The following is a 144,179-nucleotide window of genomic DNA, read 5'->3' as shown; positions in this document are numbered from 1 at the left end:
TATTATTTATTTATTTAGTATTCTTTTGTTTTCCTATTAAAAATAATTAATTTTAACAAATTTAATTGTATTATTCTTTTGTTTCCTTGTGGATTTTTTTTTGTGAATACTAATTAATTTTAAAAATCCGATAGCGTTTCTTATTAATATTTGGAGTTATGTTCAATTAAGATGGAATAATAATTTTTTTTAGTATAAAAAATTTATATTAACTAAATATTTTAGTAATGCAAAATTGTTAGAAAGGCAGTATTTATTTATGATAATAAGAAAAGGAATTAGGAGTGTATATATTTATTTAAAGCTTGTCCTTATTTTTGTCGGAAATAGTGATAAATTTGACATGGAAATCAATAAAAGGATTTTTTAAAATGTTAACTTAGCTTAAATTTGAGCATTTATTGATTTCATTTAAAAAATAAAATAAAATCCTTCATGCGGAAGAATGTTTCTGCACCTCCCGAATTTCTCAATACCTCCTCCAAATTTTCTGGCGATTACTTTCTCATTCGCTTCCTCAAACTCTGTATAAAGATTACGATAGAGTCCTTCAATTTAGACTGAAGTCAGGCCCTAACCTAAAAATTGGGCTTGGCTCGGGCCTTAAAAATATAAATAATTTTTAAAATGAAAATATTTTCTCAAAAATAAAATGATAACTAGATTTAATCCTGTTAAGGACGAGTGTTGTTAAACTGCTAACCCTATATTTTAGCTAAAAATAGTATGTAAACCCGGATCCATAGATGGCGAATGGACATCTATTAACGCAGTTTCGAGGCTTACATAATATTTTTGGGTAAAATATTGGGTTAGCCATTTTTAAAAATCAAGTCGTTTAACAACAACTATTAAGGACAATACAATTTGTGATTTTTAATTTATCTTCATAAAAGACGCCTTTAATCTATATTATATTATAAATAAGGAAAAATTCCGGGTTCCAAATTTCATTTGCCTCGAGTGGTTTTAATTCTTGAATTTTTTTAAAATGACTTGATTTATTTATATTTTTGCCGAATTATATTAATATTTACCTTTATTTATGAGCTTTAGTATATACAGAAATAAATTATGTGTGTTTGGCTTACCTTATAAAAATATATTATATCTAAATTAGATAAACAAACAATTTCTATAATATAATGAATTCTAAACATATTTTGAGGTAAAATGAATATCTTGGAGCCTTAATTTAAAAAAAAATATTTTGAATTTTTCAAAAGTAAGAAAAAACAATTATATTTTTCATTTATGTACTTCCAAAAAAAATAACTTTTTTCTCCATGCCCCAAAACTTAATATGATTATTTTTCAAATTTATTTATATCAATGCTTATGTATCGATTATCGATTTGTAAAATATACTAAGTTATTGATTTTTCAACATTTCTTGGAAAGGGGAAAAAACCATTTTTATTATGATACAATATTGTACTCATAAGCTAATTTTGAATTTTTTCAATATATATGATATTATAGCTTATTTTAACTTCTAATTATAATAATTTTTTTGTGGTCCAATCATAATAAAAAAAAAGAGTTAATAGTTAAAATAAATACTGGTTCCACTTTTAGACCAAACAGCTTTTGAATTAGGGCACCCTATTTTGATTTGTTTTAAGTGTTTGGTGGCATTATTATTTTCCGTATTCTTTTTCTCGTTTCTTTTCATTTTTATTGTTGTGTTAAATTTTTTATTTTACAGGTTGTTGGTTTATTCGAAGCTAAATATTTGGCTAAACGCCCATTGTTTAATAATAAATCGAACCAGGAGATACCCTTAAGATTTAAAGATAAAGAATATTAAAATTATTAAAATTTAAAAATATTAATTAGGAAAAAAAATAAAAAATTAATTTCCCATTTTCAGACTTAATTTAGTATAAAAATATTAGTGCCCTGCGGTTAGTGTTGTTAAACGGCTCGTTTTGAGCCGATTTTTAAAAACGGCTAACTCAATATTTCATCCAGAAAAATACCACTCAAGCGAAGATTTTTCTCATAGAAGGAACATAGGTCTATACATATATTAACGAAATCTCGAGGCTTAGGAAATATTTTTCTGGCTAAAATATTGAGTTAGCCGTTTTAAAAAATCGGCTCAAAACGAGCCGTTTAACAACACTACCTGCGGTTGTCAAATTTTGTAAAGCTCAGGCTAATCTAATCCATTTAACCTGCCGGCATAATCCCCTAGTCTTATAGTGCGCACAAATTGAGCATTTGTTTTTTGCCATACTTCCATAAAAGAAAACGTAATGAATCCATTGCTTAAATTGAGGTTGCCTTTTTAGTAGCATCGACGATTCAAAGCGTTTTGTTCAAGCGTTATGATGTTTAACACAGAGTTATTACAAAATTAAGCCGACAAATTGGTATAAATTTATAAATATGGAGCGTTATGATGATAAAGTTTGAAAAACTATATTCCAATAAATGCATAATACCCACCCTAGACACTTTTATAATGAACTTTTATTCAATTTAAGGTATATTAAACTATCGCCTTACCAAAAAAAATATGCGTAAAAATTAACAACCAAAAAAATATTTAAAAAAAAATAATTAAAAAATAATCAATGGTAATTATGGTACCATAATCTTACCGAATTAAATTGGAAGGATTATTAAATTATTAATAATTTTCGACCCTTGGAGTGGTAAGGTGAGGTATATAATAATCACAATATATTCTTTAATTGTTATTTCAGTGGCCTCCTATTTATGCGTATCTTTATAAAAAGTTTATTCAATGAATCCAATTTTTAATATGTATTAAAGTGTTGCTAAGTCCAAATCATGTCCTGGCTTATAACTACTGTATATATTCTCCATAGAACATAGATAGCGTAGTTATCTTTGGGGAAAAACTTGTCAGGCCGAAGCTCGCTCAGTTTTCTCTATCTGAGTTTCTAGAGTTTGAGCCACTCCATAACAACGGATTTTTTGTATACAAAGTTACTTTACAACGTTTACTAATATAAATAAACTTAAAAAATCAATAAAGTTCGATGCCATATATTCCTTACCCTTTGAACTCTCATTACCCCTCATTCACAGAGCGTGAATTGTGACGAAGTATACAAAATATTCAGTTTTTCTTATTAATTCAAGGGTTAGGAGAAAAAAAATAGTCTAAAAATTAATATTTAATAATTTTTTTAAATATTCTTTTTTTAAAAACTCATTATTTTTTTTTTCAATTTTAAATATTCACATAGTTTAAAAAGTATATATTAAAACTTATAATTATTGGAAGAAAAAAAAAATTAAAAAAAAATATATATATTAAAAATTATATAAATATGGTTTTCAATAATTTTTAATTATCCATTATTACAATAATTTTTGCGATTTTGATTTATTATTTATTTTTTTTACCATCGTTACAAAATTTATGTTGAGATTTAAGAACGGTATATAAATATCAAAGCTTAATATAAATACAGAAGCGGGCTCAATATGTCTCATCTCGCCGTACCATTTACATATATTTAATTTGTCACCTTACCTTCTCAAGAGTAGTTAAATGAAGATTAGGAACAAACAATGTTAAAACGAATTGATAGAGTTGTAGATGATTTCCTATTTTATATTAAAACCCTTTTTGAAAATGAATAAAAAATTATAGCAAACAACAAATGCCAAATTTGGTCTATATAATATATCTGCACTTATTTTTTCATTTGATTTGGATATAGCCGTTAACAACAATAAAATATAGCAGAACGCGGAGCGGTAAAGAGAAAGTGGATATATATTTAAGAAATTTTTAGATACCGCGCTCTTCGCCATCTCCGATTTCAAAAAATTAATATCGATTTTCATTTTTAATAATTAATACAAATTCTTTTTTACAGTATATTTGTATATTATAATTATCGAACAAATTTTTACTAAATATATATTTTTTCTTTCTTATTTAAATATAAGTGAGAAATTAAAATACTATTGAATAAATAAATATATTTATAAGGATAATCTTAAAAAAAATCCCCTATATTAAAAATACTCATTCATTATAATTTAATTAATATAACATAATTTTAAGATTAACTGAAAAACATTAAAAAGAACTTAAAAAAAAGAAGATACCTATCACCCTAGAAAGGAGTAAAGACTTAGGAAATTGGACCGGCAGATTTCAAGAGAAATTTATTGACGTAATGATTTCTGCCTTATAAACTTGGTTATGTTGTAATGCTTGTATTTTGTATGTGGTATATACCGAAAATCTCGACATAGCCGACTTTTTAAAATCTAAATCAAGATTTTAACCAAAAAATATTACCTAAGACCTCGCAATTTCTCACTGCTTCCGAAGAGTCCAATCCTCTGTTATTAGGCGATGGAAAAAAATATTTTAAATGGCGCAAAATTTTGAACTTTTCTTAGAATTAAGAAGTATTTTTGAAAATTTTAAATGATTTCATGTCTAATGGTTTTTTCTGCCTGAGCTGCCTTATGTCCTATGGTAATTTTATCTGTCTAGGCCCGGACCTATGCCCTCTTTGGCCCTACTTTTTATAAAAGGGAATTAAGGAATATAGCTCAGTCTGTTAAACATTAAGTTTGAGTATTCGCAATAACACTCACATAATTTAATGATAGTTATGTATTTTATTATATTTATTACATAATATGATATTGGATAATATTTCCCACTTCTGATTTAAAGAAAAACTTTTATTGTTTTTTTTAATCGTTATATTCAATCAGTGGATGAATAGGAAGGAAATACTGCGGGTCGGCTCAGCAGTACTCCAGTTCTAACTCCATTTCATTTTAATCAATTTTACAAAAGAACCTTAAAAATATCCCATGACATCTTGTTACATAAAAGAATATTTTAAAATCAATTTTTAGATTTGAAAAAAAATATAATTGATGGAGGGGACCCCAAAATGATGAGATTTGACCTCGATTACTATTAAAGTGGAGCTAGAATCCTATAATATTTTAGAGATAATTTTTACATGGGATTTAAATATAAAATTGCTAGGTATACCAAAATTTTATCGGTATATACCAAAACTTTATCGGTGTACCAAAATTTTATCAGTAATTAATATTTAATAACTTTTTTTCCATTCCATCTATCAAATGACAATTTGTATGTTTCACATTTCTTATGCCCCAAATAATCATAATTAAATTCTGATTTCGTTCACTATAAGAATTTTATATAAATAACAAAATTTTATAATTTGAACACCGTACAAACTACGGAAATATATGATGGAATGTAGGTGCTTGCGATTTTTTAGTCATGGTGTCATAAAATGCACCATAAAATTGCACACTAAGATATATCTTTATAACGTATTTGTTCCAAAAATATTTCTTTTAATATCATCGAATATATCCTTTTTTTAGAAGCAAAAACATTTATCTATATTACTTATATAATCTGTGCATAAAATACTTCTTTTTTTTAAAAATATTTACTTCCAGAAAATCGCAGTTCAAACAAGCAAGGGCTTTCCCCTCAACGTATTTTTCCACGTAAGAAATATTTTGATTATAATTTATATGCACAAACATCCTCGAGGACTTAAATTTCGTGCCACATATCTAAGATTTTCTTAAGAATTAAAGTTCAATATATCAAAAAGTTTTTCTCTCCCGGAGAGCATAGTAGATTTAAGAAGGCTTTTTGATCCCTATTAGAGGTGGGCGTGGGTCATGAAATTAAGCGTGACAGGGTCGCGGCATGAGCGTGAATAAAATGTCAATTATTAGGCGTGACTGGTCTTCCCAAAAATTTTTCCAGGCTTGATTGGGCGTGAGCATAAATTTTTTGTTAATCACGGAAATTTTAATTTTTAAAATTGTCTATCTATGAATATAAATTTGAAATTTTATAATTATAATATATATTTTCTAGTTTAATATAATTCTTTTTGAGGAATAATTTTTGAAAACAAAATAAATTACGCATTTTATAAATAATATTTTTTCCTCGTCTTAAATTTCAATTGAATGAAAAATAATTTCAGCAATGGAAATTTATGTTTTATATTCATTTGTCTTTTTTATATACTAATCATTTGCGCTCAAATTATGATCAGTCAAAATTAAAAGGAAAATTAAATATCTTAATAACTTATCGTTTATTTTCTCATATTTACTTTAAATCTAAAAGATAATTGATGCAATTGCCTCACATGCTGTTTTAAATGTTGTGAATATAATTGCATTCAAAAATGATGAAAAAAATGCCATATATTAAATAATATAATGCATTATATTTTTGATAATTGCTTACCTGAAATAGCTTTAAGTATAAATGGTGTAAAAAAGATAGTGCAATATTTTAAGCAATCTGCAGCAAACAAGCTAAGACATTTTATTAAGCAACCTATAATGGGATAAAACTATGCATATATCATGATAAAAAGTTTCTTGAAATCATAATTTAACTTAACAAACAAGAATTAAATAGATTAGCTACCATTGATATAAATATCATACACTATTTAGATATTTTTCATCACTATTCAAAGAATGCTCAGATAATCTGAGAGCGCAGATTTTCATCCCACTATAAATGACAATGGAAAAGATCCCAGAAAATTATATTGTCAACAAAAATTAATAAAATTTTGCCATTTCAGCAGGCGATACAGTAATAATCAAAACCCTATGAAACAGGACAATATCTCTTTTATAGGAAAGATTTATTATGCAGTCACCACAAATTCTAATTTCAAACGTTTTAAGTTGTTACCAGACGACGAAAAGGCAGAATATAAAACTTAAAAAGTCCAAGTGATTTTTCGAAGATATGCATAAGACAATGCCAGACATCCTGTACACATATAAAATAGCATTATTGTAAATGAAACATTTAGAGATTTTTCGGCAGGCCACAACATCTATCGATGAAAGTTGTCAAGATGAACTTAAAGATTCGTCGTTCAAAAAACAAATAAATTAAATTATTTAGAAGTACGGGAAAATACATTTCCTTTTTTGAGAAAATTTGCTAGTAAAATTTTATTAGCCCTGGCAAGTTCGGCTTCCAGTGAAAGATTATTTTTTCTATAGCTAATCGCTTATTAGATGAAAGACGAACACAATTAAAATAAAAAAATGGACATTCTTTCTTTCTTTAAATAAAAATTTTGATCTTTAAACGATAATTATTTTGTTTGTTATTAATATAAAATTATAGAAATAACAAAAATTACATAAAAGTACCAATAAAATATTATGAAATTTAGAAGAAAAGTAAAAACCGCGAGTTTTCGGTCGTGAGTCCTTCGTGAGCGGGCGGGTCAAGTTAAAATCTTTCAGCAGAAAGCCTGAAAAGGCGTGAAATTTTTTCTGCCACCGTGAGCGGGCTAGCCGTGAAAAAAGTTAGGCCCTCGCTCGCCTCTAATCCCTATGGTTATTTATAATGCATTTTTAAAACTTTAAGTGTTTTTAATAAATATTTGAAAGAAAGAGAAGGAAAGATAAAAAAGGGAAAGAGGGGAACTTTATAAAATTGAAAAGTTATTATATCAAGTAGGAAATAGGGTGCTCTGCTGCTAAGTAAATTAAAATGTCCTTAAACTATTGTATCACTAGCGAACTCTAATTATTATGGGCTTAATTTTCTTAATCAGCGGAGTAGTTCTGCATTGAAACCTTCAATCATAATTACAATATGTGTCACAGTGTATTTTTCTTTTGAATAAAAGCTTATTTATTTCATGAATATTTTATTACGGATATTTTTAAGGAAAATATATTGCTATGTAGGGCTCGAACCATAAAAAAACAAATATTTTTTCCAAGCCCTATCCGTAAGTTAATACTTTGGACATATACCTTAATTATTAACGATTTAGGACCAATTAGGTACCCGACCGATATTAAAGGATTGAACTGAAGATCTGTATTAAATATAAAGGCAAGACAGAATACAGCTATATAATAAATCAAAAGACCGGATCGAATACCGATTGCAAAGATCAGGCGAAGTTCATTTAAAAAACTGGCCTCATATGAACAGTTGATATTTATTAATTTTAACTTAAAATTATATTAATTATTTTTTTTTTCACAAAGGGCCCCCAAGAAGATGTCAAGAAACACCCCGTAATACTCACTGTTCATGACATAGGAAGCAATCGTAAGTAACAATATTTCTTTCTTACAAATTCTTCGCTTCTAGTATATAAGTTTATCTTAGAATTTTTTTTAAAAAATCGCGGATATTCTCAGTCTTTGGAATTACAAGGCTGTTCAAATTTGATAGAACAAAAGTAAATAGCTGTTTATATTTGATACTCTAAAAGTATATTTAAATTGAAAATCTGTTTTCAGGTCAAACTTAATTCCGTATTTTTTTCAATTACTCTTATATGCTATTATCAATATTTATTTACCCAGCATTTAAAATTTTAATACATATCCTGATTCTGGCTGACTATTTTATAATAATTATTTTTCAATTTTAGCATAAATGCTTGGTTATTCTAAATTAATTAAATTATTTTTTATATAAACGAAAATTATATTTATAAACAGCATCTGAAATAATCATAGTTATCAACGGGATCAGATTAAAGAGGGTAGAAATAATCATGGAGATTTTTTTTATATAGGATCACCGCAACATAAAACATAATTTAATAATAATTTTAAATGCATACAAATAGAATAGGAGAATTGATTTAAACTGGTAATTTTTATTTAAAAAAATCATAAATTACAATCGCGATTTAAATTAATTTTATTTGATCTTGTCAATCTTATTATCTCTAACTTTTCAGATTTTTTAAAATTCATATAGGCTTTTCTTAAAAACTTATTAATCCAAAAAAAATATTTAACTATGGAGAAATATTTATTTAGAAAAATATATTCCTTCTCTTATCATGTATCTGTAAAATTTCTCACAACAGTGCAAAATTTATAAAGATTTTGATAACAATTGACTTGAAAAAAAATTTCAAAATCTTTTATTAAAATTTGCACTTTTATTTTTATTTTTTAGAATGGTAAAAATCAAATGAACTTGAGTAACAATTTGTTTAAAAGAATTTAGTCAATGGATTTAGCTGAGCATAGTTTGTTTACATTTTACAGTGTAGGTTCTTGCACTTTTTTTTAGTGGAACGAACATGTTTCGGTTCAAATTTATGGATGGGAGGGCTTTGCAACCATACCCCCCCCACTCCCCACACGTTTGGATTTTCAGCCTGGTTTATGTTCAAAGATTTATATCTTCTTGTATCAATTATATTTATATATAATGCATTTGATCCAAAACAATAAATGGGTTGACACCATTTAAATTTTTTCGAATAATCTTTATTATTTATGTGCCCTGCAAAATTGAGCAAAGCGTTCTTTTTTTACACCTTGAACGCTCACATTCCTACAACTCATAGAGCTAGAGAAAATAAAATTTAGATTGTAATTAATCCTTTAACAGCATACCTAACCATTATGAAAAATTTTAATTGATTTGTAAGATGTCTCCCCAACATTCTGATTTCACATAAAATGAGGAATGACTAGCATAAATTAAAAAAGATATAATTTTTTTTAGTCTACATTGAGCCCTTACAAATTTCTAAACTGATAAGAAATAAGTTCTAATTTTTTCCCTCCATTTTAATTTCATAAAGATGATAGATAAAAATGATAATTTTTATGAAATTATATCTTTATTTCAATATTATATTATAATAAAATTAAAATATAATTTTTGTATTAACGGCGTCAGTATCGGTACCAACTAAAAAAGAATAGTACCCGCGCGTCTTTGATTAATGTCCATTTTTTTTTGAAATTAACTTTTCATCTCTTCAAGTCCCATCATTTTAAAAGTTCCAAACATGTATATTTTTTATGATTTAAAGATACCAGTTTCCACCCATTCATATACCACTCGTCAATGCAGGAGGTCAGGAAAAGGGCATCCTTCATCGAAGTCGACATACTCGGGCAAGGAGAAAATGATCCAGCCTTGCCAACTCAAAAGTTATATTTTTTCAGAGCTAAAGCTCTAATTTATTTTTTTTTCGGTGGACCAGGCTGATATTTAAGTTACTTTGAAACGAATAGACGGGTTGTAAAGCTGTCTCAATATTTTGGGACTAAAATAAGTGAGGCCAATTAGTTATACCCCCCCCCCCCCCCCCAAGATACTATTAGAGTCCTAGACACGAGTAGGGGATATCTTTAAAATGATAGTAATGAGTATTTTAGCAGTGAATTAACCAATGCCCAATGAATGAGTTTATCAAAATAGGAAGGGAAATAACATGATTACAATCAGTTCTACCCTGATTGTCAATAAGACTAACATCGTTTGATTATGTGAAAATGAGATTATGGCTGCCAATTATAGGTGAGGTAGATTATAAATTGGAAAATGATGTGAATATAATAATGTATATTTAATGGTTAAAGATTTTTTTAAAGATCAAAATAATTTTTTAAAATATTTGTCATTACACAAAAATCACAAAAGATTTACTTATAAAAGATTTTTTACAAAAAAAGATTTGGAATTTTAGGTAAAATTTGATCGCGAAATTTGTTTGAGTGAGCATTCTCAAAAAAATCTTTCAAGATTTTTTATTTTGAAGAGCATTTAAAACTCTGATTAAAACTTCAACTAAGACTGAGGAAAAATTTGATAAAATAACAACTTAGCTTCTTTTTTTTAAAAACTTTAATATGTAATTTCATTAGTAAAATTTTTAAAAAAAATAATTCTATTTACTAGTTATCGATTTCCTTCTTTACAAGAATTGGGCGAATCTCTAGTATCAGTTTTAGACGCCTTCAAGTAAATTTGCTATTTTCTTGATAATTTCAGCACAATTTATTTATCCTCAAGATAATCGTTTTCGCAACTTGTTATTCTGATTTTTAAATTATGATTATATATTAAATTTTTTACCTTTAAATTACTATTTTAAATTTAATTAATCTCTTTGTTGCGAATAATTAAATGTAGGTAAAAAATATATTCAGATTTATGGTTAGAATATATGGAATTTGTAATATGAATGAAGTCCTTAATTTATTTAAATGCTATTATATTCTTATATACGATATAATAAATAAATATATAGTGTCCATTACGTCATAGGACTTGGAGAAGGTGCTGGTGCAAATATATTAGCTCGATTTGCGGTATGTATATTCGGATAACTAATATTTTAGGAATATTCTTACTTATATAGGGGCGTTATAGGTATTTTTTCACTGGAATCTCAGGAGGGGGGGGGCAGTGTAGCTTGATTGAATACGAATTTTACGGGTTCAATAGGGTTAAAAATTATTAATTAAAAAATTTTTTTAAGATTATTTCCTTCTATAAGCTATTATCAATATTTATATGCAGCATTCTACCACACTTACTCCCCTCCCCTTTTAATCCAATTTAATTTTATATAAATATTGTAGAATAAAAAATATGAAAATTTTATAATCCTTGTTGCTATTCACCCAATGGTGGGTGCATTGCCAAGAATATAAGGTTAGGTAAATGGATCAAAACATACAAAAACAAGGCTTTTACGCCTAAATAAAATATTGACGTTATTAAGAATAAATTCCTTATTGTTATCGTCCAGATGGATGACTTCTATCTCTATTACTTTTTGGAGTGGCTAACGGGGGGTCGCGATAGCTTTCATAAGAAGGTGTTTTTAAGAGGAATTCATATCATATTGTATTATATTTTAATAATTACACAATTATATTTGGTCACTAAAAAAATTTTTTATAGTAAATATAATTATATTTCCTTTTGTACAATCGAAATCGCGTTTAATTTAAATGAATTATAAAAATTATTTACCGCTATATTAAAGCACAAGATATTTTATCAATTGAGCTAAAACATTTGGGAAAAATTTCTTAGTGTTGAATCCTTTACCACATATGACTACTATTTAGTCACATACTGTTCTTTTTAACCTACTTTACTTCGTTGATGAATAATCAAAAGTTAACAATTTTCACAATAATATTATCATTTAAAAAATATAATAAAAATAAACAAGATATCCTTTTATTCAATCCCATTTCCGTTTTTCTATTAAAAAAAATTTTCTCATTTTTTTATTCCAATTTAATACATTTAACTAATTAGTTACTAATATGATTTCCTCTTCTTATAAATTTGCATCCGATTATATATTTTTAGAGGATAACGACGCTATTGATGGTGAGCATCAATTTTATAAGAATCGAAGGAATTTTTTCCCAAATCTTTCTAAATTGTCTAAAACTTTATGGAAAATTCACTTTGTCGGCCAGCTTGCCAATTAGAAATTCTTGTTATTCCATAAACCACTTTGATCAACCAAAAATCACATACGTTTTAAGCAATATATGTTAATGAAGTCCTACAATTCGGGCGTCAAATAGGGATTTTTTTGGGTTTTACCTATGATTTCGAACAGTATTCTCTGAATAAAAATGATTCTAATGATAAATTAACATCCTATCCCGATTTAGAGGTATCAACGCAAAAACTGCTTTATTTTATTTCATACCCGTGTGTAATGTATAAAAAAATGTATCATTATTCACCTGTTGTGATACACCTCATTATGGTCAAAATCAATTATCGATATATATGTAGATAAGGAACCCCTGTTAGTTTTTTCAAAAAGATACAAACCTTATGTAGTAAAGGGGCCTCTCTATTTAGCCTATTTAAAATTAATATTTTAGCTAAAATAATATTACATAAGCCTCGAGATTTTCTTTTATAGATGTTTAAACCTTACTGCCATCTATGAGCAAAATCTTCATACTTGCATAATATTTTTTTACATTATTTAGTATTTTTTTAAAACTTAAATGTGAAAATAAATGTATTTTATTTTAATATACTTTATTTATAGATGGCCTACCCGGTTAGATGTATGGGCCTTTGTCTCATCCATTGCACGTCTACTACGGCCGGTGTCATGGAATACTTCAAAGATAAAGTAATGAGTTTTATGTTTATAAATTCGGCCTAGTGAAACAAATTTGTTAAGCATTGAGACACGAATTTATTTATGCTTTTTTCAAAGTTGAACTAATTTTCAAAAAAAAGAACCCGTGACTATGTGGGACCAAAATAGGTTTAGCCGTTTTTTCAGGCTTAGGATTTAACTATACATTTTTTTGTAATTCTGGTTAATTATTAATTACAAAAGTTGACCATTGCTAATGTAAAATGTTGTTAAAAGATAATAAAAATGCCTAAAAATTTCATTTTAAAAAGTAATGCTTTGCTTATTCTTTCTGGTTATCTGCTAAGGAAAATAAAGCAAGTTCATGCTTAAAAACGAATTTCTTAAATATTTTTAAAATGACTTTTTATTCTTCGGTCTACCATTCAATTTTTTTTTTACATAGATAATATCATGGAAACTAGATAGTGGAATGAACCCCACCGCAGAGCAATATTTGATATTCCACAAATTTGGATCGGTAAATAATAATATTTATTTAAATAAATATTAATTTTGCATTTGGTATATTATTAATGTTATGAGATAGCGCGAAGAGAAAGTCCAAAGATATGTGATGATATCTCTATTTTATCCAATCAAAAATTATTTTTAAGCATTTATGGAGCCATTAGAATTCTCTTTAAAAAATATATCGAGAGAAAAGGAAAATTAGTCCTTAGAATATTGAATATAAAAATAAACCTGTGCACCGATGTATTATTTTGCGGCAATGCATTGGCCCACCTATAAAACAACATTTATGATAAACAGTTTAAATTTGTTTGTATAGTATTGCCAACAAAATTAAGCATAATAATCAAAATATGAGGTTTACTACTAGGGAAGCAATTGACTTTATTTTTACTAATTAGATTATACAAAATATCAAGATTTACGAATGAGTGGAATTCGTCTTTGTTTTTAGTAAAATACTAAAATTGTTATATTTTAAACCTTTTAATAGCTTTTTTCAAATGAAATATAAATTGGATAATCGATAAAATTATGATTCCTTTTATGTATTAAAATCCCGACTCTAAACTTGCCGTTGTTGAGGCCAAAGTTAGGTACAAATTTTTTGCTTTATTTTTCAAGTTTTGTAAAGTTTGATGTCGGTCCTTTTTTTGAAAAATCATAAAAAAAAAAATTTTCACTTTTATTTATTAATAAAATAACATTTTTTTAAAATTTGTTGTAAAATTTGTACAAATACATACGCTTATCTTTTTTTTGTTAAATCTTTTTTTTTAAATAATAAAAAGAAATGACACCAATAATATATCGTATGACCCTGCAATAACAGTTAGCGCGAATTCGCGGCAAAGTATACAAAGAAAGAATGAAAGAAAAAAGAAAGCTCATCTTTTCTCTTCTCTTGTATTCTTCTCCACGAATTCGCGCTAACTGGAAACGCAGAGATAGCCATATGCATGATTTATTTTTTATTATAAAAAATTAGCAATTAAAAATTTGCTTCCCACATGTAGTTTTTTTTATAACATATTAAAAATAATTGGCATATAAATTATGAAAAATTGCTAAGGGAAGCAATTTTATTTTAAAAAAATCAAAAATTTCAAATATACATTTTATTTTTCCTTTTTTTTTCTCAGGAAATCGAAGCCCAAGATAGCAAAGAAGGCAGGGAAGAGCTTATACAGAGTTATGCTGAAGCTCTCAAAAAGCGGATCAATCCACAAAATTTGAGATATTTTCTGGAATCATTTCTAAAGTTTTAAAATTGAAAGAAAAAAAATTACTTTTAGCCAGAACTTGGAACCTGGATTAACATTTGTTCCGGTCTCGAATATTTTTCAATAAAGGGGGGGGGTTCTGTGGATTTTAAATATTTTTAAAGGTCGATTCTTAATTTGATCCGAATCCGACAAACTGTCGGAAGAAAAGAAGTTCGAAAATTTAAAAACGGAATAAACCCTCTAAATAACAGAGACCTACTTTTTGACAATATACATTTTACATTTTTAAATTAATTGTGATATTTAAAGGAGGTTCCACTCCAGTTATTTATAAAAGCGAGTTCCGGTTATGTCCAGAGTTCAAAAAAATCTTTTTGCGATTTTCTAAAAAAATATTTTAAAAGTTATTAATCATTTATATTTGTATTTTATTTGTTTTTTTTTAAATTTAGCCGCACAGATATATCCACGAGGTTGGAAAAGGATTTGACGTAATTTTTTATTAATATAAAAATAATATAATTACCCGTGTTATTTATCTTTAAATTATTCGCTAGTCGAATGGCTTGCTTATCTCTTAGTATTTATATTAGGCGCCATGCCGATCACAGTTTTGTTTCTCTCCAGTAAAACAGGATTATGCAAATTTATACTATTTAATAAAAATATTTGTTTTTCTTTTTTTTTTTAAAAAAAGCGTCGATTGTTTATTGGTCACCGCGACGAAGGGCTCTCATTTACATACCATTCATACAATGCATTCATTTATGAACAAGCAAAAATCTTCCTTGCTTCAAATCAACGAAGTGGGAGACGTTATTAATGAAGCGGTAAATCCTTTATAATTGTATAAGCCATTTAAATGATTGATATGTCATTAATTTTTTTTTATATAAGGTACTAACGAACAATAGAGATCTGCAATAGGCGGGTTTTATAGAGCCTGCCCACATATGGTTTTTAAATTTTTTTTAGTTGCCCATCCACTTAGTTTTATAAAAAGATTACTCAACTCGCCCACCCAATTTTTCGATATTATTGTTGTGATTTGGCTTTTTATTTAATTTTAATATATTTTTACTTAAACTTTTAAAATAAATGTAATACTATGAAATTTTATTTCCTTTTAAATATAATTATAAACTCGTGTTCTATTGAATTCTCCCGAAAAATATATCTACGTTCACCAGTCCGCTTGCACGTTGTTAAAAATTTTTAATCCGCCGGCCCACATTTGCCCAAAGTATGAACGAGTTGGCTAAATACCCCCATATTGCAAACTTATATTACACAGTTAAAGCCTTTAATTAGGTGGGTTGATTATCCCATCCAAATACTCTTCCATATCCCTTCATGATTGAGGAATCGTTATAATGTTAACCATGGTCTTGGTTATCACTATCTTACTCCATATCCAAACAATTATTCTAAATAAATCTTAACCTTAATATTGGTCAGATATTCACATTTTTAATTTTCCTCATTCTTTTATTCCCTCTTATATTCATATTAGTCACAACCTACATAATTCTCTTATTTTCTTTCCCAGTAGACCAAACCATACCATATTTATCAAATACCAGCTTCAGTTAGATAGTGTAAAATATAAAAAATACGTCTTTAACAACCACTGACTTTTATTCAATTACTGCTAAATATATATTTTTTTTAAAAAGCAATTAACAATTAATTTTAGTCTGAGCGGTAAAAAAACAAAAATTAAACAATTAATTTTATTCAAACCTATATTTAAAAAACAAAACTTAATTGATATTTTTTAACACAATAAACAGATAGATAGAATGGTAGATAGAAAGAAAGAGAGATAGAAATAAAAATTACATAAACTTCTAATATCAAAAAATATATAATATTTATTTCTTAAAATTAATGCATTTTAGCCTGAAAAATTAGCCGAAGGATTCATATTCTTTTTGAAAGGAACCGGATACAGTAATATACTTTTTTTTAAAATCTTGTGAATATCATATCCCACAATTAATGATTCTATAAAAATTATTGGTAGTTTCACAAAATAATAGGACCAATCGGAATATTAAGAAATAATGTTTTGGAGATCCGATAATATTTAATAAAGTATTTTAATTTTTATTTCTATAAAGACCATCAGCTACATTGTGACTTTTTTAAAATAAACCTATTAGTTTCTTACCGCCATATAATATTAGAACCAGAAAATTAAGTTTCCTCTATTTGGGCTACCCATCTCATCATCAGCCATTCCTCGCTTAAAGCTTTTTCGGCTCTTGTCCTCAGCACAACTAATCAACCCATAGCTACCATTCACAAACTATTGCTGATGTACATACTGGCCCAACAGTCCCTACCTCTATTGGTGCAGATAGTTCGACGTTTGATCTAACCGACTCTACACATGTAGAAATGTTTTTAACAACGCCAAAACCATTCGTTATATCCCGACTACCTAAGGACTTCAAGTTGTTAGACACCTGTCCAAAAAATTGATTTCCTTGTTAGTTATATTCTTCAATAAATCACTGGCTAGACTTCCTGTCATTTTCCTTCAAGACCTTGCAAATCCCCGATCCTGCTAGTAAAAAATCACTGACACGCAAATTAGGGATACCACACCTATTAATCATATTTCTACATCCTTTAAAATTCATTACATGAATAAAAATAAGAATTAAAAAAATGTCCTGCTCATGCTCACCAAGGTCAGATTAATATCTTAAAAACTCGATATGAATTTTAAATCCGCCATACGTTCGCAACTTCTGACAAGCTGGCTCCCTACGACCAATCAACTTATCAGACCATTCTCCTACTGTTCATATGATATTAAAGATGATCTACTGTCTTACCCTGAGGCTCCTCTACTTGCAGCCAATTATACTACAAGCGACGTTAGAAAGGTCATCCTCTCCTTAAACGCGGTTCCTCACCTGGATTTGACTGGTTTCACTCAATATCACTACAGGATCTAACCGCAGCTTACATCACATAATAATGCGATATTTTGGGAAATATCTAACTCCTCAACCGTATGCTTATCGGAGGCATACCACCCATTATTTGTTCACGATATTCAGTTATATCTGCCCAAATCATTTAGGGGTCAACATGAAAGGTGAATGTGAGGTATCCCATCACATGACCCGGATGTAATTACAAACAAACACCAGTGACGATATCCTGATTAAAACAGACTTTTCAAAATCCTTTAACTCTAAGACATATCGCGTTCCTAAATCCTATCCTCACCCTCTACCCAGAATATTCGCAATTTATCTTGATACTAGTCCTTTACACCTTAAATTTAGAGATAGGTTGATTCCTTCTAACGAAAGAATACAACAAGTCGACCCTCTGGGTTCATTTTTTCTCTACCTAGGCATTAATAGCCTGATACGATATAAAAGACCAGTGCAAGCTTAATCTTCATAATTGGTATATCGAAGATCACACTTAGCGGCCCCCCGGAAGAAGTTATGAAGGCAATTAATATATTAAAATCCAGCTAGGGGACTGCGAATTAATCCAGAATAGAGAGCCCACTTGGGATAATTGACTTTAACCACAATTTTATGTTCAATCATACTCAATTGAACTATTTGACACATCTCGGATCTCTGGTATGTAAAGACGAGTCCTTCAAGTTCCTTGCCAACATTTAACGGGAGATATCCCTCACACGCATACATTATCGTGTCTCCAAGCCCACTAAGCTTCCTTTTTTGGAACTACCTTCTGATTTCTAGAATTTTATATATACTTCTGAATCTCGCGAATCTTCCGATATCATTCCTCACAGAAGAGATACACAATCTTAAATTTGTGGATCTATCTTGGTTATAGGCTATCACCAACCAAATCTGGTGGTATTGGCATAAGGCCGCCGTCACTAATTTACATTAGCGCGTTTATATCTTCCTGCCTATCATGCGAGCATACACACACCCACAAAACATCCTGACCCCTTGCTTCTGCAGGAAACCGATCTCTAAAAAGCTGAAGGATATTATTTATATTATAGTCAATTAAAAAAATGCTGTTTAGTTGTTATAATTTAGAAACTAGGCATCAAAGCTAATTGGATATAAATTTTGGATTGGACAATTAAGGACTCTATTGAGCAAGGAATTCCAGGTCGTAATTAGCAATAACATTAGTTCATTATTCGAAATATATTTTAGAATATTTTAATAGTTTTGACTATACAACGAAAGCTATTAATTATTTTTTGAAGTCTATCGAAATTGCCAACAGTGTTACACAATCTCATATAGACTTCTCTTCTTATCAAAATGACAAAATTTATATTTTATTATACAAAACAGACTATTTAAATATAGATAACAAATAAGTTTATAATACGTTGGTATATACCCTTCATAATGTTTTAGCATACTTATGATAAAATTGGTAATATGAATTTTTCCATACATGAAATTGAATATTCCATTAGCGGGATTAAAGAGATCAAACATATTTACTTAGTGAGATTGAAGTACTTATTATATCTTATGAGAAACAACCGCTAAGCGCCTTTATTTTAGAAATGGATGAAGACCTTGTTACATTTTACATAAATATATGGATGCTATTCCCTAAATAAATTTATGCCACTTGAATCTGAGAAGAAATGCTCAAAAATACCACTATTTTAAAAAACGGAGAACACGTAGATCCGGCAATTCCTTCTTTCTTTAGCATAATACTTATTGGCATACATAATTCTTATTTCTTATATATAGCAAGTATATAATATAACAAAATTACTTTCTAATTAATTATCTTTTCTTAATATCATAGAGTCACAATATGTAGCATCTTTCAAATTACTAACTTTTCCATAAATGTCCATTCTAATTGAAAATTAAAAATGAGGTGAATTTTTAAAATATATAATTTTTTCCTAAGATGTGTACGACATTATATTTATGTCTATTTTCAATCTCACAAAGTTCCTGCCTTGCCAATGCCGCACTCTCAACATGGTAGGGCCTCGCGTATTTCCATGGTAGATGCAGATAAGCCCGATATGCGACGTTATTCTAGGGACGAACTTAATTTATAGAATAAAAAAAGGAATAACTGCAATTTTTTAGAGGAAAAAAAAAACTTTTACAGATCAAAGAGAAACAAAAAATTTTTGAAATTATAAACAATCATTTTTTTTAAAAAAAATATATTATTGTAAATTCCTTTATTCAAGAAAAAAGGCCTTAATTTTATTTATGGAAGATTTTTAGATAACATGCTATCTCAATAATCTTATATTTTATAATTTTTATCTAAAAAAAATCTACTTTTTAACTCAATATCGAATAAATCAATAATTCATAATATTTATAACACTACCTTATGAAATTAGGGGCATTTCTGCCTCGCGCACCTATTTTATGCATTAAACATTAAAATTTATGGTGCACAATTTTTATTATAAAAATAATCCTTTACTTCTTTTGTTTTTATGAATGTAGTTTTATTAAATCATAATATTTCTTTTGCATATCCACCCATTTCAAAAACATACTCATCGATTTTGAAATATTTATTTTAATCTTTTTTTTTAAAATTATATATTATAATATATTCGTAATTTTTTTTCCCCAAAAATTTATTTTAATTCGATAGATTTATTGGCATTTATATAGTTATATATTTTTTTAAATCAGCAAATAAATAATTACCTACCAATCAGGGAAGGGAAGAGAGAGCAGAATTAAATCGCAAAAATAGTATACTAAGTTTTTTTTATTTATTTTTTATTGTCCATAATTTAAATGCACTTTGAATACAATGTTTCTCCCATCACTCTTGTAATTTTTGTGACTACCATGCAAAATGTTCTTGTATTAAGCTATAATATTTATACTGGAGTAAGGGAGGGGGGGGGGGTTAAAAATTTATCTCCTATTCTCTTTAATTTAAAAAAATATTTTAAATAATTATAATTTGTCTGTTAATTGTAAGTTAAATTTTTTAAAATCAATTTAATTTAATTCCCTACTTAATAGCCTCTCTTCTCTCGATATTCTTATGTGTATTTTTAAATTTATTTATGGATCAATATAATTTTTAAAAAGTATTATATCTTATCAATAATAGATTAAATTTTACGTTTATTTTCGTTTATCTTGTACGACCGGGAAATTTGCCAAGATTATAATATGATTTTTGTTTATTTAATTTATTTTAAACATATTTTATTAAAGTTATATATATTTAAATTTAATTAGCGCATTTGTAATTTCCATAATTGTTTTTGATGATGAATAAATAATTTAAAAAAAGAAAGATATTTCCATTTATTTGGATAATTAATTCCTTAAAAAAAATTTATTTAATCAATATACATATTTTTAATAGATTATCTTTGTTGATTGAAAAACATCGGTATGGTATCAAAAATACAATGTATTTCAAGATTGAATGTATATAATATCCAGTTTTCATTCATTCAAATTCTAAAGTATAATCGTTGAATTACAATAATAGAATATTAATAAAAATTCTATTCAAATCGGCTAAATTTTAAATAATATAGCATAAAATGAAATTACCTTAAAGGCATACTAATAAATTTATACCTTTGAATAAATTTAACTTCTATTTATGATTATAAAACTTTTTTACCCGGTCGAAGCTAGGAGTTTTGTAAAAAATATTTATTCGGTAAAAAAAATTATATCCAGTATATCTACTTACATTTTTTCTATCATTTAAAAATTTATAGAATGTTTTGTCATAAAAGTAAATATTTCCAGATTTCTATGTTTTGGTTAGGATTTTGGGTTAAAATCTATTGATAACAAAAAAACAATTTGCGCTCTGGCCAAGTAGGATAGATTAATAATTAAAAAAATTATGACCTTTTTTGGGGCTTTCCTCAATTCAGAATTATGATTTTATAAACTGATTCATAAAGGAAATTGGAGGTATCAAATATTGCTAAGTAGAAGAAAAAGACGTAAATAAATTGAGTTTGATAGGATAGCATGTTATTAGAATCCTAATTATAAAAATGGCTTAAAGGAAGGTAAAACTTGTATTATATAAAATATTTTTAAAATATATTGGCAAAGTAAAACATCAACTTTATAATATGGACGAGAGTAACACGTTAATATCAGTAAATAAAGGAAAAAATTTTGGTCCTACTATAATTAATTTATGGACGAAATTAATAATGAAGTTTGTATAGAGAATATGTAAGAGTTCATTGTTTTTCGTCAAATGTTTTGGAGATAGGACAATTTGTTTACATATCACGATAAGGTTATCTATTGCCCTAAATATTCTATCTATTTCGGAAATAATATTTTATTCCAAAAATTATTTCATACACGTTTCGTTTATTCTATTCATAGAAAATAAAATTTTCATGTTATTAAATAAGTTACGGCTATTTCAAATAAAAGTAGACTAAAATTCTAGTCAATTAATGATTAGAATTTAAAAATCATTGCTAGATTAATTTGTTGTGGTAGATAGAGGGTTGGAATTGATTGACAAAATTGTAAATATTAATAATTTTGAAGTTGCAAACATTTAAATATGTCAGATTATAGATTTCAAATTCTGGATCGATTAATGAATTGTGAAAGAAGGCTTTTTTTTCTATAATGTAGAAACAATTTGAGCCCTTTTGAAAGTTTTGTTTATCGATTTTAGTCATTACTTTGAATAGAAAATGTTTCTGTTCTAAATATTTTTAAAATGGGGGTTACATTTAAAATTTAAAAAAAGGGGTTTTAGATATTTTAAAATGGGTTATAATTTTGTTTTCTACAGGAGAGGAAATTCAGGTCCTATTCTCGGTTCTGAAATTTCATGTTGGATTCTCCACTAGATGTCTCAGTATGTAAAAGTAAATGAGATAAAAGAAATATAAGGATTTTGACATAACGTTTATTTTTTGTTGCATTAAAATAAATTATATGAAAGGTAAAATAATAATGAATTCTTTCAGGGGCGTCACTAGCTTTTACAATCTCAGAGGGGCTTGAAAAAATTTTTGTAAAATATTTAACCTTTTTTTTTTAGCTAACATCATTATCTAAAATTACCTCTTTTTTTAAGCTAACTTAACTATTTATTAGTGGTATAAAAAAAATTTAAAATTTGAGGGGGCTTGAGCCCCTGCGTTCGCTCTTCCTCTAGTGATGTTACTGATTTCTTTATAATATTATCATGGAATGTGTTCAACAATTCTTGTATCTGTACTTTTTATAATCCATAAAAAATATTTGATTTAGAATGTTAATCATTCTTTTAAAATGATAATAATAAAATATAATGAACAATTACCATAGTTAAACAGCATAATAAACAACAAATAATACATAAATAATGGAGAAAATATTACGTTCGAATATTTAATCTTGAATAATGAAATACCCTAGCTAAACGGTCTTGTCTTATTCATCGGAAAAAAATAGATATTAATATCTTAAAGGCACGGACAGAGTTATCTTCATCATATATCATAATTATAAAATTTAATTAAATGCTAATTATATTTTCATATTTTATTTCATCGTTTTATCTTTGATAAATAAATTTGCTCGAATTCTTACAGCTTACCAAAATATTTTGAACTATTAATTAAGCTTCTATAATAACAATTAGATAGACAATATATACAATACATTCTTCGATGTTACTTTAATTTAAGCTAAAGATCTCACTGAAATGATCAAAAATTATAAATTTATATGGATTGTTTCTGATTAAAATTATTATATTCTTCTTTTATTAAAATGAGATTATAATTCGATAAACTTATATGTATTATGATGAATTCTCAGAGGTTAGCCAATTTTCCAAATATCTTAGTAACTTAAATATTTTTTATATAAAATATTATATTGAACTGAAAAGAATAAAAATTAATATTTATTATCAAAATTAATTATTAAAGTATTAATTCAATTGGGGTCTAAACCATGTACAGTATTTTATTTAAACCAAAATTAATGAAAGCTTTGTCAAATATAATAATATTGTAGTCAAATGTTTTCTATATTTTAAATTAATAATAGTGTGATCAATTATTTATAAAAGTACTTTGTTGTATTTTGGGGTTATTCATGAAATTTAACAAGGTTCCAAAGATATAAGCGACAAATACGTCCTAAGTAGAATATGGTAAAGAGAGGTAAGCTGGGAAAACTTTGATTAATATTTAGGAAAATTGTCTTCGAAAGGGTGGTGACTATCATTTTTTTCCCTTTAGTTGACCCTGATGGTGAGTGACAATTTTTTTCGTGCATTTCGATCGAAGAAATTCCATTGTTTTGATCACTTTTTGTAATTTTTAATAATAATGAATCAAGTTAATAAATAAAAAAAATATCCATTATTATAAAATAAGTAATTGGTGCTAAAATAAATTGTACAACATTTTAGACTATATGATATATATTACTTGCACTCCATTTCATAGTTCCGTTTCAAAGATTTCTCTCTGTTCCTGAGAATTATGTTTCCGGTCCCAAGCTCTGCTCCGAGGACAAAAAGAATAAGGGGTAGAATTCCTAAACTTAGATTATTTTATAACATAAATGTCATATTTTTTTATCTAATAATATGTTTAAAACATTTGCCCTTCAATTTTTATTTAATTAAGAGCTATTCAAACTAAAATACTATATCTATCATTAATATAGTAAATCCTAGTGTTAGCCGATTTATAAAAAAGGCTAGCTCAATATTTTATCCAGAAAAATTTTACGCAATCTCGGAGATTTTGCTCATAGATGGCAAAAAAGTTTGGACATAATAGGCTGGGGCAATATTATTTGGGATAAAATTTTGTGTTGGCCGTTTTTAAAAATAGACTCAAATCGAACCTTTTAACAACACTAGTGAATTCAAAAATTTATTTATGATTTGATCAAATTACAAATAAATAATGCAGATATCAAAAACAAAGGAGTTACAAAATCTTTGTTGTAGAAATAGATAGCCATAGATCAGAGATAAAGAAACTTAATTAACATTGGGAAAAAAATATATAGATATTGAAAATGAGCCAGAGTGCCAGGACGGATTTAATATTATATTATATACCCGAGATCCTCAAACGCCTTTTAATATTTTAAAAAATTATTTAAAAGTAAATGGTAAATTTTTTCGATATTTTTTTGGTAACCTTCTAATAAATATCATATCTTTTTTAAAATTTCATAAATTATTTATTTATTTTTTGAAAAATCATTAAGGACACACAAAAATATGATAATTACTAATTGGAAAATAATGATAATAAATATTTTATTATCTAAAATTAATAGTAAGTTATTTTTTTAAAAAAATAAGGTGGTTCTTTTCAACATTTGTCTAATTAATTCTGTCAAAAAATTTATTTCTAAATCATATTTTCTTTTAAATAAAATAAAATAATATTTCAACCAATTTTTTTGTTGTTGTTTGAATCGAGTTTATTATACACCGATGCCGCAACTATTAAAATGTTTTGGGATCTATCTCCTACCCCGCTCCAATACATTTCTGCTCCCCTTCTATCCCCTAAAGGAAAAATCGTAATTGTGTAATGTATATTAGATATTTCGATAAATTATAGACTAAATAAAAAGATGTTTGAATTTGCAGTGCCCTGCTTGCGGGCGGCCATCCTTACTTATTAAATATGCTTCTAATGTGTTTGTCAATTAAAAAAAAAATTTCTTCTAAAAATGTTTAATTAAGAAATGTAAATCATCAAAATTTTTATTACGTTAAAACCACCTTAAGGTGACTACATATTGTTCGTTTTGGACATCATGGAAATATAGTACATTGAAGATTTTGATAAACATTCAATAAGGTTTAGGCAGAAATGAGCCAATTTTAAATGATTAGAATAAGCAGTTAGAATAGCTTTATATTGTAGTATATCTGGGTATATTCTATTTTGATTAATGTAGTATTTCATCCTCTCTATTAGATGTTTTATCATTTCTAAACAAAGTAGTTTCGCCTCTTTTAAGAATTCTAACATATCTATTTTAAATAAATCTCATAATCATTTGGTAGGGACTCGGATCAAAAACAACATTTTTGAAGTTTGATATTTTTTTTGAAGCCAAAAGTGACCCCAAAACCACGATACTAAATGAAAACCGACTTTTTAAAATGAGTTAATAATTAGCAAATCAAAAACAGCCTAATTTTTTTATAAAAATAAAATTGTTATCTGTATATATATAGATTACAAGTTTTTTTTAATATCAATAATGGAATAAAAAAAATATATATACATAAAATAATATTGATCCATAATATTTATTGATTTTAAAGTCTACTAACGTGATAAAAATATATTTTAAATGCCTTTCACATTTAAAAAATATATAAAAAACCGTTATGAAAAAAAAAAAATTATAAGCCATCTCTAACTGGTAAATTATGTCGTTTTTTTTTCATGGTCAAAAAAAATGAAGTCTATTTTAAAAATAAATAATTTTCATAAAATATTGTAAAATTTATTATAATTTTTTTTATAAAATCATTTTCAAATTTTTTTTTTTTACATTTTGATAATTTTAGAAAATTTTTTTTTAAAAAAATAGATTTGAAATAATGTGATTAATAAAATAAATAACATTAATAATGGGAACCTTGTCCAGCTTGAAAAGCGATTCTGTTCTAACTATATTCTTATATATAGTGTTTACGTCTTTTTTCATACCCAAATGTGATTCATTATTTGCGGATCGAGATATCGACCACGATAGAAATCGCGGATCTAATCTCGACGAAGAAGTTACCTCGATTAACAATATAAATATTAACCCTGAACCCTTTTTCCCACTATCCTACCACTTTGGAAAAGAGGGTGACACTGCCCAACAACTAGAACTTGGATTCGAAGAACAGGAGAGGGATGACGCTTACCCAGACTCTTTGGAATCTTATAACAATATTGACAATTCAAGAGAGTATAATTTTTATTCCGGTAATGAGACAGGAGTAGATAAACATCCTCCCGGAAAAAATAGTTCCAACAATATGAATTCAAACTATTCCAATAAGGATTTAAAATGCTTAGTTCATCCAGATTTTGAATTTGATAATGAAAGTTCGACCTATGGAGTGGGTTCTAATAGGGATCCCAACTATTCGTTACATTTACCTTACCCTATCCTCTTAGCTCCATCCATGCAAGTGGGCATGGAGGCCTGCCAAATTTATGCGAATCAATCTTGTTGTACTACTGAACAAGCCGATGAATTGATGTTACCGGTAATTTAAAAAAAAACTTTTGTTTTAAAGAATTAAATTACACTAAACAGAAATCTGTTTAGCAGTCTATATAATCCTAAACAGAATAAACTATTTAGATTAAGTATACACTTTAAAACTAAGCATAATAGGGTGTGTGTCCTAGTTCAAAATTTGAATAGAAATGAAACAGAAATATGTTTCAAAAAATAAGACTAACCAGGACATGGTCTAAATTATTAAAAATAGGATAAATGAAGTACTAGACGAACTAGAACATGGCCTAAATTATTAAAAATAGGATAAATGAAGTTCTGGTGAGCTGAAAATATTTATTATAAATTGTTTTATTTGAATAATCAAAGCCGTTAAAAAAAATCTAAAAATAAGAAGAACCAATGTTTTGAACCTATAAAGAAATGGTTCTGAATCGGAATATTAGATTTTTTATTAATAGAAACTTTGGTTTCGGTTTTTAGTGATTACGTCCCGAGGTTTTCGAAGTTCCCATGGTTTCGTTTTCTACCTTTAAGCAAGGAAGAGAAATTATAAAAAAAATCGGTTTCGGAGTCGATTTTCGTAACTGAAATCGTATATAATTTTCATGTTTTTTTTTGTTTGTTTTTTTTAAAGAATAATTAAAATTATAAATGAATTAATTTTTTAAAAACACAATTAAGCTCTTTCATTTCCAAAGAATAAAAAAATAAATCCTAATTGGTGCACTTTATAATTAATTAGAGTTTTCATAGTTTTTCCAATTTTTCAATTGTTCAGGTATCTTTTTTATACGAGTTTTTTGATCCTAAATAGTTTTCTTCCTATTTTATTAAACTTAATTAATGACTAGGAAAAGTCTAAATTAAATAATTTACCTTTTAGAATATGAAAAAAATGAGAAAGATAGCAATATTCGTATTTATGCTTTCTTCAAAGTTGAACTATAAATATTTTTTAAAAAAACCAACCCCTTGACTGAGATGTGATAATTTTCGGTTAAAAAGGCTAAAAATAGAGAAATTATCCCACTATGCTAGTTTGTATAGAATCGTTTATTTATTTATAAATCAAGGTTTTTTTAAAAAAAATGGTATTTAATAGTGATATAAGTTTTTTCTACCATGAATTTTTATATCTAATTTGATATTACATTAGCTTGCAATAGTAAATAATTTAATGAATTCATATTATAATTATTATACATTTTTAATATATTTTTATTATAATTGTGATAGTAATTACAAACGTATTTCTAGATAAATTAATCCCTTATTTAAAAAAATAATAATTTTGAAACTGCGCAATTTTTTTTTTATACATAATATCGCATATTTTGACATATCCCCATATAAGTATAATGTCAAAATTTATAGTGCAGTTATCAAATAGTGAGGTTTACAATAGCGAGGCTTTACTATATTGTCAAAGAGTAGTATAACATTCAGACTACATGCAACAGGTCTCAATAAATAATCAATATAATAAAAAGATATAATCCAGCCTTGCCCTAATCCATATAAAATGCTTTTTGCTAAATCACCTAGATGAGTTTTAAACTAATTTCAAAATTGTAAAATTAAGCATTTTACTTTTGGAATAAAACTCTAATCAAACATCAGGCTTTCACCAATTATATTTAATACATCTAAGATCCCCATTAGTTCATATCAGGTTTTGGCCTATATTAAAAATCATTTTATTTAAACCAGATTTACCAACATTGTTTCAAGGTAGCACGATTTTATAACCAATAAAAAGGGTTATAGAAGAAAGAACTTTTAAAGTTTGAAATTATATTCAGTCTTTATAGGGAAAATTACTCTTATAGAAAACCATTATTTTTTTAAAAAATCAGAGAAATTACTTTTGGAATAAAACTCTAATCAAACATCAGGCTTTCACCAATTATATTTAATACATCTAAGATCCCCATTAGTTGATAACAGGTTTTGACCGATATTAAAAATCAATTTATTTAAACCAGATTTACCAACATTGTTTCAAGGTAGCACGATTTTATAACCAATAAAAAGGGTTATAGAAGAAAGAACTTTTATAGTTTGAAATTATATTCAGTCTTTATAGGGAAAATTACTCTTATAAAAAACCATTATTTTTTTAAAAATCAGAAAAATTAATGTACACAGTCAAATAGCCTAAATCTAATAAATGAATTCAAATACTAATATTTAAGTATATTTTTTTAAAAAATGTGTTTAAATTGACTTAAAAAGGATTAACTGATTTGGTTACGTTACCTTTATTTAGAACATGTAACGGTTACAAAGACGTTTCGCTATATAATTTTAACATTGAGATTAAATGAAAATCAAATGGTTGCCACGATTTGAGAAAGTAGAATACCAAATCATTAACTCCCAAGACGATGAAATTTTAAAATAGAGAAATCCTAATCCTTCTTTCTATAAGATTCCTTATTTTCCGATAACCAATAAAATCAGAAATTATATTTAAAAGTGTTAAATTAATTTGCTTAAGAAAAAAATTTTTTTTATTAATGGTGGGAAATGTTTTTTTTTAAAGTAGCGAAATAAATATTATACCTAATAATTTAAGTGTACTCTCTTAGATGAAACCTAAAAGGATAAAAAGAATTTCTTATGGCACATTGAGATGCAATTGTTCAGACAGACTTTCCAGCCAAATAATTTAGAAGATTATAGGGAAGCAACTTGCAGTTCCATTTAAAAAAAAAAGGAACAGCTGATTTGCCTCTTCGGATTAAATAAATGAAAACCTTGATATCCTAAATTTGAAATATACAAAATTAAATATTTATAGTAATATGGGAATTATTATCCACTATTGCCTTGGGCAAACGAGGAGTCCTACCATAGGAATCTAGTGCCTATTTTATTTACGATAAAAAAAAACAGTTTAAAAAACTTTACAAGCAACTACTTTTAAATTGTTCGGCTATCCTGAATTCTACTTTAAATTGATTACAGAAATTCGACTATTTTTAAATTTATTTGTAAATTTAATTCAGCGATTTAGACTTAAATCGCATTCATAATGTAAAATAATCTAAAGAACTAGAGCGTTATATGACTAACATATGTAATCCGATGAAATTTTTTTATTTTGAAAGTAATATAGTGGAAATACATGAGATGTTTAGAAACATTTTCTAATCCCTTATATTATTTTTACTTTATAATTATTTATTACATTCTATATTTAAAAGATAAGGAAACACTCCGGTATTCGATGGAATCTTTGCGGAGACATGAGGCCTAGATGCAATCAAATTATGGCCGATTTGGAATGTTTTTATGAATGCTCACCTTTTATCTTCTCCTGGTACGTTGACAATTACCAAGATCGTAACTTCCAAGGAGATATACGCAGTAAAATGCTATCTCATTTTTATAACAATGTATTTATCTAAATTTACTAAGGATATAGGATAATAAAGTAACAATATAAATAATGCCATTTTCTTTTACTTTAGCAACCGATCTATAAAAAAAGGTATTTTTATTTCACAAAGGGCATAAAAACTGCATTTTCTACCAACCAGTTCACCATTGTTTAACAGCCAGAGAAAGTTTTTTTAGAACCTGCTTGACAAATTTAAAAAAAGACAGTAGTTCCTAAAAGATGTTATATTAATTTTGAGGAATTTCCTTGTGAGCTGTCATTCTCATTAGGTCATATATAATATAAAATATAAATATTTTCGTAATATTATTATTTAAAATTTCATAAACTCATGTTCACCGATATAAATATCACCGTATTTCGAAAGACATAAAAAAATGTGACCTTACCGTTAGATCATCTAACACCTGTTCTTAAAAAAATTTATTTTTATAACGCATTCTTTTATTATAAAATAATGTTTCATCTATCTCTTCATCTTACATTTTTATTAATTTATTCGTCAAAAAATTATGGTATCTAAAAAGAGATTCAAAAACATAAAGTATATGTCATAATTTTTAAAGAGATCAGAACTATCCGGGATCATCGTGAGATTTAAAGGGATCCCTTTAAGGATTCATTTTTTTAAAGGATAAAGAACTATATGGGATCATCACGTTTGAACCTTGATAAAGAATAATCTTATTTAAAAAATGCGTTTTACACGCATTTCAAAGTTGTTTTTTTTTATATGGTCTTCTAATATACGATATCAATACATATCTAATTAAAATATCTATTCAACTAAAGGTCTACCTCTCCCCCTTAATGGGCGAATCTAGGTTTAGGGGTCATGAATTATCAAAATAAAATATCAATATGGGTATCAAATAATAGCTAATTTAAATATCTGAAAGTATTCATTCTTGATCTTGGTGGGTAGGACTTAGTCTGGGGAGAGGCATGTATGGAGGGGGGGGGTTAAAAAAGATAAATTTTGATATGGGTATCAAATAAAAGGTATTAAAAAATATTTTTTTATAATAATTATTATCATTCTAAGTGGGCGGGTTTAGGTCTTGGGGGATCAGGAATATTTTTATCAAAACAAAATATCGATAGTGATCAAATAATAGCTAATTTAAACATGTTTTGACTGATAACATATATTCTTGGTCAGGGAGGGGGGGGGGTGAAGAGGGTTGGGTAAATAAATAAATCTGATTTTTTAGAATATTAGTTTCAATGCTATTATTCACATATATTGCCCACTTTAAAAATAAATAATTACTATATATGCGATATAATAAAGCTTAACTACTTATATTTAAAGTGTAATAACTCTTGGCCCAGTACTTGTCCCATTCTAGAATTTTGTATAAATATTAGGAGGTATAATGCCTACCAGAAAAAAAATTGAAAAAAAGAGTAATTTTTATTTTATAGCCATTTCCGGTTTTTTATTTCCGGTTTTTGGTAATAACTTATTTTTAATAAAATAAATTTTATATAATATTAAAGGACTATTATAGAGCTATTTAATAAAATTTAAATTATGTTTTTAGCCTAATTTTGAGATATTTTAAATTAAATATAGTGTATTTTGGTTTAGCGTTTCTAAAGATGGCCATATTTCATGAAGTAAGCCGATTTGAAAATAAAATTATATATTTTTATTAGTTTTATGCTAACAACATACAAATTTAAAAGAGGTAAGGATTTTTTGGGTTAATTTAATATAAAATACATCAATATTAAAAAGAGTTAAACCATTCAATCTACCTTTCAGAGGTCGTACTTAGCAAAACTGTTGTTAATCGACTAGATTTGAACCGATACAGCTAAAACTCAATATTTTATCCAAAAAAAGTATAAAACAAGCCTTAGTTTATATTCAGCTAGTAATGTATCATGGGATACATTAATATCCTCAAATAAAAATCTGCCAACTATCAAGATTTGAAATAGATTTATACTGTGGTAATAATATTTTCAGATTTATAAGTGTTGCCTGTTTAACCAAGAACCTTATTCATTTGCGTTATAAAACTATCCAAGAAGGGGATAAGGAGATGTATTTTATAGCATTCTTCGACTGACCATACATTAATATTGGAAAGATGGACTTGATTTGCGAGTTGAGGTAGACAAATATTATATAGAACTCTACTTTTGACTCAACCATGACATCTTGGCAAATTTATTTCTGCTGTGATTGTGATAAATAGATGTAAATCGGAATATATGTTAAGAGGTAGGATGATTATTATTAAAATATAAATTAATAATTATAAGATAGAAATATTTTTGAAAAATATCAGCACCTGAATTTTTGTGTTTTTACTCCGTATAGCTGGAATTCATTTCCAGCAAATTTATATTCTTTAAATTAAACGCTCTCAGAACATAATTACAAGTTGAAAAAATAACACCTTTGAATATATTACAAAATTAGAATCTAAATTTTTTAATTAACTTATTCGAACGCCAATCTCGACGAAATAAAAGAAATCATTTGTCCCATTTGGGCCGAAAAGATTTTAGATCTAATTTTAACTAAAAAGAAAGAAAGGGCTAATATTTTTATGTATAAGTATTTTGTAATTTTCATGTATAAAAAATATTTCAAGATAAAATCACAAAAATTTTGAAGATTTAAAAAAAAAAAAAATTTAAACAGAACCGAACCAGATTAAAAAAACGATATTTAAATTATTTCTTCTCCCTGTTTTCCTCGTTATCTAAAATTTTGTATTATAAATACATACTTAATTAGGGGATTAATATAATACTAAAAAAATGATCAATTTTAAATGGAAAATTTAATTGGCCCAATGTTATTTTATCTTTAATTGATTAATTCACACTGATATCATGGATACAGTAAACCGTTGATTTTTATATCAAATTGAATAAATTAAATTCTTCATATTTTAAAATTTCAAAAATAAATTATCCTTATAAATTCATGTTGTAAATAATAGCCAATATATTTTTTTATCGCTCTGATCAGATAAATCAGTTGTCCTGATGTACGAATAAATATCAAAAATGATATATATATATAGCCTGCAAAATCCTAAATACTAAAATAAATGGGCAAATTATTAGATGTAGTTTAGTTCAACGGTTCCTGTTCAAACCGTTTTATGGACGGGACCAATTTTTAAAAAGTTTTTGGATATATGATAGTGAAGAACATGATTCGCCTTTAGTCCCGACCGGAAAATATCAGTCTGGACTAAAGATCAATGAAACGAGCAGCCTTTTATATTTTTTTAAAAATATATATTAATGTTTATGTTTTCACGACTAAATTAATTTGTGGTTAATTAATTTATATTATGTGATAAAACAATTATTATTGATGATTTTTTTTAAAAATAATAAATGTCAATATCTTATGGAGATGCTTGGGATTGAAATCAAAGGAGTTTAATGGGATGGGAATATCTATTTGACTTTTTAGCCAAGAGTTCATACAAATGATAGCTTACATTGTCTTATTTAGAAAGTATGTTTTTTTGTGACAAGATCCCCTGCTTTGATAAAGATACTTTATAGTGGATAGATGTTACTTGTATAGGTCTATTGTGTTATGATAAGTTTGATGGGGGATTGAGGGAAGGCGAATGGATATATGGAAATTACCATATATAAAAAATAATACATAATAGATATAAATAAGAATAATTTTATTTGTTAAGCAGTGTTATTATCTATCCATAAATTTAGAGGTCAATTAAAATATAATGAATGAAGTTCGATTCTATAACTCACTGAGATCGATTCATTTTGAATGATTATGATTGGACCTAAGAATTTTTTAAAAATTTTAGAAGAATAAAAACAAAAGAAAAAGATTTTTAAAAAAAAACTATATAATAATAATTATGAAATATCGATTTTATCTTCTAAGATATAAATTCATTTGAAAGTATATTTTCTAAGTTTTTCTTTTATAAATATCTTCATATTTTATATAAAAAAAATTTAAATTGAGTTTTATTATAAGTAGATTTATTATAAGTAGTTTTATTTTTTATTAAAAATAAAATCAAATAATATCTGAAACTTATTTGATAAAATATAAAATATGGTTCTTTTGGGACAATTTAAAAACAGTTTTTTTTCTAGATAGATTTTATTAGATAAAAAACATAGGCGTAGCCAAGGGGGGAGGGATGTTCCTTCCATTCAGAAATGTGTTGGTCTTCGTTAATATCATTTTAAGCTGGTAAATATTATCCATTACATACCCATTCGACACCACCCCCCCCCGCCCCCTCCTTTTTCAAAATATGCATATTATATGTTACTATAATTTAAAAGAAAAATAAAAATATTAATAAAAAAAATTGAAAAATCAAAAAATATATTTTTGCCAAATATAACGGGGCCCTATTTCTATTTTATAATTAATATTTTAAGTCAAACAAGGAATGATACAAGCTTTAAGAAAACAGCTAATAGTATCATATTATAACTTAAGAAATGTGAGCTCCAGGAGTTAAAATAAACATTTTACCTTTTTTAATAAAATAGTGGTCGAGAAGGATCTGATTAAGAGCTATTATTTACATATTTTTTTCAAAATAGTTATTCAAGGTTTAAAATATGTAACCTACTTTAATTTGGTTATAAAGCAAAGACATATATGTGCTCACATATAGGTCCTATTTAAATAATAAAATATAGGAAATCAAAAATATCGGTATTTTAAATGATTCAACCTCTTGATTTTTCTGTTTGATAAAATTAAATATATTTGAATAAATTTGGCCAAGGTCCGAGTTAGGTACTTGGCATATTAAATTCCACGTGCCCCGAGTTTGTAATGTAACACGCCAACCCCCCCCCCCCCCCATAATTAATTTAAAAATATTGAACCAACTTTAAAATCAAAACTTAATGTTAACAGTTAATGGCGGTTGCACTTTAGTTATTATATGGAATAATTTTTAAGTAATAGATTGAGTGACCTAAAATAATAACCATTTTTATTTTCATTTTAAGAAAAAATAACACTTAAAATAATAAACTTAAGACACATTCTTTATATATCCAGTTGAATTTAATATCAGAAATAAGAATACATACATACATTTAATTTAATATTATTCTTATATGATAAATTTATTCTTATAAATATTTTGAATTTAAATAAGAAGTGTAATGGCATGGAGGGGTAAGATCTATCAACTTGCAAGGATCGGCTGAGCCAAATCTATGACTAACCGAACACCGGAATCGGTTTAATCCAGTTACAGCAGATCTGTCTTAGCCATTTTTGTTGGTTCGGATTTTGATCATCACTGTTTACAGATTTTATAAATAAGTAATTATTCCTTATAATATATATAAAAAAAGAGGTTCCCATATGTTCCCAATTTTGCGATGCCTGGTATGAAGCATGTCAAAATGAAAAAACTTGCGCACATAAAGGTAACTGGTTAAAGGGGTTATTACCTGTATCTTCCTCTCACGTCAAAAATATGGACTCTAAATGCCCAGCGGGAAAGGAATGCGTGCGATTTTCTGAAATATACATGAATGGCGAAACGCTGTGCGGCAGTTTGTGGGGAAATAGGTTTCCAAATACATTAAATAAAATAATTACCTTAAACATTAATATTTAATGAAATTATCATACTGGAAAAAATTCTGAAAATTACAGAGCTCAAGCGAGGGTTATATGCTGATATCTTTCATTGATATTTTATAGCATTTTTTTTCAGCAGTGTTTACATTAAATTATACTTTTTATATTTTATTTTATTATGTTTTGATATTTTTTACAAGATATAAATACGAATCAAATAATGCCAGCTGCTTCGATCCGTTAAAACCCAACACACACGAAAAAGTTTGGAAATCTATCAAAAACTCTTCCCATTCATCAAATTATAAATCTTCGGCACTGATCATCATTATTATTTGCAATATATTTCTATATTATATTGGCGTTGGATAATAAATACTAGTATATAAATTTCAACTATAATCTTACTCAACTTGTATATGCCTGTGAATTAGGTTATTATATATCCACTTTTTGTAAAAAATAACTATCTATCAATAGCCTAATTTTTATAGTCACATAATTCTTTTACATAAAAAAATCTGAAATATTTATAAAATAAGTTAAATTTATCATATGGTGCCAATACCATTATATTGATAAAAACTTAATTTTTAAAATTGCTCTTCTGTAATAATAGAAAAAGTGGAGATGGGTTATCTAATTCTCAGACAACGATATGGTACATTAATCTGGAATAGTGACATATCCGGAACCTCCTTTAGTGATTAGAATCTCCCATTTTAAACTATTGATTTTTAATATGAATATCTGATTTTACTGGAAAGCATACAACACCTACCCTATCAATTTCAGACAATTTCGCCTGACACATTTTTTTAAATTCATATGAAAAATTTATAATATGATAAATAATATAAATTAAGACTTAATATTTTTAAAAAAATAATTATTTCAAAAGTTCAAACCAAAATTTTATTAAATTTACATGGTCAGTAGTCTATACCTGCCAGGGGCGTACGCAGGTATTTGGTCAGGGGGGGGGAGATAATAAAATTTTTTAAGAAATATTATTGTTTTTTAAAAATATAAAGCATAAATTTATTAGGACTAATAACTATTTCTAATACACAATTTTAAATTAATGTGAATTTTAAAAAATTATATGTAAAGAATCATTTAAATGACCCAAAATATTTGAATTTTTTGAGTCTTTACTCAAAAAGTTTCTTTGGAATAATTGCATTTTGTATCTTATATATTTACAATGTAAAATCCAATCTTCGTTGTGATTGAGCTAATTTTTCAATTTTCTCATCCTTGCTTGTCGTCGAATGCCTATGAATATTCAAAAGATCCAAACCTTTCAAACTACTTTCAGATGTTGTACTTCTTGGTATGTTTTTCAGAGACCTGCAGGCTCGGCCAAACCTTTCAAACTATTTCAGATGTTGTACTTCTTGGTATGTTTTTCAGAGACCTGCAGGCTCGGCCCCCGGGCCGGACAGTATTTTAATTTTTTTAAATATACCCGGGCCCGAAATTTTTCCAAAAAAACATCCAATCCGGGCCTGAGTTATTTAAAAAAACACCCAATCCGGGCTGTATTTTTTAAAACTGCCTATATTTGAAATCGTTATTATTAGCTATAAAAATCAAAAATAAATATAATTTATTTTACAAAATCAGGGCTGGGTCTGAAAATTTTATTTAAAAAAAAGCCGGGCCGGGCCTGAAATATTTTTTTAAAAAATGCCGAGTCTGGCCTAAAAATTTTTAAAAAAAAACCAGGCCGGGCCGTAAAAAATCTTTAAAAAAATCCGGGCCGTGCCCTGCAAATAGTACTTCTGCATGCCTCTGTTATTCTTCTTAAAAAAGAGAATGTTCTCTCATTAGTTTACTAATGGGAAGAGTTTATAAACCCTTTTAATACTGGGAATTTAATCTAAAATGTATTTGAAATAATGCAGAGCATCCATAGCATTTTTTGGGACTTTATCAACCATAGTTAATCTTATAAACATAATTATTCAGCTAGTAAGGCATCATAAGATACTTTAACATTTTCATAATAAAAATCTAACAAATATTTTTTTTTCCATCACCATCTGAAAAAGGTTGGGAAAGCTTTTGTGGAAGTAATATTTGCAGATTAGTAAGTGCTGCATGATGAATTAAAAATTCATTTGGGTTATCAATGTATCTGTATTTAAGATATACTCTTCTACTGATCCTATATTAATGTATTAACGATGAGTTTGCCTTGCTACAAGTCGAGGGAGACAAATATTGAACACGATAGCTCTGCTTTTGACTCAACAATAAAATATAAAATATGAAATTCTTCATCAACATTAGCCCTAATTTCCTTGAGTTTTGATAAAATGCTATCCGCTATTCTCATCTTCTTAATCAAGTCAATGTCCAGTTTTTGAAAAGTAATACTTAAAATAGTTGTATAATTAAATAATACATTCTAAGGAGAAATAAAATTTGGAATAAGCATTGAATCCAATAATTTTCTCGCTTCTGAGGAAATATTTCTTTCAGGCCATTGTGATATTTCAGTAATAGCAAATAATTGGCTCTTCTAACTCCTTAAAAGCTGTTACTGCTTGATGGTAGAGACTCTATCTCGTTGGACAAGGTTGCAATCTATTTCCCTGTTGGACAAGAAGTTTCAGAAATAATTATTATTTGACTAGAAATTTGAAAATGGTAGATAAATATTACGCCACTAAAAATTTGAAAATAATAAGTAAATTACGACGGAAAACTTGAAATCGAAATTAATTGATAAAATAACTTAGTAGATAAATGTGATAATAAATGTAATTAAATATATATTTAATATGAGATACGAATAAATATTAACAAATATAAATATATAAACAAAAATATTTTTAAAAAATATATCAGGGAATTGCATTTGGACAAATCCCCTCCCCCGCTGCGTACGCCAATGATACCTGCTGGAATTCATTTCCTGATGAAATCAAATCTCAAATCTAAACGCCCTTAGTAAATAGTTTAAAATTGAGATTTCCAATCACCACTAGATTTAGGAATAGTCCTGAAGAAAAATGACATAGTAGATAAATAAATTATTTTTAATAAGACAAAAAAGAATGACCAAAAATTGAGAAAAGATAAGAAAAATAAAGATTAAAAATCCCTTAAAGTAATGGCAGAAAATTAGAAATAAAATAAGAAAGAAAAATAAAAAAAACTTAAAATTTCAGAAAAATTAAAAATTTATATTTTAAAAAATAACGATTTTCCTTTTTGAATGGAAATTTTATTTTTTGAATGATATTTATCCTTTTCTATTGGTACTTTTCCTGATTAACTCTTTTTTGATTGAATATTTTCATTTTTTTGACACTTTTCCTTTTTTGATTGATACTTTATCTTTTGTGATCGGAACTTTTCTTTTTATTGTTGATATTTTTCCTTTTTAAGATGGAAAACGTCTACAAATATGGACAGCACCCAACAATTACAGTATTAATTAACAAACATGAAATTAAAATGGAATATGATACAGGTTCAATCATTAATGCAACATTATGGAAAAATATGGGGGGGGGGGGCAAAACTTAGAATGGTTAGAACTCCAACTATATCTGAAAACAATACAATAAAAATTAAAGGAGAAGCCTTTCCGTTATTAGTTACAAAAATAAATGATACAGCACAATTCGAATTTCCATGGGCTATAGAATTTGATCTATCGTTTTCAATGAAAGTTAAAGTCAATATGATCAGCAATAAATATAATAATAATGATAATGGTAACGTGTTTGATAATAAATTAGGAATAATATATTATATTATTGAGTTCAAACTAATTCATAATAGAATTTAAATTACTAAATTATAAAATACTATATATAGATAAAGATACCAATTGTTTTGACTAGATCATTTAAGTTTTTAAAATATTAAAGCATTTAAAAATAAAAGTTTAAACTAACTTTGATTGGTGAATATATAAATATATTTTATAAAGATATTTTTGATTGTATCTAGTCTTTCCTTTCCTCCCACTTCTCTTCATTTTCCTTCCCTTCATTTTCCTTCCCTTCATTTTCCTTCCCTTCTCCACCGTTCCTCCCACTTCATTTTTTCTTTTTTTTTCCATTTTATTTTATATTATATTTTTCTCTTTTTTTGGGGCGTGAAAGGGGAGAGAGAAGAATGGTGGAACGGAAAGAAAGAGAGGAGAGTGGGAAGGAAAGGAAGGTGGAAGGTAAGGGAAAGGAGGAGTAGGAAGGTAAGGGAAAGGATAGATCGGTTGTGATAGGAAGGATGGTAAAGTAAGGGATTGGACTCGGAGGAGATTGGAAGGTGATCGGTTGGGACCGGAAGGGATAAAAGATTATGAGATCGGATAGGATAGGAAGATAAGGGGCCGGATGGGCTCGGATAGGATAGGAAGGTAGGGACCAATTGGGATCGAATAGGATAAGGAAGTATTAGATCGGTAAAGGTCGGAAGAGATTGGAAGCGAAAGGTGAGGAAGAGAAAGGATCGGAGAAGACAATGGTATATATAGACTTGAATATTGTACTTCCTTTTTTAGAAAAATAATATAAAATGATAAAATAATTGACTTTAAATAATTTTGCTTGCGGCCATTATTTACAACTTTAATTTATTCCCAATAATCATAATTAGGATTAACTTTAATAGAAATATATTTTGGTAATGGGTATAAGAAAAGAGAAAAAAAATGGTCATTATCAGATTTTCTGATTCATATGTCATAACGAATATTTATTAGATAGTTTTCATAGTAGTTTTTTCAAAAAAAGAGTATGATTATGTGAATACCCAATTACAAAATTGTTCTTTCATTGCAATTACGACAACTAAACTTTTACACAAATATACAAAACTTGCAGTCACGGAACCTCGAAAAATAATGTAATTTAGAGAAAATCCAGGCAACGCTTTAAATTTTTTACAAAACCCGGGTCACTAAATTAAATCATACTAGTAAAAATGTCAAAGGTCTCGTTAATAATTGAAGTGCTCCAAGCGTAAAATTGTGGAAAAGATAATTTTATTTTAAAGTTGCCTTGACCAACGGTCCGGTCCTATCGGTCTTTGATCGAAACCAATAGTTTCCAAGGACTGCAGTCTGGACCAGTTTCCACTAATTCATTGTGAAAAAAAGAGAACTCTTAATTGACATCATTAAAGATTTTATAAATTTATTAACCTTTTCAAATTAGAGATAAAAGTAGAATCTTCAAAATAAAATCGCGCTAAAAATATCTATAGAATACGGCAGTTGACATATTATTTTAATTTTTTCTAACAATTGATTTAAGTTTATTTTTTATCATTTCGTTTTATGGAAGCCTTATCCAAGGCAATTCGATATTTACAAAGTTAATTATAAAATAACCATTTCAAATTAGAGTAGAAGTAAACGGTTGTCGGAAGGAAAGCTTGCTAAAATATCTATAGAAAAGGCAGCTGACAAATCATTTGGGGCCTCCCAGCCAACAAAATTCTGCTTATGATAAAAATGTATATTTATGTCAAACAAGGAATGTTACAAGATTTAAAAAAACAGTTAATAAAACCTTATTATAACTTAAGTAATGAATGAGCTCAAAATAAATATTTTACCTTTTTAGTTATATAGAAAGTGCTCAAAAATGATCCGAGAAAAGGTCATAATTTATATTTTCCAAAATAGTTTCCCAAAGTTATCTGAGTTATAAAACAGAGACTCATATAAGTGTCCACATAGGGGTTCTATTAAAATATGTAGTAAAATTAGGAAATCAAAAATATCGAACTTTTAAATGATGATTTCTTTAACTGTTTAAAAAATTTAAATTTATTTTAAAAAAATTTGGCCCATGGTCCTACTTTTTAATATTTTGGGCATTCAGTATTTATTTTCATATTCTTCGAGGTCCGAGTTTGAAATATCACATAATAACCCCTTCCCAAACTTTAATAGTTGTCGACAAGTAATGATGGCCGACTATGACCAGACCAAAATAAAAGATTAAACTAAATACCAAAAATATTAAAAAAATTATTAAATTAAAACTTAATGTTACCAATGGTGGTTAAACTTTAGCCATTATATGGAAGATTTTTAGGTATAGCAGAGTGACTTTTTAGAGTAATAAGGATAACACTATTTTAATTTCATTTTAAGAAGAAGAAAAAAAATTAAAATAAAAACTCAAGATATCTTTATATATATTCATTTAATTTCATAAATAAATATTCAATTTAATATTTTTTTATATGTTAATTTATTCTTATAAATATTTTCAATTTAAATAATAAGTTAATGGAGGGTGAGATAAGACAGAAGATCGATTTGCAAGGATCGGCTTAGCCCGGGTTCGGTTCAATCCAGTCAGATCCGATCTATCCTAGGTATTTTTATTTGTCTAGATTGAGTATTACTCTGTACCGATCTTATAAATAATATGACAATGTATTCAATATAATGTATAAAAAAGATATTTCCATATATTCTCAATTTTGCGATGACTGATTATGAAGTATGTCAATATGAAAAATTTGGCCAAATGATTGGTTAAAGGGCTATTACCTATACTTCCTCTCCCGTCAAAAATTTGGACTATAAATGCCCAACGGGAAAGAATGCTCGAAATTTTTAGAAATATACTGTGCGACATTTTGTGGAGAAATAGGTATATGAAAAATTAGAAAAATGATTTCCTCAAACATAAATGTTTACTGAAATTCTTATACTGGAAATAAATTCGAAAAATTGCTGAATTCAATCGAGGGATGAGTAAAATTTTTCATATACATTTTGCAATTCCTTTCAGCAGCATTTACATTAGATATACTTTTTATATTTTATGTTTCGATATTTTTACAAAATACAAGAAGGAACTAAAGAATGCTAGATGCTTATGATCCGTTAAAGTCCAACTCATGAAAAAGTTTAGAAATGTATCAAAACTCTTCCCATTCATCCAAATACGAATCTTTGGCAACTTTTTGTAAAAAATAAAACTTTTAGCATAAATTAATTTTTTATAATTATTCTATTCTATTTAAATAAAAAATTTTAAATATCTATAAAATAAGTCAAATTATATCCAATATAAGGTATCCTATTGAAAATAGAAATTTAATTTTAAAATTACTCTTCTGTAACATTACAAAAATTGTATCCTATCAATTTCAGACTATCGCCATATATATTCTTTAAAATTTATAAGAAAAATCTATATAAAATATTGTAAATTAAGACTTAGCTCTAAAAAAAATATTTTAAAATTTCAAAGTATCGTATGAAATTTACAGGATTGGTATTCTATACATGAAGGAATTCATTTCCAGTAAAATTAGATCTTAAATTTAAAAATCGCCCTGAGTAAATGGTTTAAATTGGATATGATTTTTAATTACCACTAGGGGATTCAGGATCAGTCCTTATTCTAGAACTCACCACCTATATACATTATTTATTATAATAATAATTTTAATTCCTGATTACATATAAAGTAAAACAGTTAAAAAGTAAAGTGTCAATTTCTCACATATTTAATTATATCAAGTGCATATCACTTTCATTAAATTCAAAAAAATTTTCCTCACTCAATTACTGATGAAATAGGTATACTATAATTTAAAAGCCCTACATTTTTTAAATTAAAAAAAAATATTTATAGTAATTATATAAGTTTCAATCCAGATATTAAAATTGTAATATTCTTTTATAAAAATATAATTTTTAAATATTATATTACGAATAATTAACTATACGTTATTTATTTTTTCTTTAATTAAATCCTTTAAAACTAACTCCCACAAAATTTCTAATTAGAAGCCTTAATATTTTTAAAAATTGTTGGCTTTAATATTATATGGAAAACAAAAGATAGCATAATTAATCAAACAAGGCGATTAATAGCATGATATATTACGTAACATCACAGCTTGTAATCTCAGCTACTTTCAATAATTTCTTCTTACCCTAACACTATTGAAAGTTTTACTCAAAATAATTATTTAATCAAGATTAATATTTTTGTGCAGGATTACTCTAGAATATGAGTCATGGTTTGAGTTCTAATAATCCAAATAATCTATTTAATGTTCTATAATTGCTTCATTCCATAAAATTTTCAAACATCAGTTTCATCTCGAGGTAAAGCCTAAAAAATTAACTCTCCCCTTGATAGGCGAGATTTACTTAGCTTACTTTGTAACACTGGCCAAATTGTAGGGAAATATTTCATATTTGTTCAAAACATGAGTCATTCTAAACTAAATTTTATAATAAAGAATATAATTCCTAAATAAGGTGGATGATGTATCGATATATTTGGAGACCTAAAGATATTCACCTAAAGATATTTTGAGTACAATGAGATATAGACCTTTTTATTTTAGAATCATCGAACGAATTTACAAACAAGCGATAATTAATATTTACAGTTAATTTTTTAATATTGATCTCCGAATTCGCACCTTTATTCTTTCTTGTGTTGATAAGCCATATTGATTGCCTAAATCTAATTTTATACAAATTATATGCTTATCTTATTTCCTTTCATTTTTAGAGTCCGAAAAGAATTTCTCTATTTGTACATCGTCTTGTCCCATGAAGTCTGCATAATTAAATCTTTTTTATTAATATAGAAAATGAAGATAAAATTGGCATAATTGAAATGAAATTAAATACTAGTATATATTTAAAATGGGATCCTTTTCGTTGGAAAACTTTTCTAATAAATTAATCAAACCTGTCCTTAAGATCCAGAAGTCTAGACAGGTAGTAAGGTTGGCTAGGATCGCCAAGATCGTCAATAGTATCATCGATATTCTCATCGTGAGACAAACTTTTTTCAATTCCAGTTTCTTTAAAATTATTATGAATGAATTATACGCATTGAACATCGAAATGTAAATAAATCAAATTTTTACTCGTGGACGATCTTTTATCTGTTGATGGGTCTGTATTCGAACTATACACACCGCCTTCACATTCCTTACTTGTATAAAGAGCGGATTCTACTGGGTAGTATAATTCGTCATTCATTGGATACTTGTAATATTTATAAGTAACAACGATTTAGTTATTTTTAAAAAATTGTCATTTTTAAATTAATCAGTACTAATTCGAATAGTGCAAAATGATATTAAACTAGATGAAACGAAGTAGTCAATAAATATTATATAAAAGGGGACTAGACAATAAATGTTATTAGATAAACTCAAAAGAATAAAACATATAAGAAGCCGGAGGAGGGAGGGGTATAATCCTACTCCGTAGCAAAAAATTTGCAGATTATGAATAATTTTTGAAGAAAAATAAATAAAAATTGAAACAAAGGTACTATCATAGGGAGAGTTAGTATTATTATGTGAAGATATAAAGTGATTGCTCATATTATTCAAATAAGAGGTATATAATAAGTCATTATAGATTTAAATATATTTTATATTGACAGTTATTATAATTCTATTTTTAAGTCGAACCAGGGCACAGCCTAAAGATCCTCCTAATTATTCTAAATTCTGTTATATAGTAATTATGTCAAATATTCAACCCTCTCCCCACGTAATGTAATGTAAAATTGTATTTCTAATAAAAAAATTTAATTACTAATTACAATTATAATAATAGTTCACCCGACACCCTTGTGTAATGTAATGTTTAATTATATTCAATAAATAGGAATTATCCTTACTAACAAATTAAAATTATAAATAATATCAATATCCACCCCCCCCCCTCCTACCCCCTCCTTCTATATCATTATTAAATTTTGTTTTGTAATTGCATGTAATATATTTTTTTGGGAGTTTTTTGTTTCTTAAGCTATGCATGTAGTAATATTATATAATATGTTTGACTTTTAGGATAATATTATGAATATTATATTATATTATTTTTGTTAATCGATTGCATTATAAATTGATTATTTTTTATGTACAAAAATACATTTTACCATTTATATTTAATTTCTTAAAATAGATTACTTTGTCTATGAGCTCATTTAAATTCAATAAAAATACGGCATGGTAAAAATCTTAATAAGGACACTGAGATAACAACCATTCTGGTCAACAAATTAACCGATCATTATCTTAAATTAATATTTTATTTAATGCTACTTTTTAGCATGCAAGAGCTACCTTTTCTTGGGGTAAGTTCGATAAAGATTACGGACTGCAAAAGATTAAAAAAATATTCTTCTGGACTATTTATAATGTTTTCATACACCATACAAAGGATCCTGAATTAAATAAAATTATGAGATTCCAAAATGCACAATTATACACCACCCCAAATTCAAAATGAAGTTTTAACTATGCATATGGTTTTGGAATAGATCTCAGGAGAATATAACAAAAGGATAATCGAACTTTACAATTATATCAACTAATTTTACTTTTGATTATACTGCCAAACTGATTAATTGAGCACTAATTAAGCATTATAAACTCGATGAAGACATCTAAGTTTTATAATTTGTGCTCAAACAAATTTTCAACTTCATTAAATTTTAAATTGAATCCTTTATTGTGTAATAATATATTATAGATGGGATAGTCAGGTTAAATCCGCTATTCTAAGCAAGGTTTAACAGAAATCTTATAATGAGCATTATAATTTTTTTTTCTCACTAATTTTTTTGCAAAAATCTTTGAAGATCAACAAAATTGAAGATTTTTTTTCAAAGATCAGAAATAATTTTTCAAAAATTTGTGATTTCATTATGAACGATATTATTGTGTAAAAATCATTAAACTATTTATTTATAAATGATTTTATACAAAGAAATTTAGACTTTTACGTAAAATTTAATCATAATTCTTTGTTTGAGCATTCTCAAAAAAAATCTTCACTTTAAAAAATCTTCCGAGATCATTTTTTTTTGAGTAACTCTTCTTTAAAGTATGAAACTTTTAATGATCCGAATTTATTTATTAACAAAATTTTTTTTAATATAAAAAATTAATGCCCAAATCAAAAGTTTATGATGTAAAATCATTACAAATTGTGAATATAATCACCAAAATTTTTTTTAAAAACATAATTAGATTCATAATTTATGGGAAAATTTGTGACGACCACGTAATTAATTTAAAAAAAAAGAATACCTAATGGATTAATTAATAAACAGAATCTCTCTAAATGAATGCATACATTTTTCTAAGAGTTATCATTGATTATTTAAATACCTTGGACCCTCCTCTTTTATAAGCATCATAAAGTGGTTTCGCACCAGCTTGTTTCTTTTCTTCTTCGGATGCTCTCTTAACTTCTGCAATAAGTGATTGCCTCTGTTTGAGCGCTGATCTATTTCTCACTGACCACACAATTGCGAAAATGAGTATTATAAATATAAATAATAAAATAATCAAAACCGGTAGGATAACGGTTATTAATCGCTTGCGTTTTTTTAATTCCGCTTTGCGAGCCAGCATAGAACTGTCCTCAGGACTTAAGGAGGTAATAATAGTCCCCATATTTATATCGGTAGCATTCGTTGAGGATAAATATTCATCATCATTATGTACTTCTATACAATTCCAATGCAATAACAGGAACTGAATGGAATCTAAAATACAAACCGTTTCCTTTATCAACTCATTAATCTCTAAGCTATTGTATGAACTTTCTTCCGTTAAAAAATTTTCAAAATCAATTTTTGCGTAGTTTGTACTAAAGGTGTATTGTTTATACTCTTTGTAATAGCAATTACATTTTATAGGATTCCCAGAAAAAGTTAATATATTGAAATCTCGACTTAAAAACTTTTGTGAAACGGAAGTTAAAAAATTGTCATGCAGGTATAAAATTTTTATGGAAATTGGCAAATCTGTGTCATCAATAGTTTTTAGCCTATTACTATGAAGCGTTAATTCTATTAAGTTTGTTAAGGAAACGAAAGTGTTTGCTTGTATAGAAACAATCATATTTGCGTGTAAATATAAACGGCTCAAAGCTGTTATATTCGAAAAATCCCAATTCCTTAAATTTTGAATTTGATTGCTGGACAAATTTAAAGTCAATAAATAAGGTAGAGCCGAGAAGCTTCTAGATTGTAGAACTTTTATCACGTTATAACTTAAATCCAAATGTAATAATTTCCCAAAAAAAGGATAAGATACCTTGGTGGTATCGCTTAAGTCACAATTAACAAACTTTATAGACTTTGGATAATAAAAATTTGATTTATTGGATATATTGATCGGAAATATGTTTTGTATCAGATATTCATTGGAGGATAAATAAATATTATAAAAACTGAAGGCTCTAAGAACTCGATTTGAACGATTGATCCATTTATCATACACGTGTAAAGCCAAATATTTTTCCATGGTAGGATAATCTAAGTTGGCGCAAAATAAAGAATAATTGGCTATAGAGGAAACGTTTTGCAATTTTATAATTTGGTTGATACTCATTATCTTGTTGTTTCCTATAAATTTGCAGAATTTTGAAAATTCTGTCAAAGTCATATTGATTGGATGATTGCAATGACATTTATCATTTTCAAGTTCTTGAATAAAAATAGAATGATTCCTAGAATCGGAACATTTTAGGTAAATGCTATCAAGTTTAGATTTATACCATACCTTTAATGGACTTATCCCGCATCCACATAAAGGAAGATTGCTTTTGATTGTCATATTAGATTTCAGGTTATCAATATTACAGGGTAAAATTAAATCCGTTTTTATAAGTTTGTTTCTTATATCTAACAAGTTTAATTTGTTTAAATAAACCAAGGCCGGTGCTGTTAATATATCATTGCCAAAAAAACTCAAAGCTTCGAGAGTAGCACTCAAATCTCGGGGCACAACCGTAAAATCAAGTTGAACAAAATAATTTCTATCGAGGATCAATTTCTTTAAACTTTCTAATCTGGTAAAGGTACCAGGGAATAAATAAGTCAAACGGTTGAAACGCAAATCAATTGACCATAATTTGGGTAATTCTTTAAACGCCGAGCTGTAGATGGTTCTTATTCTATTATTACTCAAGTTTAAAGTTTCCAAAGATTCCATGTGATTAAAGGCACTCGCATATATAATAGCGATTGTATTTTGCGAGTAATCAATATGGGTTAATTTACGACAATAATTTAGCTCGCCATATTTTAAACTAGAAGGATTCCCATTATTAAATGTTAAAGTTTCAAGATGTGGAAATTTCATTAAATGATTTTGTTCAATAAGCTTTGCACACATCAATCTTAAACTTGAAACATGTTTAAGTGCCGTTTCATTTATGTTTTCACACATAAAAGGTCTGTAAGACAGGTCTCTCCATTCCAAATTTATATCTATATGACTTACATTCGTAATGGTTCGACAATATTTGGAAAATGAATAATCTTGAGTAGTTAAATTGGAGATATTGGCGAAAATTACGGCTGTTATATTGTTGGGGAAATTTTCTGGTGTATAATGATTATCCCATTTGCCATTCGAGCAATATATAGCATTGTAAGGAGCTTTACCTATTTTTTAATTGTTAAATGTGGCATTACAATATGTTTCTAAATTATACAAATAGTTTAAATATTTGATCAGGCTTTTAGACAGGGATTTCTGATTCGGGAAGTGGGGGCAACTATGTCAATGTTTTTTTTAAATAAACCAGATAGTTAGTCACTCAAAAATATTTTGCCATTTTTATTGAATTGTAAAATTAAATATACTAAGTATTAATTATCCTATAATACGATATATTTAATTATTAAATTTTAATATATATGAGTAAAATAAATTTTGGGTTATTTTTTTTTCATATTTCATTAAAATTAAATTTTGTTTTCATCTATCTTTCATTGACTCTCTAAAAAATTGGAATTTCAACTTCAAAAATAAAAATATTGAATAAATTACTATGCTCAAATATTATAAGCAATAATAGGTAATTATAATGTAAGGTGTCTGTCTGAGTATCTCCCTGTGCCTGAGAGCTCAGTTAAACTCTACTAGGAAAATTAGTATTTTAAATAAAATATAAGACCTCTTCTTAAAAATTTGTTCTTTTTATAAAAAATCTTCCTCATATTTAAATTTTTATATATTATTTTAATATTTAATATATCGTCGGTCTAGAATAAAGTACACCTTTGAAGAATCATCTTTTTGCTTGTTAGGTAAATAGACTCTTGGGTGTTTATGTGGTGATCAAAGATAAAAAATTTTCTCCATGAGAAATAACTTTTTTAGTATTTCCACCTTTTCTAGGAGCTAAATAAGTTTCAGTATTTTAGTATAAATTTTTAAAGAAATAATTAATATGTTTATTATTGTCAAGTGTTTGTAAAAAAATTATTCAAACTCGAACTTTAACACTCTCCACTTCAAAAAAATATAAATATGAATATTTTTTATAAATTAAAAAAATCTTTTGTCCTTCTCTTACTGGAGTCCGAACAATAAGTTTACTATAGAAAGATTCCTCTTCTTCAGCTAAGCTTCAAAAAGCCTCAGGAATAATTTTTTAATATGCATTTATTAGAATGATTAATCATTGCTCTTTTCAAATCATCTTTAATATTAATATAAATCTCACCCATTTCCTTTAGTCCTTTTCGTTTATTGGCGTAACCCCTAGAAGTCGATGGGCTATAATAAGAGTAGGGGATACCGGTGTACCGGGGAAAGTTAGGTCAGTCCATTCATAATTTGCGTTATTAAGATTGGAAATTTTAACCTAACATAGATAGTCATACAAGATTGGGTAAAAAATATTTGAAAAATAATTAGTATTAATATTTTATATTTACAGAAGATAATGTGTTTTAGTTACCAAAAGCAATGAAAAATAATCGAAAACAATCATTTTATATTTATAAATTAAACTTTTAAAATCTTAATAAATAAATTTAAAGACACCCTATTTTTTAATTTGACAAATTTTCAAAATCAATAAATAGGAAATAATATGATCCTAAATGCTATTTAAAAAGTTAGTGGCTTCGGTCTTGGATGGTCATAGTATATTTTAGTTCATTTTACCATTTATTAGTTATGCCAAATTACAATATAAAGGAGAAAGAACAACTTTTATACAGTAGATTATGGTAAAGCCTAAATTTATACCCGAAAACATCAGTCATAAATTTATCATATTTAAAGGTAAGATTATTTATATAATTAAATATTTTTTTTAAGCGCTCCATCATTACTATTTGTTATGTATTACAATATTATCAATAAAATCAAATGTGTCATAGTCTCTCTCACTGAAATACCGATCTTATATTTATTTATTTATTAAACCTTTATTTTATGAGTGGACCAACTATCACATATGTGTGCCCTAACTATCCACAGTATTTCATAGTTGGGACAAAAAATTTATTTTTCAAATTTAATTTTCCAAATAAAATAGTTTTTATAAAATATGTATTAATTATTTCAAACAACCTATACTTTTAGGATAATGTTTTATTTATTCAGATTAGTCAGATATTTGCAAATAGTGCGAAATTGGCAGATCTATAACTTCGGCAAAAATTAATAATTTTTTATCTAGTTTTTATTTTTACATATATTGGAAATAAATAAGTTATTATCCAACTTCTCAAAAAATTTTAAAAATATCAAGGGGAGTATTCCAATTCTAGACCAGTTATATATTGATCCATAACTAATATTTAAGTATAGTCACGTCATAGGCAGGTAGTAGTTGGCCATTTTTAATATCTTAAACTTCACTAGAAAATAGATATTTTAGAAAAGTATTCTCTCATGTAGAAATATTCATCTCTTTCAATTTTTTTAAACATTTTATATCTAATAATTTTAATTATTTTTCTTGATTTACCAATTAATATGTCAATTTTTCTTAAAATTTTGTTATTCATTTAATGGTTAATGCAAATTAAAATTAAATAACCAATATTTTAAGGAGATCAAAATTAACGAGGGGCCAAGTTTGGGAGTAGAAAATTTTTTTTTTCTCATGGCCTAGGGGCCTGATTTTATTAGCAAATTAATATTCTTTTGTTCAATATCAATTATTATATAAACAATGATCTTAACCTAATTTGATACTTTTCAGGATTGCTCAAAGTTCTCAAACAAGAATCAATATTATATTAATTATAAATTAGTTGCTAATTTATTTTGATCAAAAATCTAGGATTGCCGTTTTTATATAAAAATGTAAATTTATTAGATTATCAATTTTTACAATTTTACGAAGACATTCTCCAATCTCTAAATTTTTATATTTGTCATCAAATTTTGACGATTTTTTATAGTAATAGAGTATTTTTATGTTTAAGTAAAACCATTCAAAAATTTCAAATATCACCACTCATGAGTATTTAATATAATATATTATATTACTGTCATCGAGGAGAACCTTTAATTGACACAGGGTTTTTTTTAAATCTATCATCTTGCTGGTATCCGAAATATCTTTACTCTTTTCAGCAGCACTCATGGGTTTTTTGACAATTTCATAATTGAGACTATTATCTACTTCCCTTATTTCGGTTTTATTATTTCCGGAAATTTTAATGGATATAGCATCTTTATTACTCCTATGATTAGGTGGGATTTGGGGTTTCCCCATAACAGAAGAACTAGACGTCGTATTATAAATTAATCCGATTGTATGGGATTTAAGATTTAATAACAGGCTAGCGAGTTTATTTACATCAATATATTTTGATAAACGTTTCCTTCTACGTTTAGTACGATTATGCTTGGTTAATATCTTCACCTCACTGCTCCATTCATCAGAGATTTCTTCTTGTACATATTCCTCAGGTTGGATATTATCTGGTTGTGATAAGTCATCCTTTATTATAAAGTGATCATTTAGACTATCGCCATTTTCTGATGATGCTGTTAAAATTTTCCACTTCTCTTGAAACTTCTTAGGTAAATTTTTTAACCAATAGGTTTTGATTTCGTTTTTATTTTTTTGTTCAATCCCTTTAAGCCTTTTATCTGATGCCCTGCCATTTACAAGGATCAAAAATAACATCAATCTTTCAGTTGGTTCTAAACTCAAAAATCTTCCTATCGCCACTGATGCAATAACAAATAGATATAGAAAAACCAGAGCCCCACTCAGTAATATCAATTTGTGGGTTCGGGAGAGACTAACATTATTTATGTTGAATATCAATACAGTTTTTACGTTATCCCAATTTTTATGAGTATTATTATAATTCTTTGAAAAAACTCTTTGATTATGCTTAATCATCGACTACTGACTAAGAAAAAATAGAGGTAACAATAAAATAAACAGGAGAAATCATTAAATTTATAATCAAAATCATTTTAAAAAATTATAAATAAATAAACAATATTTAATGACGAATAAACAAAGGCAACAATCATATATAAGGATAGGTATCATTTAAAAAAGATATAGATAAATAAAGAGGAATGAAATTTATTGGTACATAAAAAATAAAAAGACAAAAAATACTGCAATTTTGTAACACTAACAGATAAAAAAATTAGAGCACGTAGACTTCAGCTGCCGGTTGTCTACATTATTAAAAATGTTAAAAATTGCAATCTAATATTTACCCATATTTCATTTTACTAAAGATCCTAGAGTTGGCAGAGAAAGTAAGGTAAAGAAAGCCGGTCAGTTATAAATCTTGGAATTTGATTAGTCACGCTTAAATAATGCTTTATCCCGTCTTCTCTAGTTAAAGATTCCCCCTTTCACCTAAAACTGGAAACATTAAGATAGGTACACCTGAAGTTCTATTCGAAGTTCCTCTGTCCTTTTCATGATATTTTGGGGGCTCAAAGTCTGGAATCTCTGGTAAATTCTGATCAGTCCTTATACCCTCATATAAAAATACATATCAACTAGAAGTAAGTCACTAGGCGATAACATTAATAAAGGGCTCTCATTGACCTAATGTTAGCATTAATCATCCTAGGGGTAGCCTTTATTCTAGATTTTTTGTTCAGTGGCAAGGGTATAGCCCTATATATTTCTAAGGGCGAAATATTTAGATCTTAAAATATTTTATATGGGTATTGTATAGGATTTTAATAAATAAAAATTGGCATCTCTATTTTGCATTACTGAAAAATAATGTCGCTATTAATGTAAAAGTAACCAATCCTTTCCTATAGAGTAACGACGTTTCTTTCTTTGATTTTTAAAAATACGGAATAACTCAGATGTAAGAGCAAAATTATGTAGTCTAACATTGTCAAAACGGAGATGCGGATATTTAACAAATCCACTTTTTAAATTAACCAATATTATTTTTATTCCTTTCTGTAAAGACCACTTAATATTTTCTGACATGGAGCTATTAAATTTATAAAATTTTTAAACCATAAAACCTCATTATTAGCTGGAGATTCTAACTAGTGTTTTTTCAAATTTAAAGAACAAATATAAATTGCTATATGCAAATAGGATTTAGTCTCTAATCGATTAAAAAAATTATTATTTTTTTATTCTTTTTTTTCGTGTTTATTTTTGTCATCGTCATTCATATTTATAAATTATACCCATTTATTGACTTGATTTTGTAAATAACGCACCATGCTGATTCCATTTTAAAAACTAATTTAATAGATAAAGCTAAAATAGAGATAAATATTTTATATATTTCATAAATAACATAACTTTTTATCGAATTTTATTTCACATTTTTTTTAACATCTCAAATGTTTTTCAAATTTTATCATAGTGTTATCATAATAACTCTCCGTGCTTATAGATTATACCTAAACAACCACTGGAAGAAAACGCTAAAATTTGAAAAACATATAATACGACGTATATTTCATTAATATCGCGATTAAGAATCAAATATTATTTGGATCGTGTTAAATATCACACTACTTGAACAAAAAGTGTTTACTATAAATGCAGCGTAAGGCATAAAAATATATTAGGTTTTGTAAATTATATTATAATCTGCCTTTTTTTTATTTCATTAATTTATAAATTCCATTTTATTTACATATAATTAGACTGAGAGGGATTTTTAGTGCCCCCCCCCCACTCTTCTTATACGGTTTTGAGGAAAAACTCGAGTTCTTAAAGAATTTCTTAGACCAACGTACATAATAACTGAAGTCTGCGTTTTTTAAAATATTTTCTAACGTCAAGTGATAATTTGACCAATTTGCACGATATTTAAAATGGTTATTTCTTTTCAAACGTAGGGTTTGATATGCTCAATTTGTGCACATTATAAATATATTTTTATATAATAATGATATATAATTTCTTTATTTATTTTATAACTAAATTTTCGTAACTTTATTTCAGGTAGGTCTATAAGTCGAAAGGCTGCATGATACGAAAGGCTAAAAAATAATATTGAAAATAAAAATAACAAAGAAAATGATTAATGTGTAATTTGATTGATTTATTGCTTTTTTTACGAGAAAAATATTATAACATTACATTATAATATATTAAAAAAATGGAAATTTTAAGATCTTTTCAATTTTTTTATTAATTCTTTGAAATAAATTGCGGTTTTAATTTTATTTAATTTTATTAATTTTTAATTTATATTTTTAATTAAATTATATTTATTTATTTTAAAAAAATGGAATATAATATATTTAAAAAATGGAAATTTTAAGATCTTTTCAATTTTTTTATTAATTCTTTGAAATAAATTGCGGTTTTATTTTTATTTTTATTTAATTTTTAATTTTTATTTTTAATTAAATTATATTTGGTTATTTTAAAAAAATGGATTATAATATTTCAATTTTTTTATTAATTCTTTGAAATAAATTGCGATTATAATTTTATTTAATTTCATTAATTTTTAATTTATATTTTTAATTAAATTATATTTGGTTATTTTAAAATAATGGAATTTTTAAAATTATATGTATATTCTATTTAAGTTTTTTTTCAAAACTAAATTGATAGTAAGTATAACGATATTGTGAGTACTGGATTAGGGAAAAGGCTAACATCTTATATGCAATTTTGAATATTTTTATATCATTCTACTCAGAATTAAATTTCCTATCCAATTATGCTTAGATGTATTTTTTTACGTTTCCGGTTCAAAAAATAACATTTTTGTCGCGAAAACGTTCAAAGGGAAAAGGCTAACATCTTAAGTTTAATTTTATAAATTCTTATATCATTGAACTCAGAATTAAATTTCCTATCTAAATATGCTTTGATGTATTTTTTTACGTTATCGGTTCAAAAAATAAATTTTAATAATTTTTTTGTGGTAAAAACGTTGGAAGGGAAAAGGCTAACATCTTATATGCAATTTTGAATATTTTTATATCATTCTACTCAGAATTAAATTTCCTATCCAATTATGCTTAGATGTATTTTTTTACGTTTCCGGTTCAAAAAATAACATTTTTGTCGCGAAAACGTTCGAAGGGAAAAGGCTAACATCTTAAGTTTAATTTTATAAATTTTTATATCATTGAACTCAGAATTAAATTTCCTATCTAAATATGCTTTGATGTAATTTTTTACGTTATCGGTTCGAAAAATAAATTTTAATAATTTTTTTGTGGTAAAAACGTTGGACGATGCTGTAGGGGAGGGGCCTATCGGATATCCTCCCTTAGCTATTTTTAATTGTGGGCCGCCTATTGGGGCACCACAGTTTTTGAGTTATTGCTCTTAAGCCAAGGTTATGTTAATTTTATCAGCTATATAAATAAAATGAGATATTATCATCCGTTAAGCGTTATTTTGCGTATAATTTTATTGATTATTATCTAATATAAACTAATTGCTAAATATAAAATCGCCGGTATGAATAATATATATGTATATGTCTGTGTGTTTGTGTTATTAAGGGGGGGGGGTACGTTCCTCGGGGCCTGTGATGCGTTCCTCGTTGGCTAATAGATTATCTGAGGTGATCGCATCCTCCACGTTAGATAGAATTAGCGTATCATAGAAAATTGCTGGGTCGAATTCCTCTGCCATGCCATCCAAGTTGGAGATGTTGGGCATATCGACACCATCATCCAGGGCATAGCTTGATCGATTGGGGGTAAGCCCTCCACATCGATGTCATGCAGGATATTGTGCGCCGACTCGTTGAGGTCTCATTATATTCTTGGCTGGGACGAAGGGAAACGGCTTCATCAATGTCGCTACTACTGCTTTCGGGTAGGCTCTAATATAATCGATAGGCGGTGATTCCTCCGCGTTAAGGATCGTATGATAATGTGTAAATAATGATGGATCATATATATAATTTTAATAATATAAATATTTACAATATTAAGATGATGCAACAGTTCTTTTTATTATATGTAGTTTTTTTCGATAGTTTTAGCCATAAAATATTAATTTAATAATATTTTGTGTTTCCGCTCTTAGCCACGTGGAGGCAACTATCATTAAGAGCTTTTGGTCTTGGTTAAAAAACAAAAAAAAATACCAAGACCAGGACATAGGAAGATTTTACCCAATTGAAACCTAAATATGACCTTATAAATTTTAAGTTATTTATTACAACAGTATTTATACATAAAAACTTAATTTATTTAACAAAACTTTAAATTATTTATAAAGTGATCAAATAACAATACAGCATTATATTTATTAATTAAAATTAAAATATTAAAAATTTCTCGTTCTTTCTGCTTTAGCTCTTTTAGCTTGATGAGGCTTTCTCGATCCTTTTGGCCTCAAAAAACTTAATTCTCTTCCTTTTGAAGTTATTAACTTACTTTTCATTTTTTTTACAACCTGTAATTAAAATATCTAATGCTTTCTCTCGTTCATACATATTTAATTCATTCCACTTATTACCTATTTTATACTTCTTAAATTCATCTGCCAAATAAAATTCTCCCATACCAACTAACGATCTTTCTAATTCGTGTCTTTGCATGATTGTAATTTCGTGTAATTTATTTATTAAATTTAAAAGAGGGCAATGTTTGCAATTTGTTATAGATTTAAAAACATGATTCATAGACTCACAATTATTGTTGGTCCATAAATCACAAATTATTTTATTTTTTAAGGGATTATAAACATATTCAAAAAGATTAGATTTATTTAAATAATTAAGAAATTTATTATAATTTAAATTTTCACAATATTTTACTAAGGAGTCCATTCTATAATTAAATGTTTCATCACTATCTGCAAAGACTACACCCTCTCTTGAAAATAATTTAGAAATTATATTATTTATCTTGGTTGCATTCACACCTTGCTTATTTTGTAAAAACGATTTAATATTCTTTTTAAGATGCTGAACACATAATAAATGGGTAGATTTTTCAAAAACTTGCTTTAAACTTTTAATTAAAGATAATTCTTCATCAGAACCGAATATTAATTTATTAATATTTATTTTATTTTTTAAAAAAACGGATTTTAAATCAGAAAAAAATTTAGAAAAGGTAGACGTATCCGAATCCGCATGTAAAAAAATTGGACCTAAAAATATAGGAAAATCACCAGTTTTAGCTCTTCTGACACATTTATGCTTAAAAACTAAAGATGTAACGTAAAGATCGCCAAGATTAAAAGTTTTATCAATACCTATAATGCTCTGATTATCAAATGAGCACATGAATTTTAAATTTTTAATCATAAAAGGAGTGTATAATATTAAAGACGGGACTTTATCTTTATCATGTATAATTACCTGGATAAAGGGGTGGGTATGAATTTGATTAATAATTTCTAACATATTATCTGCAAAATTAGGATAAATTTTATTTGATAAATTAATTTTATTTTTAATATTGTATATTTGTTTAATATTTCTTGGTGAATTAAAAATATTATTATTTCTTATTAAATCATTATATATAAATCTAGTAGGTTTTTGCATATTTATAGAATTTTTAATATTATCAATAACACTAGCTGGAGTGCGAATATAAGAATTATCAGATTTTTTTAAGTTACCATGACTAGCGGGCCCTGGATAAGTCCCTATATATTCGACAAGAAAACAATTATAAAAAATTAAATGTGATGATTCTATCATTGGATAAATGTAACTTATTTTTCTTTTAAAATTTTTAGAAGCCTTTAAAACACTGTAATATCTATGTAAAATTGCTATTTTATTTTGATCAGGGCGTGGTATGATTAATTTTAATATTCGTTTATTTTCAATTTTAGTATCTTTAAAAAATTCATTATTTTTATAAATTAAAGGTCCTATTGTATGATTTTTTTCAAGAATATAATAAGATTTTAATAATGGAGATTTATAACCAGTCCAAGGCCCACAATCATCAAAATAAAGAGATTTAGTAGAGTTATTATTATTTTTATTAATTAAATAAAATTTATTATTTTTACAACCTCCAGGTATGTTTGATAAAATATCTTTTGGATTTTTTAAAATATTTATAGCATCTAATACATTTAAAAATTTACCGTAATTTTGATTATTAATTATAATTTCATTATTGTTTAAATTTAAAATTTTATTAATTGAAAATTTTTCAGCAGATGGATCGTAATTATTTAATATTTTATTTTTAAAAAAGTTGTCACTTATATTGTCATAAGATAAATCTTGATTAAACTCATCTGCATAAGAAATTGTATTTATATTATTAAATGGTATAGATAATGTTATATCTGAATCAGAATCTACACAAGACATATCGTTATTATTTTCATTAACAACAAAAGTATCATTTTTTATATCATTATGAGGTAAAGATAAAGTTGAATCTAAATCGCCTAAATTATAATTATCATTAACACTTAAATCAGAAGAATTATTAAAAGATACATTTTTTTTATCATTAATAGGTATAGATAAAGTTGATTCTAAATCTATATCTAAATCGCCTAAATTATAATTTAAATTAACACTTAAGTCAGAAGAATTATTAAAAGATAGATTTTTTATATTATTAATAGGTAAAGATAAATCAAAATCGACGAAATTATTCTCTATTATTTCATAAGATATATCTTGTGTAGACTCATCTATAATAAAAGAATTATTGTTTTTATCATTAAAAATATTATCTTTCTTAATCTTTACATCTTCAAAAGGTGGTTGGGCCGATAAAATGGGTTTTAACAAAGCAAAATGGTTAAATATATCATTTAAGTTATAAATTTCAGAACAACTGGACCACATTAGTACTAATTTAGACGGGGTTTGTTTTCTAACACCCCGTCCATATATTTTCATTGTATAGGGGTTTTCCATTAAAAGATTGCCATTAACAGGAGGATAAAAAGTAGAAATAGGTAAATTAATGGCAGCACTTATAGCGTATAAATGCATTGTCTCGGCCCAACCTCCTATTCTTAAAATATCACTTAATAAATTGTCATAACTACTTATTATAATATAATTACTAATAATGATTTCATACATGGGGTCTTTGGTGTCGTATATATGTCTAAAAAGAATATTCTGGCCACAAGTCTGATGTATAGATGATACTTTTCATCTCCAAAAAGACCCAAAGATACAGCTCTATATGCACAATTACCATCTGAATCAACCTTTTATAAATGAAATTTTTAATTACATATGGGTAATATAATATATAAACATAATATTTAGTTGATGTATATATAATTACCGTCTTAAGTAGCCAGAAAAGCTATATTATAGAAATCAGGGTTTCGAACCGAACCGCCAAACCGGAATTAACCGTTATAATTTTCTGAACCGTTACCGTAGCCGAACCGTTATAAAGAAAATATAAAAAGAGCGAACCGAACTGTTATAAATATTTTAAACCGGTTTAAACGGTTCAAAACGGTTTTAAAAAATAATTAATTTTAAACCATTAACCTAAATTTGAAATTTGAATTTTCCTTGAAGAAATTTTTTGCCAGACTTTTAGTTTCTATTCTGCAATAAAATAAATTTGAAAAATGTCGTTTTGGCTCAGCTATATATCTCGACCCATTAATAAAAATATCTATTTGATTATCGTAGTTAAATTAAATAAGAAATTATAAAAATATAAATTAAAAAGATTTTTCTCTAATATTAATATATATGGTTTATGATTAAATTTTTTTTAAATCAAATTAATAAGAACCGGAACAAACCGATAAGAACCGTTATAAATTATAAACCGAACCGAACCGATATGAATTTTTTCAAAAAAAACCGAAATGGAACAAAACCTTTATAAAAGGGCAAAATAATAATATATAATATACAAAAATAGTAGTATATAAATAGTCATAAATTATATTATATTACCTTTAATGGATTATACCGCGTAAGTACCTGAGCTTGTGTCAATCTTAAGATCTCTTCAGCTGTTGTATCTTGTGTGCCAGTAAATTGAGGGAAACGATGGGGTAAAGACTCTCCGTAAGCCGAAATTTTAGTCAATATAGCATTGGCATTATCCTCTGTTGGCAGGGTTGCCAGATCTCACGATTTAGCCGTGATTCTCACGATTGCTTACCTAATTTTTCACTTACTCACGTTTTCTCACACTTCACGCTTTTCTCACGTTTTTTGAGTAAATTAAAATAATCAGCTTAATCTCACACTTTTTCTCACGTTTTTAAATTTTTTCAAAATATTTTTAAAAACAAATATAAAATTTTAAATTAATTTTATTTTAAAAAATTGTAGTATTTGTTAATGGTTCAACTAACCAATCATATATTTTTAAATTTATATTCATTTTTAATTTTTTTAACACAGTTTATAATATTAAAATTAACGGGGGGGGGGGGGTGTATTATTTTTTTTTTTGTTATTTATTTATGTTATTTTTTATGATGTTTTTTCTTATCAATTTTTTATTTGTAAGTTATATTTTAGAGAATTTTGCATACAAATTTATTTTTTTTGTGGTAAAATATAGGAATTATTAATTCCGCATATTTAAGTTATATTTAGGAGAATTTTGCATACAAATTTAATTTTTTTTGTGGTAAAATATTTAAATTATTTTTATAGGAGAATTTTGCCTACAAATTATATTTTTTATTTAATCTACAAATTTTTATTGACCCTACCTTTGAAGTTTAAGTGATTTTTAACCTTTCTAGTGAAGGGTTAAATCGAAATATAGTATTAAATGACGCAATTAAATATAGTATTCAAATTTATACACGATATATAGTATTAAATACTCAATTTTATTCATTGAATAAATATATTATTTATAAAATGAATGAAAATGTCAGAACGATTTAACAATTTACATTTTCTAAAATATCTATATTCAAGAAGATATTCATGAATATTATCGCCATCCCCATGTCTTTTATAGTTTATTTTTAGATCCCGCCACAGCCTTTCGAATTTTTGGGTGTGGATGGATCTGTCATTAGGATCAACAAAATTTCGAGAATGATTGACCCATTACCTACCCCCTCTCTCCCCCATATATAAACGATGCAGAATTAAGAATTTCTATATTTTTTTACCCTAATACAACATTTTGTAGAAAAAATTTTCAAAATATCTTAAATAAAAATTTATAGAAAAAACTTTTTTAAATATCTTAAACAAAAAATTAAATTTGTAGGCAAAATTTTCCTAAAAATCACTTAAACTTCAAACAATCATATGAATGCCCAAGAAAAATGGATGGATTTCCTCTCTAATAAAAATTCACCCTTGATATAGAGAAAATATGCGATTTTATATTTTCTATTCCACATTCAAATGCTTCAACCGAGAGAATATTCAGTTTAATGAATACTGCTTGGAGAAAAGAACGCAATCGATTATATTTATCAACATTGAAAGCGGAACTTATGGTAAAACAAAAATTTAATTATTCATGTAAAGAGTTCTCAGCCTATCTCCACAGTGCTGATGGGAAATCTTTATTACCTCTTTTAAAATCATCTGTAAAATATAATAATTAATATTATGCGATATTTATAACATGGAAAATTATACATTAGATTAGTAAATCAATAAAGAATTTGAATTTTCATTGACTCAAAAAATTTTTAAATATAACATATTAACATAGATTAGTATGTTATATCAACATCCCCGGACGAAGGCCGGCCAGCAAATTGGGGGGTATGGGGGCGAAGCCCCCCATTAAAGAAAAACTCACGTTTTTAAGTGAATAATATCTGGCAACCCTGTCTGTTGGACATCTAGATAATCTTAAAGAAATGATGAAAATTTTGGTATTTAGAAAATAAACCCCGAAAAAAATTATATATAGTATTTATTATATGAAATATAAAATTAATTTTACTTACTTATTGATTAATTTTTCAATATCCATAATTAATAAGGATAGTAAATTTTTAGGTAAGCCAGTTAAGGAATATGGAAGGATGCTAATGGAGTCGTTTTATTGTTTTATTTTTTTTGTTTATAAATTTAGAGTTTTTATTGTAAGAGAATAAATAAAAAAACATTTTTTTCAGACGGATAATAATTAAAAATATGAAAGAATAATTATGTCGGTTATTTTGTATGGAAGTAAATAATATTTTCAACAATTTAGAAAAAAAAATTATAATAAACAAATAAATTAGAATCGAATAGTGTTTGAATGTACGAATAATAAAATCTACCATTGCATTCGATTCGAATAATTGAAATTAATTTTCTTAATAAAATCTTACTCAAATATATTGACAAATTTTTTTATTGTTAATTTGATTTCAAACAGAAGGTGGAAATTTTTTGGGATAAAATGACATGGCTAAAATACCTGAATTTTACGAAAATATTTGAAAAGGTTAATAAGATGGGGAAATAAATGATTTGGGATATCCCTTCAAGTGCCTATTTGTCCTCTATATTATTACCCAACATTCATAATTAAATGAATATACGGTAATTAATATAACTTTCTCTCCCCGAAATAAGAACGCTAAAATTCATAATGTATAGTGTTGGTCGCACAGTAGGTTTGTTATGATTATATCAAATTAATTTAAATTGCAATTAAAATAAATGACAGTTTTTTTGAATGAAAACTATGATTTAAATCAATTCTCTATAGGTTTTTATCAAATAAAAACATTATATTATAGATCGTTTTACCAGTTTAGTTGCTAAATTTTATTATTATAAAAAGATTTTATATTGTGATTTAGCCCTGAAATTTTTAATATACACTATTCTGAGTTTAATGATATAAAAATACCTAAAATTAAACTTAAGATGTTAGCCTTTTCCCTTCGAAAGTTTTCGCGACAAAAATGTTATTTTTTGAACCGGAAACGTAAAAAACTACATCTAAGCATAATTGGATAGGAAATTTAATTCTGAGTAGAATGAAATAAAAATATTCAAAATTGCATATAAGATATTAGCCTTTTCCCTTCCAACGTTTTTACCACAAAAAAATTATTAAAATTTATTTTTTGAACCGATAACGTAAAAAATTACATCAAAGCATATTTAGATAGGAAATTTAATTCTGAGTTCAATGATATAAAAATTTATAAAATTAAACTTAAGATGTTAGCCTTTCCCTTTGAACGTTTTCGCGACAAAAATGTTATTTTTTGAACCGGAAACGTAAAAAAATACATCTAAGCATAATTGGATAGGAAATTTAATTCTGAGTAGAATGATATAAAAATATTCAAAATTGCATATAAGATGTTAGCCTTTTCCCTAATCCAGTACTCACAATATCGTTATACTTACTATCAATTTAGTTTTGAAAAAAAACTTAAATAGAATATACATATAATTTTAAAAATTCCATTATTTTAAAATAACCAAATATAATTTAATTAAAAATATAAATTAAAAATTAATGAAATTAAATAAAATTATAATCGCAATTTATTTCAAAGAATTAATAAAAAAATTGAAATATTATAATCCATTTTTTTAAAATAACCAAATATAATTTAATTAAAAATAAAAATTAAAAATTAAATAAAAATAAAAATAAAACCGCAATTTATTTCAAAGAATTAATAAAAAAATTGAAAAGATCTTAAAATTTCCATTTTTTTAATATATTATATTCCATTTTTTTTAAATAAATAAATATAATTTAATTAAAAATATAAATTAAAAATTAATAAAATTAAATAAAATTAAAACCGCAATTTATTTCAAAGAATTAATAAAAAAATTGAAAAGATCTTAAAATTTCCATTTTTTTAATATATTATGTGAAACGATACACATGTTTAAATATACTATAAAAGGGGGTAAACAAAATAAGATTTTATTTTTAATAGAATAAAGATTGAAATTAAATATGGACAAGCAATTAATTAAGAAGATTAATAGTATAGTTGATTACTAATCATTATAAAAAAAATGTGTTAAAATTTAATTCAAAATAAAAAATTAAAATACTTACATATTAATTATTTTTAATTTTTCTTAAATAATAAAAAAAAATGTTAAATATAGAATCTTTATTATCCAATAGTAATACTAATTTTTCCAATTTAAATGAAAACTCCCAATCTTCGTCGAGAATTCAAAGACCAAAAAGAATACACAAATATTGGAATAAAGAAAAAATAGATATAGTTACTAAAATGTTATCAATGCCAGAAAGAGAACAGATGAAAATTAAAAACATTGCAAAATACGTCGAAATGTCTACAGCATCAGTTCATAAATTTAGACGGGACACATTCCCAGATATAAATGGAGAACCTTTAAAAGAATATAATATTCAAAAAAGAGGAAGTAAAAAGAAAGATTCTTCCATTATTGAAAGAAGTATCATAAGCCTATTAATGGATAATAACACTTTGACTATTCAGGAGATAATAGAAAAGTTACCTCCTGGTAGTCCAAAAACAAAAACCACAATTAGTAAATATATTAAAAATATTGGTTGGTCTAAAAAAAGGGCTGGCAAGGAGCCTGATAGAAGAAATACTCCCGGGGCTATTAATATTCGTCAAATTTATTGTGCAAAGATCTTAAATATCCCAAGAGAAAATTTATATTTCTTAGATGAGACTGGAATAAACTTGCATGTTGTACCAATCTACGCCTGGGCGCCATACAATGTCCGTCCAATAATAAAAATCCCATCCTCTAAGGGTAAAAATGTAAGTATCCTTTGTACAATTGGAATTGGAGGGGTAATTCGTTATAAAATAATAGACGGAGCTTATAATGGGCTATTATTCCGTGATTCTATGACGGAGCTTATTAGTATCCTACCACCAGATGCAATCATTGTAATGGATAATGCATCTATCCATAGAAGCCATCTTATCGATCTTATAAAGGTAGGATTGAATGCCTACCACCTTATTCACGCCAGTTAAATCCCATTGAAATTTTTTTTGGAGTTTTGAAAAATAAATTTAGAGCAATCAATCCCCGCCCTAATTCAAGAGATGAAATTGTTAGGAATATTATTCAACTCTTACACGGATTTATTCCTTATGATTTCCCTAACTTCTACAATCACATGCAAAGCTATTTGGAGTTGGGTTATCGCGGGCAACTGATTAATTAGGTAATCTTTATAATCGATTTGTATTAATAATTATAATATTAACTCTTTTAATTTCTAAAAAGGTACCAACATCAAATTCGTGGAACAATGGAATATTTTGATAAATTATAATTATAATATTAACTCTTTTAATTTCTAAAAAGGTACCAACATCAAATTCGTGGAACAATGGAATATTTTGATAAATTATAATTATATTTTTTATGTATTAATTATTTTATCGAAATTATTATAAAAGTTTATAGTGTTATCATATTTTTATCGAAATAAATGGATATACAAAATAGATTACATTTAAGAAATTCTAAAATATTTTCAAATATTAAAAAGACTTTTTACAAAAAATGATTTAGAATTTTAAATGAAATTTAATCAAATATCTTACTTGAGCATTCTCAAAGAAAATATAAAAAAAAATTCATTTTTCATCACAAATTATATATATGTAACACATTTCTTTTTATAATGATTAATCAACTATTAATCTTCTTAATTAATTGCTTGTCCATATTTAATTGCAATCTTTATTCTATTAAAAATAAAATCTTATTTTGTTTACCCCCTTTTATAGTATATTTAAACATGTGTATCGTTTCACATTATAATATTTTTCTCGTAAAAAAAGCAATAAATCAATCAAATTACACATTAATCATTTTCTTTGTTATTTTTATTTTCAATATTATTTTTTAGCCTTTCGTATCATGCAGCCTTTCGACTTTTAGACCTTGCGCTTTATTTCTATTATTTTCATTTTTAAACTTTTATTTAATTATTTATTTATATCAGAATTAACAGAGGTATAAGAAAAACAAATTTATAGACCCGGATTATTTTAAAAAAGAGGCCCACCCTGGTTTAATATTGGCCCGGCTTGTATTATTTTTAAAAAATAAAATTTGGCCCGGCCCGAGTGAATAAATATTTTTTTTTATGGCACGGGTTTAAAAAAAAATTCGGTCAGATAGGTAATACGAAATCATTTTGTAGTATTTGGACCGATGGGTCCCCGAGTCTGAATGGGAAAAATACAGTCCGTGATCGGGGGTAAGGGATGGTCGATGACGGGATCCAGGGGGCCGGGTTTTATCGATTTAGTCTTGGAATCACTTGGACAACGTAGTTAAAATAATATTTTAAAAGTTTATTCAACAAAGTAAAATCGATGTTACAAAAAATATCAATTTTCAAAACGACAGAAAATAATTAATAATCCAAAAGGTGTTTTGTTTTCAACCTTTATAATTTTTAAAACAAAAAGGAAAAAAAAGAAGTTGTTATTTAATCGCGATACAATCATTCATGAAACTGGTAAGAACCAGTTTCAAATGCAATATAAAAATAAGGTATAATATCAATATAAAAAAAAGGAGGATGGGAAAACAAAAGAAACAAGTGGAGAAAAACTTAAAGAAATAAGTTATACGGGACAAGAGGGGGGAGGTAGAACATAACACTCCTCCCCTCTTAAATATGGCTACCCGGCCGTCGGCGCCGATTTCATTCTTAATTCCTACAAAAATAAACCAAGACGGCATTCGCCGCACAGCTGGTTTAGAGCGGATTTAATAACGAAGGTAGATCCTACCTTAAGTCAATAAAATAAATAAAACGGCATTCGCCGCACCTCTGGTTTAGAGCGGATTTAATTACGACTAAATTTTGAAAATACGTGGAGGACATATATAAAAAAAAAGATTTATAACAGGTGGATGACCACACAAAAAAAAATCAATATATATAAAATCAAAATACAATGTTTTTTAAAAAAAGGTGTTTTTTTGTGGAAATACGACACTCTCCTCCCCGCTTAAATTGGGCTACCCCGGGGTGGTAGGTCCAAGAGATCTTGTGGGTTATTTGAAATTTGTTGAGTCTGTTTGTACGCAGTCGTTTTGTAATTTTGGTTAAGTGCTTCGGCCATTTCCTAGGTTTGCGCAATTTTTAACTTCCCTTTAAACGTTATATTATCGGACGTGATTACGTGACCTCTTATTTTATTTTTTAAAACAAAACCTTCAAATCACAATTTTAAAATATAATTACTCATGTTTTTTGGGAACTTGTAGTCCCACCTCCGTTTTTATATAATATTGTTTTATTTTATTTTATTTTATATTTGATGTGAGAAAACTATTTTGAATAAAATCATTGTAACATTAAAAAAAAAATATTAAAAAAAGGACGATGGGAAAACAAAAGAAACAAGTGGAGAAAACTTAAAGAAATAAGTTATACGGGACAAGAGGGGGAGGAGGTAGAACATAACAATTTAACATCTAATAACTTTTAAAATAATCTTCTTTATTCCAATATTAAGATTATTTTTAGTGCTGTACGGTATAACGTCAAAAAGTAACGACGTTACTAACGTCAAAAAGTAACGACGTTACTAACGTCAAAAAGTAACGACGTTACTAACGTCGTTACCTTTTTTTGAAGAAAAGGAACGTCATACGTTACCTTTTTCTAGAAGTAACGAGTAACGGTAACGCGTTTCTTTTTTTTGGGTAAGGGTAAAGCAAAACGTTACTCGTTACTTTAAATTTTTTCTTAAAAAAATATTAATAAAAAAAAACATATTTTATTGTGCTATAAAATTACTTTAATTTATTTTTAATATAAATAATAAACCGAGTTTTTAATTCATATCAACCACCATTCCTTTCATTCTTATTTAAATTTTCGCTCGTTATTTTCAATCAAATTTTAATCTAACTAATATTCAATCAAAATTCAAAGTATATATTAATATTATTATTCTATATTATAATTTATTTTAAGAATATATATGCCAAACTCTATAATAGTTGATTCTTCTGATGAAGAAAATTTAATCCTATATACTATCAGCAATGATTCACCCACTCTTTAGATTAGATTGGCCCTGGATAAAATCAGAGATGAATAAACAAAGAATGCAAGATCTTATTTCCATTTTGAGAAAAGATCTTGATAGAGAATGAGCAGACCTGATTCCCTTATCCAAAACAAATACTAAAATATTTCCTGATAAAGATAAATTTTTTTTTGATGAGGAAATTAATGAAAATCCTTGTGAAGATGTTTTATTAAATTTTTTTCAAAATAAAGATACTTATTTTTTTAATAAATTCCTCGAGTTAAAATTTTTATTTATTAAATATAATACCACCCTCCCATCCTCTGCTCCAATTATACCTACAAAAATACGAATCGAATAATGGAATTATTCGTATTCGTTTAAATCAAATAATTTATTATTCGTATTCGTATGAATAATAAAATGATTATTCGATTCGATTCGTCGAATATTCGATTCGATTCGATATGTAGAAGATAAATCTGACAACAGCCAATTTTTCAAACATAAAGTTTTTCGGTTGTTTCCTCCTTTAACGACATTCTGTATTTTGTAACCATATGAGCTCCAACAGAAAAGAGTCGCTCACATGGGGTTGAAGAACCCTGTATTGACAATATGTCCCTCGCCATTTTAGATAACACGGCATTAGCAATATTTTACAAATAAAGTGGTAAAAACTTTAGGCAAAAAAATTTATGATTTCTCCATCATCAAATGAAAGAGAAATATCAGGTTTGCCCGTCATTCTTGATGTGATGGGATTAACAGTTTATTATAATTGTATATGTTATGTGTTATATATATTACCTTCTTCGTCCATCTCTATCATAAAAGAAATTTCTAAAGTAAAGGTCTATTATGAGATAAATTAAAATGGAGTTTCAAAATTTGGCGCAATTTTCATTATTCCACTAGGAGATTTTATTAAATTGAAATAATTTCAAATAATTCCTAATAATAATATATGATTTATATATGATTATTTTCCAATATATATTAATACTATAAATTATTTTAGTCGAATAATCTCGAATAATTCGATCGAATAATAGATAAAAAAATTTTCGACGAATAATATATTTTCCTTATTCGAATTCGATTCGATTCGAATTTTCGAATCGAATAATTGTGTTATTCGTATTCGTAAAATACGAATCGAATTGAATCGAATATCGAATAACAAATAATTCGTTTTAGGTATAGCTCCAATTGAACGTGTGTTTAGCACGGCGAAGGCTGTGTTGAGCACTAAGCGCTCTTGTTTGTCTGATGAAAATTTTGAAAATCAATTATTGCTAAAAATAAATAAAAAATTATTATAAAAAAATGTTATCTTATGATTATATATTATATATGAAAATTTTTTATAAGATCTCATCATTTTATGTATTATTTTTTATAGTTTTGTCTATATTATATATTGTAAGAAAAAATAAATATATTTTTGTATATAATATTTAATTTTTTTAAGTAACGAGTAATACGTTACTTTTTGAAAAGTCAGTAACGCGCGTTCCTTTTTTAAAAAGGTAACGAGTAAGGGTAATGCGTTCTTTTTTTTCCAATGTAACGAGTAACGGTAACGCGTTTCTTTTTTGAGGTAACGTTTACAGCACTATTTTTTTTTAATTAATACTAAAAAATATTAATGAAATAAATAGGTGTAGGTATAATATTATTTTATTTTAATGAAACATAAATAAATGTATCGTTATTAATATAATTATTTTTTATATCCATGAAAATTTCCATTTTGCTTTATAGGATAAAATATTCAAATAATATAATAAAGTTTGAAAATTACAATCAATGATTAAATATTCACGTAGGCGGGAATTTTTATAGGATGGTAGTAAAGGTTTTAGAGGCGGGATTGCCTCCTGTAACATTCTGTCATGGACGCTGGATTCAACATTTTCAAATATATATTTTTTATTTATTTATTGTATAAATTAGATAATAGTTACAATTTAAATTATTCGGCCGGGCCTGGGTTTTACCATTTTCGCTCCTGGTTTATAAAAAATAACTTTCCCTGCATGGCCATTTCCAGACAGAATGTTTTTCGAAGGGATTCCCTAGGCATGTTTTCGGCTATTTTTTTCTTTTTTTCTCTCTATTTTTAAACAATAATTTGTCTAATTGATATTTTTTTGAGTAATAAAATAATTTTAAAAGAAAGTTGATCACAACTTTCCCAGACGCCATTTAATCGAAAAACAATAAGGAATTTTGATTTTTGCCTATAACGATTAAATAGTGGCAAATTTATATTATGAAAAAAAAATTAATTAGACAAATAATTTCTTTTGTTTAGCAATAAATAAAAAAATTCCTAGAAACATGCCTAGGAAATCGCTTTGAAAAACAGTCAAAACCTCGGTCTTCACTTTTCCTTCGAACAGAGGATTTCCATTGGGCTTCGTACAGTAGTGTTGATAAACGGCTCATTTTGAGCCGATTTTTTTAAAACGGCTAACTCAATATTTTAGCCAGAATTATAGTGACTAAGTCTAGAGATTTCTATAATATATGTGTAGACCTTTGTTCCTTCTATGAGCAAAATCTTCAGGCTTGCGTAATATTTTTCTGGATTAAATATTGAGTTAGCCGTTTTTAAAAATCGGCTCAAAACGAGCCGTTTAACAACACTAAATATTGTTTATTTCTTCGTCTACTACCTTTCTAATCGGATTTGCCAGGTATACTACATTGACTTATCACAATTTTTTTTAAAAGTCGAAATCTAGCGAACTCACTCAAATATCACACTCTACGACATTTTTAGAATTTCCCATATATGCCATAAAAACTCACCTATTTCAATTATGTATTATGGTAAACATATTTCAAAATCAAAAAATCCAAGTCCCCTTTTCCTTATTTTTTAATCTATTTTATTCATCTGATATCCAATAAGTTAACCGCCATAACATATTAGCCAATTTGCAATTTTGAAATAAAAATCAATTTAAAAACTTTCCCCCTTATATTATTAAAAATATGTGATAAATAAATCTCCAATTAGTAATAATCTAGTCTGGAGTTTTTGTTCTAACCCAGATCGGGAAAAAGGGGGGTTGAAATTTATTTTACGAAAATCTACTACAATCGAATAATTTTTTCCTTGCAATCCTGTCTGTGACACACAAGTAGAAAAAATGATCATCACTCGATTCACTACAAATTTTCTTAAGGCCGCTATCCTAGACCAATGCTATTAAAATTACTAAGACCCTCTTAAATCCATTAGAAGGCAAAAGACTAAAGGGGTGAAGGATTTACAAAAGATGTCTAAAAATGAAAATAGTAAATAAAAAACTAAGAAAGAGAAGGGAAGGGAAGAAAGAAAACATATGAAGCATTGAAGATTATTCGATGGAAGTGATAAAATTACCTATTGTAATATTATTGTAATCGAGAAAAATCTACTGACACAAGTTTTTTCGAAATCTGTCATCTTGCTGGTACCATAATTCTCCTTACTCTTTTCTGCGTTCAAATCTATCTTGGGAAATTAACTTATACGAATAGGTTAGGATAAAAGAAGGTACTGTGATAGGGTTATCATAAATTAAAAATGGGTATTATTGAATTTTAATAAAATTTAGGACGTTTGGTAATTTTTCATGTGTTAACCGACGAAATATATCACTATTCTCTTATTTATCATCTATTAGGAATAATATTGCATTGATTTTTTTAAAAAAAAATATATCTATTCCTCGAATCCCGGAAATCCCCCCCCCCCGGAAAAAACCCAGAAAAATACCCCAAGAATTTTTTTTCAAATTTATCGAATTTACTTAAGACTTAAATAATATAGGCATATTTTTATTTGGATTATATTGGATATATACTCAAATTTATAAGGTATTGACAAATTGGTAAGCGGAAAATAATTCCCCGGAACAAAAAACAGGAAAAAAATCCCCGAAAATAATTACCCGAAAAAAAAATCCCAGGAAAATAATTCCCCGGAAAAAAATCCCCCGGAAAATAATTCCCTAAAATCCCAGGAAAAAATATCCCCTGGAAGATAATTCCTCGGAAAATAATCCCCCGGAAAAAAATCCTTGGAAAATAATTACCCGGAAAAATATTCCCCTGGAAAATTAATCCCCGGATAAAAAAAGCGGAAAAAATTTCCCGAATAATTTTTACAAAAAAAAACAATCCCGCCGCTAAAATAATGAAAATATTTCTAAAAAATTATGTTAGTATTTTCTGAACGTTGAGAGTATTTCTTTTTTAATTCCAAAAGGGCAATCTTTAAATGAGAAATCTGTTGGTAGCTTTTATATTTTATAATTTAGTAGATAGCATAAAAAGAGTAGATTTGTGACTATAGATTTTTATAGAAATATATGAAAATTATGAACAAGGTTTTACAATTTAAAATTGAAAAGAAAAATGTGAAAGCAAATTTTTCCCTAGAAAGAGAAAGGTTATTTCCATAATCCACTTTTCATCTAAACTTGAATACCATGAAGAGGGGGGGGGGTTATTTCTAACACGCCACTAAGGTTAAAAATTAAAATGAATATTATGACACTACCCTGTTTCGTTCGTTTATATCAGTTTGAATCCCGGACAAAAATAACTAAAAATTGTATCTGATTATAAATTTTCAAAAAAAGTATTGATCCTAATCACTTATTACAAAAGCTTATTTAATTCAAAGACTATCTCAAGTAATTGAACGCTACCAAAAAATATGGTGAATTCCATATTAAATCAATCAAGGTTTCAACCCGAACCCCTTCAATTTTTCTTTAATTTTGTATACTGGTAGTATATACTATAACTATGAAAAAATGAAGGGGATTTTTTTTCCGGGGAGTAATCTTCCGGGGAATTTTTTTCCCGGGGATTTTTTTTCCAGGGAATTTATTTCCGGGGATTTTTTTTCCGGGGAATTATTTTCCTAGATTCAGATAAATTAGTATTTTAGAAAAAAATATTATAAAAATTTTTTTTAAATAAGCTAAATTATAGGCCCTAATTCATTATTTAAAGATTGCTCATATACACTCTATAAAAAATGCTTAAACAAGATAAAATGCTGATGTTCAAATTGGTACTGGGAAAAAAATACCCAGTAAAATAACCCATGCATTTTTTATTTTTCATAATAAATTTCTATCTTAATAAATACAATATGTATTCTTAATTATGATATTAGGTAGACTATTGACAAAAATTTTTAATAAGATATATTTATTTTATTGGTAAATCAAGATTTGTATATACAAATTTAATAATTTAGAATAATAATTATTTGGGTTGACATTAAATATTTAGGTATCGCTCTTAAAAAATCTAGAAAACCCCATCACGGCATTCATCGCAAAATCAACAACAGAAATTAGAAGTTTGCGAAATCTGTCCCCAAAAAATTAACAGTTCATTAGAAAATTTAACTGAATCCGGGTATTAAAACTCTGCTATTTTGTTTTTGGTGTCACTACACACCATCGTTCAAGTTTGGCCATCGATAGCCACCTCGTATTTCTTTTTTTTAATCAATACCCAGATTTATGTGTGTTTATTCCCAACCAGATTAGAAAAACGATGATTCCAACCTTCGCATTATTCTGGCGTTCTTCGTTGGATAGATGGCTCTGATTTACTTTCCAAGTTCTGAGGAAACGGGCTCAATTCGAGGTGTCTGAGATTGAGAATAACTTCTTATGATATTATTTTTATCGAAATAATCAAGAATATCCTTACCATTGCTCGGAGTAACTGATATCAGGAATGTCATTGCATTGCCCATATCACATAAAGGAGCAAATGCAAGCCGTCCATCATGCCATAAAAAAATTCATCTACCCTGTATTTCCACCTAGCTTCTGAATTTTTCTATGGGTACTTTGACAAAAATGGTAAGAGCATCCTCTGATTACGATGTGACCCCCTAATTGAAAAAATAAATAAAAGTATATAACATATTAATACCAAAGATTAACCGCGCTCCTAGCAGAATTTTCGAAAATGGATCATGAAATAAATCCCTTTCCTAACATTTGGATATTATTTCGAATATTTTATCGAAAGTATTTTGCGTTTTTTTTGGAGTAAACAAAACAGCGGTGATAAAAATAGTGTTTATTGATACTCTAATGAAATATAATTGTAGAAACATTTTGGAGACATAGCAAAATGCTCATCCATATACCATGCTGTCGTATTTGCTATTGTTTAGGATTTATCCTCTGTAAACTTGATTATACGTTATTCAGCATGTGGGCCATTATCAAATAATAAAAATCTTTAGTTCTGGGAACCACAATTTGTCCCAATCATCTATAATATTTAAATTTTTATAAACCATATGGCTTTTTTTCCAAGGGGTTATTCCCGGTGGTTTTTTCCCAAAGGGTTTTTTTTCCTATTACCCTTCTCCTCATATTTAAACTTTGTGTAAAATTTATGCAAATTTTTTTTTTTGAAATATATATCTTAAAATTTGTAAAATTTTTTAATATTAATTTCAATATAATAAAAATGGATATAAAATATCTAATTGATATTTAAGAGAATGTTTAATAAAGATTTTGCAAAGTCAGTCCGAGATAAAACTATTATATAATAACCCCCCTCATTCCCATGCTAGAGGTAAGTCATTATTTCTAAGATAAATCTGAGCTATATAAATAATAAATTAAAGTTATCCTAAGTAATAGCCCAATTATTTCCATATAATTGTAAAATGACATTTTTTTGGATTTCCATAAATATTTTACCTTTTCCAAGCTTTCAATTTTGTTAAAATTTAATACAAATTTATTTTATAAATATTAATTATGATGTACTATCATCAGAAGAAAAAAAATTGATATAAGAGAGAAGGATATCGAGTTTTTTAGGGTGGAATTAACCACACAATGTCCATGCTTTTAGTGTTCTAATAATTTATGGCTTTCATTTCGCTCTTGTTTAAAAGAAAAAGTTTTAAAAGCCCGATATTGAAAGACCTCAAAAAATTATCGTTAAACATTAACAAAGATGTGATAAATAACATTTCGAATAGGGATTTAACATACCAATTTGATATATTTTTCCAAATTATGAAAGAAATTTATTTTAAATACCTAAATAAAGAACAAACAAAGAGATAATATTTTCAGAGTATATTTAAGTAATATTAGAATTAATTTTTAATAACTAAATTATAATTCAAAAATTCTTTTTGATTTCACGAATTTTTAAATTCATCATTCTCTAGAGCCTGTTAACCAACATTACATATTTTTTTTGGTCACAATCTATTTCTATTTGTTAATTTTTGTTTCTGTTTTGGCCGAGAACATTCTTTCTATTTCTGATTCGTCTTGTTCCATGAAGTCGGCATAATCAAACCTTTCAAAATAAATTAAAATTAAAAAAATATATATATTTAAAACAAAATAAAGTTCTTTTCATAAGGCTACAGCCAAAATATTTTATAAAAAAATTCGAAAAGTTTAAAAACTCTTGAATTAGATTATGGACATGTTTATATTTTTATATTATATAAAAGCTTATTTCTTCTTTTTCGACAAAATTTCAAATGCCAATCAAATTTTTTGATGTTTTGGACACAGCCTCTTAGATAACATTTCTAATATATTAATTATCAAACGTTTCTTTAATATTTAAGAGGGCAGGTAAATTGTATGTGTTAGTAGGATCGTAAAGGCTATCATTCATATTCTCGCTTGGGGCAACACTTTTTGCGGTGTATGAAGTATTACGACTCGATGATTTACCTTAACGATTATTTAAAATGGCGTTTTAAATAAAAGGTTATTAATAAAATTTAACCTTCCAAATTATATTAAACTTTTGAAATAAAATTCATCAAATTTTACTTGTAGAGGATGCCATCTTAGATGTGTCGTTATCCGAACTGTAAACACCACCTTCATTCTTTGTATAAACACTGTCTATTTCGTAATACATTTCGTCATCGACGGTATGCTATTTATAAATATATATCATTATCATAACAGTATACACAATTTGAGCCGTAAAAAACGGCTTACTCAATATTTCATCCAAAATAGCAAGCCTGAAGATTTTGCTCATAGATGGCACAAGGGTTTGGCATCTATTAACGAAATCTCGAGGCTTAGACAATATTTTTATGGCGAAAATATTAAGTTTTTTAAATCAAATTAAGCCGTGTAACAACTTTATCTTCCCTCCTTCCCTTGAATTTATGACTAAAAAAAATACTAAATTAATAAATCAAGGGTTTTCATATAAATAATATTGAATCTAATAATTACTAGTTAATAACCCGTCAAGAATGACGGGGTTGAGGGGTAATTAGTTTGTGTATATGGTACTAAATACACCTTATTAATATATTTTATAAAAATATTATAATTTACGAGAAAAGGAGGTAAATTTGTGAATCCCACCTCATAAGATATTCTTAATTTCTGATTCATCGATCATCGAATATGGAAGAAAAGTATGATGACCCATCTTTCTTGAAGGGCAAAATGAAAAATATATAACTAAGAGTTACCAGAGCTCCCGTTAGTCAGCATTGTTGAGTCCGTCAAAAATGACGGAGAATGAGAATGTTCTCCTTACTATTATGATAGTTGTTACCCGTTATTTGAAAATAATATCCAATTTTTTTTCTTTATAGCCCCCCCCCCTCCAATTTCAGGTCATGTCCAATCTATTAAAACTAATTTAATTACTCTGTTTTGGAGATCTTCTTGGGCCTTAATTTTTTGACCGGCCCATATTTAATGTTAAAAAAAACTCCCAATTCCGGCGCAAGCCAATGATAGGTTTCAAAAAAATTCCCCAAAGCCCACATCCAAAAATTAATTATTTTTTATTTAATGAAAATAAACAATATATAAATATATTTAGGCAATCATTTTGTTTACAATATTGAAATTTATTATTATTAGAAGAAAAAAAGGAATATTTCTTTAAATTATCAACTGTTTCAAATAATCTAAATTTAAATTTAATAATTTTAGGCCCAACCCAAGCCCAAAAAATTTTTAAAAATCCAGGTCAGGCCCAGGCTCGCTAGAAAATATATGGTCTGCGGGCCGGCCCGGCCCATGAAGGTCTCTGGTTTTGAGTCAAAATATATTTAAAGCTATTTCTTGATATCAATATTATTTGTTAAAATATTACTGATCTTCTATGACTATTATTTAATATTAAAAAATTCTCAAGCAAGGTCCAAGGCCATAATAATTTTGAAAAAATATCCCCAACCAAAGATCATAATAATTTTGTTAGTTGAGAACAGGAATAAAATATTTTAAAAAAATCATAATGAATTTAAAAATACAATCAAAATCAAATTTTATGGGCCTTTCATTTGTTTTAAGTCAATGTATGATAGTTAATAATAAAAAGAATTTCCTAGCGTCCAAGCTGATAATATTTTGAAAAATTTTCTCCAAGCGTAGCCAAATATAATTTATAAAAATATTTTCCAAGCCCAGCCACACCCATTATAATTTTAAATAATTTTTCTCAAACCTGTCCAACCGATAATAATTTAGAAATTGTTTTCCCAAACCTGGAGGTTCCAATAAAAAAGAAAAATATTGATATATTTAAATCACTTTGTAATAAGAATTGTATTATAAAATTTTATATAGAAAGGGGGGGGGGGTGGTGGTGATTGGAAAGAATGCTTGTCTATCGAACGTTAAGCCAGTGGTTCGAATATCGTAGATGTATAAAAGAAATTTTTTAAAAAAGTTTTCTTTTTTTAAAAAAAATAATTTAACAATAGAGTATTTAACATTAAGATGATAGGAAAGTTTATACCAAAAATAAAAATTATCATTAAGATTATACGAAAACGTTCACTTCTTGATTACGACGATTATATATTAGATAATTATTATAATTGTTTTCTTCTTATTATTTTTTTTTATATAATCAAGTTTAAAAAAAAACAACTTATAATAAAATATATCAATCAAAAAAAAAGTAATATATATTTACAACTTCATCAAGTACATAAAGAAGTTTCGTGGGGAAGGGAGTTTAGTGGGCATTTTCTGGCCATAAATATTTTGAAATATTATAGGCCAACATTTTAAAAGTCTTTGGCTTAATTACATTTGCATAAAATAATTTCGGTTTTATACTCTGTTTTTTCCTTCCAAAATTTCAATTATAGTAATTATTTAAATAATTATTAATTAGGTTAGGAGAAAGAAGGGTAAGAGTTATAATTTTTTTTTTTTTACTAGATTAGATATTTTTGTAAAAGAGTAGAAATCCCTCCTCCCAGCTTTATTTTTCCAATTGGCTGGCAGCTTCAAAATTTGTTTGTAAACTTTTACAAATTTTAAAAGTTAATAATCCATATTCATAAGTTTTGGAACTTTCAGAAAATCTTAAAAATAATGTATTTGAAGATGTTTTTATATTTCAATGAAGAAAAAAAAAGAATGAAGCTTATTTATTAATTTAAAATTTCACAGTAAATTTAAATATTTATATGAATTTTATTTCAAGTTTACATAAGTAAGAGAATAGAAAGAAATAACGTGAGTTAAAATTTTAAGTTAAATTTGTTTGAATGTAACGAATATTAACGAATTAATTTTTAAGTTATTCTTTAATTAAGATAAGATATTATACAAATATATCTCTCAATCTCTATTTTTTATGATATCCCAAATTTAAAATAACAGTTTATTAAATTTAATGTATCACTATCATAAAGCGTTGGAGAAAGTTCAAACTTTCAACATAATTAGTTACTTTAGAAATCTAACTGTAACTAGTTATAAGTTACCTATTATAATTTAACTGTACTTAGTTACTTTCCTAGAGAATAATTTATTACTGTAGCTAGTTTATCTCCATAAATAATTTTTAACTACAGGAAATAAAGATATATAATAATCCCCCCCCCCCAAGTCAAATTAATAAAGGTTTAATGCTAAAAGTTTGGTTGTTCCTTAAGGCTCGGTCCCGAAAAAAACCCGACTAATTGACTTATTTCTGTTAAAATGATATATAACTAAAACTTTGCGAATTTTGAAGGGGTATTCCTCGCAGCCCTATCCCAATTTTGTGACAAAATGCTTCGAAGCCGTTATTTAATAGTGAATTAGTTATCGTTAACAGATCTGTTACTTCTCCGTCTATTTTTTAATATATAGAAAAGTATTCCATTGACTGAGAGGAAGCCCAAAGTTTATTATTAATTAACTAGAGATATGTTTAATTATAAGACTTGCGTAAAAATTCGTGATGACATTCTCGTAAGATTCAAATAGTCAACATTAACATATATGAAAATTAATTAATATGAAAAATTTAGTAAAAAAAAACAAATTTTCTATTATAATGTAAAAAAAATGAAAGAATTGTAAACTAAGATTTAGACGGGTTCTTCTCTCATCAAAAAGATGGACATTCAGGGTTTCCTATGCTTTAAAACTTTTCTAGTTTTTTTAATAATTATGATATTTAATCAAGGGCGAAAGGAATACTTAGAAATAAAATTAATATTTTTAAAGGTTATGGGCCTGCCCATGCTTATATTTTATTTATATGTTATGAGGGCTAGAGTAGAGCTGCAAATATATCTTAATGCGTATACTTTAAAAAAAATTAGATCTTAAATGTAGTAGTGAAATGTCAAATTTGTTGGCATAACATCAGTTATTTAAAAGGTTAGATATAATAAATGTGCTGAAATAAGAGAGAAGTTTGACCATTTATGTCTCTTTACATAATTATAAGTTTAAAATTTGTAGAATCTCCAACCTAATTATTTTTACACGCACACACACATATATATATACCTTGATCTATCTAAAACCTACTTCCATAAAAAGAAAATCAGAAAAAAGAGTTAGTCTTTAAGCCAATAATTTCTCAAGTTTACAATAATTTAAAAAATTTACAATCACTTCAAATCGATGTGTTCCGAAATTTTTTTGAATTTCTAAGGACCCCCTTTGACTTTATCTTCATTTTTACTTTATTTTATCTTAAAGTTTCATTTTTTTTAAATAAGAAGCAAAATAAAATTGCAGTAAACGGCCAATTTTGACTAATTCACTTAAAAAGCTTCTTTTTGAGTTATAAGCGGGGTTTTTTTCTCACTATTAATCTAAAATATTCAAAAACTTTATGACCAAATAATAGTTTCAAACAAATATATGTACGAATATAATTTTTAGAAACCTTGGTAGATCCTCCTTTTGATGCATCATAAAATTGTTTAGTGCTTCCTTTAACATTTTTCTTTTCTTCTTCAGAAACTCTATTGACTTCTGCAATGAGTGAATTCTGTCTGAGTGCAGATCTATATTTCATTGACCACACGATTAAAAAAATTAGTACTATAAATAATAATATAATTACAACCGGTAGGATCACAGTTAGTAAACGCTTACGTTTGTCCAATTCTGATTTACCAGCTAGTAACTCTGGACTCAGGGAAGTGTTCTGTTTTTCCACCTCATTTTCGACGGAAGCATTCTGTTTTCCCACCTCATTTTCGACGGAAGCATTCGAAGATAAATATTCTTCATCACTTTTTTCTTTATTACAGCTCCATTTTACAAACGTGATTTGAATAGAATCATCAATACAAACTCCATCTATTATCAAGTTATTTATTTGCTCAGAATTGAATGGACTGTCCCCTGTTAAAAATCTTCCATAATTAGTTTTTGTAAGTGAATATAATTCTTTGTAGTGGCATTTACATTTTATAGGATTGCCAGTAAAAGTTAAAATACTCATACCTCGACTTAAATATTTCCGTGAAATGGAAGTTAAGAAATTATCATGCAGGTATAAAAATTTAACTGAAATTGGTAAATCTGTATCATCAAAAGTTTTTAAACTATTACTATGAAGCGTTAGCTCTGTAAGGTTTGTTAGGGCAGCGAATGCCTTTTCTTGTATAGAAGTAATCATATTTGCATGTAAATATAAACTGGTCAAGGATATTAGATTCGAAAAATCCGAATCTCTTAATATTTTGAATTGATTGCTCGACAAATTTAAAGTCAATAAATTAGGTTGAGCCGAGAAGCTTCTAGCGTGGAGAGCCTTTATTAGGTTAAAACTTAAATCCAAATGTAATAATTTTCCAAAAAATGTATAAGATACCCGAGTGGTATCTTTTAAGTCACAATTAACAAATCTTATTGACTGTGGATAATAAAACTCTGATTTATTGGACATATTGACTGGAAATATACTTTGTATGGTAATATCATTTGAAGTGAAATTGATGTTGTAAAAAATGAAGGATTTCAAAATTTGATTTGAACGATTGCTCCATTTGCCATATACGTGAAGAGCTAAATGTTTTTGCAAACTCGAAAAATCTAAGTTGGCACAAAATAAGGAATAATTAACTACCGAAGAAATGTTTTGTAATCTTATAAAATCACTGATATTCTTTTTGATGTTATTTTTTATAAATTTACAGAATTTTGAAAATTCTGCCAATGTCATATTAATGGGATGATTGCAATAGCATTTGTTATTTCGAAATTCTTGGACAAAAATGGAGTTATTTGTTGAATCATAACATTTCAGAAATGCGGTAAATGTAGGATTAGTTCTTGATAGCCACGTTTTTAAGGGACTTAACATACAATCACATAAGCTTCCATTCATTTTGATCACTAAATTTGTTTTAAGGTTATCTAAATTACAGGGAAAAACTAGATCACCAAATTCAACGTTGCCTCTTATATCTAAAAGTTGTAATTTATTTAAATAAGCCATGGCCGGTACTGATGTTATGTCATTAAAATCCATACTCAAAGATTCTAGGATATCACCCAAACTTCGTGGAACGACTGTATGATCAAGATGAACGAAATTATTATAAGTGAGAATCAAGTTCTTCAAACTTTTTAATCTGTCAAAGGTTCCTGGATATAAATAAGTTAATTTATTGAAACTCAAATCAAGTGTGCATAATTTGGGTAACTCTTTGAATGCCGAACTTGAGATTTCATATAGTAGATTAAAGCTTAAGTTCAAAGTCTCCAAAGAATCCATGTAATTAAAGGTATTCTCTTTTATTTTTCTAAATATATTGATAGAAAAGTCGATATGGGTTAATTTATGACAATAGCTCACTATGCCAAAGGTTAAATAGTTAGTATTTCCGAGATTAAAAATGACCGTTTCAAGATGCGGAAATTGGATTAAATGATTAGGTTCTATAAAAGATGTTGTCACTTTAAAATTAGATACATGTTTAAGTGCGGCAGTATCATTTTGATTTTCACACAAGAAAGGTCTGTATGTGAAATCCTTATAATCTAATTCCAATCTTCTATAAGTCACATTTGTGATGGTTCGACAATACTTAGAAAATGTATAATCTTGAAAAATTAATTTTGTGATATTATCAAATATTATGGCCGTTATATTATCGGGAAAATTTTCAAACGTAGAGGTATTGTTCCAAAGGCCATTCGAGCAATTTATAGCGTTGTATGGATTTTTGGCTTTTTTATAAAAAAAAAAATTTATTTATTTTTTATATACCTAAGTAAAATTTTTATCTATTTTTATTAAAATAAGCCAAAATAATGATCATATGCCAACTTAATGAAATTTCTTTTTGAATTATATGACCTGTAAGATTTGACAATTATAATTTTATTAAAGTTCATTTTTACTTAACCATAAACCATACCCATACTTGTTTAATTTGAAATATATATTATCCAATCAAAAAAGTTCATTGAGTTGGGTAATTATCTAAAAGAATTAGTGTTAAGGACGAATGTGCTCAAAATGAAAGTTTGAAAAAAAAAATATTGAACGGTATCGTCCCATTTATTTTAAACCAATTTTGAAAGTAAACACGTGTCCATTTTTTCTTTGAAGAACTCAATCGTTTTTTAAACCCATTCAATTAAAAAAAGTTTAAAATCTTTTATTAAAATTCAGCTGTTTTAATCAAATATTTTTATACTATTTCCTTACTTAGTAGTGTATTTTACTTTAATATGGTTTATATTTTATTATTTTTAAATTATAAGTCTCACAGTTTGGATTCATATGATATATATTGTTATAGTTTTTATATAACTTTTCTTATTTTTGTCATATATATTTTTCCATATCCGAATAATTTTGGTTACTTACACTGAATTCACAGTTTGCCGCGAATTCGAGGCGAAGAATATTTATGGTAACTATGAATTAGGGGTAACGCATCTATTTCATAAAATTTAAATCCAGTTAAACCGTTTGTGCAAAACGTTGTGAACTCAATTATTTTTTTGGCATTTATCCGTTATATATGGCCCTTTTTTTCGTTCTAGCTTTACGCAAAATGTTACAATTATATACATTATTCACCGAATTTTTAATGATTCAAAAATTGGAATGGCTTATGAGTATTTGTCAGCAACTAGCTCATCTAGTGCAAAGGTTTTATCTTCCGCTGAGTTTACGTTAAATTCAAGAAGATCATCCTAATATCTGACAGATTTTAAAAATAATTATTTTTATACAGGATAATCATGAATTACAATATTGAGTTTGAATTTATAATTAGTTTTCTTTTCAAGAAAGATCTAAAAATATACCGATATTTCTGTAATCTATATTTTATTCATATTTTAAATGAGCTTTTCCTAAAAAGATTAGCAATTTAAAAAATATTTTATAAAAGTTCATATCGGTGCGCCGATTTACGCTGCCTATGCTGACGGCGGCAGTGACCCACCGCCGATTTGAATTTTAAAAGTCTCGCCTGCTGCCAATAGCTTGGTTGGCGCACAGGTCTAGCTATATATTTATATCAATAATTGTAATTGTACCATAATCGAAAAGAACCTGTAACTGGCACAATGGTTTTTCTATATTTGCGCTGGTATACGTTTTTTCCGCGGCACTTATAGGTTTTCGTAAAAATTTATAATTATCATAAACTTTCGTGTTCTCTGTCGAATAATTTCCAGAAAATTTAAGGGATAACATGTTCCCTTTATTATTTCTGTAAACGTGGGGTTCATTTCGATCATGATTTTTAGATAAACGTCTCCTAATACGTTTCGTACGATTTACATGTTTGGTTAATATCATCACCTCACTGCTCCATTCATCCGAAATTTCTTCTTCCACATATTCTTCTGGTTTAATTATATTACTTGGTTCTTGTGATAAATCACCATTAATCATAAATTGATCATTTAGAACTTCAACATTTGATGGGAATTTGGCTAAAGCCTTTAATTTCTTTTGAAATTTTATTGGTAAATTTTTAAACCAATAGGTCTTCATTTGATTCGTCTTTTCTTGTTCAATCTCTTTAAGGGTTTCATTTGATTTCGTTCTACTGTTGACTAAGATCAAAAATAAAATTAATCGTTCAGTTGACCCCAAACTCAAAAATTTTCCTATTTCTACTGAAATAGTTACTAACAGGTATGAAACAACCAGAAACAAGCCCAGCAATATCAATTTGCGAGTTCGGGAAAAATTCGTATTATATATGTTAAACACCAAAATAGTAGTTTTTACATTATTCAAATTTTTAGGAGTGGATTTGTTGCAATTTTTAGATAAAACACTATGATTATGTACAATCATCGGTTCATGATTATTCTTTGAATATAATTTTTATATAACTATGATATTACTAAAAAGTAGGTTTTTAAAATAATATTTTTAAAAAAAAGGTAGAGAGGGAAGGTTAAAATTAAAACAAATTTAAAATACCATTAATTTATATTAATTAAAATCATTAAATAAAAAAAAAATTTGACTAAAATTATGTGATAATGAAATCAATAAATACAACAATCATTTAGGGCTAGATATTTTTATTTTAAAAATAAAAGAAATATATTATAATTTTAATATCTAGACTCTGTATAATTTTTAATTAAAAAGCTGAAGAAAATGAAAGCTACTTGTTATTAGGTTTAGGGTACGCTATAAAATAGTTATTTTCATTCAAAATTATAATTTATACACATAAAATATATTTAAAATCTGAATATATGTATGTCGTAGGGGTTTAGTAAATTCAAGGTTATGCTTTTATAGAACCGTGTTCTTATAAAATTTTTTAATACTTTATAGCGTGCTTTTTTAGTTTTGAAAGGCTTGATTTTGTCGCAAAAATCGTATTCCAGCATGCAGGGACCTGGGATGAACAAAATGAACCGGTTTACTAGAATTAAACTTTGAAATTTTCTGAAGCGTAACCGAACCTTTATACCGAATCGCTAAAATAAGCTAACCGAACCTTTATAATTTTTCTAAACCGGGTTAAAACTCTCTAGTTCATACTACCGGCCATAAATGAATGCCCACCCTGCATTTTCTTCACTTTTTTCTTAAAATAAGACAAATAACACACAATATGAGGTTTAGCGAATTTATTTATAAGTTTACATATTATTGCATAAAATTACAAAAAATAAAAGACATAGCAATTATTTAAGATCAAATTTTGGTCTCATCAATAGGACCACCTTTATTCTTAATAATTGTTGCAAAAATTTTTGGTAATCTTTCGATGAGATTTTTTTAATATTTGGAAGTGATTTTGTTCCATTCTCTCTGCAATACTTCCCAAAGGTGCGAATGAGAGGTTAGTGAGCTTTTTCGCGCTTGTCGATCAAGGTGATCCCATAAAGTTCGATTAGATTGAGATCGGGAGACTAATGGCCAAGTCCAACTCGAGAATATCGTGTTGTTGTAGATTTTGGAAATAATCTTTGCATAGCCTGGATGTATGCTTTGGGTCATTATCTTATGAAATAAAAAGTTATTCCCGATCAAACTATTTCCTGATGAAATCATATGGTCCTCAAGGATTTGCTGGTATCCCTCCTTGTTAAGGATAACAGACCCTCCCCCGAGTTTGACTGTAGGAATTATGCAGTGATCGCTCATTCGCTCTCCAGCTGAGCGGCATATTGCTTTCTTTTAGAACCGAAGATTTCGAATTTTGACTCATCACTCCATAAGACGTGGTACCAGTTGGCAGATGTCCAAAATTGATGTTTTCGTGCCCAGTCTAATCGCTTGAGTTTATCTTTTTTGCTCAAGAGTGGTTTTTAGACCGCTGCCCTACCATAAAGTTCAAAGCTCCTAAGGCGTCTTTTCACGTTGTGACATTTATTGGGTTTTCCCGAGTCAGATTAATCTCCGCAGCTATCTCTGAGGCGACAAGGCGTCGATTGCGTTTACTGATCCTTGCTATATACCTATCATCGCTTAAAGTCGTTTTGTGGGGTTTTCCAGGCCTCTTTGGATTCAATATTATAATATTGTTGCGTAATCTTTTAAGTATACAATCGACTGTTCGTCGAGCTAAGGTTAATTCTCTGTCAATTCGGCGATTACTTTTACCACTTATGTGTAAATTAATTATTTTGCATTTAGTTGGAATAGAAATTTCTTTTCTTTTAATCATTATGGTCAAATGTTCGTTAAAATATTTATAAAGACTGAAAGTTTCTTTAAACAATGATTTAAAACAAAAAAAAATCTAAGAATTTTTTAATAATTAAAAATAGGTATTAATAAGCAGATAAGATTGTGATTAATAACTTTCTTCCAAAAAACAATGGGCAACTTAAAATTGTTGCTGAAAAAAACTAATGAACCCTATTTTGCCAAATTGGTCATTTTTGAGGTTAATGTGCTTACTACCAAGTGAATGTATGGAAATATTCTAAATACCAACCTAATTTGCTAAATACAGACCATAATTTATAATATAATAAGACCCTTATTATTTAATATATTATAATGGAATCACGTGGTCGAGTCCGGCCTCCTATATATCATTCCCCCAAGGATGGAACCACCAAGTTAGAATAAGAAAAAAAAACATAATCATTACCGGAATTCGAACCCGTGACCATAGGATCAGTAAGCGAAGCTCTTGCCGACTAGGCCATGGCTTTCCAAAAATCAGGATTTTTCAAATATATATTATAAATATATTTGATAGTGCCTATCCAAATGAAAAATAGACAAAAGTCAAATTTGATAGGTAGTACCTTAAGGTCGTAAGCATCATTAACCCATTTTTGACATGTTATTTTCAAAGGCTAAAATTTCATAGAAAGATTTATAGAAATTCCGAGTTTTTTATTTCTAAACATGTCTAGACATCTTAAATAATCAATTCGCTTTTACCCAAATAAGTTAAAAAGTTTTAAGTTATTAATTTTTTTATGTAAAAATGCAGGATGGGCAGTCATTTATGGCCGGTAGTTAATAACATTTCATCTTGAGTTTTTATTATTTTTATAAAGATAATTTTTAATTTTTGCTAGATTATTTATTTTAAATATTTCGATTTTTTGTTGCTTGATTATATATATTTTTTTGTATTACATCTCTTTATTTTTAAAAAGGCAGTTACAATTTAAAAAATTAAATGCAAATATAAATGATATCAAAATAAAAATATATTAAAAAAATATATATAAATTTTATATATAATAACATAAAAAATTGTGGTTAATTCAATCTAATTCCGATACTTCCGTTATCGGCCTCAGACTGAAGCGGCCACGAATCTAATCGAGGTCTCCACGTGTATTCCATCATGCGTCTCCCCAAATTCTTGGGGGGCAGCTCCCCTTTGGTGGCAATGAAAACATCGGCCCCGCTCGCCCATCGGTTGAATTCTTGATTGGGGTGAACCTCCCTACAAAAATTCTTCTAAATATATTTTCAATATATGCAATTTAATTTGTAGACTAAAATATATATGAATTCTTTTTTGTTTTTACCTTCTTTATTGTTAACATGTATACTAGTGTTGTTAAAAGGCCCGATTTTGGTCTATTTTTAAAAATGGTGCCATTAAGATTTTAGTCAAAATAATTATTATGTAAGCGTAGAGATTTTTCTCATAGGTGGCAGATTAGTATGACCACTATTTGTCAAATTTCGAGGCTTACATTATATTATTTTGGATCGGGCTATTTTTTTAAATGGACTCAAATTGGGCCGTTTAACAACACTAATGTAAACACAAGTAAAATACAAAATAATTTTAAAATAAAATAAATTTTCAGGTGAATTTTTTTTTCTCTTACTTTTACACCTATCCTTTTGTATTTATTAATAATATAATACAAATACCTTATACATAAAAATTTCGCAAAATCTATAAAAATATAAAGAATACAATGAATCGGCAAATACTCATAATTACTTGCTACTCTCAAAATTATAATGTACTACAAATGAATATGAGTCGACTATGTCAATTGACAATTTAATAAAGAAAAGATTTAAGAAATAGGATCCATGTACCCAAAAAGACCCTCAAACATTTATATGCATTCATTATTTGTTCTTGATGTAGACAATTAAAAATCTTGTCGCTTCATTAATCTTGATTTATATCTTTTTACTATTGCATAGCTTAGTTTGTTTTTTCCATAACAGTTAGCAAAGACGGATTTTCATTAAAAATATTCTTTATTTGCATCATTTGTTAGATGTTTCTTTTTTCTAAATTTCTTACCACATTCAAATTTCAATAAGCAAAATTAAATTTTAAAAATGGCATCTAAAAAACTCGTATGAACCTCTAAAAAGTAGCCCAAGCCTCAATAAAATTTAATTTGCCTATAATACTTTTTCGCATTTAATTATATCAAGAAAAATATTACCATTTCTTAATTTTACACTGTTTTTCAATTATATACATAAAAATAAAAACCAAAAGAATCGATTTTCAATTGGTTTCTTTAAAAAAAAACATAAAAGTTAATGGATGTGAGATAGAAAAATTATAAAATATAATTATCTGGTATTATATGACTAGAGAAAATATGGTGCCCAAATATGTTAATTTTCTCAGAAAAATACACTTGGGATAGGGTCTTATGTTATCAAAATCTTCATGCATGGATGATAGATAATACAATTTTGAATAGTCTTCACTTTTAACTTAAACAAAATATGAAATATTTGGATACAAAAACGGATTTACAAAAAAAGATAAATTTGATTTTCAATAAAATGTATCCTAAGCAATATTAATTTTTTTTTCAATTATAATTATTTAGATAAGTCAGACAAATGGTGACCTAGATATATAAATTTATAAATATATGTAGTGGTCTTTTTTTAATTTTGAAACATCCAACTTTTTAATTTCAGATGACAATTCTGACCTGACTAAAGGAAAGAAAGTAAATATTGATAAGTTTTTTTTATATAAATGAGCAGTAGGGTCTGCAAAACCCAACGGGTCATATCGAATTTTTTTTTCTAATTGGACCGGGTTTCGTAGGGTTCGAAAATATTTTGTTCAATTATGAATTCAGTATGGTTTGATTTTATATTGTTAAACAACATTCATTTTCCATTATTTCTTATAACATACCAAAAATTAAATAAATTTTAGTATTATTTTTTTATATTTTAATTTGGTCTGGTTGGTTCATGAATATGAAATAATTTTATGTTCGAGTTGGAAAAGTTGCTTTTAGTTTTTTAATTTATTTCCAATAGATATAATGTAAATTTAGTAAAAAAATTAATTTTGAAAAATATTGAATATACTTCAAAGCTTTTTCAATTTCTTATAATAATTATCCACCTCAAAAAAGACATACTTTTAAAATTTATCTTTTTTATTTTTTAAAATTTTAAACAGATGCAATAATTAATCCATATTATAAAGATTAATAAATATAATTCCATATTATAAAGATTAATAAATATAATTAGAATTTTTTTTAGGAACACTTTCCTGAATGTTAGAAATTTATGTAAGGGGTATGGAACATTACATTGTTTGACCTGAAATGAGACTGAAGATAAAAATGTCTTTGTTGGGAACTCAGCTTTTCTACAATTATTGCTCATCATGATTGATTTTTTTTTTTTAATTATTCTTTAAGATAAATATGTATTTTAATATTTGGATTTTTATTTGGATTTTAATTGTTATTCGTATTTATTTAAAATATTCATTAGTTATACTCTAAATATATGTTAATTTTTCTTATATATCTAAAATATGCAGACTAATAATATACAACTGATGGAATGTGGCTATATTCGTATTAATCATATTTAAATATTGAAGACAGGTGAGAGCATAAAATTGGCGGTTATGATGTTATAAAATCAAGTTGTTATCATTATAATAGGCTAATAAATTTTATTGTTTTGCATATCAATTGATAATCCTATGGTAACTAAAAATTACCTATATGTAATATAAAAAAATTAAAATATATTAAACTAATTTTATTTAATTATACAATTTTTATATTTACTAAGTTGTATATTGTTGTCGGAGTCGAGTATGTGGACTCCACAACGGTAGATAGAAGGGAGTAGATGGTCCGGGAATAATGAAAGGGGGTTGGGAGACCCGGTTTTGCACAGATTTCCAAAATAATTTCCTATCCAATAATTAAAAGCGAAATTGCGGCAGCCGCACCGCCATATTAGTGTGACTTTCCATTTATAGGGAATTAAGGAACTTATTTTAAATTTAATTTAAAATAAGGAACGGACTTTGAAAATTAATTTATAGTTGACTCATAATTTTATTATTTTGCAATTATATCCAATAATTAAAACCGAAATGGCACCAGCCGCACCGCCGTGTTAGTGTGACTTTTAAGGAACTTATTTCTCCGCATCTCTGGATATATGTGGCTTTCTTTTAAATTTAATTTGAAATAAGGAACAGACTTTGAAAATATATTTATTATTTTTCGGATAATCATTTATCGTCGAAATAAGAAAAGAAAATAATTACAAAAAATTTTTTATTACCTATTTATCCAAGGAAACTGTATCATCAAACATAAAATAAAATGGGGGAGGGTTGGGAGGAAATTGAAACCAACATACGACAAAATAACAAAATACTTTTGTTATAAATTAAATATGTACAAAATACGACGTGTAAATTAAACAATATACATAATTTTAAAATTATAGATAATATAAAAATTATAAATATAAAAACATCTTAACCATTTTTGATCTCTCTATTTATACGAAATTTAAAATTTATTAGTATATATAATTTACATTAGGGCATCACTGGCCTGATCCTTTGGGTGCTAATGCACCCCATTTTTAAAATATAGCACCAATTTTGAAAATGTTTTAGCAACCTAATTTTTTAAAATTAACCCTCAGTTTTTAAATGATATAAAATTTTTTATTTTATAAAATAATTCTCTATAAAATTATTTTCTATAAAATTATTCTCTGTAAAATCATTCTCTATAAAATTATTCTCTGTAAAATCATTCTCTATAAAATCATTCTCATAAAATTGTCTATGAATTTATTCTCTATAAACCACATTTTTCATAATTGTTTTCTCTAGTGTTCTCTATAAACGTCATTCCTTATATATATCTATTTATCTATAAACTACATTCTCTATAATTGTTATCTCTATAAGTGGATTCTCTATTTTTGTTTTCTCTATTATTGTTTTCTCTATTTTTGTTTTCTCTATTTTTGTTTTCTCTAATAAAGTTTCTTTGTAAAATACATTCTCTATAAAGGTTTCTCTGTAATGACGTAGAAACCTTATAGGCCCTCAAAAAAAGAGGAATACTGAGACGAATCTCATCATAAATTGTTTATAGATTAAAAAAAATTATAGACATCGTTTGTATAATAAATTAACAGCCTTATAAACCACTTTTTGCGCAAAGTAGCGACGCCCCTGAATTTAAATAATACATCTAATTTAGTCCTAATAATTCGCAAAATAATCGCGTGCAAATTATGATTCAAAAAAAAAACAAAGCATTGTAATATAAATAAAAACATTTGAATTATATAATTCTGGCAGTTATATTATAAGATTTAGGTTTTTATTTCTATTAACTTCAAGATTTCAATTTTTTTTTGTTAATTGAACCTTGCCACATGTCGACATTGGATGTCAATCTTCCGATTTTAACCTCAGTAAACATAAGATAAGTGAGAGAAAAAACCAATAAAAAATTTTGTTTTTTTGTGAAAGTAAAGTAGGTAAAGTATTACAAACACATTAAAGATATTTTATCACCAAACCAAATGAAGTGTAGTATTTGTTTATCAAAAGACAAATCACACGAAAATCCCTTAATAACCTGTTCCAATAAAGAATGCTATATAACTGTACATAAAAGTAATAATTGTATAATTTATTGTGTACAAATCTTATGAAGGTTGTTATGGGGTTTCTACAATGGATGTCAAAAGTTGGATATGCTTAAGGTGTAAAGAGTTCGGAAAACCAAAGTTACAGGTGTGAAATATTAATGTATTTATTTGATGTCTAAAAATGATAGTATTTCTTTTTGAATATTTATTCATTTTGCACTACATATCGTTGCTATTTATATTTTTTTTATGTATACACTTTTTGATTTTTTGAATATAATAGCCCATAAAGAATGACTGGGAATCAGAATTTTCTCCCTATTATTAATGGATGAATATAAATTTCATTATTTTTAAGATGAATAAATAAAAAATTTTCCTATTTTATGAGGTATGATTTAGAAATTTAATTTATATTTAGATGAGTGGTTATTCTATTCCATTATTTTTATAAAATATAGTAATGAAGCATAATTTTATATTTAAATTTATGTGCATAATAAAAAATATATTCTTGCTAGATTAGAGTTTTATGGGGCAATGTTAAATTGAAAATAAGTTATGCAAAACTCATCTGGTGAGAATATATATTTTTTAGATTATAAATAACAAATTCAAATGAATAAAAATGTATTACTATTGAATAAATGAGAAAATAAATTACCCTTTATATATATATCTTCTTAGAAATTGCCTTTATTCACTAAATAAAAAGTCTTTTTACCTACATTTTTTTTACCTTTTTATTTACAATTTATGATATAAAAAATTTATTATTACTAGGTGAGAGCTTAACATACCATATTATTTTTAGCATACTTTGTCAATTTTGGAAAAAATAATGAATAAAAACTGACATATTTTTGGAAAAAGCCTTGAAAATATTAATTCTTATAAAATTAAAAGTGACTATCAATACACATTATCAAAAATGACTAATTATATTAGAAACCTGTAGAAGTACCATTAGCATGGCCCAGCTTGGTTTTTTTTAATTTTTTTGCCCTAGCCTGTTTAAAAAAAAAATGTATTGCATTTATTTTTAATTTTTATAGCTAATAATGGTGATTTATATATGCTTTTACATAATCAAATATATAAATTTATTATTCCTCATCATTCTTGGCAGGTTATCTGCTTGTATAAATATAACTCTTTATATATATATATAAAACTATTATAATAAGACCACTATATGAAAAAATGATTAGACCACTCTATTAAAAAATGATAGATATTAGGACTGTCAGATGATTCAAATAAGTTGAGAGCCCATTCTTATTGTCCAGCAAGGAGAAAAAATGTGATTTGCCCTAATTTCTAAGATAATTAAAAGAATTTAAAATAATTCTGATTTTTGGGAACTTCAGAACTCACATTAGTCAGTATTGTTGTTCACTCCCAAAATTTTTAGATAATACATAAATAATGAATATGAATATGTAAATAGACATTTTATTGAGTATATAAATAAATTTTTTTGAAATATTATGAAATTTATATCAAAAAGATAAAAAATTATTTTCTTAATAATTTATGATTAGTTGTGAGTACATACATTTGCGGGAACCTCCAGAAAATGATTATCTTTATAATGTTATAGCCTAGTATAAGTTCCTGATAGAGAGTAAAGTAAATATTTAATATTTAGAAAATAAAGTATTATTGTATTTAAATAAAAATGTTAGCAAAGTAATTTAGTACATTAAACTATGCAGATGTTAGTAATTGATATAAAATCATAGTTTTAATAGTCAATGTGTAACTAAATGATTGAAATAATTCTATTAAATTATTCTCTATCCAGATTTCCAAATTAACAAAATTGTAAAACTATGGTTAAAATAGCGGAATTGAAAAAATCTTAATTTATATAATCGATATTAAGATTTATTAATAAAGTTAATTGTGATAAAAGCAAAATATTATATTAAAATTTTATAAATAATTACAATACACATAATAGTTCAACAAATTGTGTGCTATTGCAGTAGTCCCATATTCGATACTGGTAGATGTCAAAAAATTAACATTAAACTATATAAGCTCCTTAAATTTGAATACTTTAAAATGATAGAAAATGATCATGTTTTGATTATGGAGATTATATATATTAGATGATAATTTATTTTTATAATATATTTAGTAACTAAAATTAAAAGTGATACATCACATGATAATGATAACCATCTTATTATGGGATTTTTTTTATTCATACATGATTCAATTTATTGGAATGACAAACAAAGAAATTTTTGAATTCAAAATCAAATTTGCTGAAATTAGCATCATATATATAATTTTTTATACTTATTTTCATATATTTTATATGTTTTTATGATCAATTTATAATAAAAATTATTATGTCGAGTATTAACAATAATGATATCAAAACTATTTATCAGATATCTGCAGAAGTACCATTTGCATGGCCTGGCCCAGATTTTTTTTCAAAATATTTTTTTGGCCCAACCCGGGTTTTATATTTTCAGGCCTGCATCAGATTTTTTTAAAATATATTATATTTATTTTTGATTTTTATAGCTAATGCCCATTTCAAAAATATGGCCCTGTCCAGATATTTTTTTAATGTTCAGGCCCAGCCTGGCACAGGTATATTTAAAAAATTAAATAGTGCCATTTATTATAAACAATATTTATTAGAGCTCTCAAGCGATTGCTGGAACTGAGGTTGAATTTTGGAAGAGGGCAATCCTCATATGAATTAAATTGTAAACCTTAATTGCTTTTAATTTCAATAATAATATTATGTAAAAAGCCATCTGCCTTAACTATTCTTACAATATTACTAACATAGTCGCTGAGATATTATATGAGTGCCTAAATTTGGCACTCATATTTCTAAAATATCTCTCTACTGATACTCTAGCAATAGATAATTTTTTAGCTAAATTTGTTTTATCTTCATTTAAATTTGGGGATAAGCTTTCCAACAATACATATGGAAATAATAGTTCTGTTAGAGGTAAAAAAAAATATGGATTGATATTTTGATTATTTTATTGATTATTCCTTCATAAAATAGGTCTTTTGTAAAAATACTTCTATCTGAAATAGATTCAGGGCCAACATCAATTACATGAATCTAGCAAATAATAAAATTAGAAATATATAATAACCTTGCTCTGTGATCTGAAACAGTTAGAATGAAATTATATTCTATAATTAAAAAAATGAAGCTCCACTTTTTCAGGCTGTTTCTTACATGCTTTCTCAATAAAAACTATTATATGAGAAAAATATGATTTCCTGTACGGATATTTCAAGCATCCGTTAAATTGTTGGTAAACTGAGATGCTTGGGTTGAAGACTTACCCATAATAACCTACTGTTAATATTACAAACCTTTGCAAATAAAGCTATTTTTCTGAATCTCACCCCTGTTGTTAAATATCTAAAAGTATTTTAAGATTATTTATAAACAAATTATATTCCTACATGAGTGTTTATAAAGCCGATTCTTCATGCTGATAGAGTTTTTATATTTGACTATCTAAGGGTCATTTTCTTTCATATTTGTAAGAATTTAATTGAATTTTATCATATGCATGTGGAAAGTCTGACCAAATTTATTGGGATAAGAAGGGTTAGTTTTAATTTTGATAATATTCTAATTATCGTATATACTGGTCTTCCAAAAATCTATGCCTTTTTCTACGTTAGTCGTATCATCAAATAATATAAAATATAGAATTAATAAATTATTCTCATCAAACATTTTGAAAATTTAATGGAAGATTTAGGATATGTTTAGTATCTCTCAAAACTCAATAAAGTTGTGCAATTTCATAAAACTTTTAAGTAGTTTTTCATTTATTTAGGACACAGCCTAATAAACTAATACATTTTGCCTATTTCTTTCCATTTGATCTTGCTTGCTGCCATATCTATAAATTTTAAGTCATTATTACACCTAAAAAACGATATATTCTGATGTTTTCATAAGATCATATTTATGAATAAATTCTTACGATTCGTTTTTAGAATCACAAAACTTTCCCGAATTAGGAAAAGTCATTTAGGTCAATTTTAATTTTACATTAAAAATGGCTTATATTTCTTTTTATCGATAAATTCACACCGCGAGATTTAATTCTTTTTATATGACATTAGCCTAAGAAAGAATTATTGGATGTTAATAAAACATTCATTAAAATAATATGGTGTATTAAAAAGTGTAATTAAGAAGCATTTATAAATTTACAATGTGAAAATTAATCTTCTTTAGGATTGAGTTAATTTTCCTATACCATATCAATATTAAGAAGGGCTATGATACTTTTTTATTCTACTTAAAGTTGAAAATGTTCTTTCATTGTACAAATACTAATGGGTAGTGTTATTAAAATATACGATTTTAATATATTCGGAAAATAATCCAAATTATATTTAAAATTTTGTAAAACATCTTTAGCATTCTTCGGTACTTTGCCAACTATCGTTTACCTTTTATACCATAGATTGCATTCAGCTAGGATCATGAGTTACTTTGACATCCTCACACTACTATCAAAATTTGAAATGGATAGGGAAAGATTCTGCGGAAATAATATTTATATTTGTAAGTGCGACCTGATGAATTAAAAACATTTCTTTCATTTGAGTGATAATATCCAAGAAAGGAATAAAAAGATTAATTTTATAGTAATCTTCGACCGACCCTATATTAATATTGAATCGATGAGCTCGCCTTGTTGCAAATCGAAGTAAACAATTATTGAATTCATGGAGTTCTGGCTTTGACTCAACAATGACATATATATCAAATTCTTCACCTACATTTGTATTAATTTCCTTAAGTTCCAATATAATACTTTGAGCGAATATCATAGTTTCAATCAAATCAATGCCATTTCTTTCCTAATATATTCCATAAAATAATCGTGTCAAATAATCTATCTTTTTCTGAAGAAATATTTTTTTTTAGGTCATTGTGTTATTTCAGTAAGAGCATTTCTAACTCCAAAAAGCCGTTACTGCTTGATAGCGAAGGCTCCGTATTGTTGGACATGCTTTTTGTCAGATATAATTCTATTTATTATGTTTTGTCTATTGGGATATCTAAACATCTTTGCCTGATGTAATTGAGAATTTTAATAAAAATAAATAAAATTATACCTAAATATTTGATAACAATGGTAGAGAACATGAATCAGAAATTGCCAAGGTCAGGGAATGAGCAGCGTTTTACATATATTGCCTTTCGACATTTTCTTCTTATAAAGGCCTGACCCATTAATTGCCCACTATTTGTATGGACTTATACCCTTGTCAAGATGACTAAGAATCTGATTTCATCAATACTGGTTAAAATATGTCCTTATATCAATTCTTTAAATAAATTTTATACCTTAAATATTAATTTTTTGAAATATCTTACTTAATCTTGCAGTTAAAAAGTTTCAAATGATTTAGGGAAATTTTAAAATAAAAATTGGAAATCGATATTAATCCATAAAATAAATTAGTATCGTATTTGTTTGTGCCGTGAATGTGATAAATAAATATAAATAGAAATATATATGCAATAATATATCTGATTTTTTTTAGCCGACATCAGAATTCTGACCTGGAAAGGGGTGGAAGTGGGATTTAAATATTTTTGAAATTTCTTCTGGTAACTGAATTTTGGCTTTAGAGATTTGTTCCCCTACCTTCTTCCCCCCCCCCCCGCTGTATACGCGCATCGACTGAGGGATCTAAAGAAAAATTTTTATTGTACAGCTTAATACTTTTTAATCAAATAATGTTCAACATCGCAGTTAATAAATGATGTTTATTTGTTATAATTTATACCAAACCGATATTCGTTTCGATTTGGAATCCCTGCTTTATTTCAATATAAATTATATCTTTTTTCGCGTTTTTTTATATCCCTAGCCATTACTTACATTTTTAGTTATTTTTTTTGAAAAAATATAATTAGTTTGGTAACTTTTAACAACACTATATAAAATATATATTTCTCACTCAATTAATATAATCATGTTCACTAACTTTGTTTTATGCACTCAGGTTTGTCAACTATGTCCAAACACCGAAGGGCCCATGAAACCATCCACAAAATCAGGTTTTTAACAATATTATAAAATTATGCCATAAAATAATTTACAATAAAAAATTTATATAATATAGGATGGGCTCACATTATTTGTACTTTATACCTACCCAAAGCCTACTTCATCAAACCCGAAAATTTAGAAAAGATTTCCTTTTCTGAAAAAATGACCTCTAAACCGTGTGTCATATGCTCACAAAGAGGCAAGACACAAGAAAGCCTCCTGGGTGAGAGGATAAAGTGTGGCCACGAAGGGTGCAAAACATCCTATCACATTACATGGTTTGAATTTATACATTATGCATAGAACTGAACTCCTTTTATTTTAATCTAATCGAGTATTATTTATTATATTATATTTTACTTACAATAATGATCTGCATTATGCCTAGTGTTGTTAAAAAAACCCGATATGGATCGATTTTTCAAAACAACTCGATTAAGATTTTAGCTAAAATAACATTATGTAATCATCGAGATTTGGCAGATGTCCAAACATTTCTGCCAGCTATGAGAAAAATCTATAGGCATACATAATATTATTTTAGTTTTCATTTGATCGAGCCGTTTTTTAAAATCGACCTGAAACGGGTTATTTAACAACAATAATTGAGCCTAATTTATCAAATCCGGCCCGATCCCGAACTTATTTTTTTATTATTTTTCCCAAAAAGCTCGATACGGAATAAAAATTATTTGTCGTCCCATCCCAATTTTATTTAAATACAGAAAAAATTTATATATTTATTTTAATTAGAAAAAAAAAATATTCTACAAATTAAAAATATCAGCGCCTTGTTTCTCGCAAGAATTTTATATCAATTCCATTAATACTTTTTTGCAAATATATATATATATTTTTATAGTGCTTTGAAAGTGAATTTGTTATGCAGTGAAGAGCATTTAAAATACATAAAGCATGATGAATCTCCCTCCAATTCTGCCAAAGAGGAAGCGAAAATGACTTACACGAGTTACAAGTGTTATTGTGACAATCATTTTCCGAAGGTTGGTTTATCTTTACTTTTACCGCACCCTTATTTAATAAATACATTACAAATGGTGTATATGTTATCGGCAATGTGTTATTTTTTAAATCATTTTTTGAGCATCTTTTTTTTAAACTTAAAAACCTGATTTTACCGGAGATGTATTAGACAATTTTGCCGTTGACCTTTGAGTCATTTATAATTTATAAAAAATATCTATGGAAAACCTAAAATTATATTAAACTTATAAATTCATGTAAAAATTGTAGGGTAGCTTAGAGGTCTGCATTGGGCGAGTTTTCTAAAATATATTCATCATTGGATGAGCTCCTGACTGGTTAAAAAATTTTAAGTGATGGGCAGGCATGGGCGGATAAATTTTTGATATTTTTCAGGCGAAATGAGCAGAACAGACTTCGATAAGTGGGCTGGCCGGCAGGTTAAATATATTTCAAAACAAAGAGGGGCGGACTTTTTAGCTAAAAACCCACCCACTGCAGACCTCTGGGGTAGCTATTCCATAGATCATGGAATGCATTCCCGGTAAAATCAGATTTTTAAGCATGTTAGCATCATTGTGTTTTTTTCCGTCGATATGTTATTTTTTCAACTTCAGATCATTTTTTTGAGCGCGCTCTTTTAAATTTAAAAATCTGATTTTATTGATAATATATTCCATCATGTTATGAATTATAGACAATTTAGCCTGTTTGCCAACATTTAGATACTTACAAAATAATCAAACATTTTTTTTCAAATACAATCTGATTCTTATACTGTCTATTCCTTTATTTTCTTTTTTTTTACGACTCACCTTATTTTTATACATAATTCTAAATTTTTTAAAATTTTGATTTCATATCAAAAAAATTTTTAATGCATAAAAATGATAAAAGATTTACTTACGGCTAAGTTCAAAATATCAAAAAATTTGACATACGACATCATTAAAATTTTAAAACTTCTGACAGTTTTAAAACAATTCTTGACATTTTTAGGTAAAATTTGATCAAAATTTTCTTCAAAAAAAAAATTTAAAAGATTTTTTAAAAGATTTTTTTGCTTAAATTTTTTTTTTGATAATATTTTTTATTCCTCTCTTATCTTATTTATTATGAAAGCATTTTGTAAATCATACAAATCAAATTAATAATTATTACTTATATGACTTATATCTTCAGCCAAAATTTTTCTAAAAATGTCCCTTATATTTTTAAATAGGAAATTCACTGTAATAATAGAAATAAATAATTATTCTAAATGATATATTATTAATATTACAGTATATTGAAGAATTGATTTATCGAAAAAATATGCATTTTCCGAAAATGTGGTTACAGAGTATTTTATCAATCGATGATATTTCATAGGGTTTTAGGGGTATAGACAGATCCACTTAAAGCATTTATAGCTCTCATTTTATTTTGAAATTTATTTTGAGCAAACTTTACTTTGAAATGAAATTATATTCAAGAAAATGAATTTCAGACAATTTTGCCTTAAAATTTTGAATCAATTTCAATTCAAAACGTTTTAAAATAAAATAAAATAAAAGGAATTGTATAATTAATTTTGCTCAAAAGCCAAAAATGTAATAATATTTTAATGATTTAAATGCACTAATCTGCTTAAAATGATATTATTGGTAATACTTACTATATAGTACAATATTTATAACATATTAGAATAATGGCAAAGAACCCTACACCCCCTTTCACTCTCCTCCTAATCTGAATAGCCTGATATACAAGATCCCTTTCCACAAGCTTGATGAACGATTTAAAGACAAATATTCATCTATTAAGACCCATTTCTACCCCCATCTCACCCCCAAGCCTCATAATACTACCCCTTCTTCCGCCGACAAAACTACGATATGTGAAACCTCCAAAAACGAGCAAAAGAGCCACCAATCAGCGCAACACCGAGGCGTTGATTCTGTTGCCGCCACCAACAAGGATGGTGTACTACATTCAAGTTACAAAATACCCAAACGGAAGCACAGATCTCCATCTCCCGCTACTGCATCCACGTCATCGAAATCACATGGTCATCAAGAGAGCAAATCGTCTATAATTAAATCATCATCGGATAAGGTGGAGGATGAATCCCACATCCGTACGAAAAATAAGAAGTTGGAGAAAGAATCAAACACTTCGGTATTTTAAAATTATTTGTTTTAAACACTAACTAAATGAACGCGGCTAATTTCGAATATTATATCTCAACACGGCTAGTTTAGTTTAAATTAAAAATTTTCACGACTTTCCTAACAAGGCCGGTTTGTTTTTCCTATACGGTAATCGTGAAATATTTTTCCACTTTTTAAATTTATTTCCAAACAACACGGTTTTTTAAAAAAAAATTTTTTTTAACTGACTACGAAATATTTTATCATGAGAAGATATTACAAAAAAATGAAAAAGAAATTGTTCCCTTAGTTTTAGTAGTTCTCCTCTAAACAAAGTTAATCAGATTCGAGATTAAATGATTAATTTTTAAACTAAATGAAGACCGGCCCGAAACTCAGCCCACTTAAAAATAAAAGTGAAAACCCCACATCGGACAGCCTAAAAATATATATAATTTTTTTTTTATATATTATGGGTGAGACGATTTTTAAAAAATTATCTGTTGGAAAAGTGTAATGGAACATTTAATGTTTATTCACTGCTCATATATTTTCAATCTCCCTTGAAAAGATTTGCAAATTACAACTAAAATTAAATAATGATATGTTAAAAATTCAAGACTGGGCTGTTAAATAATCAAAAATAAATCTTTTCACCAATATCCGGACCGGAAGCTTAAAAATGGATCTTTTAAATTTCGGGCTTTAACCTGGTCTAAAATTTTGGTCTCTGCAAATATTTGATATAAACATTTTAAAATAAATATAATATTCATTTTCCATGGATATTTATGATATATCAAAATTATAAAAACGATATATAATTTTCCTGTGAAATACGTTGTTTTCAGAAGCATTTTACTTGTTTTTTTTACCTAATTGGGAACTCATTCTTGTTAGCTAAGGGATTGAATGTTCCAATGATCCAAAGTTAAATATGAATTGACTAAGAATGATGATTAAACCTAAGAAAGAAAAGCATTGTCATCAATCGACTTGAGTAATTTCCAAAAGAATCTATATTCCCTTTATTCTTAGGCCAATCAATTATTTTTTGATCACTAGACAATATAAATGTATATAACCAAACAATGAATAAATGTACATATCTTATGTTTTATAATGGAAATAGAGCCCATCCAAAGGTGATAAAAAATGTTCGAACAAAACTGCTGATGGAATGAAAGAAGGTCACAACAAAAAATTAAAACTAACCCACGATTCAAAAGGTATTCGTTATTGTGCATTAGTTTAAAAAAAATATATTTACAAAACACACATATTTTAAAAAAATTTACCATCGAACGCGTTTAAATTGGCCTTAAGCCTTGTCAAGTTTGGGCCTAATTTTTCAAAAAAAGAAAACATTTTCTCTTCTTTTGTAAAAACTTTATGATAATTAGAATTTTTCTATGATTAGGGCAAAGCAATAAGGGGTATTTCGTGTTAAATCAAATATATAAAACGAGATTTTCAGACGACCATCTCTTAAAATGAACGAAACTTGGCATGATAATTATCTATGTTGTATATTTTAGTAAAATAAAAATTTTTAGAGTGCTAGCTCAACCTAATTTAATGATATACATCTTTAAAGTCGAAAATCGCAATGCCTGATTTCATTAAATTAATTTTTTTTCATAAAAATCCTCAGGATAGAATTGCAAATTATATATCGTTCTTTAGCCCTTAAAATCTACATTTGAAAATTTCAAAAAAATTTAAAGTGTTTTCTTAATTCCGGTAAATATAAAAAATTAACATGAAGTCGGACATTTAAAGGCATTTAGATGAAATGACTTTCAATAGCGTCTGCTACAACCAATGACATTGATTGTAGTTGATTTCAATATATATTCATACTTTTAATAAATGAATCAACAGTTTAGGTTAGTATCAATGTAATTGAATAATTTTAAGAACAAATATTAAACAAAAATAAATAGCAAAACCGCAAATGAGCATCTCAAATTTTTTTTTCTAAGTTTTGATCCTAATTTCCCTCTTTTTTTTCCAAACCAGTATCGAAGCCTAACCCCCAAAACCTTTCTGATCCCTCATATAAACTGCTTTGGGGGATTTATTTATTTGATAAAAAATAATAATAGGAAAGGATAAATAAAATCTTAATATAATGTAATCAATATTATAATTAAATATACAAAGTCCCTGGAGTGCATTAAATATTTAATATTTCTATAAATATATGAAGTAAGGATTATGTTTTCAGAATTATTAAATCCAAACCTGAATCCTCACTGAACCCAAGAATTTTATCGGTTACCCAGAACCCTGGTTTTTTTTATTTATGGTAACATTTTATAGGTGGATTTCCTCAGAATAATTTTTTTTTTAAAGTAATGGTTTATTTTAAATAACCGATTTTTCGAAATTGCTTCTTTAACTAGCTCAATATAAATAAAACGAAATATATTTTCAAAGAGAATACTGGTATTAGAGTTTATTCTCTGACTCATTTATGCTTAAAAAAAACTATATTTATTCTAGAAAATGATACCTATCCTACCAATAAGAACCAATCGCCCTCGCCCGCTAAATTATCAACACCTTTAAAGATCGAACCGCAGAATACTCTCTCCCAAGTTGGTAGCAATATAACCATAAGCACGGCATACTTTCTGCCTTCTTCTCACGGCATGGAAATACCATTCACAAGATCACACATTAAGCAACAAAACGTTAAGACCCCAAAATGGTTGACAGAAGCGAAAGCTGGAGAAAGTGCCAATGCAGATAAAGAGAATAACAATAAAGATAAAGAAAACTCGATCAAATTTACCCCTCTTAGTACTACCCAGGAATCAGATACTTCTTCAAGCTTTTTTGAAGGCGTGAGTTCTATTCTTTATGTTGCATTGTAAATCTATATAGTAATTATTTACGAAAAAAACATATGACTTAAAAAAATCCTCTCTTTAGAAATGGGATAACAATGTTAATAATACATGTTATACAAATGAAGTCAATCCCTCCCTATCTAAATCCAAAAATATTATATCCATTATATTATATTTATTGACCACCCTTCTTCTATTATTGGCCAAAAATAACAACCCCAGTTTTTGAAAATCTAACGGAAAAAATTTCTAAAGGTATAGGAAATAAAAAAAAAGAAGTATATATTATTATTATTTTTACGAACTAATATAACATTAAAAGAGATTAAATAATATTGTATTACAAATATCACAAAAGATTTCCCCAGTAATAACATTATCCAAAGCTTCTTTACCTACAGTGCCAGCTACCAAGGTCGAAGACTCGATCTTACAAGAATCTGAGAGTGACAATAAAGATGAACCATCTGCAATCAATGATGCCCATATTGTTACCAAAGCTGAGGAAGGGACGGAAGAAGATATCAGTTCGTATTTCGCCAAGTATAAACGGTTTAAAAATGGGCCCAACAATAGGGATGGCGAAAATAAGGATGATAAGACTATCACTAGCCCTAGTCTAACTACAGCTTCCTTGACTACTTACCCCTACGAAATAACGACGATAGAAGAAGACGATAAAAATGAAACGTTAGTTGTACTTGAAGTGCATAGTAGTGTCGTAATGGACACTCAAAAGATAGTTACCAAACCTGAATTGAAAGACGATGCAATTTTCGAAGTTGGTCAAACGGAAAGGCAAAGAGAAGTCGTTGAAGATATAAAAGTTGGCCAAGAAAACGCTGGTAATCATGAAACAAAAATTGTGAATAAACATAATAAACTAGAACTACCAGTCAAAGTTTTGACTAAAAGGCGTTTATCGGAGTCTAACAATAATCCGTCATCTTCTTTAACGGTGACCACCATTGATGATATTTTACTAAAAACCAATTCTATAAGGGCTAAAAAAATCTTCGATAAGATTGATGATAAAATTATGGACAAAAAAGTTAGAATCTCGGAAAATACGGAACCGGCCGTAAATAAGGCTGAAAATTGTAAAATTTTGACGAGCTCCAATGAGAGTATGGTAAAAAATGAAGCAACACTTAAAGTGGAAAATGCAGTAAAAACTGAGCATATCAAAGAAATGGGGGATACAAAGAATCATTTGTATACAACAGCGAGTGATCTTGGTATTATGAAATCCGAACCCCATATTATTACAACAACCCATAATGATAAAAACGATTTGAATCTCATGTCAAGTAACACTCAATCCCAACTCACACCTCTACTTGAGAAGGAAGGAAATGTATCAGATTCAACGAATGTTATCAGTAAAACATCTTCCCTATCAAAAACAAATTCTAAATATAGTATCGAAGATAATTTAGAAGCGCTTACCAAGCTTAAGGCCATTCCAATCAGCAAATTTCAATTATCATCTAACCATCAGTTAAATGCAAATATTTCGTCAGAATACAGTGTCGAAAGATGCGAAAAAACATCAGTGTTTGAGAAAGATAAGATTAAATCCCAAACACCATTAACTAATACGCTTATACCTAGACCATCTTTGCACAGTGATATAGCTTTACACCCAAGCACCCCTTTCTTGAATATGATGGCAGGAGGTAAAGAACTTTACCAGGCTTCACAGCAGTTGCTTAATAGATCTAACATAAATCATCACCCTTTTATTCCACTCAATTCTGCTGCTGGCTTGATGTTTGATAATCTGCCTTTCATGTATCACTTGCAACACAATATGCCCCCATTATTAGGCAATAAAGCTTCCACCTCCACAAATCTGCCAGCTTATTACAACAGTAACAATCCCTCAATTAACACCCCGAATACTAATAATAGTATCTCCATAATGGATACATTTGGCTCTCGTATAGATGATAATAACATAAATAATCAACTTCCCAAACAATCTAACAACCCTGATTTAAGCAATAACATGTTTGGCGGACCTATGTTTCCCCCTGGACAGAACCCTTACTTTGATCCAAGTAGCTTGTATCTTTCTTGGGCCGCTGCTAATGCCACTTATTTTAACCACCCACATCATTCGCCTATATTTCCACCTCCGCCGCCATCTCATCACGCTTCTAACTTACTATTTGGAACCAATAATCAACACTTTTTTCCCCACCCCAATCCAGCGACTTTGAAACATAACGGTACATTATTGAGGCCAAATATTATACAATATATAAAACTTTTTAATAAGTTAAAATATTTCATTTTATAATTTATTTAGTAGTAAATGGCCTAAAAACTTAATTGGAGTTTTAACTCAGGCTTATTAATTTAAAAAATGAAGAATAATATATTAAGTGGAACTTTTAGAAACTAATCCATACTTATTGACATAGTTGTTAAAGGATTGAAATCAAAGGATTCACAATTTTGGATTCGTTCTTAATATTTGCAATTTACCCTGATTTATGATTTCCTCTTAAATTTAGGATCGTGATCAAGACTATTTTGTTAATTATTCGATCCTTTTAAAAAAAATTTTTTACCTAAAAGTTTAAAATAAAATAAAAAATTTTAAATAAAATATTATTATTTTTTAAATATCTATCTCCATCATATCTTAGCATCCTCTACCATATTTTATATTTTTTCTCATAAATTTTATTATGACAACATTTACGAATTTGATATACAACCTAAAGTTTTTTATTGAATTAAAAATAAAATATTATTTGTATATTTTTACTAATGCCTATTATAGATCTAGAAGAAAATGCACATATAGTTATTGAAGTTACAGATAGAGATAGAACTTTTTACCTTTTCCTCAGCTCCGATAATAATGTTAATTATCATTTCTTAAAATATAAATTTCCTTCACTCTGTTAGGAGAGTAGATATTAGCAAAAATAATTCACCCATAGTTTAAGCTTACTTGACCTCATCAATCTACCAAAATATGTTGGTAGGTTAATTACCTATTTAGAAAACTTGCAGGATCAAATACACGCAGACGCTTATTTAAATGAATTGTAAAACTGATATTTTCTTTAGAAAAACTTCCTTCACAAAATGCGCATTTTTTATTTATTTAAATGATGATTTAATTAATATTTTATTTACTGATTAACACATTTGCTCTCAAGCTTTAGTAAATCTAAATATGTTCTTTATAAAGACTCGGAAGTTGAATGATAATAATTTATAAATCCTTTTTAATATTTAATTGCTAATTTTGATTATAAATAAATATATTAATATTGTTATATTATTCAATTACGATAAATTTACACTCTTAATTTAATTTATTTTTATATACTAGTTAATTGTGCATAGTTAGACCTGTGCGCCGATGTCTCAATTGACTGCGGCGGTTTTTTTTAAATATTTTATCGGCGTTCGGCGGCGCGCCGATTTCCCCGCCGCCTACTAAATTGTCGGCGGCGGCGGCGCGATATTTATTTAAAAATTTTTTTTAATAAATTTAATTTATAAATCAATGTATTACATTTTTTTATAATTTGGCGCTCTTTTCTAACACATTGTTAACATAGTTTATTTCTTAAATTATTTCCTGTCTCACTTCAATTTAAATTCATGTATTTTCTCATTCTCAGAAATAGACTAAGGAATTGCATTATCACTCAGATCAGAGTCACATAAACAACACATATTTAGACCTGTGCGCCGCCGGCAATTTTATTCACGCCGGAACAGCCGCCGATTGAGATCAGCGGTGTAAGCCGGCTAGCCGCCGATTTTTCTTATGGCGGCGGCGCGGCGTGTATAATATTTAGAATGTTGTTTAATTATATTTATATATTAAATTATTATTATTTAAATTTGAATATTAACATTAATATAATAAAACATGAATTGTATTCTATTGCTTTATATAATAGAATAGTGTATATCATTTACATTCATTCATACACCATATTCATTTCGGCTATATTAATTATTTTTATGGATTTGCGCGTTTTAAACCACCCTATATACAATTATGAAATAACAACTCTCTCTACTAATCAAAAATCAAGTTATGTGTGGAAGTACTTTGGAAATCTTATTTTGAAGAATGAGAATAAGAAAAGCACGATAAGAGGATGCATTAACCTTTTGGAAGAAAAAGCAACTGGAACTTCCTAGGCTTGCTAATTTAGCTAGGAAGGTTCTTTGTATACCTGCAACCAGTACATCCAGCGAAAGAATTTTTTCCATTGCTGGATTAATACTCAATGCAAAAAGGACTTTTTAATGTCCCACCAATCTTGATAAAATTCTATTTATTCATGATATTTATAATTTAGCTAAATCTTAGATTCGTTGGTGTAATGACATTTCTATTATCCGCTTCGTTATCAAAATGGTCATCAAGGTATGGATCAGAATCATCAATATCCAAGATATGACCTGTCTCATAAATTGACTGGAGACATTTAAGATGCTCATCTTCAATTTCACATTCCAAATCAGCTACTCGATATCTGAGGGCTGAAATAATTTCTCTAATATTTTTTAAGGAGATTATCAATTCTGGCAACTTTTTATTATGCCATCAACTGTAACCAAATTATGTAGTCCATGGCCTAAGCATAAATGATGCTCATAATCCCCCAATCTGACGCTTCTTTTGACATTTGCCACTGCATCAGTTACCATTTGTATTATTTTGGCTTTTAAATGAAACTCCTCTTCGATACCATCAATCTCCGATAATATGGTTTCCCCAATATGCTTTTGAGTCACATTTCAAGTTGCCAGGGTAAAATATTTTAAATCAAAATTTTCATCTAAATAATGAAGACTAAATGTAATATAATTTCGCCGCTTGAAATGATCGGTCCATAAATCAAAAGTAATGGAACAGAATTTTGGACCAGCATCAATCAGATTTAAAACATGTGCCTTTATAGAACAATAAACATCATCAAGTGCTCCCCGACTAATAGTTGTCCTATTAGGCAATTCTGATGAGGAATCAATTATCTTATATTTCTATTTTTTTAGGCAATTTATTTTTTAATAATCATTTTGTTTAAATTTTAAACCTTTAGAAAATCTGTCATCCCATTATTGCTTATAGAATCAAATGGCAATAAATCTAAGCAGCACATCAAAACATAATTTCGCCCTATTAGAAAAAAGATATTTAAAAAAGAGAAACAAATAAAAAATTTGATTTAGTTATGAACTTTCAAAATAAAGTTTTACATAATTTAATAAAATATATTTTTAGTTTATTCATTAAAAAGATCTCAAAATAGAGCTGACAATAAACAAACTAAAAATTTAGTTGTTTTAAAGTTTTACATAATTATTTTAATAAATATAAATTATACATTAAGTTTATGCATTAAAAGGATCTCAAAATAGAGCTGACAATTAAACTAAAAAATTAGTTGTTTTAAATAATTATTTTAATAAATTATATATTAAGTTTGTTCATTAAAAAGTTCTCAAAATAGAGCTGACAATAAATCAACTAAAAATTTAGTTGTTTTAAAGTTTTACATAATTATTTTAATAAATTTAAATTATATATTAAGTTTATACATTAAAAGGATCTCAAAGTAGTGCTGACAATAAACAAACTAAAAATTTAGTTGTTTTAAAGTTTTACATAATTATTTTAATAAATTTAAATTATGTACTAAAAGGATCTCAAAATAGAGCTGACAATAAACAAACTAAAAATTTAGTTGTTTTAAAGTTTTACATAATTATTTTAATAAATTATATATTAAGTTTATACATTAAAAAGATCTCAAAATAGAGCTGACAATAAACAAACTAAAAATTTAGTTGTTTTAAAGTTTTACATAATTATTTTATTAATTTAAATTATACATAAGTTTATGCATTGGATCTCAAAATAGAGCTGACAATAAACAAAGTAAAAATTTAGTTGTTTTAAAGTTTTACATAATTATTTTAATAAATTATATATAAAGTTTGTACATTAAAAAGTTCTCAAAATAAGAGCTGAACAAACTAAAAAATTTGTTTTGAACAAATAGAGCTTAATAAAATTAATTTAACAAACCAGTTAAAAATTGAAAATGCATATTAATAAACATTAATACTAACCTAAGAGCCATTTTTTATCTTTTATATTCTTGCTACATGTTGGCGTTGACTTTAGAAACATTTTTAGAGTTTGAATGGATTTATTATTATTAGTTTTTTCTGATATTTTATAGCACATTAAGTAAGTGACGAGAAAGGTTACTCGTACTTATATTTTTGCTATAACATTTGATATCATAACTAAAATATAAATTTATATATATATAAGTCTAAAATTAAAATAAATTACTGTGAAAATGGATTATTTTTATCCGAATCTTCCTCATCTTTTTTCCCCAATTTTAAACAAGGTTCACAATAAATATAATCAGGCATTATCGTGCTTTTCTTATTCTCATTCTTCAAAATAAGATTTCCAAAGTACTTCCACACATAACTTGATTTTTGATTAGTAGAGAGAGTTGTTATTTCATAATTGTATATAGGGTGGTTTAAAACGCGCAAATCCATAAAAATAATTAATATAGCCGAAATGAATATGGTGTATGAATGAATGTAAATGATATACACTATTCTATTATATAAAGCAATAGAATACAATTCATGTTTTATTATATTAATGTTAATATTCAAATTTAAATAATAATAATTTAATATATAAATATAATTAAACAACATTCTAAATATTATACACGCCGCGCCGCCGCCATAAGAAAAATCGGCGGCTAGCCGGCTTACGCCGCTGATCTCAATCGGCGGCTGTTCCGGCGTGAATAAAATTGCCGGCGGCGCACAGGTCTATGCATAGTGCATAAATTTTTTTCAGAAATTTATAAAATAAGAAAAGGAACACGATTGCAACTTTTTTCTTAAAAAAAAGTCGGTCCTGGATTTTAATCCCCCTTTTTTAAAAAAGATCCTTTTAAAAGGATCGACTAACAAACCTGCTTATAAAATTTGCCATATATCGTTAAATAATTTAGGATATTTATTTTTCCATTAATTTTATATGATTATATTTACACTAATATGTGTTATTTTCATACATACAACAGCTATCAATAGTAACAACCCTACATGCAAGGTGTTGCAGCATATGGATAATTTCGGTTCCTTTTCTCCCTCCCATGTATTTTCTTCTGTTCTTCAGCCTGAGACGTCAGTTGATATTAAACAGCCACAAATGCAAAGGAGTGAAACCAAAATGATGGATGAAAAGGTCAGAAAAACTAATAACGATGAAAAAGTTCCCAATAAGTCAAGGGGCCGAAAAAAATTGGATGTCTTGACTAATCATGAATCGAATCCATCCACATTGCATCTCAGTGGTGCTGTTCCAAAAATCGTTTCTAAAATTGGTTTGAAATCCATTAACCTCGAAACGCATATTATTAATAAGAAAAATACGATTGTTGGCCCTGCGGTGCTAGTGGGAAATCAACTCAGCGAAAGTAATCAGTTTGCAACATCATTATCCTCTAAAAAGCTAGGCGATACAAGTACTACCCCATTGAAGAAAACTAATACAAAGATGATTTCCAATCCGATGCAAATTACCGAAATCAAATCTATTGTTGACAAAGACGTTAAATCTTCTTGTCATAATCAAGACTTAGCCAACCCACCTCCCCCTAGGAAGCAATTGACTCCTCAGCTAGAAGTAATCAAGGAATCGAGATGCAGCAATACGACCTTCAAGAATGAGGAGGAATTCGGGAAATATATCGTTTCCGGTTCGAATTTAAATTTTCCAGTTAAAGAAAGGAATGAACACCGATCTTTGGCAGGCAAGGACAAGGTTGCTAATTATAATAATAACCAAGTGCTGGCGGGAGAAAGTGATAATAGTACGGTTAGTATCGAGGATCCCGAAGAGGCCAATGGCAACACATACTCGCTGAAGACTGTGACGACTCAGTCCCCTCTACCGAAGTCCAAACAGGTTTATAGCTATATGATGTATAAAATTGTTGCGAGGAAGGAAGGTAGGAAGAAGATATAATTAGAAATGTGAATGAATTAAAAGAAATAAGAGAGGGAAGAAAGATTTTTTATAATAAAAAAAAAATTTATCCAAAAATATGTTCTAGAACGAGTTAGAAAATAGTTTGAACAAGATTTTGTTGAGTAAAGAGGATAATAGCGATATCAAGTCCACCAACAACTCTGATTGGAATTTGCACACGTTCTCCAATCAATTACATCATTTTAATTCCAGGTAAATATATAAACATTATATACATCAACCTCCTCATCGAATTTGGAGTTTTTATCTAAAGGATCGATATTAATTATTAGAAAAAAAATGTTTGTCTGACTTCATAATATAAGAACTATAAATTAATCATGAGCATCATTGACTCTTCATTTAGAAATGTTCAAAAAAAAGATTTAACACTCAAATTGAGAATATTCTGCTTATGACCACTCCACCCCATTGTGGGCCGGTGGCTTTAAAAATTATCTATATTCATTCCATATTCTTTGTACGAGCTCGGGTTTGGTGTATATCGCTAATTTACATATGTGTCCTTTTCAAACACCAAATGGCCTCTTGCGGAAACGTAATTTCCTTAAAGATATGAACCTAAAAGCAAGGCGAGCTGAAACGTTATACCTCCACTTATTTAATAGTATCTGAGCCCATAAAAAGGGAACTAACAGTTCCGGGCTATAAATTTATATCAATAAAGGATATTTATCACAATATTTGCCCTTTCCCATTTTTCTCGAGGATTTTATATTATTACTTGGGAATAATGATAAGTTTTTGCATAACTTTCTGCTTACTTTTTAAATATAATATAAAAGGGTTAACATTCTATCAGCAAAATCATATTCATACCAAACAATACCTTATAATATTGGATTAATCATAAATGAGGGGAATTAATTCATATTCTAAAAAATAATGCTTTGACACTCACAATTTTTTGATAGTTTATAGTAGAATATTATAATTTAAGTTATTCATTTTAAAAGAGAATAAGGCATTTCCATTACAATTAAAAATTTTATAATTAACAACGCAGGAATGTCGCCAGAGGCGACGGGAATTTTTTTTAGGGGGTAGGTATTGGTTTTTAAGGTGGGTTTGCTTCCAATGAATATTCTGTGATGTGGACCCTGCCTTACAGTCTCAGTCACGCCAATGAAAGATATTTTTACCATCTATTTTAAAAAGTTATTAAAGATACAATTTTTTTTTCTTTCTAGAATTCTAAATTGCTGTCTGAATAATGTAATTTTAGACTAAAATAAATAAGAATGAATAAATTTTTATAATATAAGAAAAACCTAGAAAAGGGCATCCTACTACTAAATAGAACTCGCTATATATGGAGAATATAACCAATTTTTCTTGAACCTAGAACTCTAACAACTATTTAAAATTTATTTCAGCCTGAATTTGACAAAAAATTGAATCAAGTTTAAACTCCTTGAAAAAAGAAATATATTTATGCCCACTTTTATTATTTTAAGTTTCTTAATAATTATTGTTATTTATTGCAGTGATTGTGCCATGAACAACGTCACCTCTTTGAACAACTATTCCAGTTCTTCGAGTAATACTTTATATTTTAATTTTGAAAAAATATGATTATTTATAACTACATACCAATACTTAGTCTCGTTAGAGATAACCTTAAACAAATAATTAGTGTTTGCAAAAAATAAATCTTTTTGAGAATACATAACACAATGACTCTTGGCAATAATAACATCGCTATCAAAAGTCCTAAATTTTTAAATTAGTTTTAAATTTTGAAAATATTATAAAAATATATTTCGAGTCGTTAATCTTCGGTATTCATTACTAAATTATTTTATTTATATTTTTTTATCGATTCATAATAGCCCTTTTCTCCAAGTTTCAACTGTCAACATACAATAGCCTCCTTAGTAATTTTACCAGTACCGGCCTAACACTTCTTAATCCCGAAAATCCGTTATCTCTCATCAATGTCAAAAATTCCCCTACGCTCTCACAAAATTTGTTGTCTCCCAACAATACGAATAATAATCTAATGTAAACGGAAAGGGCACAGGGGAACCGGGGCATGTTGGGGACAAAGACACTTTAGTTTTTTTCAATATATTTGTAAACTATCATCATATAAGAGTGGTATTTTAAATTTCACATTATTGGTCAAAAGATATTTATTCTTTCAATTTTTTATAAAAGTAAAATTATAGCATATCAAAAATAGCAAAAATTAAATGCAAACTGAAATAAATTTTAGCAAAGTTATTAATCTATTTTATAATTTAACAACTTTTCAAAATAAAACATGAATTGGATTTTGTATCAAGTTCATAAATAAAAGGTCTATCAAAATCAAAGATTTATCAATATTTATCCAAAAAACATAAGAATATAGCTAGTCCATTTCAACGCTTGTTGATGTCAATCAGCCGACCATCTATTAACTTGCAAATTCAATTAATTCTAGCACAAGTTCTATATTAGAGAAAATAATATATATTTTTAAAAAAAATTTATCAGGGTTTATGACACAATTTAAATTTCCACTCTTATATAATTGATAGTTTTAAAAAAATTGAAGTAGACTATCATGTCTCTGTCTCCAATGTGCCCCTGTTTCCTCTAATATATATATATATATCAGAGACTTACAGAAATTTATTTGTACGGCTTAGCCTATATTTGGGAAAATAAATATAAATCAATTTGGCCCTGATTTTTTTTAAAAAAATTTTCGACCCGTATCGGGTTTTATATTCTCCGTCCTAGCCCAGATTTTTAAAAAAAACCAATATCGGTTGGGGTATGTGAATTTTTTCTACAGCCTTGGTTTTTAAAAAAAATTAAATTGAATAATATTTTCTAAGGAACGAAAAAATTGAAACAGGAAATATGATAAGTTAAAGAATGTCATATGACGTTTTATGATACACAATTTTTAAATATATTTTATTTTTAATTTTTATAGATAATGGCGATTTAAAATATTAAGACCGGCCCGGGTATTTAAAAAGAATAATTTTAGAACCGACCCAAATATTTTTATTAAAAAAAATTTAGGCCCGGCTCGGGTATATTTTAAAAAAAAAATACTGTAGGTCTCTGATATTTATATAATAAAAAACCAGATCAAATATTCAAAATTATATTGAGCATTTATTGAAAATTATCAAGACACGTTTTGATTTAATTAATCTATTAATATTTTATAAAAATTTTAGGATCAAAAAGATAAATCCACCTGAAACCTGGGAAAATGTTATTCAAGCTCACGTTGATTCTTCTATTAAGACTATGCCTGGTGAAAAGGCTTCCTTCGATTGTAATTTATTTGATTTTCTGACCCTAATAAAATAAACTGTTTACAAAACAAACACCATTACTTTTTTTTTAACCTAACTAATGATTAATATTCTTATTTTCTGTATGAAATTGATAATTATACTATATTCTAAAACTCAGGGAGTTCATAAAGAAAGTAATCCGGTATATTCACTTCTGAAAATATCCTAAATACAGAAAAAAAATTTATTTAATTTACATTGTAAGATAATATTCCCCAATTTTAACTACTACGACTAAGTTATTCCTTAATTATTACTAAATTTTATTAATAATTTTTGACCTAAAGATTATTTTTACTAAGAAAAAATAACCACCACCATATTCTTCTCCAAATAAATCTACTAATTACTGATGTGACCAGTCCTGCCTCACCTCTTATATTACTTACTTAAGGCTGGGGTTTAAATTGTAGATAATTTTGGGTATATTTTTCAAACAAAATAAAGTTTTTTGGCGCCCTAAACTTGACACCTTAAAACTTTTTTATTTTTGTAACGATGAGGAACCGCAATACTTTAATTTCCAGTTGCTTCCTTCGATAGTAATTTATTTGATTTTCTGTCCCTAATAAGATAACCTGTTTACAAAACAAACACTATTACTTTTTTAACCTAACTAATGATTAATATTCTTATTTTCTATATGAAATTGATAATTATACTATATTCACTATAACTCAGGGAGTTAATTCATAAAGAAAGTAATCGGGTACATATTCACTTCTGAAAGTATCCTAAATACAGAATTTTTTTTTTAAATTTACAATGTAAGATAATATTCCCCAATTTTAACTACTACGCAGTGACGAAGCGTCCATAGAAGCAAGGGAAGCATTGCTTCCCTTGAAATTTTCTTACGAAATTTTTAAATAAACTTAATATAATCTTTGTATTATGCTAAATAAACTAAACTGACTTCGTTAAAAAAATTAATATAATTTTTATAACGTTAAAAAATTAATATTATTTTTATAACGTTAAAAAATTAATATTATTTTTACTATATTAAGAAATACTATTATTTTTACTATGTTAAAAAAGTTACTATTATTTTTACTACGTTAAAAAAATATACATGAGGGAAGCAAATTTTATATTGCTTATTTTTTTTAATAAATAAAATCATGCCATTGTATTTTGTAATTTTACCATTAAAAAATTAGCGTTGGGGAAGCAAATAAAAAAATGCTTATTTTTTTAATAAATAAAAGAGAAAGAAATTTTTTTATATAATATTTTTTTCCTTACTTTTTTAAAATAAAAAATTTTTCGTTTTCAAAATCCTTAATTAATATTTAATAATTGTAATTGTATTATTGAAAATTTATTAACATTATCATTTAGCTTAAGATATTTTGATGCTAAAAAATTGTTATTGAAAAAGGAAGACCAAAACCAATTTTACAAAACATAAAAAAAGAAATCAAAACTTGTATCCGTAATTTTTCTATCGATAAATATGAAAAATATGAATGGCTCACTGGATGTGAATTTTCTAATTCTCTATATTGTTGGTCATGCCTATTATTCCCAAAGGAAAAATATGTTTGGAATGATAAAGGATTTTCGGATATGAATAATTTTTCAAAGGCAGTTAAACGGCAAAGAATCAACCTCTCATTTGCAGTCGATGATTCAATTAAAAACATTTGGCCAAAATCGTATTGAAATGAAAATATGATAGATTCGATGCTCAAAATATCAATTGAACAGCATAATTTTAAAGTCAAATCAAATAGAGAAATATTGATCAACTCTATATGTTTACTTGGAATTCAGGAGCTCGTATTCCGTGGTGATGATGAATCTTCTAATTCAGTAAATAGAGGAAATTATATAGAATTAATTTATTTGCTCGCGGAAGAAAATGTACTATTGAAACATCATTTAGAAATAGTGCAGTTTTTATTGGACTATCAAGCAACATTCAATATGATTTGATTAATTCTATTTCATATGTCTTACACCAAAAAATATTATATTCGTCATAATCAAAATTTCCCAAAATATTTATTAGATAATTTAAACGACACTTATTCTCAATTTTTCGACTTACACAAGCTGGAAACCGAATTAAAGGTAGTGTTTCGGGATGTTGAATTTAGAAAGAAAAAAAATGTTAATGAAATACTTGAATTTTTAATATACACCTATTTGATGAAAAGTTATAAAGAGTTTTTTAAATTATGCAAATTCATCTTAACTTCAACAGCAAGTGCAGAACGGAGTTTTTCATCTTTAAAAAGAATCAAATCTTATTGCAGAAATAGGATGAGCCAAAATCGATTATCGAATCGATCTTTGATTTCGTTTGAAAAAAAATTAATAAAAAATTTTAAATCTAGCGATAACTTTTATAATGCAGTACTTGATCATTTTACTCAAAAACAAAGACTAATACCACTTATTTATAAATCTTAATGTTTTTATGGTTTGAGTTTGACTAAAATAAAAATAAAAAATTTTTTTTGATTGCTTCCCTAGTAGTAAACTTGACGCTTCGTCACTGCTACTACGACTAAGTTATTCCTTATTTATTACTAAATTTTATTAATAATTTTTGACGTAAAGATTATTTTTACTAAGAAAAAATAACCACCACCATATTCTTCTCCAAATAAATCTACTAATTACTGATGTGACCAGTACTGCCTCACCTCTTATATTACTTACTTTAGGCTGGGGTTTAAATTGTAGATAATTTTGGGTATATTTTTCAAACAAAATAAAGTTTTTTGGCGCCCTAAACTTGACAACCTTAAAACTTTTTTATTTTTGTAACGATGAGGATCCGCGATACTTTAATTTCCAATAAAGAAGCAGTCATTGTTCTCAAATGGGATGATGAATGATAGCTAGTGAGGGTTAAAATGGTAAGCTAGAAAGAAGCTCTCGTATTGGGCAGATTTAAGTGAAGTATATTGAGGATTTATATATGAGTAATATGAGCAATGATTCCATTTTGTTATATTCCTCATAAGAAATCGATTAATAATTTGAATTTCAAATGGTGTAAAGTTATTATAATCGAAATCTTAATTTAACAATTTTCATACCTCCTTCTTGTGAACCAATCATACTATTTAATATTACTATTTAACTTATATTATATTGCCTAACAATTTAATTTATAATATTTTTCAGTGAACACTTTCTTGCAAAGTTTATCAGCCCAAGTCGAAGAAAACCGAATCAACGAAATAAAGCTGAGTAAACTGAGATTCAAGGCTGCCCAATTGGCTCTGGAGAATGCGCAACTCATTGAAAAACTTAAGCAAATCTTGCTTAATCGAAATATTTTTAACAACAATCCTAATCTTCTGAATAGCAACTTGTACAATCCTGCTCATATGAACACTCAATTAATTCATAACATCATGAATAATAACAATCTTTCTTCAGCAAACCTTAATAACTGTGTCAGTTTTAATGGTAATATTAGTTCTCTGATACCACCTTCCAACATATTATACAACAACCTATCATCGGGGAATGCTATCATATCTTAAATTTATAATCATATTAATATATTTTAAATTCTATTATATATTTATCACTTTAAAAGATTTTAACTAATAATTTATACGTATTTAATTTAATAATTAATCCTTTTTATAAAAAATTTACTATATACATATACATATATTTATAGGATTTAACAATTTATTAGAAAAATGTTTATACAAATAATTTTTATCATATTCTTTATTTTTATAAATGTTGATTGTGTTGAACTTATAGTGGTTTCAAAAATAAGGTAATTAACATAGGTAAGAAACATTTTTAAAATAAACACATGACCTGTACATCGATGGGTTTAATCGGCTGGTAGTGACTTGCTGAATTTTATTCCAACATAAAAATTTGGTAACGTCGCCAATATTTTTAAAAATTACAAATTGAAAAAAATTTGCAAAGAATCAAATTATAAAAAAATTTACCTTCTGCTCTGAATAGCATGTAAAAAATTATTTCATGATTTGTGAAGGGCATAATGAGTTCTGCATCACCGACAATTCATTGGAGGCGTACGCTAGAGGTCTGCATGGGCAGGTTTTTGGACCATAAGCCTGCCCATCTAATGTCTTTAAAAAAATTTAACCCGCCCGCCCATTAGTCTAAAAATTTTTACCCGCCCACCCATTATTTATAAAAAATTTTAACCCAAGCTTTCTATTATAAATTTAATTATCGCCATTCTTTTAATTTTTTAAGCATCAAATAAAAAAAATTCAGTAATACATCTCTACAAAAAGTTTTACAATTTAGGAAATTAAATTACTATATTAAGCATAAAAAAGTATTCAATTTAAATTATGGATAATTTTTTCGATCAAATATTTATGAAAAAAATATAAATATAAAATTGATATTATATGTTGTAGTTATAATGCAAAAATGATTGAATCGACATTTTCTGGATTCAAACACGCTCTTTGTTCTGAAAACCTTTCAGCAATGCTAAATCCTAGTTCAGAAAAAGCACTAGTTGCAGGAATTGCCGTATTATTCATGCTAATCTTGATAGCTTTGGCAAATTTCTTTCTTATCGTTCCCACCAAAGTAGTTTTAAATATACAAAAAAGTTTCTTTATTTTAAGAAAAAAGGACATTTTAATTTTCAATATCTGAAAAGGTTTGACAATTTTTTATTTATATTTACTTAAATGATTTTAAAAAAATTTCAACCCACCCGCCCATTATTTAAATTTCATAATCCGCCTATAGTTTAAAATTTTTTATAAATCTTTCCTAAATAAGAATAAAAAATTTGAAGATTTTTTACAAACTGATTCAGTCATTTGCTAGAATTATTATATCTTACTATAATAAATTGCATAAATATTACTTAATCGCATTCTAAACTGATTTGTTGATTTATCTAATTTTTAAAAGATGGCAAACCTAATTCGTAAACCTATAATTTATCTATAACCTAAAAAATTGAGGGTTTATAAAGACTGCCCAATTTGTTGTACAGGCCTGTAAAAGTTATTTGCATGACCATAAATAAATGTCATACCTTTTTATCTTTCTCTTCTCAAATATATTCAACTTTTTCAAAACGATGAAAAATTTGTCTGAAGATTTAACTTGTCGGTCAATGTTAGAGGCAGACATGGGCTAATATTAAAAATAAATGGTGTAAAAAATCCCACTCATCTGTATTAGAATGAAATTTGATAACACTTTTCCCATAAGCATTAATATTACATTCTTACCATACCTACAAGATAAAACTTGTAAAACACTTTTAACTTCGCCTTAATTTCAATTGCCATATACACCATTGTGCCATCTGCCTCCAAAATATTAATTTTTTAAATTTTGACATAAAATCAAGAGCATCATTAGAAATATAATTTACCGGGGCTCAGAGGCATATCTAGATTTTGGTAAAGGAGGGGGCTAAATTTATTCCCTATGTATTTTATTGGAGAGCTTTAGGCCCACTTATTGAGGTCGCTTTATTAGATTTTTATAAAAATAATTTTAAGTTTGCACTTTTTTTAATTAAATTTCTTTTTTTCTAAAAATTCAGAATTATGATCGTTATTTTAAAAAGTTAACTTTTTTTTCAAATTTTTTCTTACAATGATAGATTGTATACATTTTTGGGGGAATATATATTAGGTAAAAATGGTATTTACGAGAAACAGCCAAATTTGCGATTCTCCCATTGGTTACGCGCCTGCCAGGTCCAATGCGCTGAAAATCTATTTTTTAAAATTATCAACATATTTTTTTATTTTTGCTCTAATATTAATATTTTCAAATTTATTTGAGGATAGTTTTTGAAATATATGACAGGGTCTAACCCTCAATATCACCCCCCCCCCCCCCAGTGGCCCCTATAACGTTGGAGTCCGAAGCAAATGTTTCTAAAAATTTGATTGGGGTACTTTTAAAAAAAATTTAATTCTTTTACTACATCCATAACCAAGTGATTTCTGGTTTATGATATCTGACTCTACCTCGTGATTCCCTTAAAACACAATAAAAAATCTAAATTATATTAAAATTTATTATCGTACAAATATTCTTGCCGAAACCATGAAAAATATAAATATAAAAAAATTAAAAAAGAAATTAAATTTATCAGGTGCTTTTCAATTATAGTTGATGACACAATATATTTCGAAATTAGAAACAACAGTTTTGAATAGTGAGACACGGTTGAAAGACTGATAGACATATATTGTACGGGAAATACAACTGGTCTCTATATTAAAAAGAATATAATATCCAAACTTGGCTCCATTAATCTATCTTTCGAATTCTTAGTTTGGTAAAGTTATGATGGCGCCTCAAACATGAGTGGACAAATTAATGGAATACAGGCTTATATTAGGCGGAGGCGTCAAATGCAATGCTATTGTCATCCATTAAATTTAATCATTGTTCAATTATGTCAATCACTAAATGAACTGCGAAAGGTTTAAGAATATTAGACGAGATTTATGTATATTTAATGGTGGTAAAATATATGTGGTGCTCAAATCATGTCAGAAGAAAAGTACTGACGAAATCGCAACGATTTTTATGCATCAAGAATACCACTAGGTAATAATATTTTATTTGTTTAGATTAAAAAATGTTTATTTCATATTTATAGAAGCTAGCTATCTTCATATAAAGCGATTGTAAATTTTTTCCTACTTTATGATACTTTGAGGGCAACTTATAGATTCTGCTACTTACACTATGGCCAGAGCTATTATAAAAGTTTTATTTTATTTTATCACTTTGTGTTTTGGATAAAATATTGCTGATAAGAAGATTGGCTTGTAAAACTATTTTAAAGGGTAATTAAATTTAATTGGCAAAAGATTTCCTGTATTAATTTCAGAAGTATAATTTATTTTTATTGTCTTTTGTTATTTTTAAATCCTAATAGATAATAACACTGAATTTTGGATGTTTTTTCAAAGGCACAAGTTTTTATGAATGAGAGAAATCTATCTTTTGATTTGAAAGTTCTGGACTACAAATGTTACAATCCAAAAAGGAGAAGTATATAATTTCATCATTAAATTTTACATTTTATTTTAGCTTTAAAACCAGTGTGTTTTTACTGCACTTGATTTGATTATTCTGCAGTTTAAATGAAAGATTTAATGATAAATCGATGAAATTTTTAAATCAAACATCATTTTTTACACCATAGAGATTGGTGGAAAAGTCAACCGTTAAAGATAATATCAAGGATATCTGTGAATTTTACTATTTAAATTAATGTCAAATTTTTGAAGAAATATTAAAGTTTCGAAATATTTATAAGATGGCCTAAACGGAGATGTAATTATTACATGTGATCTAGAGGTTAAAGAATCTAAGGATTTGTCAGATTCTGAGAATTAAAATTATTTAATTAAAATATTTTTACTAATACATTCTTTAGCTTCTTCTTGTGATGATGGATAATTCTTAGACGACTTATGATTCAGACTGGAAAAACTTTTCGTTTATTTTACCTTATCGTCTACTTTAAAATTTTTCTGTTTTTCCTAATTTAACAATTTTTTATAAATATTTATTAACCATTCCTACTACCTCGTGTACTATCGAAAGGGTCATGAGTAAAATTAAATTATTTAAAACAAGACTGTAGTACCATAAAATATCCATTTCTTAATAATTTAACCATTTTATCAATAGAAAAAACTTTATTTAAACAATTCAATATTGATGAAATTATAAATATTTTTGCTTTCTCCTCCCCTAATTTATCTAAATTATTAATTTAAAAATAGTGTTTTTAAAGTATTTATTTTATAGATTATATATTAAAGATTGATGCCATTAAAACTATTTTTAAAATTATGAGTGTCATAAATAAATCAACCATTTTTTCGAGGGAAGGGGGTACTTTTCATGGGAGTATTTTGCTTTCATCGCTTAGAAAGTGTAGGGGGCCACTGCCACCCCATACCCTGCATAAAGTTTAAAATAGGGAGCCAATTTTTTTTATTTATATATAAAAATTCCTATATAAAATTACTGCTAGATTTCCTTAAGTTCCTAATTCCTTGATTTGGGGTATTATCTCTAACGTTTACCAATAATAATCCATTTTTATATAATTTTCGAGAAATCGCAGCAAGTAAATGAGCATCAAACACATGTTATAATAAATCAAAAAGTTGTTGTGGTAATGGAATTGGATCTAAGTTTAAATCATTCTTCGAAGTGATTATTATCAAATTGCCATTTATTCGAATTAATTTAGATATCACAACCAAATGTACATTGTTCTTTCATTCTTAATTAAATTTTTGAAATGTTTGGGAATATTCATGCTCTATTATTTGTTCCAATCTTCCAATTTTATATACTCGTTTATTGCTATTAATTTATGGTATTATAAAATATATAATAGATTATTCTTATTTTTCTAGGTCTATGTTATTTATGTTTATTATACAAAAATTTAATAATGATTTATCTTTTAATTTAAGCAAAATACCTTTTATGAAAATTATTGTCATATCTATTTTACTTTTAATCCTTAATATATTTTGGTTTATTGGCTTGCTAATAACTGGACCACTGCGGTATATAATGAATTTATTTTAATTATTAATATATCTTGTAAAGGACTATATTTATTTATGAAACAAATGACTTGATTCTCTCAACAATTATTCTTTTATTTGTTACAACACATTCATCTCCTACCAAGGTTTTTTCTACATTAATATTTTTTAGATAATGTTACAAAATATTTACTAGAATATAAATTTAAATTATTTATTCATTAATGGCTAAAATATATACTCCTTATTAAGTAAATATAATTAATGATCTACTCAGTCTGAAATTCAGACAGGGTATCAAACAGAATTGTTAAAATATTTGTCATATAAACTGAACCTCTATAAACACCTCTGAACTGGAACATTTTGATATTATAACCATTTTTTAGAGTAGTGATAATCAGTTTTGAGATAAGTATTGATATAAATAAACGATACTCATTGTATTCAATTGAGAAACATTGATGGTATATTCCTTGAATAGACTAGAGGAGGTTCTTCTGCTTTTAAAATGTAATATTTTTTTAACCCATATTTGTGTATATAAACTCTACTATATTTATATTTTACTGCTATAAGAAGGTCTAATTTAGTCTGGTTCGGCTAGATTTTTCTTTTTTTTGTAAAAAACAGATTTATTTAATTTGTCTATAGAATTCAATTTTGCATTAAGCTAGAGCCACTATCTGAAGATATTTTTAAATATATAATATGTATTGATAAAGCCCGTTTTTCAAATTTGATTTGAATTATGTATGTAAAAAAATATGTATCAAATTATTCGTAAATATATATAAACTAGCCATATGTATTCAATATGTTTCTAATGGAACTTTTATTTTTTATGCTTTATATTCAGGCATTTAAATATTTAGATACACTTTATATATGGTTTCTTTAGTACGATTCCTTTTTATATTAGTTTTTTAAAAAATATACCACTAAGCTATGGAATGTTAAAAATAACAATATTGATCACCACTAATTCAGCATCAAATACGCAAGTTGAAGGAATGAGGTGGAATAAATTCATTGAATAATTTATGTTAAATTCTGTTTTATTAATTATATTAATAGTATAAAAAAACATATTTATAAATTGAAATGAGATAGTTTTACATTTAATTATATATTTATATTATTGTCTCACTCACATTTATTGATTCCATTATCTTATAGTTTATTAATACCTATTGAAATGGAAATAGATTTTAATTTAGTCTTAGAATTGGGTAAAAGTTCTAAATAACCCTTTTTAGCCAATTAAAAAAATGTCAAACCTAGTTTTTAGCTGAAAACTATAATTATAGCCTTTGGTTTATAAAAATATACTTCAACTTTGAAGAAGGCTTAAATAAATTAGCTCACCTCAATGCTTAACAAAAAAACTTTCAACACACACCTCTAGATTAGGCTAAATTAGCCAATTTTCAGCAATGCCACTATCCACAAAATCAATACTACCATAAAAATAAAATATTTGATGCCCAATCAATCATTTAATTTTATTTAATAATTGTAAAGTTTGATTGATTAATTGTGTTTTAGAGACTAAATGAATAGTTTTGTTTATGATATTATTTTTGAATAATATAAACAGAGACTTGCAGAAGTATCATTTGCACCTGGCCCAGATTTTTTTAATTATATTTTATTTATTTAAAATTTTTATAACTAATAATAACGATTTAAAATATTTATTTTTAAAATATAAGCCCACCCCGAGTATTAAAAAATATTTTTTTAGGTGCGGCCCATGTACCCAGACCAGGCCTGCAGATCTCTGAATATAAAATCATTTATTCAAGTTTCATTATATCGATTTTATATTTAATAAAATTATATTTATTTAAACCTTTCATTAGGATTGCGTCCAAAGTCAGAATTTTATTTTTTTAAAAAAATTAATTTATTATTGAAGTTTACAAAAATGAAAGCATATTGTATAATTATGTCATGATCATTTATTTATTATTTTTTTAATTTTGACTAAACCTTTCAAATGATCAAAAATATTTAGGAATAATTTGTAAATTGTGAATTCCCGCTTTTTTGATTTTCTTACCACTAACGAGACCTCTATTCAAACATGAATCGAATAGTGCCATATTCTTATTCGATTTGTTCTATTTATATATTCGTATACTTATAATTATATTTACTATTTGTATTCTATTCGAAAAATTTCTTTTTTAAAAATATAAAATAATTCATAATAAAATATATTGACAGAATTTTTTAAAATTTTTATTTGCACATCTAATAACAGAAGAAAAAAAACATCGATTAAGTTATCAGCGAAATTAAAATGCATATTAGCTTAAATTTTTTAAGGCTCTTGTTTCTTCTTTATAAGACATACGTTTTTTTCACAACAAATTAATTTCAACTAAGTCTTTCACAGGCAGTTGCTATATACTGTGTTAATCACACCGGCTGTCAGTTTGTTAAGTATCAAGAGAAATAACAAATGATAAATTTTATTAAAAAACAGGATAATTATTCAGAATTACTCGAATATTCGATATAATACTTTGAATATTCGAATCGAATTATTCGTTTTTTTATCGAATAAATTACTATTCGTATTGGAGCAAAAGAAATAATTTACTATGATTATTTGTTTTTATTTGATATGAATCGAATTATTCGAAACGAATAAAAAATTCGATTTGTTTTTAAATAGGCCTGCCTCTAACCAATAATTATTACCTTATTTATCTATATTTAATAGATTAGAGGAGGAATAATGTACCTATTAGCCATTGTTTGCTTCTTATTCCTAGATCACGATGATAATTTGAATGCTCATAATCCTGGCGCCAAAAATATAGAAAATATTCAAATCAATGAAAATAACTTTTTCCTAAACTTATTGGGCAAAATATTGAATTTATCCGATCACAAAGTATGACCAAATTGCATATAATTTTGAGTTAATTTTGTCTATATTATTAACAGGATAAAATGGCTGCTCGGGCTACCTTTTTTTATAAAAAATAATATTATATTACAGAGACCAGCAGACGCGGCCCTGCCCTTGAAAATTTTAAATGTAATCTCTATACCACACATTTTATCCTGATTTTTTCTTCCCCTATACTTTGAAACACTGGCATTTAGAACGAACTTTTGATAGTTGGTGATGGTTTTATATTTAACCTTTTTTTGCCGATTCCAATAATATGGCGAAACTGAGTTTTTACCCGAAAATTATCATCCCAGCCTTAGGACTTTTTTTATAAAAATAATAGTAGCATAATCATAGCTCAATCATGGAAAGAGCGAAATAATTTAACTCCCCTAACCTTAGCGGAATCCTCCTGTAGATAGTGCCTCATTAGCCTATTTTAATCTTTAATAAATTTTACTTTTTTATATTTTGTTTAACATATATTTATAGCAAGGCGTCGTTTTATTACTATTCGTCACCTTCCTGAGAACCCTGGTCGATAAGTTGGTTAAAAAGATTTCCATTCAAATAGGTGGTCTTAAAAAGAGCCAATTTTTGCTTCAAACTTGCCAAGCCCTGATCCTTATTCCTGTTATGGTCATCTTAACTAGTTTTCAGCCAACTGGAGCCGATGAAAAGGAGAATCAGGTTTTCACTTATTTATCGCTTGTTTGTTGTATAAAATGTTGTATATATCGTTGCTTTGTAATTGAAACAAACATGTTATAACCCTAGTTTTTTATTATTAGTTCTGGCGAAAAAAAAATAAATGCGTGCCAAATGAATATTAAATATTTTTGAAAATATAAGTGCGATGAATAAAAATGAATGAAAGGACAGAAAGAAATTTTTTTTTTAAATATTTTTTAGAAATATTATAATAAAATATATCTAGGATATTATTCATAAATCACTATCGTGGTTCATGTGGCTTTTCGCTACCTCTTTCATTGCGCTTTTCGTTTTCGTGGTCAATTTTTATACTGACATTACTTGTGGAATGAAAATGGAAAAGTTCAAATTTGCTCGCATATCTACCCTAAGTTTTATTCGTTTTATAATATCAATATTTTTTTTTATTCAAAGATATAACTAATTGGGTTTTATAAAAATACTAATAATATTTTTATTAATATATAAATGATTGCCAGGAAATTGACTGAAGATTGACTTCCAGGAAAATACATCCCCTCCCCTTTCTCCTTTAAAAATTTTCTTCCCTAAATGTTTTTTAAAATCTTGCTTTATTCTATTTTATTTTAATAAAAATAAGAACAATTCAAACACCATGACAAAAAAATATTCTAATTTTTGATACATATGCCCATTTTTTCTAAATTAAGTGTCTTTATCCTATCTAGTTACAATTTTTAAAATGTTATTAAGGTGTGTCCTGGTTCCACTCATTACTTAATAACTAGCTGTTTAGCTGTACTCTTACTTTTTAGGCTGTTTAGTCGAAGCTATATAGCCGGCTGTTTGGAAATAGGTCGATTCAGGAGACAGCCTTATGTCTGAATGAATAATACTGTATAACTAAAAACATGTATATTCTAATTTTTTTTAAAATTAATATTAAAATCAGTGACCTGAGGAGGTCAAAATTTTAAGACTGGCTTGAGAATTTTTTTGAAAAAACTATTTTAGTTCAAGGCTAATTAAAAATTTTCAATTTTGGCTGTCTTTTATCCATCATTTCAAAGGGAGATTAAAAATAATATGCAGGATGAATGTTTGAAATCCACTCTTGATTTTGTATTTCTTTTATATAATCAGGTTTAGAGCCAGACCTTCAGGTCTCTGATTAAAGCTTATGGCGCGGGAAATAAGTTAGGAATCTAATCTCTAAATTCCTCACAGTTTTTTAAAAAAATATATATTTTGTGTTTTATTAGATCTAACTGGCCGTTTTATGCTAATTAGTGTACATAGGCCCACTTGTTTCAATTTATTTTGATTCGCTCCGATTTACACCTTTTGAATGAGCCCGATAGAGGGACGATGAATTCCACAAGATTTTATAAATCGAGTTTTTTGTCTTCGTCCGTATTTCATATTTCGGAGGGATATATTGACTTAATATACGGCGTACAATAGATTGGGATAAACTATTTCCCTTTTAATTAATTGATTGAATAATTTTTGTCAAAATAAGTTAGAATCTACTTTGATTGTAGCCATCGCAGGCCTTTTTTTCCTTCCAATAAATAAATAAATAATTTTCACCTACATACTAAGATATGGTTTTGTATAGAAAATTTTAAAGATTCTTTTCCAAAAAGAAATAATCAATAAAAAGACCATTCATTATCTGATGGGATGAAACTGACAGAATTTTCTCGTCTGCGATTTTTCCAATCACCTAAAATATACAGAATATCATATGTAACATTTTTAATTATCTTTAAATTTTGCAAATTATCAGAAATTAATAGATGGTGTAGTTTTAAATTCTCTCAAAGTCTTTTTAACAGATTCCTCTAATAGCATTACACATTAGATCCGTAGCCCGAATTTTTAAAAAAAAAAAATTTGTCTGGCCGGATCTCGAATCCTTTTTTTATTTATTCCACCCCACAATTTTTTTTTCGCTCGACCAGGCCCGAATTTATTTTTAATATAGAAGACATTGTATATTTTTTTTTAATTGTGAAATTAATAATTTACAAAAAAAAAATATATTGGCCCCTTGCTTCATGCAAAAATTTAAAAATATGTCAATTTATTTCACAAAGAATGGTATAATGTTTAAATATTTAAGTCCGGCCCGAATTTTTTTAAATATTTCGACCCGAGGACCGCCCCGCCCGGAACCGCATTTACGCTTAATTTTGAAACTTCTTCAGCAAATATTTGGAGAGATTTTTCTGCTCTTTTTCATGTTTACTATACACTGTATCCGTTTTTAACAGAAAGATTGGCATGCATACCATTGCGAGTATGTTCTTTCTAATGTTGTGTTGAATTCGCTGCAATTCGTTCATCTCTTTTTAATAGTATTAATTCTTTTTTACGACCAACATATAAACATCCACCGAAATTAAATTTATTTATTTTTTATTAATTTCCGTAGATTCCATATTTTAATTATCATATATTAAGAGTTAAAAAAAAAATTTGGGGGCCAATTTTCCTGGAGTCAATTATCCGGGAACCAATTTTCTAGGGTTCAATTTAGAGACCTGCGAAAACGAAATAGCCCGAGGCCACCCATAGCCCGTGGGCAAAAAATTTTATACCAGGCCCGCTCCTCGGCCCCGAATTTTTAAAAAAATTCAATCATTTTGAATTTTATTTTATTTCCTTTCCTAATTTGACGCATTCAATTTAAATATTCAGCAATAACTGATGATAATTTAATGATATTTATCGATCTTATACCATTTTATTTGCAAAAATAGTATAAGAAAATAAAATAGTAAATATTTTCCACCTCCTGACTATAATATTAAAATATCTGGGCCACGGGCGGGTCCTATATTTTATTAATGATGTTATTACTGCCACACAGGCTGTGTTGACCGGCTTATCCAGTATAACTAAGACAATTTTCCGATTACCATTAATATAACTTCAAATAAAATAGCTTGTTACGCTTCCGCCATCGTCTTATATTTTTTACACGCCTATATGCTAACCGGAAATCGGAAAAAGGAGACCACTGTGCATGAGTCTAGCACTATCATCGAATCTAATCACCTACCCTTAGATCCTCATCCAGTAACGCTAGGAGCCATTATAGGCATAATTTTCTTGATTATAGGTTAGTTATATATTATGATAATATGATAGCGTCGATTGTAATGTGTGATATTGATTATATTATTTTGTTGTGTAAAAATTAAGTTAGCCAACTACGATGAACGAGTGAGACTAGTTAAATATTATTTATATACAGGGATGCACCGTTAACTAGTGTTGTTAAACGACTCGCCAAAATAATATTACCTAAGCCTTAATATTTCACCCATTCATTTCTAAACATTTCTGCCACCTATAAAACAAAATCTCCAAGCCTTGGGTAATTTAATTTTATTTTAAATTTTTGAGTTAGCCATTTTTAAAAATAGGCTGATTCGGGCCGTTTAACCATACTACCGGTATACCTTATTCACAAAGCCATTTAACTATAATTGTAGACTGTTCTATCTACTTCTACTTGTAGGCATATTTGCTCTAAAAAATTTTTTAAAGTTTTCTTGGAGTGATTAAAATTTGCTTTAAAAAAACAGTTCCAGGGTCAATTTTAAAAAAAGGATAGACATTTTAATTTGTTTAAAAAACATGCGGAATTAGTTTCATGAACAACTTTACCGCTTACATTTTAGGTAAACTGAGAAACCTCCTAATTTTAGCAACTAAAAACAGATCATTATCGAAATCTACAATCAACTGACTTTATTTTTATATGTTTTTTTCGATCTAATGCAATATATATCTCAAAAAATAATATTTCTAGCAATCCTAAATTTGACCTCTAACGTTCAGAAAAGTTCTAAGGGATATTTCGTGGGATATTCAACGTTTTCTGGATTGCCTCTATACTCTTATACGTGTAATAATATAATTATAATAAACATTATAGAAAGAAAAAACAATTTATCACAAAAATAAAAAACCAAATTATAATTCGAGTGCCCTCACTAATATGATTTACAAACCAAAAAGGACAGTATATAACAATAAATTTAAAAAAACAAATGAGGAAGATTAATATATTTGCTTATAGCTTAAATGGTTAAATTCGGCCATGTAAACTTATCTGGTCAAAGAAAAAGCACACGAAAGCTAATTAGGGGCTGCATTTTTATTAAGCGTGCTTCTCCCAAGTGATGCAAAATTTTTCGCTACGTAATTGATGTATCAAACTAATAGGTAATCATTTATAAATATTGAGTGAAATGATTAAATTGCGATGGCTGTTTATGCATATTTCTTATCGCTGTGATAAATCAGCTATATTTTGTTAGTGATTAATTTTGCATCGATTGAGCAAATCGCGCTTACTTACCATTCTTATTTTTTTTTTCAATAGAAAAAATTTTCGGTGATCCTTTAATTTATATATATTTATTAAAATTTTATGCAAAATAATAGAATCTAAGCTATAGAGGAACTATTTAAGCTCGCATCATTTGTAGAACCACTTGGCCATGTAAACTTTCACTATTTACCTTATTTTTATTTATTATATTTACATCACGCCTCAGCCGAACACATATCGACGATAACCCACCCTTTCAAGCAATTGTTGAAAAGTTTTTTCGCCCAAATGTCTATGGACAAAGCATCGAAACCTATATTTTATTTCCTCTTGGCAAATCTGGTAATTTCATATGTTTAAAAAAAATGAAGCCCGTTTACCTTCACTCTTGATTACTTTATATCATTTAATTTTAGTATTTATGACAAACTAACTGTCTCTTTCAAACTCCCGATTGTAACCCCGTTTTCTACTTGGATTAAACTGGCAATTGTATTTTTACCAGAAGCATTTATACAAAATGTGTCTAGTTCTCATAATATTGTAAAGCCAATTTGCCATGTCTTTTTAAAAATAATTTTATTTTATTGGGACATTTTACCATTATTCAGGCATTCATGCTTGTCGAAATCATATACGGAGCTTGGACAAATAGCCTGGGGCTTATATCTGACGGGTTCCACATGCTCTTCGATTGTTCGGCCCTCGTTATGGGTTTATTCGCATCGCTTATGGCCAAGTGGAAGCCTAATAAAACATTTTCTTACGGGTTTGATTTTTTTTCCCTCTTCATTACATTCATTTATTTTATTTTATTATTTTATACTTTATTTTTTTTACATTTTTTTATATATATCTTTTTTGCAAAATAAAATCTTAATTTTTTTATCCTTTTATTTCTTTTATTTTCTTCATTCTATATCTATTCGTTTTCAGTCTGTTCATTTATTTATCCATTTCATTTCTTTAGCACCTTCATTCTTAGTACTTTTATTTTATGTTATTCAACTGATATCACTTATCTCTTATGGCCAAAGAGGTGGGCTTCATTTTCTTTTACATATGTTCTTCATTCTTTATTTCCTTCTATTCTTTCTTTACATTTCTCAGCTCATCAATTCTGTACTTGATAAGGATATTACTATGGCTTCCAAAAAATATTTGCAGGGCATCTTCATTTTTAAACTTCTCTTTCCTTTTCTTCCTAGATCCTATTCCCACTCAATTTGGTATCCTTTTCAGCTTTCTCTATCCCTTCTTTAATACGGATAGATTTCTAGTTAGCTATTCATTTATACTTATTGTATTTAAAACCTAGTTTAAAACATTTTTAGATTTTATAGCATAATAAGTGCGTGTTTTATTGCGAAAATATCAACTAAATTAGTGAACACTAACCATAAATTAGGTTTTATTATAAAGTTAACTTTGCTAAACCCAAATAGGTACGGCAGAGTAGAAATTTTATCAGGTTTTTTGAACGGGCTTTTCTTGGTACTAATCTCGCTCAACGTATTTATGGCCGCTCTGGATCGACTGTTCCAACCTCCGAGGATAGAGTCCGAAAAATTATTGGTATATTAACATCGATTGTTATTTATACTATATATAATATAGCATTTTAACTCAATAATGTTCTTAAAACCTATATATATTGCAAATAAACTATTGAATTAAAAACTACCTAACCTGATCATACATGGCGATACCAACTTAATTTTAATACAATTTTTTTTAAAAAATATAGCTAGTATCTGTCATAGGACTCATCATAAATCTGATCGGAATTTTCGCATTCCATTTTTCTGGCGAATGCTCACATTCCCACTCACACTCCCACTCAGGTCATTCGCATTCCCACCAAAGCCATTCCCATCATCATGATCACCATGACGCACCCGGATCTAAGCTGGAACTAGTGCAGACCGCCGACAATTCAGGTTTGTTTTTCAAATAAACTTTTATAATAACTTCTTTTTTACCTATCATATGTAAAAAAATATATATCCTAATATTCCCCAACACCATTTGTTTTTTAGTATGGGCCAAATTAATAAATTAATCACCTATTGAAAAATATTTTTCTTTGGGAATAACTAATTTTGAATAAATTATTATTAAAGATATAAACGGTTACAAAAAGTTAGAGATGGAGGAGGAGACCAATGGATACATCATAGTGCTGCCACCATCTGTTGATGATACCTCAAAAGATATCCAAACGCATGATGGCCATCATTCTCATCATAATAAAGAAACATGTTCTCACGACCATAAGGGTCACCAACATTCTCACCACGACGAAGAGGAGCATCATCATCATAAGAATCACTCTCACTCCGGACATGGGCATAATATGAATATGGAAGGTAAAGAAAAGCAAAGAAAAAAACGATTAAAAGAAAATAAATTATAATAAGGAAGGAAGGGGTGAAAGAAAAGATTAAAATACATATGGAAAAAAATGAAAAGGAAAGAAAGTTAAAGTAAAATATATTTTTATATCCTTATAATTTTGTTCAAGGTATATTCCTCCACGTTTTAGCCGACACTCTGGGCAGCGTAGGTGTCATTGTTTCCTCTTTTCTAATGCAGAGGTACGGTTGGTTCATAGCTGACCCCATATGTTCCCTCTTCACTTCCTTATTGATTTTCTTCAGGTTTTATATTTGTTATGGATAACTCAATCAACCAATCCTTCTTTTTTTAAACATAGGGGTATCTATTAAGGCTGTCCGATTCACAATTTTTTTTTCACCAATTGGATATTTATAATATTTTCTAAATATTAATTCGATCTAATTTTATAATTAAAAAAATTGCTTTTTAATATTATAATTTTAATTTTAAGCTTTTGGATTTTATTTTAAAAATGCAATCAAAATATTCTTTTATTATATCTTTTTTTATAAAATAAGTATTCCAAATTGTTTTCTATTATTTAAAATATTTTCTTTTTAATTTATAGTACGGCATGGTTTATGTTTGATGTTAGAAGAAAATAGATAAAAGAATTTAAGTTATAATTTCAATCATACTCAATAATCGAATTAAATTGAAATTAACCCATTGATCATGTTTCATAAATATTTATTTAAATTATTATAAAATCAAAATATCTTTATATGAATCTCGTACTTATAAAAATAGAAGTATGGGTATGCGAGATGCAGTATTGTATTATATTACGCGATTAATTTACGATCCTATTTTTCACGAAATTTTGATCCGATATATCACACCGGATAGCTCTAGGATGGATTGCCCGCCCATTTTTAAATTAGTATTTTATAATCGGTGGCGCTAAGTCCCTTACTTTCCTATTGATGTTATTTAGGGTTTTATATTTTTTTTTGAGAAAATAAATAAAATAAAGTAACACGTGAATAGATTTATTTTTATTATAAATGGCGGCTCTTATATTCATCTAACCTTAGTCACATCAGGATTATTAAACCCGATAGTTTACATATCAGGATTATTAAAAATGGAAGTTTACATGGAACAATATAATAATCAAGCAAATTTATTTATTGATTCTATATTTTATCTTTTTAATTCAGTGTCTTGCCACTCCTCAAGGAAACCTGCTACGTTTTATTGCTAAAAACTCCAAAAGAATTGATGTCCGACCTTAAGGGCATTTTATCGAAAGTAATTTTTATTTTTCAATGACAAATTTGTTCATTAAATACATTTTGAACAAAAATGATTTTGCTTTTAACTCTACACCCTTTTTTATATTGAACATGTGATTTTGTTAAAAAATAATAATTACGAAATAACAATACACTGTTGCATCCGATGTTTATATTTATAACTGGTCGAACCTGAATAATCCGATTTATGTAGAATATTAGCTATATTTAATCGTCCTTTTTAATTAGATATCTATTTTCAGACTTAGCTTTGTCTGGGTTTTATTTTCCAGACAAACCCACATATTTTGATTTATCGGTATAACTTGAGTTCTTAAATCTTTGACACTTCCCGTATTATTTAAAATAACAGTACGACGCTGTTTTTTAAAAGTTGGCTCTTCAAATGTGCTTTATTTTATAAAAGGTGGAAGTAAAAAAAATACGAGAAGCTAATAAATGTCATCCATCATTTGATTTCTCAACGATACAATTTAAATTTAATATATTAAATCCTAGTTGGTTAAAAAAAGCACATCTCTAATTAATATTTTCTCCCTATTTAGCTTTCACCTTTTCGGATGGTAAATCCATCATTAACCTATTTTATTTTATTTTCGCATTTATTTTATATTTAATTATGCCGCGTCTCACTTTATGAGTATCCTTTCACGTTAATGTTCTTGATCTTGTTGTTGACATAATTTTCAGGCTTCCTCAGAGTATGACCAAACCATCTTAGTATTCTTGTGATAATCCATCTTCATGGATACTACAAATCTTATCTGCGAATCCGACTCTCATTCCTACCATTTTCATTGGCCATGTTTCTGAGCTTAGGACAATTTTTATTATTCAACTGTAAGTCATTCCTCTTTGATTTTTGGGGAGAATCCCTTTGTCGAAAGTAATTATAAATAGGTAAATGAAAGCTGCAAATATTTAGGCTCTAATTTATAAAACAACACAAATTAGGGAAAAATAAAGACCAAAATAAATTACCGATGGATGATATGACTGAACTCATTTAAAAAAAAATAGATTGCAAATTATTGTTAAGTTTTGCTAAAATGTTTAATGAGAAAATCAGTTTGAATTTTTGCCACCTCAGGATTAAATTAGATTTAAAGAAAATAATAAATGAATATTTTAAGGGTGGGGGGGGGGGAGTTGAAATAAATATTAATTAAAAATGGTTAAAATAAGTTAAAAAATAAACCATTATTTTTAAATGTATTTTTTTTTGAATTCCCGCTTCAATTAGATAGATAGAATGGACCACATAATATCTTATAAATATCCCCATGTGTGGAGACAGTCTTCTTCGGCTTACGTAGTTTCAATTCGCATCATGATCAACTCCAATTCCCCAGCTTCCTATCAACACTATTTATCATCCCAGGTTTACTTTTATTAGCTTGTAGTAATATGATATGATGGGTAATCACATTATTTTTTATCAACGCTCACTAGGCTTTTTCCCTGTCCTGTGACTTACTTCACTGGTGCCGATAATTTTTTTATTAAATATCTCTCAAACATCTAAGGATATTTTTTTACTATTATATATGTTCACAAAAAAATGCAGGTTTCGGCCTTATTCGCTGACGCCATTAAGGCATGCTTAGGCCAATCCGTTCAGGTCTCCACTACGGTACAAGTAGAAAAAGAAATTTTTCACAAGCACCTATCAGGAATTTGTTCGAAAGGATATTCCAATACGGATCTCATGCTGAATCATAACGATCCCTCATCCCCATTGATGATTGATTTTTACGAATATTGATAAGATATCGATCTCAATAACACTAAAATAATTATGGAATCTGAGTTGCTTTATATTATATATAATTGAATGCATGTTATTTTGGAATATACGAAATTATGGGGATTGCATGTTATTATATTAAATTATGGAAATAATAATTTTTTTTAATGTTATAAGTTGAATAGTTGACAAGAATAATTGTAAATTTTTTTATTAATGTTTTTATCGGTATATATATATATAATGTCGAATAATTATCGTATAATTGGTTGCATTATTTAATATAAATCAACGATGAAATTATATAGTCAATTTTTTGTTAAATTTTTTTAAGCTAATTTTCTACAAAATTAATGCTGGATTTTTTTTATATAAAATAACATAAGAAAATTCATAGATTATATTAAACGAATACTTACGAGCTTTCAGAGATGTATCACAAAAATAAGAGTCATACTATTTTCAAAAATGTGACCTAGGCTCTCCTGCAGGATGCCGCTTACGTATCTGATTGTTTTAAACAAAAATGAATGCCAAATTTTTTAGTTTAGAATTTTACCTTCTCTATCGCAAAAATTTCTAGACCCCTACAAGAAATTTTTTATGGGGGCACCTCATGCCCATTTGTGACCTCTTTGGTATTTTTAAAGAAATCAATGCCCTCCCAAGGCGGCTAATACGAAAGGGTGGCTGACGAGATAATTCATAAAAGAAATTCAGATAAGATTTGTGAAAAAATAATTGACTAATATAAACGCTAATTTACAAAATTACTTACTCCCTTGTTCATTTTACCATATCGTTTTTTAAATATTACCACTGAGTTTCAATCACCATTTCGATTGGTCGATGGTAATTCCCTTATTTCCTGTTCCTCTTGTAATTTAATAGTCTTTTATAATAGTATTGTGGCAACATGCTAAACTGCCTGAATTTAGCAGAGAAAAAGAAAGACATTGCTAAAATAGAGATAACTATTTTATTTAATATTTAAGAAAAATCATATACCTTTTTATCGAATTCGCTATTGTTTATCTAATCGTATATCATATTTTTTATTAACGCATCGCAACATATGTTTTTCAAATTTTATCATAGCGTTATCATCATAACGCTCCAGATTTACAAATTTATACCTATTTATGACTTTATTTTGTAATAAGACAATTGAATAAAACGCGTTTACTAGAAATTCGCCTTACATATTCGACATTATTTATAAAATGATAGGTTTTTCTTTATTCTTAAACTTTGCAAAATATATATCGTTAGAACAGCTGTTTGGGCTATATCAACAAATATTAAAGCTAAGATATCTTTACGCTATGAAGAATCAACTTTAATATAGCTTCGTTAAATAATGCAACGCTTGAAGATACCGCATTTAATATAAACACATCGTTACTCTCTCTAAAATGGTGACAGATGATGTTGCTTTGGAAAATAAATCTATTTTTGCCAAGGTAATAAAAATTAAATACTATAAATAAATGGAGTTTCAACCTTCAAAGTGAGCATAAAATAAAGGTATTAGACGACGCGCTGTAACCTCAAATAATGATATTTCAAGGTATTCGAAATTAATGAAATATATAGGTAGATTTATAAAAAAAAATTTTTTTTATAGCGACTTAAATTTTGTATCGACGATAATAATAAAAGGCAACTTCAATGTTTTTTTTTTAATTTAAAAAAAAACTACAGTTAAACGCATGCGCACTAATTATACATATATTCTGTTAGAACTGGAAATTTTAAAATAAATTAACATTCTTTATCTAGTTCCCATAAATTTTAAGGAAAGGATATTTCAGTTCCTAAATACATGCCGTTTTATTTTAAACTCAAGTTATTTTATCGGTGGAGAATAGATTAAAAATGGCCACTTAATATTTTTTTTTGAGTATAATAACGAATTATTTCATAAGATAGGGTAAAAGATTGGGAATATTGTAAATTATATTCTAAAAATGTTTCTTTTAATAAAAAATAATAATAAATTCTCAATAATTCACTATGTGCGAGCAAACGTAGTAAATAGTTATCTATAATCCATGATGTGAAAATATACAAGTTAATATTCCATCAAGAATTTAGTAAATTAATTTAGAATAAAGTTATCTACAGTTTTAATATGAATTCTCCATAAAGTGAAAAAAAACCTATTGAATCAAATCAATATTAAATAAAAAATAATTATGTAAATATAAATAGGGCGTTTCAATAAAACTAATTTTTTTCCCTCAGATAGTGAAAAGTCTAAAAACATAGCTAACCATATAATGGCAAATATAGCAGATTCGGGATTATCAATGAGTTGAATGTCAGCTTTCTGGCCTTAGTGAGTTTTGCGAAAACCAATTTACAGAAATGAGGCAGTACAATGTTGACTTAATGCCAATTGGCTGTATATGCCATATACTACATAATTCTTGCAAGAAGGCAATGAATGTATTACTGTCGATATCGAAATAATTGTAAATAAATGTTTTAACGAATTTAGTTCATCAAAATTAAAAGATTTGGTGGGGTGGTCTGACGTAGAATCGTGTGAGTTGTTGCCATGTCCCTATCAGATTTATTATTAATACTCGCCATCTAATGAATTTTAAAATTTTAGAAAATAAAGATCATAAAAGATGTCCTATTTTGAAAATTTTTTACGAGAATGAAATGGCAGAGGCATATTTAGGAATGGTTTTACATGTAGGAAATCTGCTACATGCTGTTTATGCAATTGCAATCTGAAGAATCTTTTTTAATAAAGATTAACAAAATTTTGCTATAGCTGTGTTCATCTTCACAGTTAAAAATTGACATTAAATTTTTTGGAGATATTGTTAAAAATACCTTACTAGTTCAAATATTACTCTAATCAGGCGCGTACGCAGGAATTTGGTCTAGGGGGGAGGGGGGGATAATAAAAATTTTTAAGAAATATTATTGTTTTTTAAAAATATCAAGCATAAATTTATTAGGACTAATAACTATTTCTAATATACAATTTTAAATTTAAGTGAATTATAAAAAAAATTATATGTAAAGAATCACTTAAATGACCCAAAATAGAAATTAGAATCTTTTGAGCCTTTTACACAAAAAGTTTCTTAGGAATAATTGCATTTTATATGTTATATATTTACAATGTAAAATCTAATCTTCGTTGTGATTGAGCTAATTTTTCAATTATCTCATCCTTGCTTGTCGTCAAATGCCTATGAATATTCAAAAGATCCAAACCTTTCAATCTACTTTCAGATGTTGTACTTCTTGGTATGTTTTTCAGAGACCTGCAGGTCCGGCCCCCGGGCTGGACAGTATTTTAATTTTTTTAAATATACCCGGGCCGGCCCCGAAATTTTTTTTAAAAAAACCCAAGCCGGGCTTGAAAATTTTATTTTAAAAAAAGCCGGGCCGGGCCTGAAATTTATTTTAAAAAAGCCGAGTCGGGCCTAAAATTTTTTTAAAAAGCCGGGCCTGGCCTGAAATTTTTTTAAAAAAACCCAGACCGGGCCGTAAAAAATCTTTAAAAAAATCCGGGCCGTGCCCTGCAATGGTACTCTGCAGGCCTCTGTTATTCTTTTTAAAAAAGAGAGTGTTCTCTCATTAGTTTACTAATGGGAAGAGTTTATAAACCCTTTTAATACATTGATAATTTAATCTAAAATGTGTTTGAAATAATGCAGAGCATCCATAGCATTTTTTGGGACTATATCAACCATTGTTAATCTTACAAATATAGTTATTCAGCTAGTAAGGCATATAAGATACTTTAACATCTTCATAATAAAAATCTAAGAAATATTTTTTTTTCTATCACCATCTGAAAAAGGTTGGGAAGGCTTTTGTGGAAGTAATATTTGTGGATTTGTAAGTGCTGCATGATGAATTAAAAATTCATTTATTTGGGTTATAAATGTATCTGTATTTAAGATATACTCTTCTACTGATCCTATAGTATGTTTTAACGATGAGCTTGCCTTGCTACAAGTCGAGGGAGACAAATATTAAACACGTATAGCTCTGCTTTTGACTCAACAATAAAATATGAAATTCTTCATCAACCTTAGCCCTAATTTCCTTGAGTTCTGATAAAATGCTCTCCGCTATTCTCATCTTCTTAATCAAGTCAATATCATGTTTTTGAAAAGTAATACTTAAATAGTTGTATAATTAAATAATACATTCTAATGAGAAATAAAATTTGGAATAAGCATTGAATCCAATAACTTTCTTGCTTCTGAGGAAATATTTCTTTCAGGCAATTGTGATATTTCAGTAATAGTAAATAATTGGCTCTTCTAACTCCTTAAAAGCTGTTACTGCTTGATGGCAGAGACTATATCTCGTTGGACAAGGTTGCAATTTCTTTTTCCCTGATGGACAAGAAGTTTCAGAAATAATAATTATTTGACTAGAAATTTGAAAATGGTAGATAAATATTAGGCCATTTGAAAATAATAAGTAAATATTACGGCGGAAAACTTGAAATCGAAATTAATTGATAAAATAACTTAGTAGATAAATGTGATAATAAATGTAATTAAATATATATTTAATATGAGATAAGAATAAATATTAACAAATATAAATTAATATAAACAATTATATTTTTGAAAAATATATCCGGCATGCCCCCCCCCTCCCCGCTGCGTACGCCAATGACTCTAATTAATGTATTTTTAAATGAAGCATATATTTTTATTAAGACAATTTTAGAATATTTGCAATCAAAATTTGATTCAATTACTCGATTTACAAATGTATAGATATGACCTTGGAACAGCACCAATCAATTGATGGTTTTTGTAATTTGATAAATATGATAAAATTACCAATTATTATATCGATTAATGTTTAAAAACAATAATGAATTTTATTTGTAATTCTTTTGTATATATACATTTATATAATTATCCAATTTAACTTCTAATAATATGCAATTTGATTAACCTCGATAATATAATATTGAATGTCGGAAAGTTATGATAATATAATATACAAATAATATATAACGTAACCTTTAAAATATATACGATATTCTAATATAACATAGATATTAATGTCTTGTTTGAGGAGATTGTCTATTTTTGATTCGCCAGAATGATCAAAGATAGATGGTCTAAAAGCAAAGGAGAAATAGGTGGAATTCTTTTGAAATAACGATAAATTCCCATCCTTGGGAAAAATATGTGAGTATGTTTTCTCCTTATCTCGTTCTAATGACTCATCGGAGAGCATTATTAACTGATGAGGACTTCCTATGAGAAAATCGGATTGTCTAACAACATTAGAGGCTGAGCTAATGCACAAGCCAGCAATTTTATTCTTAATAACAACGGTAAACGTTTATTACCATTATTTAAATCTCAAATAAAATATAATTAATACTATAACTAGAAACAAAGGGTCGGCTTGAGTATCGAGTTTTTTCGTTGATTTAATATGGAATATAACACATGTCAATATCATCTATATAATCATATAAAAATGAATGATATACATTACAGAGTTTAATAGAAACCATGTCATCATGCCATCATTATCAAAATTATTATAATTATGAATATCAATATTAAATATGGAAATAAATTAGTATATGTTAATTAAATTTTTGTTAATTTTATCATCATATTTAAGACATACCATTATTGGTAATAAGCAATCCAAAAATTATTCAAAATAAATAATGACTGTATTGATTAAGATTAAGAAATAT

At 27.1% G+C, this 144,179-nt stretch overlaps 5 protein-coding genes across 6 annotated transcripts in view; 4 read left to right on the top strand and 1 right to left on the bottom strand.

Annotated features, from left to right (window-relative positions):
* The window catches only part of LOC135927326 (uncharacterized protein ZK1073.1-like), a 21,510-nt gene extending 1,763 nt beyond the window's left edge, over positions 1-19,747 (top strand). The window contains exons 2-13 of the mRNA XM_065463288.1: positions 5,458-5,508; positions 8,062-8,125; positions 9,864-9,984; positions 10,736-10,798; positions 11,088-11,148; positions 12,873-12,959; positions 13,375-13,449; positions 14,585-14,703; positions 15,121-15,159; positions 15,366-15,498; positions 16,570-16,621; positions 19,618-19,747. Of these exons, the coding sequence (XP_065319360.1) occupies positions 5,458-5,508; positions 8,062-8,125; positions 9,864-9,984; positions 10,736-10,798; positions 11,088-11,148; positions 12,873-12,959; positions 13,375-13,449; positions 14,585-14,703; positions 15,121-15,159; positions 15,366-15,498; positions 16,570-16,621; positions 19,618-19,730 (978 nt within the window). The 3' untranslated portion in view covers positions 19,731-19,747. The remainder of the gene's footprint in view (positions 1-5,457; positions 5,509-8,061; positions 8,126-9,863; positions 9,985-10,735; positions 10,799-11,087; positions 11,149-12,872; positions 12,960-13,374; positions 13,450-14,584; positions 14,704-15,120; positions 15,160-15,365; positions 15,499-16,569; positions 16,622-19,617) is intronic.
* Positions 19,748-26,188: 6,441 nt separating this feature from the next.
* Positions 26,189-36,254, top strand: LOC135926093 (uncharacterized). Its single transcript, XM_065461776.1, has 4 exons — positions 26,189-26,905; positions 30,093-30,255; positions 35,642-35,861; positions 36,074-36,254. The coding sequence occupies exons 1-4, from the start codon at positions 26,273-26,275 to the stop codon at positions 36,243-36,245; spliced, it is 1,188 nt and encodes a 395-aa protein (XP_065317848.1). The 5' UTR covers positions 26,189-26,272; the 3' UTR covers positions 36,246-36,254.
* Positions 36,255-76,107: 39,853 nt separating this feature from the next.
* Positions 76,108-83,528, bottom strand: LOC135925769 (leucine-rich repeat-containing G-protein coupled receptor 4-like). Its single transcript, XM_065461239.1, has 5 exons — positions 81,420-83,528; positions 81,208-81,365; positions 76,875-76,983; positions 76,646-76,772; positions 76,108-76,383 (listed from the first exon to the last, which is right to left on the bottom strand). Exons 1-5 carry the CDS (start codon positions 83,047-83,049, stop codon positions 76,296-76,298), a joined length of 2,112 nt encoding a protein of 703 aa, XP_065317311.1. The 5' UTR covers positions 83,050-83,528; the 3' UTR covers positions 76,108-76,295.
* Positions 83,529-92,959: 9,431 nt separating this feature from the next.
* LOC135925818 (probable serine/threonine-protein kinase DDB_G0282963) lies at positions 92,960-120,160 on the top strand. Its single transcript, XM_065461314.1, has 15 exons — positions 92,960-93,154; positions 93,195-93,274; positions 99,166-99,220; positions 99,286-99,490; positions 100,075-100,216; positions 101,883-102,356; positions 103,461-103,557; positions 104,837-105,180; positions 105,545-107,420; positions 112,305-113,191; positions 113,340-113,467; positions 114,763-114,815; positions 115,108-115,279; positions 116,458-116,558; positions 119,725-120,160. The coding sequence occupies exons 1-15, from the start codon at positions 93,061-93,063 to the stop codon at positions 120,087-120,089; spliced, it is 5,073 nt and encodes a 1,690-aa protein (XP_065317386.1). The 5' UTR covers positions 92,960-93,060; the 3' UTR covers positions 120,090-120,160.
* Positions 120,161-125,010: 4,850 nt separating this feature from the next.
* Positions 125,011-138,660, top strand: LOC135926051 (proton-coupled zinc antiporter SLC30A5-like). Of its 2 annotated transcripts, XM_065461715.1 has the most exons (16): positions 125,011-125,135; positions 125,179-125,263; positions 127,852-128,025; positions 128,521-128,718; positions 128,966-129,113; positions 131,657-131,833; positions 132,530-132,625; positions 133,281-133,396; positions 133,666-133,823; positions 134,500-134,629; positions 134,802-134,994; positions 135,178-135,423; positions 135,579-135,714; positions 136,618-136,708; positions 137,957-138,094; positions 138,281-138,660. In XM_065461715.1, exons 1-16 carry the CDS (start codon positions 125,053-125,055, stop codon positions 138,476-138,478), a joined length of 2,367 nt encoding a protein of 788 aa, XP_065317787.1. In that variant the 5' UTR covers positions 125,011-125,052; the 3' UTR covers positions 138,479-138,660. The 2 variants fall into 2 exon arrangements, with proteins under 2 accessions (XP_065317787.1, XP_065317788.1); XM_065461716.1 differs by lacking the exons at positions 125,011-125,135; positions 125,179-125,263 and adding an exon at positions 126,877-126,924 and having other exon boundaries at positions 138,281-138,659.
* The last annotated feature ends 5,519 nt before the right edge of the window (positions 138,661-144,179 follow it).

Source organism: Gordionus sp. m RMFG-2023, chromosome 3 (assembly GCF_954871325.1).
Source record: "Gordionus sp. m RMFG-2023 chromosome 3, tfGorSpeb1-WG-v2, whole genome shotgun sequence".
Classification (NCBI taxonomy): domain Eukaryota; kingdom Metazoa; phylum Nematomorpha; class Gordioida; order Chordodea; family Parachordodidae; genus Gordionus; species Gordionus sp. m RMFG-2023.
This window is presented reverse-complemented; position numbering and strand designations above follow the sequence as displayed.

Excerpts from the sequence above, each read along its gene's own strand:
- LOC135926093 (XM_065461776.1), top strand. The coding sequence starts at position 26,273 with ATGGGAACCTTGTCCAGCTTGAAAAGCGATTCTGTTCTAACTATATTC. Across the intron at positions 26,906-30,092 it reads CCGATGAATTGATGTTACCG|ATAAGGAAACACTCCGGTAT; the intron begins GTAATTTAAAAA and ends TATATTTAAAAG. Across the intron at positions 35,862-36,073 it reads GGCAGTTTGTGGGGAAATAG|ATATAAATACGAATCAAATA; the intron begins GTTTCCAAATAC and ends ATTTTTTACAAG.
- LOC135925769 (XM_065461239.1), bottom strand. The coding sequence starts at position 83,049 with ATGGATTCTTTGGAGACTTTGAACTTAAGCTTTAATCTACTATATGAA. Across the intron at positions 76,773-76,874 it reads TAAGATGGCATCCTCTACAA|GTAAATCATCGAGTCGTAAT; the intron begins GTAAAATTTGAT and ends ATAATCGTTAAG. Across the intron at positions 76,384-76,645 it reads CTCTTAAATATTAAAGAAAC|GTTTGATTATGCCGACTTCA; the intron begins GTTTGATAATTA and ends TTATTTTGAAAG.
- LOC135925818 (XM_065461314.1), top strand. The coding sequence starts at position 93,061 with ATGAAGTGTAGTATTTGTTTATCAAAAGACAAATCACACGAAAATCCC. Across the intron at positions 102,357-103,460 it reads AGAAAGAATCAAACACTTCG|AGCCCATCCAAAGGTGATAA; the intron begins GTATTTTAAAAT and ends TAATGGAAATAG. Across the intron at positions 105,181-105,544 it reads CTTCAAGCTTTTTTGAAGGC|ATTTCCCCAGTAATAACATT; the intron begins GTGAGTTCTATT and ends ATATCACAAAAG.
- LOC135926051 (XM_065461715.1), top strand. The coding sequence starts at position 125,053 with ATGAAAATTATTGTCATATCTATTTTACTTTTAATCCTTAATATATTT. Across the intron at positions 134,995-135,177 it reads GCAGACCGCCGACAATTCAG|ATATAAACGGTTACAAAAAG; the intron begins GTTTGTTTTTCA and ends TTATTATTAAAG. Across the intron at positions 138,095-138,280 it reads AACACTATTTATCATCCCAG|GTTTCGGCCTTATTCGCTGA; the intron begins GTTTACTTTTAT and ends AAAAAAATGCAG.